Here is a 144,179-nt window from a genome sequence, read left to right as displayed (position 1 = left end):
CTTGTCCTGTTCTTACTCCATTTTGGATAAGGCAGTTATACTTAATGTGATAAGATGAATGGGGGTATGTGTTCTCTTTTTCTCTTTGCCACTATTTGCAATAAACTGAGATGATCAGTTTTTTGAAAGTTAGATTAAAAACTCATGTATAAAACCATCTGAGCCCCAATTTATGTGTTCGAAGGGGATTTTCGACTATGCATTTAGTTTCTTTAAAAGTTAATACAATATTTTGAGTTATTTTTCTCTCAAGTCATTTTATTAATTCATATTTCTAAAAGAGTGTTCACTCTTTCTGTTTCCAAAGATATTTGCATTAAGAAATTCATAGTATGATTTTTTTTAAAGATTTATTTATTAATTTGAGAGACAGCATGTGGGGGTAAAGGAGCAGAAGGAGTGGGAGAGAGACTTCTCTTTTTTTAAAGATCTGATTTGAGAGAGAGAGAGAGAGAGAGAGTACATGAGCAGGGGGAGGGGCAGAGAGAGAAGCAGACTGGCCTCTGAGTGCAGAGCCCGACCCACCACCATCCCAGGACGCCGAGAAAGAAAGTCCTGCAAATTGCACATATTTTGTTGACAGGATTAAATGGAGCTGTCAGATCATTAAGTCTAGTAGAAATTCTAACAAAATGCCATGTAGTGAGTGCCTACCACGCTTCCACAAGAGTGATCATCACTTTATACAAAACAACTTCGAAAAATTTGTCATTTCTGGAACACAAAATGGCTTTAAATAAATGCCTTCTGGGATCCCTGGGTGGCGCAGCGGTTTGGCTCCTGCCTTTGGTCCAGGGCGTGATCCTGGAGACCTGGGATCAAATCCCACGTTGGGCTCCCGGTGCATGGAGCCTGCTTCTCCCTCAGCCTGTGTCTCTGCCTCTCTCGCTCTCTCTCTCTCTGTGTGACTATCATAAATAAATAAAAATTAAAAAAAAGAAAAATAAATAAATAAATGCCTTCTTTAAGATAGTAAATTTCTCAATTTTGCTATGTGATTTCTAGTTTGCCAAGCATTTTTTTCATGTTATTTCATTTAATTTTCACTGTTGTTGAAAGAAAAAAAGAGATCCCTCTTCTCTTCATGTCCCTACCTTAACCCTAGAAAAGGACACTTCTGTGGACAATTCTTTCTTCAGTCCCTTTCTGGTTTCCACCCATGAGAAGAGGGCTGGTCACTGACTGTACTGAATGTGAATCAGCCCATGTGTTGCTGGTAGGTAAAATTTCTTTCCTGTAAGAAGCAGGCAAATGCCCTGCTTTCTTTTTAACCTCTTGAAATCAGGTACTGAAATCTTCATGCTTCCTATTCCCATGTGAAAACACACCTAGTCACACAGCCGTCGGGGTCTAACTTTGCAGGTCAGGTCCTACATTTACCCTGCTCTGTGCTACAAGGTGAAGTAGAGCAGCCATAAATGGTCATGTGACTAGTTGAGTAAATCAAAGTTGTTCCAGAAAATAGCCATTCTAGATTTAAAGAAATCTCAGTTAGACATCCAGTCCCAAGTGCATTTTTTCATCATTATTTACCAGAGGAACCCTGTCCTGGGGGCTATCAGGTGAACACTCATATTAGCACATGCTCATGTGCACACACACACACACACACACACACACAAACCTACACACATTCTTTTCCTCATCAACATATTATTTTAGTGTGCATATACACTCCCTGAGCAAGTAAACTCAAGAAATGAATTATTATTCGTGTATTAAAAATTTAAAAACGAAGTCTCAAGGTCTTAGAACTTAACCACGGTCAAATTATTAATAAAAAAACAAACCTAGTATTTAAATCCAGATCTTTCCAGTTTACCTTTAGTTTTCTTATACCTAATCAGTATTTATTCACACAGACATTATGTAATTAGTTGAATTTGATTAATCAAAATTTACATGGGATTTTTGCTTTCTTATATAAGATCTTTTATCTTTTTATTCACCAATAATTCAAATATATTATCTATTTTACCAACACCCAATAATATATGGATTTCAGGGAAAAAGAATAGTGCGCCAAACTAGAGGAACAGCATTTTGAAAATGGGAGCTAGAGTGAGAGAGAGGAGAGAACAAGCATTAGATGTTAAAATAATTTCCATACCTGAATAGGCAATGAAATATTATCCTATAAGTCACTGGCTTGTCATCTTTACATACGCATTATCAAGATATGGGGCTCTGGCTGATGTTCCCACATCAAAACTTTTACAGATCAGAAAAGACAGAGAAAGAGAACAAATGCAGAGTCACACTTAATAAATGGAACAAAACTATAACCATCTCAACCTTGAAATATTATAGTCAGAAATGGCAACTAATAGCTTCATGTGAATGATAATGAGTTCACAGTAAAAATCTATGCACTTTCTGAGAAGCGTAAACATTCTGGGATATAAAAAAAAATGGAACATCTGATACTAGAGAATATAGAGCAAATGGAACAGAAAGAAACCAAATATTTAAACATGAATATAAATATTCTTAGTGTTCTATGGGAGGATATTGAAAAACAAGAAGCAAGAATTAGTTAGAGATATTGGTTGTCAAAAATATAATAGCTGAACTAAAAAACTGAAAGAATAAGATAAGAGAATGTTAGAGCCGAATATAAATATAGATGTTAGGCTCAGACATGTCAGTGCTTTCATATTAGGAATACAAGGAATGAAGGAAAATAATGTAAAGAAAGCAATAAATTAAAAGAATAACAGGATTCCTCATATTGACAAGGAAGTTAGACTAAGAAGCTTGGTAGAGTTTTAAGCCTTAAAGAGAAGAAAATCTCAACACCTTGAAGACATACTGATACATAAGCATATCAAAGGTAAAATCTAACAGACTCTAAGACAGTAAGAAAGTAGTTTTATTTTTTTAAAGATTTTATTCATTTATTCATGAGAGACCGAGAGAGAGAGAGAGAGAGAGAGAGAGAGAGAGAGAGAGAGAGAGGAGGCAGAGACACAGGCAGAGGGAGAGGCAGGCTCCCTGCAGGGAGACCGATATGGGGCTAGATCCCAGGACTCCAGGATCAGGCCCTGGGCGTGAAGGCAGGAGCTAAATTGCGGAGCCACCCAGGGATCCCCGAGAAAATAGTTTTAAAAAGCCGCAGAGAATTAGATTCATGTTAGCTCTTCATGATCTACAGATATTTTGGATTATTTCTTAATAAAAGTAATAATACAAATGCTAATTAACTTTTCATCTTAACCTATATTATCTATAGGAAGATGAATAGATTGCTCCCTCTTTTTTTAAAAAAAAAGGATATATTTACTTATTTGAGAGAGTGAGAGCCTGAGGGTGAGACGTAGAGGCAAAGGGAGAGAAAGAGAGAAACCCAAGCAGACTCTGGGTGGAGCCAGAAGCAAGCAAATCTACAACCTTGAGATCAGGCCTGAGCCAAACCAAGAGTCAGTAGCACAACTGACTGTGCCACCTAGGGCTCAGGAGGATGGGTAGATCTTTATTTGTTCTTTACAAGCTTCCCAAAACTGCTTTTTGGGGGGATTTAGGAAATGAGCTCATAATATTTTAATTTAAAAAGGAATATCAAATAGCACTTTTAAAAATAGGATGTTCTTCAAACAGTACACAGGGACATCATAACTCTCCTTTGATTAAACCATCAAACAAAAAAAAATATCTTAGTTGTGAATAATGGCTTTCAGAATCCTACTCTTATGACTGTACTTCTCTTCCATTGGCTTCTAAAAGTGCTTCCTCATATGTTCATAAGTTTAAAGGATAGAGAATTCTAGACCTGGTTAGTATTTAAAACAAATTAAATTAGCCTCATGCTAGAAAGTCCTATTAATACAAAGTGTTATATTTGCTGCAACATATTTTTTTTTCATATTTACTTTAAAGTAAAAGTGAAATCACATTTCTCAATTAGGATGTCGGCTATCATTAAGAGACACAACTCCCTTATTTAAATTTGGCTCTATTAGAAAAGTCTTCAGGAAGCCCCCTCTAGTGTCTGAAGGATGCAACAGCTCACTAGTAAAGAATTTGAGAGACAAGGTTGGGAGAATTTTAGATTGTCTCCTCTAACTTGGCTGGAAGGGATCATAAGGATCACCAACTGGAATATCCATTCTGTTTACAAATAGGAAAACAAAATGTCCAGGAAAAAAGTGACTCGTCTAAGATCAGACTGAAAGCCAACTGTATTTATCTAGTAGTAGAGCTCAGGTCTCCTGACTCTTGAATTCACAGAAAAATCTATTCTGGCCTGTGGACTTGGATTTGGGTCAAGCAGGCCCCTAGTGAAATAAAAGTAAGGAATTTTGGGGATGTGAAATTTCTTATAAGTGGAAAGGATATAGAAATGAGGGAAGAGTCATTGGGGAAAAAGGAGAAGAAGAGAAAGTTAGCAGACAAGGTAAGGGAACCATAGTTCTTTAAAGAATAGGAACCCAGGAATGTGGGAGAAAGATGATGGGTTAGGATATAACATACCTCAGAGTTTATTAATAGGTGATTGGAAATATTCTTAAAATAAGCATAGGCAAAATGCGGATTTTATTCATGGTTCTAAGATCACTAATGAAGTTTAGCTACTCACTTCCCACTTATTAAAAGTTGTCACCTGGGGCACTTGTGTGGCTCAGCTTGAGCATCTGCCTTTGACTAGGGTCATGATCCCAGGATCCTGGGATCAAGTCCCATATTGAACTCCCTGCAGGGAGCCTGCTTCTCCCTCTACCTATGTGTCTGTCTCTCTATATATCTCTCATGAATAAATAAATAAATAAAATCTTTTTAAAAAGTTGTCACCTAAAACATTTTGTTATCTAGCAATTATTCTCTTATTCTTGTCACCTGTCTCAATAGTTTAGTGATAATGCAGAACATGCAAATCTCATAACAAGGCAAGAAATCTTGATCTTCCACCCCACTCCAGTTCATGATGGAGTGGCAGTGGTGGTGTGAGCTAAGCTAAAAACAGTCCTCATATATTATTCTGGAATAGAATGGGAAACTTTTGGTCTCTCCATCCTTCCCTGAAAATGTAAAAAGGCAAAGCTCCTCTGGAAAATACTCCAAGAATTACCTCTTAAAATGTCAGTTTGAAACACCCTTGTTACTTTATCTCTGACGGTATGGCTTTTGTCTACATACTATTGCTAGTATTAGTCTGTATAAAATAGTTCATTTCTTGTTAATAAATACTGTATATGATAGTGTTCTGTAGGGGTAGAGATGTGCACCAGGGAGCTCATAGTCTCATGGGGAAAGCACAAAAGTACAGAAGAGAAGAGGGAAACCTAGCATGTCTAGCACCTTTTAATTCCAGCCTTTTCTATCTCTTAGAAATTATGGAATGTGATGCTGGAGCACTCTGGTGATGTGTTCCCAATATTGCCAAGTACTAATGATACCCAGCTCATCTCTAAAGCACATTATAGAGATGCCTGAGTGGTTCAGTGTTTGAGCATCTGCCTTTGACACAGGGTATGATCCCGGAGTCCTGGGATCGAGTCTCACATTGGGCTCCCTGCATGCCTGCTTCTCCCTCTGCCTGTGTCTCTGCTTTCTTTCTCTGTGCCTCTCATGAATAAATAAATAAAATCTTTTTTAAAAGCACCTCATAAAAGCTCTAATTACATCAAATATAGTTGATTGATTTCACCCCTTGCTACAACTTCCCTTTCTTCCCCAACATTCAGAATCCTACCCAAGGACATTCAGTCTAGCAAATTATTCATTTAGCCTAGAAAATTATTGAAAGACATTAATAATATGAAGGGCATTCATTTAGCCTAGCAAATTATTCCACAAATGAGTACTCTGAAGGGATGTCTAAAGTAAGTCCTATACTGTATTCAAGAGGAAAAGATCAAAATACATTTAAGTAGCTTTGGGATATTTCATAACTTCATCATGTCCTATTATCTGACAATAATCCACATCCTTCCAGCATTTTATGCCTGATCTCTGCCTTCTATAAGGCATTTAATTTCTTGACTGTTCTCCCCAGTTCTTTCAGTCCACTTGAGATATTTTTCTTTATGATCCAACATTTCCACCACTCCTATACTAAAACCTTCAAATCTGTCACTATATTGAAGTTCTTACAAAACTTTTCAGCAAACCCTCAAACACAGATCAATCCAAACATCCTTTTTACCTGTCTCTACTTCTATGTTACTGATCACATAATTTAGTTACTACCCATCCATGATTTTTCTCTTTATCTGAACCCTAGAGCTGATTATTTTCTCTTTCTTTCACTCCTATGGTAATTTTTAACCTTCATAGCTTTCCACAAACCTATCTCTCTGGGTTTGTGGTTTCCTTCTTTGCAAAGAAAAATAGAAATCTTCAAGTAGATACTTTCTTAATCTCCTACCAAATGTTGTGTCACATCAATATTCCATACTGTTTTATCACTAATTAGTCCCTTTTCTTATTGAAGTTCTAACCTCTATGCTTTTTCTGGATCTTGAGTCCTATATCCTTTTTGTCTTGAAAGGTACTTATTACAATTTTTCATTTAGATATACTATGTTTATGTTTAGAAGACACAATATTATTACAATAATAATTCTTCCAAAAATGATTAATAGATTCAATATAATCCCAACTAAAATCCAGAAGTCTACAGGAAACAGACAAGCTGGCATTGAAATATAAATGGCTAAGAATAGCCCAGATATATATATATATATATATATATATATATATATATATATATATATATATTTTTTTTTTTTTTTAAGAAAAGGAGAGATTGGGAGAGCGAGAATGAGCAGTGGGAAGGCAAAGGGAGAGAGAGAGAGAGAATCACACCCCAGATGGAGCTGGGCATGGGCTCTATCTCATGACCCTAAGATCCCAACCTGAGCTGAAATCAAGAGTCAAACCCTTAACTGACTGAGCCACCCAGCCACCTAGCTCTGATATCTTTTGAGAAGAACAAAAGATAAGATTTCAGGACCTAGAATAAAATTATAATGATTAAGGCAGTGTGTTACTGGAGGAAAAACAAGCAAACAAAGAACAAGATGAATTGGACAGAATAGGAAGTACAAGCTAAACTCAAATATATGATTACTTGATTTATGACTTGTGAAAACAACACTGAAGTGAGTATAGAAAAAGTACAATTGTCTTGACAAAAATATTGAATCAAGTGGATATCTCTGTGGAGAAAGATGAATCTTAACCTTTACCTAACACAATAAAATGTTACATCTGATAGACATCAGATATAAATGTACAAGGTAAGACAACAAAATCTTCAGAAGAAAAGATACAGGCAGCCAAAAGTTTGAGGAGGCCAAGATTTTAAAAACAGGAACAAAATAATTATCATAAAGGAAATTTTGATCAATTAAACAATTTTAAAATTCGGAATTTCAGGACATCAGAAAATATCAATTATAGTGCAAAAGTAACACACTGCATAGGTGAAGATATTTTTGTTTATAGTGAAGCAAATGCTCTATTAACTTTTGATTGGATTATTGTATGACAGATGGATTTTTGTGTTCTTATTAAATATTTGATTACTTTGGAAACTATTAAGTGCCTACAAAATGCCAACAGCAGTGTACTGGAATCTTAACACATTATTTCATTTATTCCAAATCTCACCCATGCAAACTATGTGGTAATATATTTATAAAGAAATTAATACTCAAAAAGATTTACTAATTGTTCATGCTTACTTCTAGTAGGAAACAGAGCTATGATTTTAGCCACAGTTGGAATTCAACATCCGAATTCTCTATAATGTATCTTGGTTGACTTTATTCAATATGTAGATGTGTGCATATTCTGTGTGACCCACTTCACAAATATAGTATTTCTTAAATTCTAAATAGAAAGAAATTTGAGAAAGGAAAACGTCAGGGAAAGAGAAGAAAAGGGGATCCAGAAAAAGCTTTGATGTAAAAAGGCATATAAATGAACAGGAATACATTATATATCCCAGAAACAGGAAAGTGATATTTCTGTGTAACAGAAAGGCTGTACTAGCCTAGAGATATTGAGAAATGTATGCAAGAAAGAACTGTGCTAGGGTCTCAAGTTGGGCCTGATAAAGTCCCATGATCCTTTTCCTAGTAAATTCTTTGTCTCCAATATGAGAAATATGGACCAAAGGTTCTCAAATGTTCTTTGCATCTCTGGTATTAAATGAATCTGCATGTGTGTACCAAGTGCTGCACATAAGGCAAAGAACATACATAGCCATTGCAAAATAAACCAAATTTGTCTACAACTGATGCTTTTCTTTTCCATTTAGTTTTCAAAATTATTGATTAGTCATATTTAAGTCAGTGCTTTAAAGAATTGAATTTATTTAAATCACAATGCTTTTTTCCCCTATGAACTTCTGGTTTCACTTCTCCTAGACATGTGTTTTATATTAAATTGTATTGAGTTCAGTATTAGGACAATGATACTGATTTAGCGGCCTATATGATTATCTTGGCCATTTTAACATATAACTTCTTTGGCATGTACACCTTAGGTTTATTTTATGTAGATAAATTCCACTGTGCAGATCTCTGGACCACATATATGCATACATACACATATGCACGTATGCATACATACACACACAAATAGCATGTGAATCAGCCAAAATCCCATAGAGGGCAGTATGGTTTTAGCTGACACAGTATTAAATTCTATTTCATTGTAAAGAATGTTATAACTCTTTCTTCAAAAAAATGAAAGGGTGAAGGGCACAAGACTTCTACTTATTAAGTTACATATAATCATTGTAAAATCTTTGGAATATACCAAAGTAAATATAATTTTTAAATAAGCAGTAAACTTCAACGTGGATGGAACTGGAGGGTATTATGCTGAGTGAAGTAAGTCAGTCGGAGAAGGACAAACATTATATGTTCTCATTCATTTGGGGAATATAAATAATAGTGAAAGGGAATTTAAGAGAAGGGAGAAGAAATGTGTGGGAAATATCAGAAAGGGAGACAGAATGTAAAGACTGCTAACTCTGGGAAACAAACTAGGGGTGGTAGAAGGGGAGGAGGGCGGGGGTTGGGAGTGAATGGGTGACAGGCACTGGGGGTTATTCTGTATGTTAGTAAATTGAACACCAATAAAAAATAAATTAAAAAAAATAAGCAGTAAATGATGTTTTAAGCATGCACACACACATATATATCATTTCAGTTTATATATATAATTATATATATGTAATTTCAGTAATCCTAAACGATGAGCAAGAATAGGTATTTATGCTTTATGGATTAAAAAGTGGTGAACTTTACAGAACAAGCAAGTTAAAACAAAGTAAAAATAAAGACATTCTTCTGATTTCTTGGATCTTGGAAAGATCAGTGTTCATCAATATGAAAATAAAATGAACATTATTCTGCTAAAAACAGTGAATTGGCAAAATTGTAAAACAAAATGAAATGTACAAAATTTTGTCAGTTATTACTTAAATTGGAGATGGACTACAGTCTCCCATTAAAATACTTATGATTTTAAGCTGGATTTTTAAAAATCTAGCTCTATGCTATCTATAAGAATCAGAATGAAAATTAATGAAAATCTTAAAGCAAATGCAATCGAGACAGAGAGAAGGAATAACAATGTCAGAAAGGGAATTTTATGGTGAAAGCACTAAATAAGATATAAAGTGGGCTAGCCTGTATTAACAAAAGACACAGCGTGCGTGGGTGGCTCAGTCAGTTAAGCGACCAGCTCTTGATTTCAGATCTCAGAGCCAGGAGATAAAACCCCACCTCAGGCTCCAGGCTCAGTATGGAGTCTACTTAAGATTCTCTGTCTCTCCCTCTGCCCACTTATGTGCTCTCTCTCTTAAATAAACAAATAAACAAACAAACAAAATCTTTTTAAGAAGACACGTTTTGTAAGGAAGAGAGCAGTCATAGATCTTTATACAATAAACAATATAGTAGCTAAATATATGAAGTTGTGCACATTAGAATATTGGTAACTTGATGAAAATACACTCCCAATAAGAACCTTCAATATGTTTCTTTTTAAATTTGAGTAAATCTAAGCACTTGGCGAACATTCACTCATTTAATCCTCACCCTAATAAAACCCTGTGAAGTGGACACAATCATAATCTCTATTTGCATTTGAGAAAAAATACAAAAGATAAATAAATCAAACTAGTTTTTCAAGAAGCCCAATACAAAATGATAAAGCCTCCCTAAGCCTGTTGAAGGACAAAAGAATGGGAGTAAAACACATGAGATTAGAGATAAGACTTAATTGCAGAAGATATTAAAGGAATAATAAAATGTTATCATATGTAATTATGTGGCAATACATTTGAGAACCTAAAGAAATGAATGATCCTTTGGCAAATTACATATTACACAAGTGAATGAAAAAAAAGTGGAAATTTTTAAATTATTACTAGTAACTGAAAAAATTTGAAGGAGTAGATTTGATAGAAATATTAAAAAGGAATTTCATAAAATTAAGTGGTTATTCTAATACACCAAATAAAATTAGAAGAAACTACTAGATTTAACACTTAACTATGCAAGTAAAACAATGCATATTCCTATAAATAGCAAAGCTTCCCATTATTTTATGTAAGGTAACAGACTGGCTAGGGAAGCCTGCTTTTAACATGAGTTTTCAATATTGGCTGGAGGTGTACTGAAAGCAATAGGGTAAGGAAACACATTAGTATTAATATTGGAAAAGAGAAAAAAATATTGGAAAAGAGAGTTTCACTTCTTTCTGCTGTTTTAGATGGTTGTGTCCATCCAAGGAGATTTTAGAAAAATCTATTAATATTAATATGAGAGTTTGTAAAAAGTCTGGATGCAAGACATACATTTCACACACACACACACACACACACACACAAACAGTGGTTTTCTCTTTAGCACTAAAGCATGTAGGAATGGAAAGAGAAAAAAATCCCTCATAGTCGTAACTGCACACATACATACACAACTGAAAGTACTTAGAAATTAGCAGAGTAGACTAGTACCTACATGAAATATATGTATTAAATATAGATGTATATTTATATAGAAATTAGAAATTGTGAAGTACATAAAATATTATGGAAAAAATGAAAACAGGTGAAAGCTGCTAATTGAAATGTGAAGTATTGTACCCAACTTAAAAGAAGCAATCCAGCAATATCTATTAAAATTATAAACACTTTGACCCAGCAAATACTCTCCTGAAAATCTATCCCTAAGAAATAAATCATTCCTACATAAGGATATATCCATGAGAAAAGTTTATTATATAATATTTATGGGGAAATATGGAAATAATCTGAATATCTATTGAGAGAAATTATTGAATATATTGTGTAGTATTATATAACCAATATAATAACTTAGCCAATATATTATTTTATAGCCAACAAAATAAAATATATTAAAATTATTCCAGTTTATTTCATTTCTACAAAGTATCAGTAAGAAAAGAAATATTATATGGACAAATCTATAAAATGTCTTTCTATTCTTTTGTGAAATGATGTCAACATGGAAAATGTTGTTAAAAATAGCCATACATAATTTATGTGCATGTATTATACATAGATGTCTATGTATGTTTAATTATGTGGGCATGGATAAGTTACTTAAGTGGGGGATGTTGGTTGGAGACAATGTACAGGACAAGGAGAGACAAGTGATCACTATGGTATATAACAAATAACCTTAAAACCTAATGTCTTAAAGCAGTGATTCTGAATTGAGGGTGATTTTCCCACCCCCCAACAGATTTTGATTGTCATGATTTACAAGGGGGTTGCTATAGGCAAGAGGCCAGGGATGCTCATAAATGTCCTACAGTGCACAGAACAACCCTTCACAACAAGAATTGTTCTGCCGAAATATCAATAGGGTGAAGCTGAGAAACCCTGGCTTAAAGAAATGAGAATGTTTATTTTGCTCAGAAATCTGCAATTTGGGCAGGACAGAGCTCAGAAGAATGGCTCACTTCTGATCTACCCAGTGTCAGGCTAGAAGACCAGGCTGAAATCATGTGATGCTCTCACTCATGTGGTTTGGTTTTGATACTGACTATAGGTTGGGACCTGAGACAGTCAACTGGAACGCCTATCTCCTGTAGCCTCCTCTTTCTTGTGGCAATATGGCTGGGTTCCAAGAATATTGAGAGGAAGAGACAGAGAGAGAGATTGAGAAAGAAGTCATAACATCTTATGATGTTTATTTGTTTGAGACAGTCCCAAAGCCCATGCAATCTCAAGAGAAAGGGAAACAATACCTACATCTTTATGGGAGTGGCAAGTTTCTAAAAGCACATATGGGAATGGAAATACTGCTGTGTCCGTTTTTGAAAAATATAATCTGCCATACAAGCAACATATAAATCTACATATTTTTAAAATTACTTCTATAAGCAGATCCTGGGTGGTTCAGTTGGATAAGTGTCTGCCTTTAGCTCTGGTCATAATCACAGGTGCTGGGATAGAGCCCAGGAGCCTGTTTTTCCCTCTGCCTCTCCCCGCTGCTACTACTCCCTCTCTCTTTCTTTCTCAAATAAATAAATAAAATCTTTAAAAAAATAAAATGAAATTACTTCTGTAAAATTATCTGTAAACATGCCTGTGGACATTTGAGATTCCTGGTAAGGTTAGCAATTTTATACATCAGTAATGATTTGTTATTTTCTTCCATGAGTATTCATATCTTCTGCACATTTTTCTATTGTGATTTTAGAGTTTCCTTATTTATTTGTATATATGCTTTTATTATAAATTTTCCTCTAGCTCTTCCAGAAAACATATAAACTTCTTAAAGGGATAGAAAAATACAAGAAACTGGCATAGAAAAAATAGGAGAGACAGAAGAAATTAAAGAAATGCAAAGACATCAAAGAAGACCAGAATAAGGGTAAAAATTAGTGTGGTAAAAACCTTTGTCTACCTACTCTACACTTACTCTACAATTACACAGCCAATGGAAGGAGGGAAATCTGGACAAAATTCTCAATATACATATTTATTTTGATATAAAGAACAAAATTGGGGGATCCCTGGGTGGCGCAGCGGTTTGGCACCTGCCTTTGGCCCAGGGCGCGATCCTGGAGACCCGGGATCGAATCCCACATCAGGCTCCCGGTGCATGGAGCCTGCTTCTCCCTCTGCCTGTGTCTCTGCCTCTCTCTCTCTCTCTGTGACTATCATAAATAAATAAAAATTAAAAAAAAATTATAAAGAACAAAATTGGCCAGGGGATGTTTAGGGAACCAAACCAAACATCTTTTCTCTTTTAGAGAAAATAATACAATATTTAATGAAATACAATGATTTCAATGAAATTACAAGCTTCACAGGTGCTCTTACTATGGAATTGGAAACCAAGCCTTTGCAATACTGGATGCCTGCCCTTTGTTCATAATGTTATTTATGGAATATTATTCAGCCATAAAAAGGAAATCTTGCCATTTGTGACAACATGAATGGACTTTGAGGACATTATGCTAAGTGAAATAAGTCAGAGAGAGAAAGTAAAATACTGTATAAGCTCACTTACCTGAGGAATCTAAAAACAAACAATAGGGGCATCTGGTAGCTCAGTTGGTTAAGTGTCTGTCTTCTGCTCAAGTCATGATCCCAACGTTCTGGGATCAAGCCCCACATTGTGCTCCCTGCTCAGCAAGGTGTCTGCTTCTCCCTTCCTCTGCTCTTGTGCTCTCATTATCACTCTCACGTAAATGAATAAAATGTTTAAAAAACAAAAATAAAAACAAACAAAAAACCAAACTCATAGATACAGAGAACAGACTGGTAGTTGCCAGAGGTGGGGAAGGAGAGGTTGGGGGAAGGTGAACAAATGATTAAAGATTATCAAAAGGTACAAAAGTCCAGTTATAAGACAAGTAAATCATGGGGATGTAATGTCTAGCATGGTGACTATAGTTAGTAATTCTGTATTGCACATTTGAAAATAGATAAAGGGTAGATCTAAAATGGAAAATAAATGTATTTATGCTTAGAAAGTCCTTCTGACAACTGGAGTTCAGATTAATATATTTTTTAAAGATTTTATTTATTTATTCATGAGAGGCAGAGAGAGAGAGGCAGAGACACAGGCAGAGGGAGAAGCAGGCTCCATGTAGGGAGCCCAATGTGGGACTCGATCCCGGGACTCCAGGATCACGCCCTGGGCTGAAGGCAGACGCTAAACCGCTGAGCCACCCAGGGATCCCAAGATTAATATTAAGAATACAGTGCTTTTTGTGTTATAAGTAACCTAAATAATGATGCTTAAACAAGTGGCATAATATGACTAAAGTAGCCGCACTTTAATTTCAGGATGTTATGTAAGTTCTTTTCATGTTATTTAGAATACTCATTAGAGTAACTTATTAACAGTTCTAAATAATTATAAAATAAAAACACAATAGCCCGACTTGATATTTAAAATGTGACTGCCTAATAAACACTGCAGAATTATTATAATTGCTTATCATTCATAAAATAACATTGATTAATAGCAAGATTTGGAGGGCCTTTGGAGAATCGGGTTCTGGTTCTAGCATTGCATTTAACAATAGGTAGCCTTGGGCAACTCGTTAAAACTCTTTGGGTGTATCTTAGGAGATGAGAGATCAGATGAGATGATGTCTAAAGCCCCTTTTTATTCTAAAAATTATGAATCTATATATCTTAAACCTTGGGAATAATGCAAGAACAATGAAAAAGGATATTTTTGTTTTGTTTTTAGTTCTACACATGGGTTTGGGGATCTGTATTGTCTAAGATGTAGCTGGTTGAAGGAAGCACCTCAATTTTATAGACCCTCAAATTTGGAAGGCCATTCTTTCATCCAGTATTTGAAGGTTTAGTAACAAATTTGACTGCACTCATGTAGTTAAAACCCTTCAGTAACTTCCCACTGCTGTTAGGATAGAGCATGATGCCTATACAACCCAGTCTCAACCTACCTCTTCAGCCCCATTACTCACCAGTATTTCTATTTCCGGTATGTGTTTCAGGGCTTTAGCAAGTGCTCTGGAGTTTTCCTGGTTGCATAGTTACCTTTTCTTCTCCACCTGTTCAGTTCCTACTCTTTCTAAAGTTTCGCTACCTGTTATTTCCTTAGGAAAATGTACCTAGACACCTCAGTCTACTCCCAGCTTTTTTCCCCAAAAACAAATGCATTAGGAACATGGTTCAACACTCCTATGGCACTTTATTATTTCCCCCTTATTGTGCTTATCACAGTTTTTATTGATGTCAATATATGTGCAATTTTCCTCCACTGGTATAAACATCATTAAGACAGAGACTATGTGTGTTTTGTTCAGTGCTTTCTCCCCAGTACTAATGTAATATAGCATAAAATGGAAGAGGAGCTCACTGGATTCTTGGATTCACTAAATAACCTCCCTGCTTTCTGAGCTTTCAAGGAATACCTCCAGGAATGGAGAACCCACCACTGCCTAAGAACTATTTCTTTTTTGACAACTCTAGTACAAGGAGCTATATTGAACATAAAGCTATATCCCTGTAATTTCTACCTCATGTTTCTGTTTTGACTTATGTCTCTACATAGAAAAAGTGATTATTGAGGGTCATCAACTACGTAGGACTTTTTCTGTTCCATTCATACATTTTCAGATAGAACATAGTCATATTTCCAATGCAAAAGAAATAATGCAAGCATCTTGTCTGCAGGAAATGGCTAACTGAAGAGCAAAGAGGAGACCAAACTTTGTTCCACAAGCAGCAAATGCAACATACTTATCTCATAGTTTATTAACCTCAATAAAATATAAAATTTAGTGAACCAGTTTTCACATTTTCCTTCACTTTGATTGCCCACTTTTGGGTCCCATTTTCTCCTTATATTCTTTTAATTTATCTTTAAAATTTTGTTTTAGACAAGATATTGTCATTTACTTTAATGGTATTTTTTTTTTAATTTTCTGGAAATCCTGTTCTGCTCACAATTCCTCCCATCAATGTGGGAGGAAGCTCAGTTTGGTGACCTTTAACTTTCACTTGAACCCTGAGAAGTTATGACTGACTGTAATGTGATCCACAGAGGTCCTGAATCCAAACTCTCTCTCTCTCCCTCTCTCTCTCTCTTTCTCTCTCTTTTGTCCCTAAAGCTTAAGCCCCAGAGACTGGACTCAGTCTATCCTCTAAGTGTGCTCCTCCTACTCAGGACTATCTCTAAGGACCTATGTGACCCTAAGAATGGAGGAAAAGATGTTCTAGGAATGAGAATTAACAGTGATCCTGTCCTATTGCCAACATTCTCACCCACTGCTGCCTCTTCCTATCTTCCAAATCACCCTTCCTCTCATGGAAGTTCTACTAAATCTCAGCAAAACTGTGTCCATATAAGAAAGGGCATATAAGAAAATTATTCTTCATCTCTTTAAAAATATGCATACAAAATTAATTACAAAGATAGACTTCAAATCTCAAAATCATGTTGAATTCTGAGTTCTTATTGTTGGAAATAATTGTAAGGAGCACAGGGTATCTTGGTATCACCAGTGGATGAATGATACAGAAAACATTTGAGTTACTGGTTTCCGAGCCTCTTTGCGAATTCCTCTAGTGACCAAGAACTCACTGCTCACAGAGTATGGAGTTCTTTCTTTGCATAGTACTGAGGGTTTAAAATGTCTTTTGTTTTTAAACTAGTTATCTGGCAACTTATTAATTCTACCTGTTGACACTAGTTCCCTTTAATCTCTTCACTACTTTTCATGTGAAGATTATAATCACACCTAGTTATTTTTTTCTTCTATATGTTAAAAAAATGGACCAAATCCTTCCTATATTTTATTGTATTTTTCTCTGGTGTCAAAGTCCCACTAAGACTTTGTTATTTCTGGTGTCTTGGAGCAGTGCAATATTTAAATAAAGTGGCTATTTTGTTGTAAAAATTTTTTTCTCCTCTCTGTAGAGTTGTACAATTTTTAAAACAGTTTTGAAGTTTTGGGGAAGAAATAAAGCATTTTTTCTGCATCCACCTCACCCCTCACACTTTAAATTTGGGTAAAAGTAAAAACATGGAATACTTGTCTTATGTAACATACACACAGACATCTATCACTACTGTTCAGGGTATTTCAATTTTAAATGTGATGTTATGGGGCACCTTGATGGCTCAGTTAGTTAAGTTTCTGCCTTTGGCTCAGGTCATGATCTCAGGGTCCTCTGATGAAGCCCTGAGTCTGGCTTCCTGCTTAGCTGCTTCTCTCTCTGTGCTCTCTTTCTTGCTCTCTCTCTCAAATAAAAAAAAATAATTAATCAATTAAAATAAATGTGATGTTATTTTACAAAAATATATCACTAATGATCATCTGTATGATTTCATATGTATTTGGGTCACTTTGCAGATTATGAAAGCAAATCATGTTTCTTATAGAATTTCAGGAATATGCAGGAAGGTGAAAATAGAATGATAGTTACACTTCCCTTACAAAAAACAAAAACATCACTGATATGTTAGTATATTTTCTCTTTATTTCATTTATATAAATATACCATAAGCATTTTAATAGGGTTAATATTATTTTTCCATGTCTTTAACTTTTTCCAAAAAGATTCTATGGATACACAATTAATGCTATGGACATACTGTAATTTAAAGAGTTTCTTAGTTTTGGGCATTTAGAAAGTTTTTACAGATGATTTTTGATCAAATTTATTGCTTTTATAAAACAATTTTTGTGCTTGCTGACAAAAAATATGAATACTTTAAAGTTCTCAAAATATATTTGCATATGGCTGAATTTCATGTATATTTTTTTCTCCTGATTACTTATGTTTTACAACAAAGCATACAAATATTTCTTCACATATAATAGCGCGTCTTTCTTTCTGGACTATGTTAAGAAACAAATAAGCAACAGACACAAAAGATAGTCTCATGTAAATAAAAGTTAACTTTATCACTTAAAAAAAGTTCGTTTGTCAAGCATGACTTACATTTGTAGTTTTAATAGGCTTCCTAATGTGCATTTCTGAATAATTTAGATTTAATTGCCCTCTCACAGGTGACACTGGCAGCCACACCCAGGTGACACTGTCTAACTGGGACAGATCTTTCCCTGAAAGCATTCTTCAGGAGAAGCAGAGAAAGTATGTGTCATGTAGATGCTGGCATTAATGTGGAAAATACATTTCCTTTTCTTCCAATTTCATCAATCAAATAAATTTGTTTTCATGGGAATCATTGCCCCTTTATAGAAAAGACAAGAGTGGAGAATGAGTCTTTGTTTCCCAACATGTTTACTCTGCCACCTGTAACTATTTCAAAGAAGTGGGCTTTATAGATTCCTCTAGATACATGTGTATGTACATATGCAAATATAAAAACATGTGCATTTACACACTTTTAGAGAGTAACTAGTATGCAAAGAATAATTGCTAATAAAATTTTTTAAAAGATGGAATTTCTACAATATTTGTATGTTTAAGATTGGCTATGGTTTGGTCATGCAGTGCTAACCCTGCTGTTACAGAGGTGGCAGCCCGTAAAGCTTCTGGTTGGATGAAGCAAAAATTGTGTTCACCATTGATTGCCCTCTAAACATTTTGGAGTTTTACTTTATTGCCGGCATGGTACTCTATTCATATTTTAATACTTCTCTGTATTCATTCTAATGGCATTTCGCGTTATTAATTTCAAGCAGTTACAATTCTCCGTATTTTCTCAGACTGTTTTTTTTGTTTGTTTGTTTTTGTTTTTTTTAATAATAAATTTATTTTTATTGGTGTTCAATTTGCCAAGATACAGAATAACACCCAGTGCTCATCCCATCAAGTGCCCCCCTCAGTGCCCATCACCCAGTCACCGCCACCCCCCGCCCTCCTCCCCTTCCACCACCCCTTGTTCGTTTCCCAGAGTTAGGAGTCTTCATGTTCTGTCTCCCTTTCTGATATTTCCTACCCATTTCTTCTCCCTTCCCTTCTCTTCCCTTTCACTATTTATTTATATTCCCCAAATGAATGAGACCATATAATGTTTGTCGTTTTCCAATTGACTTATTTCACTCAGCATAATGCCCTCCAGTTCCATCCATGTCGAAGCAAATGGTGGGTATCTGTCATTTCTAATAGCTGAGTAATATTCCATTGTATACATAAACCACATCTTCTTTATCCATTCATCTTTCGATGGACACCGAGGCTCCTTCCACAGTTTGGCTATTGTGGACATTGCTGCTATAAACATCGGGGTGCTGGTGTCCCGGCGTTTCACTGCATCTGTATCTTTGGGGTAAATCCCCAACAGTGCAATTGCTGGGTCGTAGGGCAGGTCTATTTTTAACTCTTTGAGGAACCTCCACACAGTTTTCCAGAGTGGCTGCACCAGTTCACATTCCCACCAACAGTGTAAGAGGGTTCCCTTTTCTCCGCATCCTCTCCAACATTTGTGGTTTCCTGCCTTGTTAATTTTCCCCATTCTCACTGGTGTGAGGTGGTATCTCACTGTGGTTTTGATTTGTATTTCCCTGATGGCAAGTGATGTGGGGCATTTTCTCATGTGCATGTTGGCCATGTCTATGTCTTCCTCTGTGAGATTTCTGTTCATGTCTTTTGCCCATTTCATGATTGGATTGTTTGTTTCTTTGGTGTTGAGTTTAATAAGTTCTTTATAGATCTTGGAAACTAGCCCTTAACCTGATAGGTCATTTGCAAATATCTTCTCCCATTCTGTAGGTTGTCTTTGAGTTTTGTTGACTGTATCCTTTGCTGTGCAAAAGCTTCTTATCTTGATGAAGTCCCAATAGTTCATTTTTGCTTTTGTTTCTTTTGCCTTCGTGGATGTATCTTGCAAGAAGTTACTGTGGCCGAGTTCAGAAAGGGTGTTGCCTGTGTTCTCCTCTAGGATTTTGATGGAATCTTGTCTCACATTTAGATCTTTCATCCATTTTGAGTTTATCTTTGTGTATGGTGAAAGAGAGTGGTCTAGTTTCATTCTTCTGCATGTGGATGTCCAATTTTCCCAGCACCATTTATTGAAGAGACTGTCTTTCTTCCAGTGGATAGTCTTTCCTCCTTTATCGAATATTAGTTGACCATAAAGTTGAGGGTCCACTCCGGGATTCTCTATTCTGTTTCATTAATCTGTGTGCCTGGTTTTGTGCCAGTACCACACTGTCTTGATGACCACAGCTTTGTAGTACAACCTAAAATCTGGCATTGTGATGCCTCCAGATATGGTTTTCTTTTTTAAAATTCCCCTGGCTATTCGGGGTCTTTTCTGATTCCACACAAATCTTAAAATAATTTGTTCTAACTCTCTGAAGAAAGTCCATGATATTTTGATAGGGATTGCATTAAACGTGTATATTGCCCTGGGCAACATTGACATTTTCACAATATTAATTCTGCCAATCCATGAGCATGGAATATTTTTCCATCTCTTTGTGTCTTCCTCAATTTCTTTCAGAAGTGTTCTATAGTTTTTAGGGTATAGATCCTTTACCTCTTTAGTTAGGTTTATTCCTGGGTATCTTATGCTTTTGGGTGTAATTGTAAATGGGATTGACTCCTTAATTTCTCTTTCTTCAGTCTCATTGTTAGTGTATAGAAATGCCACTGACTTCCGGGCATTGATTTTGTATCCTGCCACACTGCCAAATTGCTGTATGAGTTCTAGGGTGGAGTCTTTTGGGTTTTCTATGTAGAGTATCATGTCATCGGCGAAGAGGGAGAGTTTGACTTCTTCTTTCCCAATTTGAATGTCTTTAATGTCTCAGACTGTTTTTGAATGTATAAATGCTTCTACCGACTAGAGGTTGGCATAATGCTTTCATTTTGTGAAAAAGAAATGTGCAAAACAAAGTTTGTCTAGAAACACTCAAATTTCATTATTTCCAACTTCAAGTTTCTTTGACTTGACTACAAATAAGGTGATTTTGTCACAAATTATTGGGTTGATAAGAAAGTTAACATTATATATATCTATATCTATATATATCTATATCTATATATGTAGCATTTATTGGATTTCAAAATATGAATCATAAATTCACTGTAGCTTAAAATTTTGTACCTGAATATATTTTTCTGTCTTTTGTTCATGAAAGATGTCACATTATTTCAGATTCTCTGACATTTCCAGGGCTAGAAGGAATTCAGTCCCCACTACCCTGTTTTGCAGTTACACCCCGAAGTAAGCTTTTTGAAGAAGCCAGGCAGTGACATCCTTATTTCTGTTATCTTCAGGATAAAAGTGGATACCATGGTCACTGCCAAGTCACCTTTCTGGTTTTTAGTGCCTCATCAGCAATCCATCCACTAACCTCTAGATCAAAAATCTTTAAGAGGGATTTTAGGATCTATAAAGGCACTGAAGACTACTTTATGAAAATACTAATGTTTCTGAAGCAGAGATTCCTTTTTTTATTTTTTAAGATTTATTTATTTATTTGAGAGAGAGAGAGAGACAGCATGAGCACAAGGAGTTGGGAAGAGCAGAGGGAGAAAAAAATCTCAAGGAGACTCCTGGCTGAGCATGGAGCCCAATTTAGGACTTAATCTCAGAACCCTGATTTCATGACCTGAGCCAAAACCAAGAGTTGGAGGCTTAGCCAACTGAGCCACCTAGGCACCCCAGAAATCCCTTATACTTTAAATCACAGCTGGATGGACATATCTGTGATGTGTATTAATTATACATCATAATTTTCATTTTTTCTAATGTGGTTGGAGTAATGAGGAATAGAGATAGAGTTGTATTTGGTTTTTTGTTTGGGATTCCACATCTCTAAACTTTGTGGTAATGAAAAATTAATTTCATTGTTTTATATGCATTTTTAGGGTAGTAGTGAGATTATTTTATTCCTGTTTGGCCAGATAGGTTATCAGAGAGCAGTTTGCCTACCAGTGCACCACAGCACAATGAGTTAAAGCCCAGAGAGATATCGGTGCCCTGTCCTCAGGGTGGCCTGATAGGGTCTAGAAGAAATGAAAACCTCTAAGCCTGTCAACTGCCAGGATAAGCCTCAACTATTTATCTCAACATGCCCACAAATATTACTTTCATGTGTCATTTTAGGAGAAAAGCAAGAAAGCAATGCTACAGAGTGCAGGGTAGGCTTGCCTCTCTTTGTACAATGAATACAAATCTGCATCCTTTTGCTAGTTATCCCTCAACTCTGATGTAAATAGTTTAGTTAATATTTGAAAGATACATCCTTAGACTTGAGAATCTTCAAATCTGTGAATATTTTTATAGTGTATGATTGGCCTTAATGTGATACAATCAAATACAACTGAAAAATTAAGCAACCACTTAATGAGTCGATAAATAAACGGTTAAAGCTGGTCACAAAACTATTGAAATAAATTCAGGCTGGAACACTCAATAAAGTGGTATCATAAATCTTCATCCTTGTCCCCCTCTTAGTTCTATATGGCACAAACCTAGTTAGGCCCTAATTAAACATTTCTCTCTTTAATTTGTCCAAGGCCTTTCTCTTTTCTGGCTAATACCCTGATATAATTTTCTTAGACTTATTTTTTTTCTCTTCTGTTGCCAGCATTAACAGTTGACTTACTTTTGTATAAAATGCCTTTATTGATGGAGAAACAGTCTTTACCATGGTATAAGTTATTGCATATGTGTAGTTGCTAGAAGCTCAGCTGACATGTGGATGGTAGGTAATAGGCAAGACTCTACGCATATCAGTATGATTGATTTCCACACATTATTCCAGAAGGGTGAAACTCAAAACTATGCCTCAACCTACTAAACATGTCATGATTCTCCAGACATGCTAAAATAAAATATCCAAGGGTAAGTCTCCCAATGTAAATCATCTACTGAACTGAATTTTCTCTAAGGCTTATGCTTTTCCTTCCCTGCATATGAAAGCAGAAATACAATCTTATTATTGCCTGGAGATTCAGCTGTTGAAGCTATAGGAAAAGGCTATATTTGTAAAGAGAATTTTTAAATTGTTCTTTTATTATATATGCTACTGTATTCACTAATGAGGTAATCAAATAAAGTGTCCTCCAGGGGTGAAATAAAAGAACATTCCATATGCCAATCTGTTTATTTCCTTGGCCTACCATTGATCAAACACTACCCTGTCCTGTCTGCAGATTTGGTTTGTGTGCAGGTCAGATTACCTTCTATTTTACTATTTCTTTGCCCTGGCAGGAGGTAGTACCCCAATTCAACAATTGGACTGTTATTAGGTACCTCCCTTTTAACACCATCTCTTCAGCCACAATACAAAAGACAGTTTTTAACTGATCTTATTGTTTATAGAGGAAAAAAAAAATCACCAAAGAAGTTACATCTCTTTAAAAAAAATAAATAAAAATAAATAAATAAAAATAAAAAAACTGTGAATAAAAATTGGCCAAAGAAGTTCACATTATTGTTTACTTAATTCATTTTTAAAAAGTCCTTCAAACACACAAAAAAATAAGGTTTATACCCAAGCAGTAAATCTTAAATAAAAAGATATGCTAAAGTCAGACCTTAAGGAATTGGAAAATTTTCCATTGGTTTATGATTTCAGGTAAGCTTTATCTTGGGACTTATGTTCAATTGTCAATAGGTCTTCATGGTTTAACTTTACAGATCCTCTAACACCACATACACTCCCACTCCCACTAAGCTAAAGTAGCTAATGATTTATGAAACGTCTCTGTGCTAAAATCCATCAAAGACTTTTAAAAAACATATCCAGCCTTCAAAAAATCTGTTTAATAAATGTAGCTTTTATTTTCAGTTATTTTTAACAGGCAAGGCACAGCAGCATATATGGTCAAAGAGCACTCTACACATACCAATAATAGCTCCTATTCATGACTTAGGCAGTGAATTTGGAGTTTCCAAGCATTAGTGGTCAGCCTTTTAATAAGCTTCTCAGGTACATATTTCTTAATATACCAGAGGAGCTGAGAATTTAGAGACCATGATAATACAGCCCCAAGTGTTTCAGGCTCAGAGAGTAGAACAAGAATCGGTATGCAGATATATTTGGACCCAAAGCCTATGTCCTTTTGTTTCATGTCATGCTTGCTTAATTGTCCATTGTAGTGCCATTTTCAGAGTCAAGAAATCATATTTTCCAGAGGCTCACATACCCAATTTATGAATTTCCGAAAACAATATAACTCAATCTCGTCCTTTCTCTTCCCCTGGTTCTCATCACAAAACTAATTAGGATTTTCTTTGCCCTGAATGAGATCATCAATTCTCATAACCCAAACGGGTTTTAATCTGTTTCCCCCATCATCTCAGGGTCATATTGCCAGAGTGTCCTCATCCTTTGCGTCGTGAGAGTAGTCACTCACTGAAATGAATCATGTCCTGTAACCCTGTAACCCATGAGTCTTCCAGGCAGTGATCCCCAAACCTGGTATTATTTATTTTAAAAAGCTTGTGAACAAACAGTATGGAATGGGAGAAAAGCTATCTACCAAGTCTGGTGCCTTCCTCCGCTTCCTCTTCCATTGCTTCCTTAGTGTCGGACACAGACCACTTCAGGAGCATTTGTTGGGTGTTAGCCATTGCTAAGTGCTTTGGATGATGAGTACAATGAGTACAATCCAATGCAAAATGAATAGAGGCCAAAACTGGTTTAGAGAAAGGACTATGCAAAGCCAGAATCTGATGTTTTCTCCATCCGTGCAACACGCCTGGATTAGTTTGCTGGGGCTTCCAGAGCCACAGACAAGATGGCTGTGGCTCTGGAAATAACAAATAACAAATTTATTTTCTCACGTTTCCATAGGCTGGAAGTCCCAGACCCAAGCTGTCAGCAGGGTTCTCAGTTTCTCCTGAGGCCTCTCTCCTTGACTTGCAAATGGCCACCTTCTGGCCCTGCCCTCTCGTGGCCTTTCTCTGTGCACACCATCTCCTCCTGGTGTCTCTTCCTCTTCTTACTAGATTAGGGTATCACCTTTATGATCTCTTAACCTTGATTCTCTCTTGTGAGGCCCTATTTGCGAATACAGTCACATTAAGGGTTGGAGATTCAACATACAAATCCTGAGATAACGTTATTCAGTCCAAAAATGCCCATTACATAAATTGCTATAAAGTGCAATGAGTCAAAACCAGAATTCAGATAGTTAGGAGCAAGGATGCTGGAGCCAGAGGTTCAAATCCAAAGTCTGCTACATCCTAACTGTGTAATCATTGGTCCATTTTCTTCAATGCTTCATTCATCATCCTGTGAAATAGGGACAATAGGAGGACCTGCCCCCTGGGTTATTGCCCCTTGAAACAAGAATTGGCCGGTGGTGGTAGACAGACTGCTTTGAAAATGGTATTACTCCTTTTTCTCCTGTGGACTATAACACCATAGGAATTGTGAGAATAAAACGCAAGAGGAAAAAAAAAAAAAAAGATGGGGGGAATAAAATACTTTGGGAAATATTTTTTTCTTAATTGTAATACCTTATTCTACATAATAGGAGTTGCGGAGATAGGACCAAGACAGAGAGAGACACTTTAGGTTCTTAATTTTGCAGCTTCGTTAATTCTTTCTTGAGCCCCCGTGACAGTGACAGGTTAGGGGTTGTTGCGGGTACTTGGGAGACAGCAGAGAACACAATGGGCAGGAGCAGCTCTCCCCCCTCCCCGAAACTTTCATTCTAGAATGGATAAGAGGTGCCCTGCGCATCTCACACCCACTTCAGGCGTTAGAAGGGGGAAAGGCCGTCCCTTCACAGCATCTCTCCGTGGGCTGGTACCCATCACGGGGGCAGGAAGCCCGCGCGAGCAGCAGCAGCAGGTGCGGAGCTGCCCCCCGGGCCCCCCTGCCCCCGGGCGCCGCTCTCACCCCGGGCCCCCCGCTGGGGCTTTCCGCCGACCCGAGGCCCCGTCCGCTCCCCCCACCCCCACCCTGCGCGGGGAGCCGGGTTCGCCCGTCGGGCCGGCAGCGCGGTCCCCGCCCACCCCGACTCCCCGCCGCCCGCGGGCGGACAGCGGGACGGACAGCGGGGTGGACAGCGGGACGGACGGCGGGGCGGACAGAGGGACGGACGGCGGGGCGGACAGAAGGACGGACAGAGGGACGGACGGCGGAGCGGACGGCCGGGCGGACGGCGGGGCCGACAGAGGGACGGACAGCGGGGCGGACAGCGGGGCGGACAGGGGGACGGACAGCGGGACGGACGGGGTGCGGACAGGGGGCGGTCAGCGGGGCGGACAGCGGGGCGGACAGCTAGACGGACGGGGGGCGGACAGCGGGACGGACAGGGGGCGGACAGCGGGACGGACAGCGGGACGGACAGCGGGACGGACAGCTGTTCCGAAGCCGCGCAGCCCGGGGCCGGGAGCGCCGCCGCAGGTGTCGGGGCCCCGGGGGCGGCGGCGGCCGGCGAGTGCGGGACCTGGGCTCCCCGCGCCCCAGCCTCGGGCGGCCCGTCGCGGGCTTGACGGCCTCGCACCACCTCGGGGGCGGCGCCCGCCGGGAGTCCCCAGCGCCCCCGGGGCTCCCGCAGATTAGAACTCGCCTCCCCAGGCTCCTCCCCTCCGTCCCATTGAGCGCTTCCACCCGCTTTACTGAAAAACTGAGGGCTCAGCCTCTGCAGCGCCTTCTTCCCCGGCAAGATGGTAAGTGAGGAGCTGGCGTTTAGGGGAGCTGGCGAGCTTTGCTTTTAGGATGCCTTCCACCCTGGACGCAAGATTTCTCTGCTACCTGCCCAGGACCAGGGGCCCTCGCCGCCGCCCCACCTGCTCTTACCGCGCCCCATCCTCTCTCCCCGTCGCGCACTCTCCCTCCCCATCTCTCTCATCCTTTCACCCGCTGTGTTATTTCCACTCTGTACTTTCTCCCAACTTTCTTCCCTTCGATACCAGCACTCACTTTCCTGAGCACTTCTTCCCCTAGATTATGCACACATTTGCAGACACTTGGATTTGAGCTGCTCTAGGGGTATCTGAGATGTGTTTTCTTCTCAGGTGTCAGTTGCATAATAGTTCAGCTCTGATTTCAATAATAACTTCAGGGAAAGAGCCTAGGAACATGCTTTTAGAATAAAAGAAAATAGTCCTTGATAAACTTCGGGCTGAAATTCTTTGGTCTGCACTGTCCAAGCTGGACTTGCTTCAAGACTGGACTTTTTCGAAACTTGACTTACTGGGAATATGTTAACAAATTGTGACTTAATTATTATTATTATTTTTTTCTCTGTGTGTCTCTCTCTCTTCTTCTCATTTGCTGTCGCTCTGTTTATGTTATGCCCAAGAAAGTCCTCAAGTCAGCAAAAGACTTGTAGTGGTCAAAAAGAGTTTGTCCAAAGCTGGGTTCTGCTGAAATGAATGGCTTTTACCTGATTAAACATTGACAAATAATTAAGAATGGGCTGTTGTACAAATTAACCCAGGAAGGCTGCATACCTGCCCCTGCTTGGATATTTGGAAAGAGTGTGTGTTTGAAGTTTGAGGAGTCGGGGGCAGGAGGGTGTTCACTGGCTCAGAACACAGTGGAGAATACATGCCAGGCAGTTAGTAGTGGCAAGATAACTCTGGAAGGGCATAGAGACCTAGTGCTGGAGAGACCTAGAGCCTGCTCTCTCGGCTGACTAACCTACTTCAACTTTGATATACGGTTACTTGGAGTGACCATATGTGCCTGTGCTCAGAGTTAGGAGCAAAATGTACTTAGTTATCTCTGGAATGTATCCATATATCCGTACATCCATCCCAAACCATTTGGACCACCCCAGGATCCAGCAGCCTTTAAAGCCAGAGGAAGGAGAAAGGAAGGAATGGGGCAAGTTTATATAATTCAGAAACTAAGGAGCTAAAATAAAGAGATTTTCTCACATGTCATATTCACTCCATTTCAGCCTTAGCATTCTGGGCTCTTTGTCATTCAAGGTTATTAGAAACATAACTAAGGTGTTTGCTAGAAAGAGCCAAATAGTTCTCATGTCTCTCAATCATTAAGTAGAATTCCTTTTACTTAGATCCTGGACAGCCTGTTAGATGACTCAGTCATGGCAACAGAAACTACTCCTGGATATTTACAAATTTGGTCCATCCAATACTAGCCTGTTCTTTGCCGAGAGGTCCTAAGGAAAGTCCTGGGTAAACCGAGGAGCTGATTCCCTTTTAGCAATTATGTATTTTGGCCACTTGAATTAATCTGGAATCTATGCTTAACACCTGTACTGGTTTTGATTCATTGCATGTAATTTGTGCCTCTTTCTCCCACCCTTCGTCCCCTCCAAATCCCATTCACCCCATCCCCTGGGACCCTCCCCACCCCCACCCCATCCCTCATACTGACTTCCACAGAACTCCGTTCTGCCTTGCCAAGACCAGTACTTTGTAGGAGGCCAGAGCTATAATTGCCCGTATTCCACTACAACGTCAGAATCTAGTGTTGACGTTTCCACGGAGACTTGGGTCTCTTTCTGGGCTGCTGGTCTCCTGGACGACAGAGAGCCCCAACAAGCACCACAGGCACAGGGTAAGTTCTGCTCTTCTGCTTTCCTGGTGGGTCTGAGGCCCTTTCTCAGCACCCATGGTTGCAAAGCATCATGGGCAGGAACTCTGTAGAGGAAGAGAACTAATCTGCTTTTCTATACTTGCCACATAGTGAGAATGGGACTCTGCCCCTTGTCCACTGGACAGTATGTGTCTCCCCACTTTACAGTTCTTGGAGACATCCAGCCCACTGAGGGATTTGGGGTTGGGTCAAAGTTTTATGAACAGCACTAGTGAGATGCTTTTGGAGTCAAGATACCAGGCGGAGCATTTCTTTTGGAGTTCAGGAAAGTTGCCCCGGGTATAAAAGAGAAGCAAGGAAGACGACCAACTGACTCTTTTATTTCCTAAGGAAGTCCTATGAGTGGAGTCTTATAAGTGGGAAAAAAAAATTCCCTTTTGCTCAAAGAAGGCTTCAACTTTGGAGGGAAAAATAACTTTGTGATGGGAAATTGCGTATCAATTTTCACCTGGGGTTGAGTAAACAGTATTTCTAAATATTAAAGGAATTCACAGCTAACACTCTGGTTTCTAGAAAAACTGGTCGACACTTCAGAATTAAGTATCTGTACTCCTCATCCTGCCACATTAGTGTGAGTGTGTGTGTGTGTGTGTGTATGAATTTAAGAAGAAATAAACAAAAAGCTCAGAAATATTGAAACACACTTAAGTGTCAGGAAGAGAGTTGCTCAGTTGTAGCTTTCTACCACAAGCAGTAGAGAAGACAGAAAGTCCAAGAATATGAAACCAAACTGTATAGAATTTGATGCCTGTCTCCTGATCCATCATTCTACTTTAGTCAAAAATATTTCAGTAATATGTCAGTTTCTGTAAAGAAGGGCAAGAGTCAGACTGTACTAGATGAAGAAAATAAAATAAAACTAAACCAATATAGCATGTCCAAGCATGGGTTTTACTTGCAGGTAGAGTTTGCTATCAACTATGGAGAAGAAAACTCTTCACAAAAGCATAAAAGACATACAAATGATGGCATTTGAACTACATGAGTTCAGGGTACAGTTTTGAGATTGTCATCAAGGTCTTCAGAGAGGCAAAGCCCAGATTATTTTAAAGTAGGAAGCGCTACCACTTATAATTCTGAACACTCGCCGTGAGCTTTAACTGGCAAGCAAACAGGCAGAGATTTTCATCTGGGGAAAAAATGGTAGCATCAAGAATAGCATTCGATTCTGGAGCCAAACACCATGTTATCGAGCACTGCACCTTAGAAGATAAGATAGAAATTTGGAAAACACGGTGGAATTGCAATGCTATGCCAAGGAGGGGAAGGATCAATACATATTTGAGTGAATTTGTAGTGCAGATGGGCCCATTCTTATAAATTTAGCTGGCAGGAATTTATATATTAGGAAGAAATGTGACCTCTTAGCTCCTAAAGATTTACCCCGTCAGCCACTTAAGCGTATAATCTATAAACATTTGTCTCTCACAGCATGTTTATCCCTTCTGAAAGCTTTAAATATGTTGTTTCCTCTATGAAGGCAATAGCTATTTTTAGAAAGGTAATTGAATCTACTAAACTGTCTGAAATCCTTCAGTAAACTCTGTATTACACAAAAACTACAAGTGTCTTTTCTCAGTTATCCATTTGGTATTTTCACTAAGAATCATCCAGTGACTCCAATTACCCTGTTCCTAACTCATGTTCGTGGGAAGAGGCTCAGCTTTCCTCTCAGCTCTACAGAAATAAGCAGGTATGTGTAGATCGTCAGAATATTGAGACTGGATCAACATGCTCCACGCAGTCTATTCTTTTTCCTTTTTCCTTTGACTTTCTTTTTGTTTTTTTCCTCATCTGAGTAGAGTTGACTCTCAACGTTACATTAGTTTCAGGTGCACAATATAGTGATTCAACTGCTCTGTCCGTTATCCTATATTCACCACAAGTATGGGTACCATCTGTCGCCATAACAATGCTACGCAATATCATTAACTCTATTCTCCATGCCGTACCTTTCACTCCCCTAACTTATTTATTCCATAACTAGAAGCTGGTATCTGCCACTAGTCTTCACCCATCTTGCTCCTCCTACCCTCATCCCTCTGGCAGCCATCAATTTGTTCTCTGTATTTATAGGTCTGATCCTACCCTTTGCTTATTCTTTTTTTTTTTTTTTTTTTTTTTTTTAGATTCCATCTATGAGTGAGATCACATGGTATTTTTCATTCTCAGTGTGACTTACTTCATTTCATGTAGTTTGTTTTTAACCTCATCCCTTAATGTCACTTTGCTTCTTTTCCCTTGTTAAATTCATATGTTGACTTTCAGTTTGGAACCAAAGTGGATATATGTCCACAGAGATGGACATGAAGACAGGTGATCAATGTCTCAAAGAAAAACAAGCAACAAAAAAAAAAAAAAAGAAAGAAAGAAAGAAAGAAAGAAAAGAAAAACAAGCAACAACAAAGTCAACAACAACATATAAGATCCTCTAGGAGGATTTACAGTCAGGCCCTGACTTCACACATCTTAGTTATATGACCTCTTGAATCTTCTTTTCTACCTTGCCTAGGACATTGAAATATTTATGCTGTTGGAACATAAAAAGGGCTGTTGGAAAGACCAAATGATATATTGAGTGTGACAATATTTTTAAAACATAAACATAGCTTATCACTTGGAGAAGGGATGATGATTATAAAATTTTTGCAAAGATTGCTTCATTTTCCATGTTTTATTTGCTGTTGTTCCCGAGAGAGTAATTTAATCTAGTGGATATACAAACAGATTAGCCTGAGGATGAGGGAAGCCAAACCACCACCACCCTTGTTTTTCATCTTTTCTTAACATGCAAGGAAGGAGTCTAGTGAAACTTTCTAAACACCTTTTTCTATATTTAAACAGTTGCACGCAGCTCATTTTCCTACATACCTTCCCAATTCCCTTGTGGTTACAACTTTGAAAGTCATATAATCTCTTCAAATACTTTGCAGTGAATAAAAGGTTCAGAGCACAAAACTGAACAATGAGGTGGTGGGTGGGTGTAGATTGAATTTAGGCCTGAGAGGACGAGGGCTCCCTGAGGTTGCGTTCATAAAACAAATAGAATAATAATAAAGTTTAAGCAGGTTAAGGATCAGTGGCATGATTATACAGTTACAAAGTCAATAGAGTAGAGGGGCCTTCACCACTGTATGCTTTTCGCAGCTCCAAGACACTCTAGTGCAGAAGGAAGAAGAACTCGCTAGGTTACACGAAGAGAATAATCATCTCAGACAATACCTGAATTCTGCTGTGGTTAAATGTCTTGAGGAAAAGGCCAAGGTATGTAACCATCCTGTTCCTAAGAGCAGAGCAGTGATTTGAGAATGGAGATCATTGGGGTAAAACTGACTTGACCAAAGTAGAGAAGGTGTACTTGACGCATGGCTTCAAAGGCATTCATAGGCTAAATGGATTTTTCTGAAAGAAATACAGCACTTTCTTAAAAATATATATTTTATTTATTTATTCATGAGAGACACAGAGGGGCAGAGACACAGGCTCCCTGCGGGGAGCCCGATGCAGGACTCAATCCCAGAACCCCAGGATCATGACCTGAGCCAAAGGCAGACACTCAACCACTGAGCCACCCAGGCGTTCCAATATGGCACTTTCACAAGACTTCTTATGTATCATTTCTTGGAAGTTTCTAGACTGTAGATTTTAGCCATATATTACAAAAAGAGTTGCTTCAGGATCAAAAATCAGTCAAGGGAATTGCTAAGACAACAGAGGTTAATCAAAAGACAGAGTTAAATGGATGGAACATTGCAGTGGGAATCAGATCTGAAAGACACTCGGTTCTTTTAATTATCTGCTGGGCTTTTGGTAAATTGCTCTTTCACTTAGCCTCACTCACCTACCTCTGTAAATGCAGAGGCTAAAAGATCCTTTAAGAATCTCCCCAGCTCTAAAATGTTATGAATAGGGTTAGAGCCCAGATCTTTTGATTGGCCATTATATATTGCTGATGACATCATCTTTCAGTGAACATTTTTTCTTACTTTTCAAAGGGACTATTTCTGACTCAAGGACAAATAGCTTGTCCATAGTCTCTTTCTGTTCTTCCTTTCTCTGGGTTTTGTATTTTTGTTATCTTTTTGCCCTTCTGCTATCATTATTTCTTTCGTCATCAATCTTTACCTTGCTGCTAGACAAGCTCCATTATTTGATATTATTTAAATAAACTCAATTTAATTTAAATTGATGATGTTCCTTACCATTTTCACTGGAAATAATAGTTCAAAGAAGAAAGGGTACCATATCTGATTCCTCTGTAATTTAGTTACAATCCAGTCACCTTTTTAAGAAAAGGAGCATATCTCCCAGTTACAAGCTTGGGCTCCTAACTCCAACCACCATTTTGTAAAAAAAAAAAAAAAAAAAAAAGAGACATTTATTAAATTAGTAAATTATATTGATTAGCAGTTTTCTCTCTCTTTTCCCAATTGTTTAAGATGTAGAATAATACATGTCACTTGAGAGTACTATGAAAGTTAATGAAATAAGAAGAAGCAGTGTTAGATATTGTTTCAATCAGTTACTCTGTCTAGATTCAGATGGCTTACATTTAATCAAGGCTGCATGACCCTTAGTAAGTCGCTAATATGCCTGTGTCTCAGTTTCCTCACTAAAGAGGATTTTATAAAATGAGAATATTATGCATATAGTAGGTGTTCAATACATGATAGTTGCTATTATTGTCATTATTATAATAATTACTTCTCTGAATTGAAAATTTAAAGACATTATTTCTTTCTTTCAAGTTTTATATGATTAGTAAAACATGAGTTATGGTTTCTAGGTAGTAACTTGTCATTATAGATGTTAATTTAGAAACAAGCTAATCTAATCACGTTTGCTCGCTCGCTCTCTCATGTGCACACATGAGAGAGAGAGAGAGAGAATAGAATTTTAATCACATTTTCTAAGGAATTAAGGGGACTAGTAAGTATTTGGAGGAGTTTTAAGCAGACAATGTAAAGAAAATTATCTTGGTTGACTATCTGACCATATATTTTCAAATGCTACTTCCCTAGAAATTGCTGTCATCAGATGAGTTCTCCAAAGCATGTGGACAATTCAGAAAGAGAAAGAGGAAACCCAGAGAGCAAAGATATTTTCCTCCTGAGATCCCCCATCACAAAAATGCCAAGAGAAACCTCTCTAGTGAATTTGCTAACTGTGAAGAACAACCTGGGCCCCCTGTGGATCCCTGGGTTCTTCAGACACTTGGGTTAAAAGACCTCAACACCATCGATGACACTTTATCAGCTAACTACAGTGCCTTCTTTTCTCATCCCAGAAGAACTGCCAGCACATTTCCCTCATTTCTGGATGGTGCAGTTGATTATGAAAATATCCCCAGGGAGGATCTGCCAATTAACTATGGAGGTGACGGAGCAACCCCCTCACATAGCACTGCCAGGCCCAGGGAAGATTTCCACTTCCTTTCTCAACTTTCAAACCCTCCAGGAGGGCTGCAAACTCCTCCTTACTATACTTCTGATGTGTCACCCAATAAAACAGAGATGGCCTTTTCCACATCCCTGAGCCCTCACTGTAATGTGAAAACTCATTCCTTCCACCAGGGACAAGCCTTTGTTTGTCGAGATGAGGAGGGAGGTTGGAAGTTTACCTGGGTCCCTAAGCAGTCTTAGTGACCCCTCTTCTATCACAAAAGACTGCCATAAACTCTGTTTACAAAGACTTCTCTTGCACTTGAACCTATTTGGAATACAGAAGCTCTTGCCCAGACTGTCTCCTGCCACTTTAAATGTCACTCTCAATTACCCACTTAAATCTGCAGAGAACAGCTCCCAAGAATCCATAATGAAACATGCCTACCCTTCTTTCACCTAAATTTGACTTGTTTGCACACCAACACCTGCTGTTGACTTCCTCCCTTTGCCCTGTACCTGAAAAGGTACTTTCCAATTGCCTGAGTATTCCTTTGAGGCCTACACATGCTGTTCCAATTACAACAAGTCTAACAGCTTTTCTTCTTTCATCAAGCAGTTTAAATGTTCACAGCCTCCACCCCTCTCACTTTTACCCTGTCCTGCTCCCCTGCATTTCTGAAAATTCAGCCTTTAGAGTGAATGCTATTATTGCTCCAAGTGCCTGTTATTGAGTGTTCAGGTAGTGAGGGTGAGGTAGAAACAAGTGTCTTTGCTCATCATCGAACCCAAAGACGTAATGTAGATGGGAGCAGTGTTATGTGTAGTGCAATTCAGTAAGTTAAGCATGCCGTGGTGGAGTTGACAGAGTCTCTTCAAAGAGCTGTAACTCTACTGAATAAGCAATACCACGGATAAATTAAAAGATTAAAGAGAATTAAATGTTCCATGGTGGATCAGCTTCTATAGGCACCTGGCATTGCCTCTTTAACCCCCATGACTCCAACTAGAGCATGTTTGAGGGACTAGGTAACTACTCATGATCCTAATTGCCCAGATGCTGTCAAACTTCTGGTCCTGCAAGTATAGGCTAGCCCAGCTCTGCCATTGTCTCCCTCATTCATTTGCTTATTTATATAATCATTTTTTCATTCATTGGCCTGCACAAAATATTTGTACAACACCTGCCATGTACAGGAGCTGTGCAATGGGGTAGTGATGTGAGCAAGTTAGACCTTGTGGTCACCCTCATGAGACTTAGAGCCACTTTTCTGCTGTGTCCTTGAGAAACCTACTTCCCAAGTGTGAAGATTCAGTTTTCCTGGCTGCAGAATACAGAAGCTAGATGAGATAATCACTAGCATTCTATAAATTGAGGCTGGGTCCACCAGCTTTACTCCAATGCTGCCATCCCAGCTCACCCTTCTCTTTAGTTTTGATAGTACCATAGGTACATTGGGTGAGCTTTACATACATGCTTTTTTAAAGATGAGCCATTTGTAGTTAACCCAAGAAATCACTGCTCTGATCACAGTATTCTTTTTCTGGTATGAGCCCATTTTGTAGGTTGATTCAGACTATGTGAGAGTAACTTGCATCTAACAAATAGAGTCATTGATTTTTAAATGTGTGCATAAATTTAATGTAAATGTTAACATCAAAGATTTCTCTTTTTCTAAATAAAAAAAATATTCTTAGTGCTCATGCTAGTTCTCCGCAAGCATCCTATGCTTCCCTGAATAATTTACATATTAAAGATGAGCACCTCTGTGTTTTTGGAAAAAAAACGTCAGTTAGAGATAAAATCTACCATCTTTGCCTCTTTCCTGTTTTTCTTTTTTCCACGCCTCAGTAAGTCAAGTTGTACCATCAATACCTGAGAACATGAGTGTGCCCTTCGGAATTCTTTGTACCCAAGACATGACTTTTGTCGTTGTTGCACTCTGGTTTTTGCTTTATTTTGGTCATTGCAGGCAAGTAATCTGTTTAATAAAGTTTTGTTACCACCTGGTTTTGTTTATAATCCATAAGAAAAATCTAAGATATTAACTAATATTATTCTCCAGAGTATTTTCATGACTTAGGAAGAGATAGAACATGTTCTATTTCCTAAAAACAAACAAATGACAAAAAAACAAAACACAAACAAAAACAAAAACAAAAACAAAACAAATAAACAAAAAAAGACAGTAACAAAGAAGTGCCTTTTACATTGCAATATCTGTGCCCTGGTGGGTAAAATTTGTCTTTTTAAAATAACAAATTTAAGAATAAAGTCTAAAGAATTAAAATTGATTTTACTTTAATACACTAGGAATCAAGAAAGCAGCAAACTAATTTAAAAGTCTAAATGATCAAGTTGTAAAACAAAATTGATTAGTCAACAAATATTTAGTTTGCATTTTTGGGTGCTTTATCATATATTATGTCTCATGAGGAAACACCCAGGCTTAACGGGATGCATTTGGCTGATAAAACAGAGCCTCATAAAATGTAATCATTTTTAAATGAAACTTGGTCTCAGCCTTGTTTAAAGAAATTACAGCATGCTTGTGATAAATGATGGTAATTTGCTCTGGCATATGCCACGGATGACAGAAAAATGCCACACCTACTTGTGACCAAAGCTACAGAATTTGATATTCATTTGCATTATGTATAAAAAATTATTTTTTGATGTTTGAGAAACTGGTAATTTCTCTCACCTGAGTATGTTCTTTTATGGTTTTGCCATGCCATTCCAGTAAACCACAGTTAATATTTTATTAATGTAAAATGAGAAATAAAAACTAAATACTTTTGATTGTGATGAATACCTTTATATTGTGTGTAACATTTTCTAGTCATGGATTTTCTTCTCCTAGGTCTTAACCATAATTATGTCGATTTGCATCTCTTTTGTATGATATATATGGTCAGACCAATCTTCAGCCTTTAGAGTTTAGCAGTTCTTTCTTTATCCAGGAAACATTAATTAGGCTTTTGGATGTTAAGTGGACTAAAGAGTCAAGTTCTTTGCGGGCACAGCAACTTAACATCTCATAAAAACTAGTATCTGGCATCAATTTTTAAATTTTTATGACATTTCCTATGTTCTCTGATCATCTGAAAATAAATCCTACTTGTATCTTGCTAATATCTGGAAAATAAAGGCACTTGGAAAGCCCCAGTTATGCAGGTGACATTTAATGAATGAGATTAATTTAAACCTGCAGTGATGCTAAACTATAATCTTGAAAAACTGGAAGAAAAATACCCTGTGAATCAATGGAAAAAACTCTTCTGTTTTATCCATTTCAAAAAAACAATTTCTTTTTCAGTGTGACAAATGAATTCAACAACCAACCTACAACACAGGTTTCAAGGAAAGTGTAGAATTTAGACAACCAGTGATAATTTTTTATAAGTTTACTTCTTGTCTAGAAAGTTGGGATACACAAATTTACCCTTGTGTAAATTTACCCTTGTTTCAGTTTATCAAAAGATTCACATGAGCAAATATCAGGTGCATCATTTTTTCTTTATTTTTCATGAAACCAAATAAAATTGGTTTACAAGCTACAGATGCATGATGTAAGTATATTTCTTAACATATTTGTCATATTTTTATCTACACTTTTGTTACATGAACAAAACCAGACGTCCAGTTATGATTCTTATGATGGATGTTCTATAAATGTAAAATATAATTTAACACTTAATATTTGAAATGGCTTTGACTTGTTTGTGATTTTGATTTGTTTGTGATTTTTAATATTTCTAATTATATGTGAGTCAAGTTTGTAATGAGTTCATCTATAATAAATAAATAAATGGCAAAAACTTATTCCTACTTTTGTCCCTTATTTAGAAATGTTTTTCAAGAGGCACCTGGGTGGCTCAGTCGATTAAGTGTCTGCCTTTGGCCAAAGTCATGATCCTAGGGTCCTGGGATAGAGCCCTGTGTCAGCTCCTTGCTCAGCCATGGAGTCTGTTTTCTCACTCTCTCTGTGCTCCTGCTCATGCTCTCTCTCTTGCTCACTCCCTCTCTTAAATAAATATTTTTTAAGAAAAGTAATATTTTTCAATGAATTGAACAACAGACTAACAAAATATTTTCTTTTCTCATTTATGTCACAAATATGCATAGAAACAATATATATTTTCATTTCTAAATAATAGTAAGATTAATAATTGACGTACTTATTCAACAGATAGTAGGCTGGGTCCAGCTTCCACAGGAGATAAAGGATAAAATATGTGTTCAAACTTGCCTATAAATGAGAGAAACATAAACATGCTTAATCAAAGCAAGGGAATAATTGGCTCTCATAACTAACAAGTCTATGCTTCAGCTGTGGCTGGATCTAGGCGCTCAAGGAATATTGTCAGGAATCTGATTTGGGATCTAAAAGAAGGCTGGTGAATAGGAATGGATTCTGGAAGGGTGTTGAGATAGTACTTGCCACACAAAAGCATGACAGGACCCAGGATGGGATAGGCAATGTAAATTTGAAGAGGAGCAAACTATGTCCCATAAGATGTCCTCTAGTTTTGTGACCTTCTCCTTGTCTTTCACATTGTAATTCCCCAAAATGAATAAGGCCTCAGTTAAATATTCTAGTTACAGACTGTGGCATATGAAAATCATGGGCAGATTTTCCCTGAGTTCACTAGATAGGCCCTACATCCCTAGGAGGAAGATTAATATCAAGAGAAAATGACTTGAGACTTGCATATCAGTCCAGGAACCCACTACTACATGGAGATTCTCCTGTTACCAGTCATGGATAACCTGGCTTTTATTTAGCGTCCTTATAGGGTACTGGATTTTTTTTTTCCCAATGTGGAGAACACTACACCTAAGCCTCATTCACTTTAAATGACCCTTGTCATCAGAACAGTCTATTGGAAACATCTTATCAGGAAGAGGTAGGTATCTTGACTCCCATTTTACAGATGAGAAAATTGGCTCTAAATATTTTAGGGATTATGTTATGTTAAGTAGTTGAGACCCAAGGTAAACCCTGGCACTGACTTTGGGTCCAATTCATTTTCTACTATAGCACACAATGATGATGTTTGGGAACATGGGCTTATAGTCTTTTCTGTTACAAACTTTTGTAGGTCTCAGAGCCAGAGGTCTGGAAGTATAGAGGGGCTCTGGCATCTTTGCTTACTTACATTCACTGGAGGGCTCACCTGGGTCTAAGTCTCTTAATCCTATCACTGCTAAAAGGGATTGTTCACAAGACACCTAATTCATCCTCTATCATTTCAAAAGAGATAAGTGAATAAATCGAAAATTATTGCAGAAATTTGGGGTAAAAAGAGTAGGAAGGGAAGAGCAGACTATTCATGGTAAAAAAAAGCATGGTGTGCATCTTAAATGAAAGAAGTTGGATAAATGAAATGGGAATAAAAAAACTTGCTCTTCCAATTGCTTCTGCTAATAGAAAGGCTTAATGTAGCACTTCATAAAAAATCCTCATGTAGGCTCTCTCTTCTTTTGTATAGGAAATAGATTTTAGACCTGTTTGAGTAATGTCCTTACTCCCTTTCCCGGCAATCCTTTTAAGTACAGCTCTAAGGGACAGTAAAATAAAGAAGCATATTTACAATGCTGATCCTACTCCTAACACACACAGGGCATTCAATCCACTCACTTTGGAAATCAGGAGTTAAATAATACCTTTTCAGGGACACAGCAGATGTTTTTGGTTTTCTCTTTCCTCCTCTCCCAAGCTTGTAATCTGAAATAATAAGGCATAGAAAGGGTGTTTCAAGGTGATTTCTTAATACCCAGTGGCTAGTCCCTCTGGGATGAGCCCCAGGATTTCAGATCTATAACCAGGAGCTTTCTAAAGGTAATGTTTCTTCAGCGCCCCCCAGTTGCTCTGAAGCTGAGAGCAGGAAAAGCCCTTTAATTGAGTGAGCAGAAGTCAGATCCCCTTGTTACAGTCAGGCAAAAATCCAAAAAACACCCCTCTTTTCATTTGGTCTCTTGAGATTTGCTACCTTACAGAAACCACAAAGTCATTCTTCTTCCATCCTGGCCCCCAGGGGAATTGTGATGGGTGGAACAGGAAAGTGGCATCTGCGCAGTGCAGCCCACAGCCATTACTAGAGCTGGGTGTGCACCCCAGGAATTTCAGCCTCCTTCAGCAGTGGAGCACCATACTGCCAGGGCCTTAGCCTCTCTTTCTCTTCTTTTAAGGATTATAAGTAGTTCACCTGGCCCATCCTAGGGTCCTCACTCCACATTTCTACAATAGTTTTAATGAATATGCTGCTTTCTTTTGAAATGACCAAGGATGGATGGGGGCGTCTTGTGAACCATCCTGCTAGCAACAATAGAACAAAAAGGACGCAAATAGTATCCTTTCAAGGACTTTGGAATGAGCTCTTAGGAGATTGTTTAATATCTAAGATAATTCTTCAAATTTATTCATGTTAATAGATCAGAATACAGACAAAGATTCACACTCCCCTTTCTTACAGTGCAGTGATGTCATGAACAAAGAACTCTACTCTACAAATCGGATTCCTTCACTTACAGCTGTTTGACCTCAGAAATTAATTCAATCTTCCTTAGTTTCAATGTATAGTTGACCCTTAGACAACATGGGCGGAAAGTTCACAGGTCCACTTATAGCAGATATTTTTAAAAATATAAATACAGTAAAGTGTTAAAATGTGTTTCTCCTTATGATTTTCTTAATAACATTTTTGTTTCTCTAGCTACTATATTGCAATAATACAGTACATAATACATATAACACACATGATATGTATTAATTGACTATGTTATTTGTAAAACTTCAGGGCAATAGTAGGCTATTAGTAAAGTTTTTGAGGAGTCAAAAGTTACACATGGATTTTCAACCGTGCAGAAGGCCAGTACCCTTAACCCCCATGTTGTTCAAAGGTCAAACTATCCGTCTGTAGAATGCAGATAATGTTTGCTCTATCCCACAAGTTTTTGAGATTATCTTGTAATATTAAAGGAGCATGTGTAAACTAAGATTCAGCCATTTATCACAAACTTCACACAGAATAAAAGTCCATTTCCATTTAATTTTTGAGTGGAAAGCTTCATACTTCATAAAATGTAACACTAAAAATCAGTTATACATATTTCTACTGATTCAATTCAGTAAATACTGTTTTCCCACTATGTTCAAAGTACAATTTTATGTTCTATGGACCATGGCCCATGTATTAGAGTTTACAAGTTGGTAGTGGAGGGAAACTAGGAAAGGATTCAGTGAACACTTGAGGCCAGAGACATTCATTGGGTATAAAGTTAGAATTGCAGCTCCTGCTCCTCCGGGACGGGGCTCTCCTGTCCTGGGGACACTCGCCCCGGCCTCAGCCCGGCTCCTTGCGGGGCCCCTCCCCCTTGGAGGCCTTTGACGGGCACTGGGGGTTATTCTGTATGTTAGTAAATTGAACACCAATAAAAAATAAATTAAAAAAAAAAGTTAGAATTGCATCAGTAGAGGTAGAAGTAGGAGGAAAAAAAGGAGAAGAAAATCTCAACAGGCAAAATATGAGGAATATTCAAGAAAGGATGACTAACCCAGGTAACTGCAAGGTAAATTTTTATAAAATAAAGTATCCTTTTGGAATACAGTGAAAATTTCTGTACAATGAAACACACTGTAGACTCTAAGCATGTTCTATTAATAATAAAAGTAAGGTGACACCTATAAAATCCAAAGAGGTAAGGACAATAACTTAGGCATATTATTTGCATCCTTAAAATTGATTTGGTCATCACCTTTCATGCTTAGTTACAATTGGATTAGTATGGTAACTAGTGTCAACTTTTATAGATTTATTTTAAAATGCTCTCAATTTCTTAAGACTGAGTCGGGTTGACCCTTCACAGACAAAGGAATAGGGATATAGGTAGTAGAAAATACCACTTGTCCCTGATTCATGTCGACTAGTTTCATTTAAAAAGCCCACATTTTTTGTTTAACAGGCTACTCTAATATTTCTTTGAAGATCTTAAAAGCACTGCATATATAACATGAGGACTAGTGAGAAAATAGAGTGAAATAGTCATTACATTTTTGGAATCTTCACTGATAAGAGTGCTTATCACAAGCACTTTCCCATTAGAATAAGGTAAGGGAATTTCCCCCTTGGAGCTAATTATGCAAGAGAATCATGTAAAGATTACAGGACACAATGAGAAAAGGAATGTGAACTTTTGCTTCTCAGATAGACACTGGCTGCAACATGCAGCAGTATGATCTTGCATAGCAGGGAATGAAAGAAGAGGCAGCAGAGCAACTGGAATCCCAATGTTGTTCAAAGGAAAGGGATTCATTGTGGTAGATCCACATCAGAAGCTGCTGGGTGAAAATATCTTCTAGGCAATGGACATGAGTGGCAAGAGATTCTAGGGTACAGGGCAACCCAGGTGGCTCGGCAGTTTAGCGCCACCGTCAACCCAGGGCCTGATCCTGGAGACCTGGAATCGAGTCCCATGTCGGGCTCCCTGCATGGAACCTGCTTCTCCCTCTCCCTGAATCTCTGTCTCTCTCTCTGTGTCTCTCATGAATAAATAAATAAAATCTTTAAAAGAAAAGAGAGAGAGAGAGACTCTAGGGTAGCCATCTGGTGGTATGAGCTGAAGTTAGGGGAAGGTGCAGGTTGTTAGAAGGGATTAAGCCAAAGCTGTGTAGAAGGTCTTCTCCCCTAGAAAGTCCACATAAATATATCCCACAGGGAGCATGATCATACAATTTACTGTCCAGCTGTGACTTCTTTAAAGTGATAAATACTAGCCTAGAAGGAATATTGGAACAATAGACATAACTTTACTCTATTGAAACCAAAGCAGACATATGTCTGAAATAGCAAAATCAACATTTGGATGTCTGCCACTTAGAGGACAAGAGCCAGTCATATTATCCAGGAAAGCAGCAATAATGAGATAGGCTAAACCTCATCTGGTTATGTAGATAGGTACCCAAATCAAAAGAAGAAAGCAGAAGCAACTCTCCCTAAAGTGCCTTGAAGTTTTCCACATTAAGAGGAGCAATCGGTTATAAGATTAAAGTTTAAAACTCACCTGGACTTACTTTCATGGACAAAAATGACCTAAAACTTGTGATATCTACTCCCAAATGCAAAAGATAATTCAGCACAAAGCTGAAACCAGCAAAAGGGAAAAATGAAGCTAGTTCATTTTAATACTTCAATGAGTTCATGTCTCCCAATAAGTCATTTGCAAGTGGTTGTGGGGAGTGAAAAGTAGTTGAACAGAGAAATACACATTTCATTTAAACTATGCATTGAAAAAAACAAAAACAAAAACAAAAACAAAAAACAAAAAAAAAACTATGCATTGAAAAATATGTAATAAAATGTTATATACACTAAATGATATGTATATATATATATATACATACATGTAGTGTTATAACCTTTCTTATGAAATATTAACTTTTTTCTGATTATTGAACTTTTGTGCAATATGATCTTCAACTAATATTTAGGATGGCTACTGTATGAATATACTGTAACATATCTAACTACCTAGGTATGAAGACAGCTTTTTATTTTCTTTATTTATAACGTAAGAATGTATATTCTGTGGAAACATATTTTCCCAGTTCATTTCTTGGAATTGTAGTTGCTTTATGAACTAATATTTACACTTTTAAGGATTTGAAGATAAACAGCAAGAAAGCTCCCAGCCTTATGTTGGAATCAGAGGGATGAAGAAAGCCCCAATTTAAGCTTCCTAGTTGTGAAGGACCAGAAAGAAATTCTCCAGTATTTTGCCCATGAAGTATTTGTTGTCTTATGAGGCAAAGTCTTGTGTCTATTATTACAGATTTGTGTATCTGCAGTTGTTGTGGACCTCATATATTGAAATGACACTCAAAAAATTCTGATGGACATGAAAATTTCAGGTATTGTTTAGAAGTTTAATTCAATGCAATTATGTCAATCAATAGGACTAACACTTTCTTTTCTTTGCTAAAAGTTCTGATTGTTTCTTGTTTTTTGTTTTTTGTTTTTTTTTTTAAGTTCTGATTTTAAATGCTCTAGATATGTCAATTAACAAGAGTTTCAAAATTTGAGTTCTGAGGGGATGTTTGTGAAAATAAGCTACATGCTCTTCTGATTATAGATGCAATCCATGCCCTTCATTCTGGCCCAACCTTTGTACCCCCGATCCAAATGCTCCTGTTCCCTCCTCTCCAAACTACGACTTTATACATACATTATCTTTTGGAGGAGTTAGGCTTTCCTTTTATTGTAGTATCATATTGCCTCACTTGTAGTTCTTCCTTACTCACGGGTTTTAGGAATGGAGAGATTTACTCTCCATCTGACAATAATCAAACTAGTCTCAGGTCAGGATCCAAGAGTACCAGGTTTAATCAAGAGTTGTTAATTTTGAAAATAATCTACATTAATATCTGATTATAGATGCGACCTGGGCTCATTTTCTTCAAGGACCATATTTTATGAGATAATTTATTATTGAATGAAGAAAAGAATCTCTTACATAGTGTGGATAATAAAGTAAATTAACTTATCAACCCCACTTTTTCTTCTTTTCCCTACAAAATATTAGACAGTGTAAAGAGTAGTGATGTTACTTTAAGGGTATTCAACTTCACTTTACATATGTGATGTTTTGAGGTTTTCTTTTGTGTTTTCTGTATTTGCTTAAAATTTTAGAAAATTATGGCCCATCTAAAATTCTGAGGCAGTGTTGGGGCACCTGGGTGGCTCAGGGTTTGAGCGTCTGCTTTTGGCTCAGGTCCTGATCCCAGAGTCCTAGGATTGAGTTCTGCATCGGACTCCCCACAGAGAGCCTGATTTTCCCTCTGCCTATGTCTCTGCCTCTCTCTCTATCTCATGAATAAATAAATAAAATCCTTAAAAAATATATAAAAGTCTGAGGCCATGTCAATTAGTTTTTCTCCAAGACTCTACTATTGTCACTTGCAGATTATTAATTTTTTTAGCTTGATGAAAGATACAGAATGTCAAAAATTGCTTCCATGCAAAATATTGATAAATAGGTTTTCTGGTACCATTAATTTACCATCAAATTATAGTTTTATAAACATTCCCCTGATAATTTACTGCATTTTTATATATGCATATGCATTGACAAACTTTAAATTCCACTTTTTATACACAAGGGAAATGAGTCATGAAATATATGCTAAAAGATAAAGACATAAACATAACTGTAACTTCATTACATGGAAAAATTTAATAAAAATGTATAGCAAAGCAAGAAATGGAAATGAGATCAACAATAAAGAATGTTTGGGTGGGAGTTCCTAGGTTGAGTGACCAACTCTTGATTTCAACTAAGATCATGATCTTAGATTTGTGAGATCCAATGAACCCTGATTGGGCATCACTATGAGAGAGGACTCTGCTGGAGATTCTCTCCCTATCCTTTTGCCCTTCCCTCTATTCACTCTCTCTCTTTCAAATAAATATATCTCACTGGGTGTTATTCTGTATGTTGGTAAATTGAACACCAATAAAAAATAAATTTATTATAAAAAAACAAATAAATATATCTTTTTTTAAAAGTGTTTTTGGGTGTCTGTGTGGATCAGTTGGTTAAGGGTCTGCCTTCAGCTCAAGTCATGATCCCAGGGTCCTGGGATAAAGTCCCACATCAGGTTCCCTGCTCAGCGGGGAATCTGCTTCTCTCTCTCCCTCTGCTCCTTCCCCCACTTGTGCACACACACTCTCTCTCTCAAATAATTAAACAAACCTTTAAAATAGATAGATAGATAGATAGATAGATAGATAGATAGATAGATAGAGTGTTGGGTGGAAACAAGTGGAGAAAAGAACTTTGTATGAAGTTTTTAAAAAAATTTATATTTGTTACTACCTAAACGAAAACATTCTACAGAAAAGCTAAAGAGAGATAATAACCAAAGATAATGAATAGATGTCATGGTGATGCACATATGATGAATTTCCATCCTCCCAAAGCAATGAATCAAGTAGATACAATGAAAAGTGAAAAAAAAAAGTTATGTGACTGAATTAGATATTTAAGCAACAAATAAATACTTGAGCCATTTTGTTCCTAGATGAGACAATGATTTCTAAGCAATGAAAGGGAAGCATTCCTGATTTTTAATTGCTTAAATCATTCTTTTAGCTATCCAATTATGTATTCTTAATTCATCATAATTTTTAATAAAATAATACCACTACTAAGATTCATATTATTAATTTACTAAATTGCATTTACTATCACTGTTCATTAAATTTTAAATATCACTTATGTTAATTGATTAAACTAAAAAGCAGCCATTGTTTCCATGTACAGTGATTAAAAACTCATTTGTACATGTTTGTGGATTTTAAAAAAATGTGTTTTGAGGAAAAAATTTTGAAGGAAAAGGAATTAAGTTTACATTGCTGTGTGGGAGGGGGTCTGGGATGCAATTTCCTTCTAGAGCAGAAACCTTTGTCATTTATGTTGTTGCCATTCACCCTCTTCTTTTAATATGGTTTTTCAGTTGGAGAGAGAAGATTGTAACAAATATGTGACCACCTACTTTTCCTCTCCTTTCCCTTTATTTCTCTTCCAACTTGTCTATGATCAAGTTCTAAAACCCTGCCAAAGAAATAATTTTTCTCCCTAAAGTGTGGCTGTCAATCTTATGATCTTTCTGCAATATCATTTTTAAAATCAAAGCTGAATTCCAACACTATTTTTCCTTTTGTATTATTACTATGACAGTTTGGACCTTCTACCAAGCCAGAGACCGATGACTCAGCTTATCTAGAGACACAGTGTGCAGAAAATATGAAATAAAAAGCATATTATTCTCCATAAAATAGCATTAACTTTCTTAAATCTAGAAGAACTAAGAAAATGTTCAGTGTATCTTTATTATCCCATGGATTTTTGTAATCTGATCAATAGGCTTTTGGGGATCTACTATAATCAACACTGAGAAATATTGACATATTGAATGACTTTTTTTGAGCATCGAGTCTCCAATTCTCCTAAGGCCAGTTAAAACAATCTTCACATAATGTCTAGAACCTATTAAAACTATTAATTGGTAAGTTTCAAAAAGGCTGATTTCTTCACAATTTAGAATGGATTATCATTTTCTTCTTAACAGTTGTGTGACTTTAGGCACATTACTTAAGCTTTTCAGGACTTTGGATCATTTATAATATTGGCAGTATAATAGTGCTTAACTCAAAGTTTTGAGGCAAGTAGTAAATGGATAATATTGAAATATTTAAAATTGCTTCTGACACATAGTAAGTACACAGAAATATTAATTATCATTATCACTTTCACGATCTATAAAGAAAAGCATCAGCATAGAATATGAAAGCTTGGAAGTACAAATTATGAGAAATGGAAGATATTTTCAAAACCATTTAGAACAACTGTATATAGCTCCTATTACAAGTATAAACAGAAAGTCGATAATTTAGAAATGGACAAGGACTTTGTGATTTGGAAGGATGGTCAACCAAATTGCTTTGAGTCATTCTCAACCATATCATCATGCTCTTAGTTTGGTTTCTTTACCTTTCTTGTCACTGTGGCTATCAATAAGTTAGACCCATGAGGTATATAACTTACTTAAATCTATGATCACTGATAAGGCTCTTGTTTCACCTTAGCATTGTGACAGTAAGCTAATGATTTATTTTTTTTATCAAAAACGTGTATTATTCTTAAAATGACACATGCTTATAAGAGAAATAACAGAAAACAAAAATAAGAAAAAAACAAGCACAATTCTGAAACCACTATGTACATTCCTGTATCCCTCTCCTCTTTCTTTCTACACACAGATGTGTATAATTTACTAAAAGAAAAAAAAATCAAAGTATTGTTTCTTTTCTTTTTTATGTAAAATTGTATACTTAAAAGTAACTTCAGTAGAAGTACTTGTTCATATACAAAAGGAGGTAGGAATTTTGGAATAGATCATCTTCATGGGATTGTTTCCATCCTGAGGACTATGATTGGTTTTTTACAAAGATGTTTATTAATGTAAAGTTGCCTGAAGGCTTTAGTGGATACTTATAGAATGATTATAGTAAGATGTTACATACTTTTGCAAATAATTTTTGCATATGTGTTTATTGGTATAGAGAAACAATAATTGCCCTGTTGAAGTCAACTTGTAGAAATAAAAATGTTCTTAATCCTATTGCTCTGACCAAGGTGCTGAAACGGACCCCTGAAATTGCATCCCAACTGTCAAAAGGCATAAGAAAGGAGTAATTTTTTTCCATTGTATTTCTAACACATCCAAATGAAGTATATAGCAAGGTACTAAATAATTCTCAACATCAACGTTCCCCCAATCAGGCAAAGAAAAGTAAGCTACTATCGCCAAAATAACAGCTGAAGATTACTATCAAAGACCTGCCATAGCCTATTTAAAAATACTGATGTTTGGAAAACAAGCAAATTTGAATGACACATTGAAGAGATCATAACACAAATATATATACACAAGAGAAGTTACAAATAGATAATTCCAGTATATACATTAGAATTATCTAATCTTAATGTCATACTAAACAAGGCAGTGAATTTATGAAAACATATTATGCTATATTTTCTCAGTTTTACCACTGAATTTAGTATCAAATTTCGGCAAGAAGCAAGGTCCAATTTTGTGCCAATGTCTTTGCTTTCCCAAGTATCTCCCTTCTCTGTTTTTGTTGAAATCCTTTCTATTTCTGAAGTCTTCCCTCATTGTTTACATATTTATCATCTAAGTGTCATTAAATACACTTAACATATATATCTTAAGGGAGACAACTACTTTTCATGGCTGATCACTCAGCTATTATATTGCCAACATTCATCTGTATCTCATTCACTCAATAAAAATTACTTAGCACCACATACCAGGCTATGTATTGAGACGGAAAAGAAAAAACAGTGAGGTTGGGTGATAAGACAAATACAAATATGTTTAATAAACATGTTTTAAAATAGCACATCCCATAAGAGAAAAAATAATGGTATGGACACTAACCACAGAAAGAGATTAATTACTTCTACTTTGAGTGAAGTAGTTATTGGAAGAGTATAAATAAGGATGGGGAAGTGGCATTTCATCCAGGCCTTGAAGGATTGTTAAAATTTGAAATTGAAAGAACATTTGAGAGGAAAAGAAACAGTGAGAATAATATCATGCAGGGAAGAAATTCAGGGCACACAAATAAAATGATGGTGAATAAAACTGGGAAATTAAGTGGTAATAAAGTTTAGAGAGCCTCTGATTCAACTAGAAAAATTTTACTAGGTTTAGACTTACCCTTTAGAAAACAGAGATTCATGCAGGCTTTTGAGAAAGGGAATTATTCACTCACAATAATATTTTAGGAAGATAAAGATAGCAATAAATGTAGTGGGCAATGAAGAGGAATTAGAAAAATAGGGAGTTATATGCATACCCTTGTATTGGTGGCAATAACAGAGAGGAAACTCCTAAGAATGGCATCAATTCTTAACAACTTCTCTAGTACACTGCAATTCACATAAAGTACTTGAATGTTAATTCACTATAATCATAATTTTCAAATGAACTTGAAAATATTTATCTATTATGATAGCTATTCAAAAGTTATTCATGGAACAAATAAAATGTTAATTGAGTGCTTAATATAAGACACTAAATTTGCTCAATTTAGGGAATAAATATACCCATGGCACATACCATTGTCCCCAAGAAGCTTATATTCTAGTTTGGGACACAATGTATAAATATATAACTTATATAATACTCTACAATATCACAGATTTTTAAAAAACCATATTGACAGAATTTAGCAATATGATGTAAAGGAAAAAAAATACTGCAGTAAAAGTCTGGAAGTCTGAGTTCAAATTCAAGTGTCACTTATAGTTTGTGTAAACTCGTACTATAAGTCAGTGACTTCAAGAAATAGATTCTAATACAGAGGTTTGCATACAAGAACATGCATTCATGAGCATGTTCTCAGGAGCAACACCTGTAAGAAAAATATGTGCAAGTCTTGGAAAAGAGCAAAAAAAATAATTATATTGTGGTCCAAACAGTGTCCTCAGCCAGGGGAGCTCCAGAGCTGAGATGGGCCTTTAAAATTGAAGTAAGAAGGTGAATTTTTGTATCCTGACCTTAGAAATAAGATTAACCTTGGGTAGGATAGCTTCCTTCAGCTGAAATCAATTTCTGGAGAACTGAGGGATGGCTGCCTTGATCCTGAAAGAGATTTTGGGGGATGCATCAGCTACAGCAATCTTTCTGATGTGCTTTTTGAAACTACTCAGATCCATTTGCCTCAATAGGCAACTCGTTTTGACTGAGGGAGACACAGAGTAAGATTAGTAGGCCCTGAGGACTAGAAGGCAGGCCTCTAATTTTACTGTGTATCTACCACAGTCAAAATGAATTGGTGCCTTTTTGGGATGAAAGTGGTCCAATGTAGTCATCTTGAAACCAAGTAACTAATTGGTCTCCTTGAAAAGAGTTCCTGCTCCAAATTGGTCTCTGTTGGTGGCAGGTTTATAGTAAGCAACAGCTAGAGCTGAATCAGGTTTCTGTTGATGAAGACCATGTTGGCAGGTTTATGTATGCATGGCCTCAAGCCCCACCAGCAAGACTGTTCCATTTGGGAGCCCATTGTGTTGCACTACAGGCCCATGGGGCTTCTTCCATGGTAGGTTTTTGTGGGTGGGGGTTAACTGGTAATAAGAAGATCTTCATTGCTCATGTTCATGCCAATAGGGTTTGGTTTTGTTGTTGTTGTTGTTGTTGTTTGTTTTTCTGGTGTCTATCTTGCCTAGGAGTGGGGTTGGGGACAGAATCAGAGATTTCCACTTTACTTTCCTTACTTCAATAGCTCTGGTCCTACAATCCAAGAAATCAATATGTGCTTCTGAGAACCAAATATGTCTGTTCCAAGACTAGAGAAATAATTTCTGGATTAGAAATTTTGCATTCAAACATGTCCATTCCAAGACCAGAGAAATAATTTCTGGGTTGTCTGTGAGCCCATAAGACTTAATGTCAGCTAACCCTGGGCCAAAACTCCATTATTATCAAGTCCTCAGACAAAGCTATCTTAACAGCAGGGCCATGAAAATGATTCAGGCTTCCAAGTGTTAACATTGACTTGAACTGTGTTCCATGGTTCTCAAAATGTTACAGCATTCACATTTTAACAGTGTATGTTTATCTGATTAAATAGCTGTAAGTCCTTTGAGAGATTGGGGGAATTATAATTATATATACATGCTATGATGTTCAAAATCATTCCTCATAGGGGACACAGCCTCTCCATTAATCAATTAATGGGGTTTGAGAACTGTCTCAGATTGGAAACTGGGCAAAGGATCTGAATATTTTATTGGAGTGACTGCTTGTGCCCTTGTTGGCTGACTACCTATATTTCCCAGAGAAACACTCTGTCCTTTGAGTCATCTACCTAGTTCTTGGGCTACTCACTGGCATGAGCACTCATTACCATCATGACTTCAACCTTGCTATCATCTGGCTTCTCCTAAGAGTATCTCATCCCCATTGCTATCAGTGAGCCAAATTCTTAACATCTCTTACCATCTATGCTGGATGAGGGACGATGGCCATCACTGAGTATTTCAAATGTGCTAGTTTCATTCTCATCAGTGCATTGCTAATGCCTTTGGTAAACAGAGTCATGGGGGCTCATTTGTAACACACTCAGCTATTGTGTTTTCTTGTCTCACTTAGTAAATCCACTATAGCATGCCCACCCAATGAATCATTCCTTCACCATTTCCCTTAGTGTTTCTGGCATTTCTACTTTACTTCTGTGCAGAGTATCATTTCTTTCCAGCATCCAGAAGCCATTTTAACAGTGTATTATACCATGATTCACGGTTCTTCCTAAAGTATAAGTCTTGAATCACTTATCTTTATCTACTCTCTGCTCATCTTTGACCCAACACATTTAGGATCCATTTCATTATGTGTACTCAAGATATCATTATGCATATTTTAAGAGAAAAGGCAAGACATTCGAAGTACAGAAAGAGGGTTTATAAATGATAATTATCTGCCGAGACAATGGATAGCTATTGACATTCTACGTTAACTTGTTGATCCTCATTTACATATATTTTACACTTATACTGTGTGGGCACATGAAACACAAAACTTAGTATGTTTTTAATAGATCATCACTTGCAATGTGCGCCACTATGAGCATACATGTGCATGCACACACACACACACACATTCATGCATTTGCACATATGTATATACTACATATTCTCCTCATCCTGGACCAAGATATAACAGCAGGTTTAACCTAGGTCAAGAGATGAGAGGGAAAGAAGTTCCAATCCTTTAATGTTTAAGTGCTCCCAGTTACACATGAATGAGAAGAGTGAATTCAACTTGCCAAATAGGTCAGCAGACAGTACTATAAAAGATCAGAACAGTCTGGTCACAGATCACCTTTGCCAACACTGGTCCATTACCTTGCATTTTAGTTGATGAACATTACCCATTATATCAAGCCTGAGTTATCTAAGATAAAATAGTCTATGCTGCCAGAAATAAGGTGGGTGGAAGAAGACAGAGAAATTGTTAATTCAAGTTTGGAACTCTTTGGAACCTAACTTACCAAGGCCAAGTTAGAGCACCATGAGGTCATATGGTCACAAGAGAAAAGCAATAATTATTGCAAGGATGAGATATATTGCCAACTTCAAAACAGCTTTTCTATGTGAAATTAGCAAAACTGATTGTGACTAGGTCTTAAAAAGCAAATACTACTAATTGATGACCTCTTCTGAGAAACTAAGCTTATTTTTTAATGATTATCAGAGTTTTGGAGATTCATCTCCCTTTTGACACCATGGCCAAAATACTGTATTTTAATAAATGTAAGTATTCAAATATGTCTTTTGCTTTCACAATTTGGCATTTTATCTATCATATTTAACAATTTAGAATAGTCTTCTTCTTGTGCCTTTCCCCATCTCTACATTTTGAGGAAATCAGTATTGTCTCCTCAGCATAAATCTCCCTTCAAAAAATTTTTTTGCATAGTTTAGTTGGAAGAACTAGTTCTTATAGCAGTTTGATAAGAACACTTGAGAATAGAGGAACATTGATTTCATTAAATGAATAAAAGGAAAGAGTGCTTTTAAAACCTCTTTAATTAATTTCATTTTAAGTGGCTCCATTAGCAAAAAATGTTTTCATATAAGATATGGAGAAGCTGGCATAACTAAGGTTGCTCTCATCAGCAGGACCATGTATTAAGCTGAAATTTCCATTTCTATTGAACAAATATGGCCTAATATTCGCAATGTCCTATAATTTAATCTACCTGAATAGGCATCTGTAATTTATTTTAATGGAAAAATATCTGAAAGTACTTAGAAAATTAAACTGGTAAACAAAGTATATAAACAAAGAGCTACAAGTGTCTACTTCACCATATAATTGAAATTAATATTTCTTTTCTGTGAACGCTTGCTTTGACTGTAAAATAAGGCTGTTTAACTTAAAATTGACAACTAATTCAGATCATTTGTAAATCATTAAATATACTTGAGAATTGAGTCCAAATGTAAAGCTAATAATTATTACAAAATGCTGATCCAGCCCACAATTTGCTTGTTATTTAAAAATTCTGTCTCAGATTTTATTGAATGAAAAAACTTTCCTCTTCGTACAAAAATGAATGTCTCTTTTTTTATTTTTTTAAAGACTTTATTTATTCATGAGAGACGCAGAGAGAGAGAGAGAGAGAGAGGCAGAGACACAGGCAGAGACAGAAGAAGGCTCCATGCTGGGAGCCTGAGGTGGGACTCGATTCCGGATCTCCAGGATCAGGCCCTGGGCTGAAGGTGGCGCTAAACCGCGGAGCCACCCAGGTGTCCCCAAAAATGAATGTCTTCACTTGGAGACCTTCAACAGACTCTAGTATTCCAAACGCACTAGATGGTGAAGTTATAGTTATTTATAGTCATGAGTAATAAAGCAAAGCTCCTAACTCAGATAGCCTTCTTATTTTTGTGAATCAATGCTGACATTTTTGGAACAATACTTTAGAAGAATATAAATGTTTGCTGCTTATCTTGAAACCACTCCATTGAAAAAGCTGGCATTTACATGTGTATATAACTAGCCAGGTCAGTGCACACCAGTGTACAGTGATCTACTTTTATTTCAATGGTACAAGCATAACAGTGAAATAAGGAGACACTTATAAGCCAACAACTGAGTGATTTCAGTGGCTAAAATCTAGTGTCTGAAATACTAATGTCCTTTTGTGCTACAGCAAATTATAAAAGTAATAGTTCTAGAATGATTGCCTTGCAAAAGATTATTTTCTAGATCAGTCTGCCAATATAAGACAAAGAAATATCTGCTCTAGATCTAGATATAAAAGTAGTTCCTCATATTCCCCTAGCATTTAGGACAGTGATGAAAACATTCAATAGGTATTCAGAAAGGGTTCATTAAAAGAACAAAAGAATAAATACATTAATTAACCAATTAATGGGCTCTTTAATGATTAAGTAGTACCTCATGTGTATGCAACATCTTACCATTTATCAAACACTTTCAAATATATATATATATAATTATATATATATGTATGTAATTGTATTCTCAGAGGATGCACAAGGTACTGAAATGCACATAAAATTTGGAATGAAAGGATAAATGTTTGAGGTCTGTTTTTATAATTTTTCTGCTAAGATAACTTTGAATAAGTAAACACACTGAGTCTTAATTTCCACATATGTAAAGAGAATTGATAAAATCTCTATCAAATGATGTGGCAAGAATTGAGAAATTTCACATAAAAATAATAAAAATAATTCAAGGATTAGATTGTCTAATCAGAGATGACCAATCACTTCTGGAAATTAAGTTATTTGACCAAGGTCCATTGCTAGAAATCTAGTCTCCCAGATATGGGTTATAACAATGCTCATTTTTGTCATTTTCACGAACCCCTGATGACATATTGTGTTCATATAGTCATTGTGGAGAAGATAGTATTTTATTGTGAACATCATATTTTCACATTTCATTCAAGGCCTCAATTTTTCCTCTTTTAATGCTCACTGTAGGCATTTGTGAATAGTTTGTATTCATAAGAGGAACAAGGACCAGATACCCAGATTTTCCTTCACTGACTAGAGAGTGCACTTCCTTCACTGACTAGAGAGTACAGGCAAATGAATGGTCAGATTCAGGGTTAGTTCCCAAGAAAACTTCTTTTTTGAACCCTATCATCTATTGACTGATCATTCCTCTTCCCTCTGCTCTTCCTATCTCAACATACATATGTTCTTACTTTTAATTTATATTCCTAGATTTGTGCAAGCCTTTCTAACTGGTTCTCACAATCATTCAGATATTTGTTAGTATCCACTGTATGTGGGATTCTATGCTAATAGCCCTGAGCAAATACCATGAAGTATTAGATTTTGGAATAAAATTTTGGCCTCTGGAGATCTAGGAATAAGTAGCAGTTAATTTTTGGTAGTTTAATAAATAGCAAAAAAAAATGCCTCTAATCCTTGAGAAGATTAAGTACTCAATACCATTTAACTACTTCATCTTTTCAGCTAACTTTATTTGAAAACAAACAGACACTATCATTGAAGAACTTATTAATAACTCCACAGGGCATTTCAGTTTTTAGACCTTCTTATATTTTCCTACAGATTGCAACCAGATGCAGCCTTTTCCTTAAAGAAACATTTTTTTGTGCTTTTCCAATTAAACTACATCTACTGATTATCTCTTCCATGAGATGCTAAGTATTTTCATTAAGGCAATTCTGACAGTTTGTAAAGATTCACTTATGCAATGTCTATTATCCTATTAGAGTGTGAGTCTCTGAGAACAGGCAAGTTCCTAACATTATTCATCTTCTTTTGGCTCAGGGCCTATCACAGTTACTGGAATATACAGCTGTTCAATAACTGTGTTGAATGACTGTATGGACCTTCCAGAGTGTTTGTCTCAGTGATTTGCCCTTCTGCTAACATTTCTTATATCAGCTTGCTAGGAAGGGGTTCAAGGAAGATCTGGATTTTAGCCAAGAAAATGAAGATTCCATCAGGGTTAGATATAGAACAGGGAAATTAGTTTAATGTACCAATTTCTCACAAAAGCCATGAGGGAAAAGTTAAAAGTTAAAGCCTTTGAAACTAAACAAGTTCACCTTTCCTCACATATTTATATACCATGTAGAAGTCTTCCCTATGCGATTCATCCCAAATCTGAGCTATAACTAAACCTACTCATCATATGACATGCTGCTTTTCCTTTTGGTGTTGCTGGTAGAAATTTCAAAGGTCTTCGAAACTTGTCCCATCAGGAGGACATATCTGATTTTGTGTGTGTGTGTGAGGATAAAGTCTGATGGGGACAGTTGAGAATGACACTGCAAAATACAGCACTAGAATCTGAATGGTCATGGGTTCTAGGATAGAAGTTACCCTGGTTTTCAATGAAGGGAAGATAAACATGGAAGTCTGGTGGCCTAGGGGATTAATCTCTCCTCTAAGTGATTCTGCATTCTTTCTTTTTTATTTTTCTTTCTTTTTTACTTTTCTTCTGAGCTGCTGTGGATCTCTTTGGAATGTGCTGTTCATTTCAGCATGGATGCACTCAGCAGTTTGTGGCCCGCTGGGCTGTTTTACTTCACTGCCGGGTCGTGCTTGCCAGCTTTTGTTGAGAAATAACAGGAGGTCAAACACGGTGTCAAGAAAATGTTGGCATAGTTAGAGAAAAAGGTATTGTATTAGTTGCAATGAATTCAGACCTACTGATGGTAGGATTAATGAAATCCATGTCTGGCACTCTCTGTTGCTCAAGGGAGCTTACAATGAGCATAGCCTAGACACTAGAGAGGCTCAGCAAGCCCCCTGGCCTGTGGCCTGCTTCATCAACTCAGATTGACCCAAGGTATGCAGTAAATGAGGAGCAGGCCTCCTAAAACACCTACCTAGAAAAGTAGGAGCCAACAGAGGCAAAAGAAAAGAAAGATGAATGACAGAAATGAAGGAAGGAAGGAAAGAAGGAAGAAAGGAAGGAAGGAAGGAAGGAAGGAAGGAAGGAAGGAAGGAAGGAAGGAAGGAAGGAAGGAGAAAGAAAGAAGAGGGAGAAAATCCGAATTATACAAAATATCTATCTTTGACAATTCCAAATTGAAATAAAAAATTAAAATGAATTAAAAGTTGCAACATTTTATTAACTGCTTTATTGCAGATGAGTCACTGATCCAAAAGCTTTACATGTTTTAATGAATGCATCTCACAACCATACAGTGATGTAGAGATTACTTATTTCCTTCTTTTACAGACAAGAAAGTAGGTCATAGAGAAAGTAAGTATATTGCCCAAGAGTTCACAGGTAGAAAAGGGTGGATACAGGAGCTGAACTCAGAAAATCTGAATACAGAGTCTGTGTTCTTTTTTTAAAAAATGGATTTTTTTATGTATTTATTTTAGAAAGAGAGAGTGAGAGCACAAGCAAGGGGAGAGAAGGGGCAGAAGGAGAGGGAGAAGCAGACTCCCCACTGAGCAGGGAGCCTTATATGGGGCTTGATTCTAGGACCTCAGGATCATGAGCTGACCCATAGACAGCTGCATAACCGACTGAGCCACCCAGGCTCCCCAGAGTCTGTGTTCTTACACACTGGGCACAAGTGGCTCTCTCCATAGGCTGTCACCCAGACTCTGTTGGTAATCCTCAAACATGGTTTTTGGCAGACAAGGTGAGTAAATATGTGGGAAACAACCTTAGAAATATGGAATAATGGAACCATAGTAGACTTCAGAAGGCAGGTGCTTTTTGAGAAATACTGTAGGAAAGGAGTTTACACATTTCATGCTTTGATATGGGTGACTGATTTTTTCCCTAACGTTTATGTGTCATGCCAGGAAAGCAGTTTCAAACCATCTTTCTGCTCAGTACAAACCATCTTCCCTTTGTCATTCCTTTTCTTATGGAATCTAGAGAATATATTGTTTTTAGGTACATTCACTTAAATTTCTGAATGTAAGGGTAGGCCAGGGAGGAAAGACCCAATTAGATAGAATGGCAGTGGGGGCTACAGAAACCAAGTCTCCTAAATCCTAAGTGAATGTTTTTGTATTCTACACACACAGAGATTTAAGACAGAATAGTCCATCACCAAATTGTGAAGAAAGGGAGAGACCAACATGGAAAGAGGCTCCAAGAGAGATGGACAGAAGTTTGTTCCCTTCCATGGGGCCATAAATAATAGTTATAAAGCTCTTCCTGTCACTTTATTGCATGTCTAATTCACCAGCACACAGCCACCCCTAACTCATTTTTCTCCTTCTTTTAGTGTTTCCAGAACTTCAGGAGGATTCAAGTAATGTGAATATATGCGAACAACTAGTCCTGTTACATTTAGGTTTACATGTGTAAGTTCTGTGTATAGCTATGGTGCCCACTCCCCCACCCCCCACTCCCCCACACACACTATCTTATCTGTGCTTTCTTTTTCTCTACCATCAACTGCAGCCAGGAAGCAGATGATCCATCCTTTCCCTGATGTATGCTCAGAAAGCCAATAGGAGCCTAAGCTATATCACAATGTCAATGTTACTCACCCCACTTCATCTCACCATGTGAGCATTGTATTATCTCACATGATCACAAAGGAGTGAGTACAGTACAGTATATTTTGAAAGAGAATGAGACCATGTTCTTGTAACTTTTATTACAGCATATTGTTGTAATTGTTCTCTTTTATATTAGTTGTTAATCTCTTACAGTGCCTAATTTATAAATTAAACTTAACTTAGGTGTGTATGTATAGGGGAAAATAGTGTATTTAAGGTTCAGTAGTATCTGTAGTTTCAGACATCCTCTGGGGGTCTTGGAATGTATCTCTCACAGATAAGGGAGGACTGCCGTATTTCTCTTTCCTCTCTTTCAGGATTCCCAGAATGAGACTTGAGTGCCTCCTAGTTGTCTTAATAATCTTCCAAGAATGAAACTAGACCACTCTCTTTCACCATACACAAAGATAAACTCAAAATGGATGAAAGATCTAAATGTGAGACAAGATTCCATCAAAATCCTAGAGAAGAACACAGGCAACACCCTTTCTGAACTCGGCCACAGTAACTTCTTGCAAGATACATCCACGAAGGCAAATGAAACAAAAGCAAAAATGAACTATTGGGACTTCATCAAGATAAGAAGCTTTTGCACAGCAAAGGATACAGTCAACAAAACTCAAAGACAACCTACAGAATGGGAGGAGATATTTGCAAATGACGTATCAGATATAGGGCTAGTTTCCAAGATCTATAAAGAACTTATTAAACTCAACACCAAAGAAACAAACAATCCAATCATGAAATGGGCAAAAGACATGAACAGAAATCTCACAGAGGAAGACACAGACATGGCCAACATGCATATGAGAAAATGCTCCACATCACTTGCCATCAGGAAAATACAAATCAAAACCACAATGAGATACCACCTCACACCCGTGAGAATGGGGAAAATTAACAAGGCAGGAAACAACAAATGTTGGAGAGGATGCGGAGAAAAGGGAACCCTCTTACACTGTTGGTGGGAATGTGAACTGGTGCAGCCACTCTGGAAAACTGTGTGGAGGTTCCTCAAACAGTTAAAAATAGACCTGCCCTACGACCCAGCAATTGCACTGCTGGGGATTTACCCCAAAGATTCAGATGCAATGAAACGCAGGGACACCTGCACCCCGATGTTTCTAGCAGCAATGTCCACAATAGCCAAACTGTGGAAGGAGCCTCGGTGTCCATCGAAAGATGAATGGATAAAGAAGCTGTGGTCTATGTATACAATGGAATATTCCTCAGCCATTAGAAATGACAAATACCCACCATTTGCTTCAATGTGGATGGAACTGGAGGGTATTATGCTGAGTGAAGTAAGTCAGTCGGAGAAGGACAAATATTATATGTTCTCATTCATGTGGGGAATATAAATAATAGTGAAAGGGAATATAAGGGAAGGGAGAAGAAATGTGTGGGAAATATCAGAAAGGGAGACAGAACGTAAAGACTGCTAACTCTGGGAAACTAACTAGGGGTGGTAGAAGGGGAGGAAGGTGGGGGGTGGGAATGATTGGGTGACAGGCACTGGGGGTTATTCTGTATGTTGGTAAATTGAATACCAATAAAAAATAAATTAAAAAAATAAAAAAAAATAATCTTCCAAGTTGGCTCTGAAGATCTTTTTTTTTTATTTTTTTATTTTTTAAAGATTTTATTTATTTATTCATGAGGGACAAAGAGAGAGGCAGAAACATAGGCAGAAAGCCTGATCCTGGGATCATGCCCTATGCTGAAGGCAGACATTCAACCACTGAGCCACCCAGGAATCCCTGAAGATCATTTTAAAAGAGATAATGGGTAAAGACAAACCTTTGACCATCCTTGTATTAATATGCTAAGGTCCCTGCCCACTAATTAGGGCCAGCAGGATTCAGCCACAGAAAAATTGAATTCAATTAATTTAAGGCTCCATTTCTCTTCCCTAAACCTATCTGTTAAACACTATGGTGAAAACATGGAAAAAAAGAATTCCATTTCTGAATTGCATCTTGGGTGATGTTACTTTTGAAGAAAAAATTTCTTTTAATGTTGAATGATTTTATTCTTTATTATGCAAAAATGCTGCTAAAGTGTGAATACAGATTAAATGAAAAATGTGACATTGAAACATACTTAGAAAGTTAAATAAAGTAATATATTCAGAGCTGTGTATGAGTTTTATATGCATTAAGTATAAAATATAAAATTACTTGCAAATTTTGAGGACTAGAAGATTTTACTCAAAAGTTTAAACAATGGTTTTCATATCTCTTTTCCAAGGAAGTTGCAAGTAATTCTTAGTCTTTGTACACTTATTTTTTTTGCAAGTACTTATTCATTTATCTTGAGAAAAATGAGATAAAATTATCATGCAGTAGCTTTTTCTTTTTTCATGCAGTAGCTTTAAAATTTATTTGGTGAGTTATGAAAGACCGTCTTCTGCTTGGGGGTTGTTTCTATAAAATAATTAACAGTATATTTGACTAAATGTTTGCATGAAAATTAAATGTACAGAAACTAAGAAATATCATAAGTCACTTTTGCTAAAGTGTTTGTTGAATAATACAGCATTTATTCAGTAATTTGCACTGCTTCTTTTTCATATGTTGCATTTGTATTTGTTCTTTATGTACCCTTTATGATTATTTTCATCTATTTCTACAAATCTAAGCTTTTACTTGGTGTGATTTCTCTTCATCCTGAAGAACTTTTTAAATTTAAAAAAAAATTTTAATTTTTTTTTACTTTTTAAAATTTTTGTGTGAATCTTAATGCAGCATATTCTCTAAGTTTTATGTGAGATGTTTATGTCTTTTATTTTTGAAAAGCATTTTTGCTGCACCTAAAGTTCTATTTTGATAGTTTCTTTTTCTTTCATCATTTTAAAGACTTTTTCACTGTCTTCTGACTTCCATTGTATCTGACGAGAACTTCTCATTCTCATGTTCCACTGTAGGAAAATCTTTTTTTTCTCTCGTTGCTTTTAAATGTTGCTTTTTAGCAGTTGATATGTGAAATACTGAGGTGTAGCTTTTTATGTTATAATAATGTACTCATTGTCCTGGGAGTTTTTGGAGCTTCCAAATCTGAAGATTGCTTGCTTGATTACATTTGAAAACTTTTATCCATTATTTCTTCAAATATTGTTCTATCTCAAGTTCTCTGCCCTCTTCTTATGGCATTCTATTAATACATATGCTTGAATCTTTATAGTTTCTAAAAGGTCATTTAGTCTTTGTCCATTTTCTTCTATAATTTGCATACTTCAGATTGGATGATTTCTATTGATTCATCTTTAAGTTCATTGTTACTTTCTTCCATTGGGTCCAATCTGCTTTAAGTCGTAATCAGTTATTTTTCAAAAAAAAATCACAAATATTGTATTTATCATTTCTAGATTTTCCATTTGTTTCTTTTGTACTGTTCTCAAATCTCTCCTGAAAGACTTCATTCATTTCTTCATTCACCCTACCTATATTTTCCTGTAGATTCTTCAATATATTTATCAGGTTATTTCAAAGCTCTTATCTAATAATTCCAACATATGGATTGTCTGCTATTCTCTTTTAATTTCCTGACCATTCTCATGTTATGGATCATATTCTCCTGTTTATTCACAACTTTTGTGACTTCTATGTTGATATTGTGTGCAAAAGAAAAGACAGGTGTAGAATATACATATCTCTCCAAAAGGTAGTGAACTTTCCTCTCTTAGGTAGTTAGACTAAGACTGATCAGTTTATTATTTAAAGCAGAAGCTGAACTGTTTATGAGAGTACTGTGACTTTAATCCCTCTACCAGGACTTGGAATTAGATCTCCAGACATTAAGGAAGTTCCCTCTTTTCAGCCCAGCCCTCAACTCCTTATGTCACAAAAAGGCCAATATTTTTTATGCTATTAGAAATTTCCTTAGTTGTAACTTTAGTTCGATTCATTTCAACTTTGTCTTTCGTTGCTTTAAAATTTTGCTTTCTTCTGTTGTGAACAATCTGTTTTTAATCATATTCAATGAATTATTTGAAAATTTGCTCAGGACTGTGAATAAATACTGCAAGATGGTAAGTTTCAAAAATGAAAGACCTTGAGAGTATGAAACTATACAAACGCTAGAGTTTCAGAATTCAATGCCTTGATGAGAATTTGGAAATTGCAAGACAGCAGCACTAGAAAGTAAAAGATATGAAAACCCTTCACTGTCACTGAAAGAGCATGAAATCTCCAGATAAATAAGAACAAAAATGTTCTTTAAATTCATTGAAAAGCAATGGACTCAAATATTTCAAAAATATAACAATAAATTCAAGAGGGATGATCTCAAGAAATAGAAGAGTGCTTTCATACCTGGTGTCAGGCTGGAGCTAAGAGGTTAGGCAAAGAAGCTAATTTGCCACAGAATAGTGTTGTAGATGAAGGGAAATCAGCCAAACTTTTGATTTGGCTATTCTCTGATATGCCAGAATTTATTCTGGAATAAATTTATTTATTTATTTATTTATTTATTTATTTATTTATTTATTTATTTATTTATTATTTTATTTATTTATTTATAAATAAATTTATTTATTTATAAATAAATTTATAGAATTTATTCTGGAAGAGCCCCCAGAGCAAAGATAACCCTTTCTTCTAAATTCTTCTCTTACATAGGGAATTTGTTAAGGAAACAGGCTAAAGGTGGAATGGGAAAGAAAGCATCATGCAATCTTTCAATCTTGTTGCAAAATCCTGGAGTCTTGAAAACTTGCAATCTCAAGGCCCTGTAGATTCTTTCAGTCTCCAGTCTCAGTGTCCTATTCTTATAGATTTGCAGTTTTGAGGTCTCACAATCTCAAGTTTTAGAATTATTAAGGTCTAGGGCAGCCCAGGTGGCTCAGTGGTTAAGCACTGCCTTCAGCCCAGGGTGTGATCCTGGAGACCCGGGATTGAGTCCCATGTGGGGCTCCCTGCATGAAGCCTCCTTCTCCCTCTGCCTGTGTCTCTGCCTCTCTCTCTCTCTCTCTCTCTCTCTCTCTCTTTCTCTCTGTCATGAATAAGTAAATAAAATCTTTAAAAAAAAAGAAATATTAAGGTCTAAAGTTCTCAAAGCCTTACAATTTTGAGATCTTGCAGTCTTGTTTTACCATAGATCCTACTGGGGGAAGAGTCCTGGAGTCATCTCAAATTGAACTCATCTCAAATAATTTTATTTCATTGCATAGAGAATATACCCCCCCCCAAATTTCTGATATGATAATTTACTAAGTTATGCCTTGTGACCAACCATCTAACTATTCAAAACCTATATCTAGAATGTGAACTGGTGCAGCCACTCTGGAAAACTGTGTGGAGGTTCCTCAAAGAGTTAAAAATAGACCTGCCCTACGACCCAGCAATTGCACTGTTGGGGATTTACCCCAAAGATTCAGATGCAATGAAACGCCGGAACACCTGCACCCCGATGTTTCTAGCAGCAATGTCCACAATAGCCAAACTGTGGAAGGAGCCTCGGTGTCCATCGAAAGATGAATGGGTAAAGAAGATGTGGTTTATGTATACAATGGAATATTCCTCAGCCATCAGAAACGACAAATACCCACCATTTGCTTCAACGTGGATGGAACTGGAGGGTATTATGCTGAGTGAAGTAAGTCAATCGGAGAAGGACAAACAGCGTATGTTCTCATTCATTTGGGGAATATAAATAATAGTGAAAGGGAATATAAGGGAAGGGAGAAGAAATATGTGGGAAATCTCAGAAAGGGAGACAGAACATAAAGACTCCTAACTCTGGGAAACGAACTAGGGGTGGTGGAAGGGGAGGAGGGCGGGGGGTGGGGGTGAGTGGGTGACGGGCACTGAGGGAGACACTTGACGGGATGAGCACTGGGTGTTATTCTGTATGTTGGTAAATTGAACACCAATAAAAAATTATTTTATTAAAAAAAAACCTATATCTTTCTACACACATACTCACAAATGTGATATGTCTGTATCTTAAGTTTAAAACAATATAACTCTTAAATCAATATTAATAATTATATTCCTCTATATCCTCATCCACACATCCTTTAGTATATGTCATTCTACATATTCTCACTTGTGATATAATCCACTTCCATGTTTTTATTTATCAAACATATATATATAAAGATTTCATGTATTTATTCATGAGAAACACAGACAGGCAGGGACACAGGCAGAGGGAGAAGCAGACTCCCTGCAGGGAGCCTAATGTGAGACTCAATCCCAGGACCCCGGGATCAGGACCTGAGCCAAAGGCAGGTGGTCAACCACTGAACCACCCAGGCATATCCCAAACACATATCTTTAAACCACATCCCTTTCTTAAGCTTCATACTTACTTGTTTACTTAATCTGTCTACTTGAGTGTCACAAATACTTCAGATATTAAAAATGCAAAACTGAATTCTTCTACTATCTCCCCATTCCACCTAAAACTCACCCTTTTTTCTTTCTCATCATAGAGAATGGAATCATCCAGTTTCCCAGGACTAAATCCTGGACATTATCATAATTGACTCTTTTATCTCTCTTATCCTTACATCCAAATAATTACAGGGAACTATGATTTTTTTACCCTGTAAAGATACTTTGATGCCATCTACTTCTCTTTAATCTTTCTACCGCTAATAAGTCTCAGTGGAACATTGAGGGACTCTTGATGGAGGCTAATTATTTGTTGTACATCCAGACAGATATTCTTTATATATTTGTTCAATAATTATGTGGAAAAGTGGAGAGTAGAGAAATAGGACCACTGGAGCTAGAGCTTTGCCTTTCTTTTGTTTTCTTAAACTATCATCTCTGACTACAAACTCACATACAGGTCAGCAAAACAAAATCTTAGCAGATAATAAGATTTGCCACCTAAAATGGCACATTGTCTTTCATCCATAGTCACTTGAATTTGCTGCTTTAGGATCTCTATCATCGTCGTAATTTTACCTAAAACATACTACTTTCTCCCAGAGAGAGGCTTTGATAATTATAAATTTCTATATTTTCTCAAATTTCCAAAAATGTTTTGTTACCCTGGTGATACTTTATTTGCCTCTTTAGGTTGGCACCCCCTCCCCCCAAAAAGCTTTCTTGTTGGCCCAGCCCTTTATCCCTGTCTCCCCATGATCCTGGCAGCAGCTACAGCATTTCACATGAAGTTTCACAACAGCTCCCTAACTGGTCTCTCTTCCAGTATGGCATCATGCTTCTTTCTACTACCTAGCACACCTACACAAACACAGTTTAGTTTCCATACTTCAGCCAGTATGACTGGGAAACACACATTTGATTATATCACTCTCATGCGTAATTTTTATAATGATTTTCTTTTTCTCAAACAAAAACAAAAGACCTACCAGATCCTAAATTTCCAACCTTATCTTTTAACATTCTCCATTGCACTATTTTCCAGGCAAAATGAACTTTTTTCTAAGTTACTAATATAACCAATCACTCATATATACTATATTATCTGGCCTTTTTCAAATGTGGTTTTCTTGTCCTGGAACATTCCTAAGAAATAGCAATTCTTTACTCATCATTCAGATACAAAATGAGACTTCATCTTTTTTGAGAAGTTTCTCTTAACTTCTAAAACCATCTCCCAACCCAATCTTCCCACTATCGTATACTTACCACATCATATATTAATCAGTTAACTGCCTCTTATTTCTTGTTGTAGATCATCAGCTCTGTGACCAAGATCCTAACAGGTACTCAATAAATATATTTTTCAAAAACATGAGTGAACATGTGTATAGAAAACTCTATCCCTAGGCCATGGCATGGTTCACTGATCAATTATTTTAAAACATTAAATAAACATTTATTGAACAATAACCAAGTGCTAGAAATGCTGAGATAAAACAGAGTCCTTTGAGCTATCACTGCTGTCAGAGGTAATTCCAAGAAAATCTGAGGTAGATCTGGTTCTTGAATAATAGAAATACAGGTTTTCTAAGGAGGAACAGAATATAGGAATGGGGAAGAATAAGAGGAAGAGAACACAGTTCTCATATTAGGAAATAATTGGACATTTATTTAACATTTCAAGAGCTAGGTTGATGTCAACGGCTTGCAAACATTGTCCGGTGTTAGTGAACAACTATCCAATGGGGTGAATAGAATTTCTATTTGACTTGACACACAGCACTATTCTAATAGATAAAAGCTAAATAGGAGTTGTTTCAAATGACTTATATGAAGGTTAACTTACATTTTTGTGCCCCTTTTTCTATATCACAGTAATGACTGTGCCTCTTTGCTGTATTAGCTATTCAACATTTTCCCCAGACAGTACTTTTCTCATTCATCTTTTCCCCCTTGAGTTCCCAAGCAGGATGTTTGCTAATGCACAGCGCCATCTTCTGGCAGTAATTTGGAACCAACAGCAGATTTGCACAAAGATTGAGGCTTGTTTCCTGTGGAAACACTTGTTTAGCCCTTGGTATGGGTAGATTTTTGCTGACTTAATGATATTAGGAAAAGCAAGCAAAACCCACTGTGGAAAAACCATCCCTTTTATTAGAGATGTAACTGTATGACTTGGATTATAGAGAAGGTGATGCCTTTGCTTTTGTGTATGCCATTACAAAATACATAATGAGTTATAATATATGCATTTGCAATATATGGTCAACAAATACTGAATGTTGATAGTACTCCTACTCTGACATCAGGAATAATATAAAATGTACTTGAGTCTGAGGAAAAAGCACTCACATGGAGTCAAAAAAATCTGTATTTCAGCTGTGTGAATTTGAACAAGTGCTTTCTTTTTTTGTGAGTCTCTGGTTCCTTATTCAATTTCTTCCAACTGTCTTAGGGTACTGTTCTGGGAATATAGTGTGATTGAAATTGATGTGAAAAATGTTAGTTAAAAGATAAACACATGAAGTGACATATTTAATAGTCATGGTTAGTTATTGACATTGGATTACAGCTTCAGGACACAATTCAGTCTGAGCTTTGATACCATTTCAAACAGAGATCACAGCTATAAAATCTTATGGAATAGAGAAAAATGGAGCATAAAGATTATTAATAAGTTTCCTTGTGGTTTGATGAAAAATAGACAATCCATCTCTCCAAGGATAATATTCTCATTCCCTTGACTGCTACATTCAACAAGGATGGGTGGCGATTCAGTTAAGGAGCCTATCCTCTCCTGGAAAAAGATGGCTTCATCACAGAGTAGTCAAAAATCCTATGTGAGGGTCCACACATGGTCAGTACAGCTTTATCTTCTGCCTTTACCCTATGTCCATACAGATAGGACCCACAGGATGCACTAGGGACAGCTCTTCATTTCATCCCTAGGCCACAACTGCACACACTGTTTTTAAGAATTACCTGTTAATGCACATTTTGTCCTTTTAAAAATGAAGGTTTGGGCAGGATTTATGCTTAGGGCTCTAGAGAATAATGAGTCTAGGTATTTTCTTTTACAGATGAGAAAACTGATAACCACAGTAGAAACAACAAAAAGTTCCTCCTGACACCACAAAGATGCTGGATAGGTAGGTACCCAGATACATTAAACTACCAAACGGTATTTTCTTTGTTTTGGTTTTAGAAGTACCAGGTATTGTCCTAGCTTTGTAGATCGTTTTATATATACTCCAAAAATGATTTTGATTATTGACTGTTAACACTATAAAATGATAGCATCTGATGACCAAATACCTACGTCTTGGCTTACAAACACAGAGCACAAGCATGGATCAGAAGTTCTGTCAGTGGTGCAATATCCAGTGAAGTACTTGGATATCCATGGGAAAGAGGCAGCAGAGAAAGGTAAGCTGAGCTACATGAAATAAAGAAAGGCCAGTAAGGCTGAAAATGGAGTTTAGAGACAGGCGAATGAATGTTGGCCACCCACATAGATGTTTGCTATCATGAAAGTCAAGGAAGAGATATTCCAGTTAATGACCAAGTGTGTCAGCAGGCAGAGGCCAGGGGTCTGGGCCCAGGAATGCAATGGAACTCTTAGTTGTTAGGCAGCAAAACCAGAACCATGATGGCAGAAGTCAAAACAAACAATCCGGGATGCCTGGGTGGCTCAGCAGTTGAGCGTCTGCCTTCGACTCAGGGCACGATCTTGGACAGCGGGATCGAGTCTCGCATTGGGTTCCCTGCATGGAGCCTGCTTCTCCTTCTTCCTATGTCTCTGCCTCTCTCTCTGTGTGTGTCTCTCATGAATAAATAAATAAAATCTTAAAAAACAAACAACCCTTCTCCATGAAGGACCGGGGATCTTGGCTGCTTATCAGAGGTGGAGTCATCTCCTCTTAATCTCTGCAAACTACCCCCACACAGTCTGCAGGACCCCTGAATTTGATTCTGAACTAGGAGCAACTCTTACAATCTCTGGCTCCAGACAGTGATGATCACAGTGGTTGCTAACCCTGACATACTTGACCTATTTGAGGGCAGAGCTGGAATTTTATTGATCAAGATCTAGAAGAAAGCTAGGGTCCTCAGGGATCAGGTGCAGAGAAGACCTTTATAGGTTCAGCAGCAGCCTTCTTCACTCAGGGCTCAACCCTCAATGGGCCAAACCATCATTGGACTGATTCCAGCTGGAGGAAACAGATTGTGGTACTTTGGGGAATGATCTCATATGTCTCTGGAAGTTCTTCTTTTCTCCTTCCCTTTCCCCTTCCCTTTCCCCTTCCCCTTCGTCGTCTTCTTCTTCTTCTTCTTCTTCTTCTTCTTCTTCTTCTTCTTCTTCTTTCTTCTTCAATTCTCTGTAATCATCTCTGTTTCTGAGTCTAAAGGCTGTAGAAGCCAAGCAGCAGACCAAGAAACAAGCTAGTAACTTACACATGCATTCAGGTTTGAGCATCCTGAATGCCACAGGTGCAAATTCTGGAAAAGAAACCTCTTTCTTTCAGGTGTTCTTAAATCTTATTCAACTTCGAAAAGGTATTCAATGGAGCCATCTAAATTTCACCTACAGGAAATAAGGAAAGCACATGATTGCTAGAGACAGAAGAGCCCACTGCAAAGCATGAGCTTGAGCAGAGCCAAACACAGGGAGTCCTGGTCCTTCCTATCCTAGACAAAATGAAGACAATTACTTTTAAAGATCAGTATGAGTGACACTCAGTCTGCATGGTTAGTTATTAACATTGGCAGCACGCTCAGGGCCCCACAGAGCATAGTGGATTTCTACTGTTGTTTAAATTACAACCTTGGGCCCTGTGTCAGACGGCAAGCCAAGGAGGATGGGGGCATCATAATAAGTAAAAGGAGGCTTGAAGCATGGCACAAAATTCCTCTGTTTCAGCTACTCATTTTGGAGACTTTGTTTAATGTTTAATGGGTATGGGTATAATTGATCATGTTAAGTCTTTATTTGCACAGATTTTAAAAGTGATGACTCAGCTGCCTGTCTGTTGACCCTGCTGGGGTAAATATTCCTGGTCAGTGACCTGGGAGCAGACTAACTCACTCACAATAGAAACCTTCCTCTTTAGATTGTTAAATGGCTTCTTAGGAAAACATGAAAATTTGAGCCTGATCTGGAATCACTCACTGTTATTAAGGATAATGTTGGGCTTGAAGTCAGGCAAGCATCCCAAGAAGAATCTAGGAGGAAACCTACTACTTTTTTTTTTTGGATAACCTTTGGCACTGTTAATTTTAAATTCTATTATACTCAAAAGACATTTATAAGAACCTATTCTCAAGATAAGCTGTAAGAATTAAACAACAAAACTGATGCGAGGAGTGCCTAGCAAAGCACTCAGAACACTGTGGCTAATATATATGTTAAAATACATATCTTTAAGGTAACACCTATTTAGGTAGAAATTTTAGAAAATTCAAGTAGCATCACAGATAATAAAATCATCACCAATCTCATGTCACAAAGATAATCCCTCTTAACATTCTCAGCCATTTTTCCTCACGTAGTTATTATCATGAGAGAGATATAAATTATATTTTCCAACTGCTTCTTGGATGCTACTCCAGCTATCCCTGAGAGACTTGGTGAAAAGACTACTGAATCAAAGTTGGAAGACTCAGATTTTAGTCTAATTCTGCAGTGAACTAGCTTCTGACCTTGAGGGATTCTCTGAAGACCCCATAGTCTTCATCTTCACCTCTATAAATGTGCAGCTAGAGCAAGACAATCATTCATGGCCCTCTCCACTAAAAATGAACATTAGAAATAAAGTCTTATTTTCCTCTTTTTCTCTGTTTCAATATTTTCACCCTGGCATGCACAGATATAGAAAGGATTAAAACAGCTAACGTCAGAATTATGATTTCAAAAAACAAGAAGTAAAATTAATCTTATACACTTACATTTTTGATTAATGATCATGGATATATAGTTGTAAATATAGGTACACACGCACACACACACACACACACACACACATTCTTGATAGTACTAGTCACCATTAGGTTAAAAAGATACTCAAATACAGACCTGACAATGTTTCAGCAATTAGTGAAGCTAAATCTAATTGGTCTCTTAAATTGTCTGTGAAAAATTGATGAGTTGTGCCTGCTTGGGCTCTGGGCTAAGGTCTAAATATCCTTGAGGAGACAGGAAAAAAAGAATAAGTGATTTACAGATAAGACCGGTAGGTTGGCACCAGGAGCTTTTGTTTTCTTAGGTCCAGTCCCTGGGAGAGGAGTGTGCCTCAGCAGGCACAAAGTGCTCCCCAAACAATGTTAGACACACGCCAAGTTGAAGCCCAGCCAGATTCCAGCTACCTCACTGAATTCCTGCTAGCCACCCATGGGCACACACAAAAGGCAGGTCCAGGTTACCACAGCCTCTCAGGTAAGGACCAAAGCTGCTATTTGTCATCATTAAATGAATGGGCCATTCTTCTTCCTCCTGCCCTCGAATCAATGGCAGTGAAACTTGCCTGGAAAAAAAGTGGGACAAAGAACAGCTCAAAATTAAGAGTGAACTCCCTTATCTCAACTGCTTCTACATCAGGAAACATGGCCAGGTTCTACTGCTTATTCTCTATGTCATCTTGAGTTATGTATTTTTCTAAATAGCTATACAAATATTAATGTCTGAATATGAAAGTAATGGTTATCTTTGTAGATAGTTTAGAAAAGCTAAAGTGTCTAAGAAAGAAATTAAGAAGCTTTCATAATCCATAACCCGGCCAAGACCATGATATCATTTTGGTGTATATTATTCTGATCATTTTTATGTGTGTGATGTAAGTATATGTATCTTGAACACCAAGTGAGGTGTGGAGAATCACTGTTTCCATAATTTGTAACACACTTCACATTGTATTTCATAATTTTTTTTCATTCAATAATACATCTGTAGTCACTCAGAAATTGTAAAATTATAAAAATAATATCTTTCAGAGTTGGTATAAGTATTAAATAAATAAATGTGGAAGTTTCTACAATGGTACTTGACAAAGATAATCATTAATATTATGCTAATTTCTAATAATTAGAATCTAATCAACATGAAATTGTTTTTCTGTTTAAAATTTTCAAATCTATATCTGCAAAGAGGAGGAGGGAGAAGAGTTTTGCTGAGGATCAAAGGACTAAAACTCAGTGGCCTTAGAGTGGTTGATATTTTCTCTGATCCAGTCCTCAAGAGTAGGCCAGATTATAGCTGAGCAGAGTCCATTGGCAGAGAAATCATTAAATACTAACACAGCATGGGATGCCTGGGTGGCTCAGCGGTTGAGCATCTGCCTTCGGCCCAGGGCGTGATCTTGGGGTCCCGGGATTGAGTGCCACATCGGGCTCCCTGCATGGAGCCTGCTTCTCCCTCTGCCTATGTCTCTGCCTCTCTCTCTCTCCTTGTGTCTCTCATGAATAAATAAATAAAATCTTTTTTAAAAAATACTAACACAGCTCATTCTGTTGTCTGGAAGCTTTAGTCATTAGGAAATTCTAATGTCAGGATCAAATTGTATCCTTATTTCAGCCCAGTGATCCTAGATCAGAGTATTTAACAATATTTTTAAAAATCTAATTTTCTTTGTTCAAGACTGTGCAGAAAATGTAGAACAGTAAGGCTCAGAACTGAAGTTATAGTCCTCTGTGTTCTGTCTAATAGAAAGGACTCTTATGCTCTGAATACTTTGCTTATATTTATGCAGCCTGATAGCTGCAAATTGTTGACTCAAATTAGATTTCTTGTTAATTAGAAGGTTAGAGTCTTCTGAAAACGACATCAACCTTGTGAACAATACTGTGTAAAGTGTTAAGTAACATGATTAGGTCCATGGTAGCAGAGGAAGAAAGAACATCTTGCAAAAGCCCACGATTAGTATAAGGTATCAGGCTACATAGATGTGTGAGCCTCTACATCACATGAAAGTTGTTCTAACAGGCTCAGAGTTGAGCATGTTACTCATTACTCTATTACTCAGTAATTATTTTCTATGTGTACTAAGCACTGTAACTAGAGCTTTTAATATATGCAATGCTATTTAATTACTTTCATTTAATTATCATAGTAATCATGCATTTTAAAGATGAGGTAAAATGAGACAATTGATATCCGTGTACTTAAACTTTAAATAACTTTGCCAAGACTACATAGCTAAAAAGCAGCAGCCCTGAGTCTTCAAAGTTCAGAGGTAATTATACTGTATCATAGCTGTAATTCTTCCATTTAAATTTAAATTTAATTCTTCCATTTAAATTTAAAGCCAATGTTGCATATATGCTATCATCCTTTCTATTTACACACACAGACAACTCTTTAGGATATACACAAAACATCAAAATGACAGGTATTTTCTCATCCTGACGATTGCCTTGACTTTGTAGGTCATTTCCTTGCCTGCAATAGCTCCTTTAAATGCATCCAATACACTCTGACAAGACTGATCTTTCCAAATCACAGGTCTGATCATAACTATTTTCTGTTTAAACAAACAAACAAATAAACTCATTGGATCCTTTTTACTTTTAGAAAAAAATCTAGGGACACTTGAGTGGCTCAGTGGTTGAGCCTTTGGCTCAGGTCGTGATCCCAGGGTCCTGGCTCCCCAGCAGAGAGCCTGGTTCTCCCTCTGCCTATGTCTCTGCCTCTCTTTCTCCCTGAATGAATAAATAATAAAATCATAAAAAAGAAAGAAAGAAAAGAGAAAAAAAATATTCCATTGATTAGAATTCGACTCTGTAGTTCTTTAGTCCGGCCCTACTAGGCTTGCATTGTCCATCATGGACAGTCCTCAGTCCCCACTTATGTCACTACATCTCTCCCTTCTGTCTATGTGTGTGTGTGTTACAGGGGGCAATGGTCCTTTTTGTATGTAATGGGATTATTTCTAATTTTTATTCATATATACTGTTTCACTATTGCTACCTTATCCAATTTCCTCTATTTTTTGCCTTCTCTGAAATGATTAAATATTGAAAAATATTTTTCCTCTATTTTTGTTTGTCAATTACATCTCTTTTTTTTGTCAATTACATCTTGTACACTTCCTGTTTTGAAGTTTTCCCTAGAGAGTACAGCATACATTCTTAACGAAGTCTAATATTGATAGATTATTTTAACTACTTCTGCCTTATAACCAGGACCTTCAAGCCCTTTTTTTCTATTTCTCCCAACTGCATTGTATACTATTATTTTAATTCTCCATTTATTTAAGTCTAACCAGATATTACATTTGCTGTTTTATATAGTCACTATTATGTTTGCTGTTTTATTTTATTTTATTTGTTTGCTGTTTTAAATAGCTAAATATTATCATGTTTACAGTAAATTTTGTTTTTACTGATTTAAACACTTTTTAGAATTATTTTAGGTGGGCTCAAATGAGAAAATCTGACAATACTAGACCAGCAATCCTCTGTGGAAACTATTCCCTAGAATAGAGTTAATTTTAAACCTTTAAGAAAGAACACGCCTCCAGTGGACCCAGTTACAACATTTTATTGGGTAAGTAGTTGAGGCTATAGCTCCTAATGTAACCACATGGAGCAAAATCATGACCAGTATCTCAATAGTTTGATATACCCTTCAATGTAAGATATGCCTTTAGCAAAGGGAGCTGTTGTAGAAGACGATATTCTCACCTGAACACATAGTCACAGGAAGGTTATGTTCCCTCACTCTTTCTCCAACCTGGCATCTGCTGGCCCACGGGCCCCTTCAGTAACTTTCTATTCTCTCACCAGACCATGAGGAACCTTGCAGGTGCTATTCTGTGAACCCCTATGTTCCTACCCTAGGTTCATCTACTTGTCCTCTCCCTTCCTAATACTGATCTCTTCACATTATTCTTCTTACTGTGGGCCAACAGGTTTTAGATTATCTGATACTTTTCTATATACTTTTGAATTCTTCCTATCTAGCTGCAAGGGAAGTAGTGTGGGAAGGCAATGATCCTGACATTTGACCTCCTCCATCTAGCTCTGTCTCCATTTTTTTCATATCCCATGAGGGCAGAAATGTCAAGCTATATATGTCTTTCTTTTGACATATTTTTTTTATTTCTGTATATCTTTTTTCTTCCTAGGACACCAAGTCTCCAGGTTCAACATTAATAGTAAAATGGGTATCCTATTTACTGTTGAGATCTATAAGTATCTCTGAGTCCGGAAATAGGCTTATATGGGACAAAACCATTGCTTTAGGAGATCAAAAGAACGTGCCTCAATTATAGTGCTTGCATTTAAATTATTCGAAAGACACAAAATGAACTGAAACTTCATGTATGTATCCTGGTCAATAATACTATAAAAAATGAGTAGAGAAGATGAGTCCTGTATTATTATATAGTTCACTAGAATCAAAGTTCACTTTCAAAATCTCTTGAAGATTTTCAGAATTATTGGCATTTCAATACCTAAATTTGTTTTCAATTCCAGGTTGAAGTTAAATACCTTAGAAATGTTTTAAAAAATTATGATGTGTTAAAAATGACATTAACTATTGGGTACCTTCCCTATTTACCACTTTCCCTTTCATATAATCTATTCAGCTATTGGCTGCTAGCATACAATGAGCGCTTGATAGTGTTTATTTCAAATTCTTTAAAAGGATATTTATCTAACAAAATAATAAATGTCCCATAAAATATTGGGCATCAAACTTAATATATAAGCACTGCCTTAAATTCCCTTCATGGTGTCATCTAATGTCCAAAGAGTGAATTAAACATGCAAGTATATTTATAAAATTTGGTGTGCTCATAACATTTTAGTTATAAATTATTGAATTTGGCTACAAAATTCTGACAACTATCAGTAGTTTCTAAATTTATTAGTTATCTCAAAGCTAGCACTGCCAACTCCAGTTGTAGATTAAATGTTCATTAAGACAAGTTTCCATCAATATCTTCTATATCAGGAGTCTGACCAATACGATAGAGAGGAAGGATGGGGCAGGCTGCATGATTGAGTATGATGTTGTTCATACAACATTCTAGTAAGTACTCCAAAAATTACCCCCCCCAAAAAAAATAAAAAAAAAATTACCCTCCCAAAGATATTGTTTTTACTACACTATTAGGAGGAATCAACATGATTTTACATGGTGATATAAGATACAATCACAAGACACAAGACCTTTATATAAAGGTGAAATTTATTTTATTTTTTTAATAAATTTATTTTTTATTGGTGTTCAATTTACCAACATACAGAATTATACCCAGTGCTCATCCCATCAAGTGCCCCTCTCAGTGCCTGTCACCCATTCACCCCCACCCCCCGCCCTCCTCCCCTTCCACCACCCCTAGAAATCTCACAGAGGAAGACATAGACATGGCCAACATGCACATGAGAAAATGCTCCGCATCACTTGCCATCAGGGAAATACAAATCAAAACCACAATGAGATACCACCTCACACCAGTGAGAATGGGGAAAACTAACAAGGCAGGAAACCACAAATGTTGGAGAGGATGCGGAGAAAAGGGAACCCTCTTACACTGTTGGTGGGAATGTGAACTGGTGCAGCCACTCTGGAACACTGTGTGGAGGTTCCTCAAAGAGTTAAAAATAGACCTGCCCTACGACCCAGCAATTGCACTGCTGGGGATTTACCCCAAAGATTCAGATGCAGTGAAACGCCGGGACACCTGCACCCCGATGTTTCTAGCAGCAATGTCCACAATAGCCAAACTGTGGAAGGAGCCTCGGTGTTCAATGAAAGATGAATGGAGAAAGAAGCTGTGGTCTATATATACAATGGAATATTACTCAGCTATTAGAAACAACAAATACCCACGATTTGCTTCAACGTAGATGGAACTGGAGGGTATTATGCTGAGTGAAATAAGTCAATCGGAGAAGGACAAACATTATATGTTCTCATTCAATTGGGGAATATAAATAATAGTGAAAGGGAATATAAGGGAAGGGAGAAGAAATGTGTGGGAAATATCAGAAAGGGAGACAGAACATAAAGACTCCTAACTCTAGGTGAAATTTATTTTAGTGTTAAATCTAGATGTTTTCTACCCGACAAAATAAGCATAACATTTTGTAGCTTCTTCCTTTACTGCACCAAAGCAGCTAACTTATAGACTCTTAGCAGATTTAGAGGCAAATAGGTTCTTATAGCATTTAGTGGAATAATATTTTAAAACACTATGATTTTGAAATTTCCTGTTGATTTGCACTCAAAAGCCATTCATGGTCCCCTTTTCAATTGTTTTCCTCTATTTTAAAATCTATAAAATAAAAAAAAATCCATTTCCTTTGCTTCTTTGAAGTTAAGCATGACCATGTAACACTCTTGGACAAAGACGCAAGAAGTTGTTTCTGGACTAGTTTCTAAGAAAGGTGTTTTTATAATTTTTTGTTTTATGTTTTAAATTCATACAAAATTGTTAGGATGTTTGTGTCAGTCCACCTCTCAGCTTTTCTGCCTTTTTTTTTTCCTAGATAGTAGGTGTGATGCTGGGAATGTCACAACCATACTGTGATCATGAAATGAAGGCCATAGACTACTGATGGTGGATCAGGACAGTCTAGATCCCTGATGATAACTTGAGCAGCTGTTTCAGTGATGAATCCTTTCTTCTGAAATTCTTGATCCTTGAAAAAAAAAATCTTCTATTATAGCCATTGCTACTTATTATTGTTGTTGTCATTTTCTTCTAATATAATTGTGACTGATCTACTGACGCCACCATTCAGGTATCAGTAACAACTGTCTTCCTCTTCATAGTGAGACATATCAAAGGTTCTCAAACATTTTTTGTTCACAGAACTTATTGATGTGTTTGTGACTTCTTCATAATGCCCTAGACAAAGAAATATCTAGAACCCCCACCTATTGAAGTAGTTAGAGCCAAACAATTTAACAATTGTAATTCATGTGGTATCTACATTTCCCTCAAATATGTAAAATGAATCTATATGCCCCTGTGAATGGGCAGCAGTGTCCCAGAACACACAGGTACATGATTTGGGAACCATGTTCTGTTTTGCCTTGCTAAAGCAGAAAAGTGAACTTGGACCTTTTAAGCCCCATTGGCTAGAGTGGGGATTGGGTGCAATAGGGAACAAAGAAACATTTTAGGATAAGAAATGGATCTATATCTTCACTATAGTGTTACTTATTCAAGTTTTTAGAGATAATAAAATTCATAATATTGTACACATAGATTACTGAATATATTACATGAAAATATACTAATGATGGTAGCTAGGACTGATTGTCAAAGGAGGTGATAGTACCCAAAATGTCAATGCATACCAATCTGCAATGTGCTCCAAGTACAATCAGTAAATATGAAAGTAAGAATATGCACCAGAGCCAAAGACCTCACCAGCAAGAGGTCCTGAAGGTCCAAGTGAGTGCTTAGATTGTGTATAAGGGCTATGTGGATGTTTTGTCTCTTGATTCAGGTACTACTAATGTATGCACAGTACACCTTGGAGCCATGGAATCTGTGATGAGTCTTGATTTATATTCTGTTGACCACATCAGCATATTCTTGATATGTAACCAAACCCAGTGGTGACTCTCTGGGGATTTCAACAAGAACAGGCAAAAATTATTAACCTACTGTTACTGATTAAACAATGCTGATAAACTGGTACAAACCATCCTTAAACTTCTTGGACATCTGGTTATAAAATGATGGTATTAATTCATATATTCCATGCCTTGATCACAATTCAGTGTTATACAAGTACTTCACTAACACAGCTCAGGCCAATTCTGGGTCTGCTGGAATTGACTCTTACAACAACTGAATTAACCAAAAATAAACAAACAAAAAAACAAAGAAAAGACTGTGAACTGTAAATCACTATACAAACACAATGAGTTATAAAAGGTAATTCTTGTTTTGCACTGTTCCATGGTAATGGAGGACAATGACACCATACTGATATTCACAAGTTTCAGTTAATGTAGCATCAAGCAAAGACTACCTATAGTATGATTATAAAATCATTAAAATTATTTCTATAAGCCATGCAACAAAATCAATTACATTAATTGACTATATATTTTAGTAATGTGAAAGGGTTAGTTAAAATTACCATGTTCAGTTATAGCTTGATCTTTGACTTAATTATAAATTGATTCCTTTTGTAGAGCAGGGAACATACAGAGTAAGTTGATCAATTACTCTTAAATATTAATTTCATCCTCTGTAACATATTTGCTATCTACAAGATAACAATCTTATCATGACTGAGAAAGAAAATGCATGTAGAGCACTGGGCGTATGGAGGCATTCAATAAATATTCATTACAAGGATGGCTTCACAAACACACAAACTATGCAGTCACATAGGGCCCAAAGCTCAATGTGGTCCAATATTTGATTTATTGTTCTGTAATCACTATCTTGAAAATCTAAATAATCTATGAACTTTGAATTTGTATCTTGTAAGTGATGTCCTAAGGCAACAATGAACTATAAAGAATACACATGCACTCTTTTCCATTGACAGGGGGTGTTGGTGATGCTGTGTGAGCACAGAATTCTGGTGGACTCAAGATACATGGGAATTTAGCAAGGCCAAAGTATGTACAAGATAAATGTGCTATGTCTTCAAATGAGTAAAAGTGATACTGACAACCCCCCAAAATCTTGCTTTGTAATCAAACCAAAACTTGATTTGAATGAATAAAGAAGTTAAGACAGGTTGTTGTGTTTTAAGACACATAGATGACCAAGAACCCCACCATATTTTTCTTACTTATGTTACTACCCTGTACTAGCCAATTGCCCTAAAAATAATGAAATAAAAGGAAAAAGAAACATTGTTAACACATAGTTCTTTTCAGTTTCAGTCCTTCCCTACTCAACAGTAAGCTAGAAGTAGAGTGTGTTGACAGGATGTGCAAGAACCAAGAAGCTATATAAAAGTACTTGAGTTAGTTTTGTGCAGCATTTCATTGTCCTAGCAAGAAAGAAATATTTGCACATGCACAAACTACAAATTACAAATTGTGTAATTTCAATGAATTCTACATACAATTCTAAATGATTATATATTGGCATTAAAATTGAAATTGTAGGGATCCCTGGGTGGCGCAGCGGTTTAGCGCCTGCCTTTGGCCTGGGGCGCGATCCTGGAGACCCGGGATCGAATCCCACGTCAGGCTCCCGGTGCATGGAGCCTGCTTCTCCCTCTGCCTGTGTCTCTGCCTCTCTCTCTCACTGTGTGCCTATCATAAATAATTAAAAATTTAAAAAAAATTGAAATTGTATGTACAGTAAAATACATACTAAAAATATAAAATTTTAATTTTCTTTACTTAGAATGACATAATATCAAAATTTTTTTAATTTTATTTATTTATTCATGAGATACACACACAGATTGAGGCAGAGACATAGGCAGAGGAAGAAGCAGGCTCCATGCAGGGAGCCTAATGTTGGACTCGATCCTGGGACTCCAGGATCATGCCCTGGGCCAAAGGCAGGCACTAAACCGCTGAGCCACCCAGGCATCCCAATATCAAATTTTTTAAAATATATATGACAAGTCAAGAAAAAAGCTGTGGAAGAAAGGAAAAATGTCAGTACTTTTGATAACACTTTCTCCCTGCTTTTTGAAAACACATTTTCATTTTGCACTCAGCACTATAAATTATGTAGCAGCCCCTGGGTAACTAATATTATTGCAGCAAGTATTCATGATAAAATACCTACCTCATGATGTGGGTGACAAATACTTGGATTCTTATAAATATACAGATCAAAAGGGCATCATTCATTCAATCCACATATCTTTTATTTATTTCTTAAAGGGAATCAAAAAATAGAATATAGAAAGAAATAGTGAATATCAACCCAACTAAAAATCTGAAAGAGAAGATTGCATTAGTAATTGTCAATAGCTTATTTTGTAACAAACCTGAAAAGTGGGTACTGGCTTGCAAGTACATTCTGGGAAATGGAAAGATTGGTGATTTCAGGTTTCCTTGGTGATAGGTCTTTCTTTTCAGATACATTGTCTTTGTAAAGGCAGAGTTGAAAGGTTTGAGTGCTATTTCCTCATTCTGTTGGCTTCAACTTTTTCATGGTACTAATATTTTGGAGGTCAGATGTGAAATGATAGTAAGGCAACATTCCAGAGAGTCTGAAAAAAACAGTGAAAACATGATTGAAGATATCACTTAACATATGTCCAGTATACAGGTAAGAATTAAAATATCATATTTTTTGCTCAGTCTTTTTTTAGGAAAAAAAGAATATTCTGAGTATGAGTTTTTTTTTTATCTTTATAAAACACAAATTAATCCAGTGTGGATAAGTTTTTCTTTTCTTTACATGGCAAAAATCTTAATTATTGTATTCTCTTCAATGCAGGTATTAGAATCATTAATTTTTCTAATAGAAAATTAAGTTTTTCTTGGGAGGCCTGGGTGGCTCAGCGGTTGAGCATCTGCCTCTGGCCCAGGGCATGATCCTGGAGTCCCGGGATCAGACCCTGGGTTGACGGCGGCGCTAAACCTGGGATCGAGTCCCATGTCAGGCTCCCTGCGTGGAGCCTGCTTTTCTCTCTGCCTGTGTTTCTGCCTCTCTCTCTGTCTGTGTCTCTCATAAATATAAATAAAAATCTTAAAAAAAGAAAAAAAACACAAAAGAAAATTAAGTTTTTCTCTTTTAATGAGTCACTGAAGCTTAATTTCTATGTCACTTTTTGTCATATGTAGGTATATATGAGTACAGGTATATATACATATATACATGTCTGTATTTATGTATATATGCAGACATAGCTGAGCATTTGGGCCAGAAAACAGAAAACATAGACATAGTCTGGGAAAATGTTACTGTCAACATTGTGGCCTTGGAATGACCATCTAAGACCTTGAAACAGGAGGATAAGTTCAGAGAAGGAGATAGCCTAATACAATATGTGACTGCCAAATGAATGGAACTCTTAAAAGGTGTTCATATGAAGATACAGAATATACAGGCTTTTAAGAACTAGCTGAAATGATCAGTCAAAAGCAAAAGTGACTCAACTTCCAAGAAACCTAATTACTTAACACCTAAGAAGAAATTTAATATGAATTCTTACCAGTCTGAACTCATTTTTTAATGTCATGAAATTCTTTTATCAATAGCACTGATTTTTCTTTCAACCACAAAGCTAGAATCCTCTAAAAAGATGAGGAAAAATTAGCACTATTCCACTTTCCTAGTTTTATAGATGTATTTTCAGACAAAAACTACTTAAAGTCAATTGTGTCTTCTTTAAGTATTGTCTAAAGCAATGGTATGATTTTCCAATTTACACCATTTGAGCAAAAACACCTAATGGCATAACTAAGAGTGTGTTGACATCACATATTTTTTTTTCTTCCTTCCTCTCTTCCTTTCATCCTTCCTTCCTCCTCCTCTCCTTTTCTTCTAGCCTTCTTTCTTCCTTTATTTGAACATGGGGGTGCAGATAGTGATTTCATTTCGTTAAGATATATATCCAGAAGTGGAATTGTGGGATCATATGGTAGTTCTATTTTTAAGTTCTTCTGGCGGACAATATATAATTTTTTTTTTTGCTGCAATTTGAGAGCTGCCACCACCTACTTCCACCAATTGCACCACCGTTTGCTATCACATAGAATTGGGTGCCAGCTATTATCTATAGAACCCATCTGGGGTACCACCAGAGGCACTGAATACTATATCAACTCCATCCAAATGCTTGGGACATTGTCATCATCAGCTAATACATAAGCATAGAAGCATAGAAGGCACTTTCCATTCCATTCAGGAAATGGGAGAATTCCTTTTACATCCCCCCCTCCCCATTTTTTTAAACTCTAAATCAAATAAAGAGACAGAAAAAAAAAAGACACACAGAAAGACAGACACAAAAGGAAAGCCATGGAAGATGAACATAGAGATTGGAGTGATGCATCTACAAGGCAAGGAACACCAAGGATTGTTGAAGTTATGACAAGTGAGGCAAGAGGCATGGAACAGATTTTCCCCTAGAGGCTCCAGAAGGAACCAATCCTGCCAGCACCTTGATTTTGGACTTCTGAACTCCATAATTATAAGAGAATAAGTATCTGTTGTTTTAAGCCATGAAGTTTGTGGTAATTAGTTATGGCAGCCTAGAAAACTAATACATTTGGTATGTTACACTTGCTAAGCTTTTTCTTCCTTTTTTTTTTTTTTTTAAGATTTTGCTTATTTATTCATGAGAGACACAGAGAGAGGCAAAGACATAGGCAGAGGGAGAAGCAGGCTCCCTGCAGGGATGTGAGACTCAATCCCAGGACCCTGGGATCACGACCTGAGCCAAAGACAGATGCTCTACCACTGCACCACCCAAGTGTCCTGCTAAGCTTTTTCAAGACAATTATTTTCATTGACTCACAAGAGTGACTTAAGTACACTGTTGTCTTGATGTTACAAGTAAAAAAAAAAAAAAAAAAAAGAGCCGAATCCAGTGGTGTGTTGACATTCCTAAAATAGGATAGTCATAATTTGGAGACCTAATCCATTGCAGTTTCCTAGGTATCCATGATCATTCATTCACTCAGCAAATATTTCCAACTCCATCTTTTGTTCCAGATATTGGGCTTTGACTGGGAAGAGATAAGGCTAATGAGGATAGACTCCTTGCTGTCAACTTGCTTGCAGTCCACATCATGACATACAGAAAATAATGTAAGCTTTGTAGAGCAGTGTAAAGCCATGAAGAAGATATTTACCAGTTAGTATGGAGCAGCAGTGGGGGGTGAGACAGGGTAGCAATGTGAGCTGTGGCCTCAGGATACCAGGATTAAGTCAAAGAAATAGAAAGAAAAAAAAAAAAAACCTGAACTAATTTAGGTTTAACAATGATTATTATTTGTAAAATGCTTTTAAGTCTTTAAAATACTTTCACACAATGATCTTATATTAAGTAAGTGTCAGTGTAAATAAGTGACTTACTCAAAGATAAGGAGGCTGGGATGTAGTAAATTGGCAGAGCTATAAATTGAGCTTTGTCCATTTCCTTATATTACCATATCGTATCAAACATATTTTCTTTCCCATATTAATATCATTAGAACATTCATCTCACACTCTTCCATATTAGCACTAATGGTAATTATACATAAATAGTTATGTACTTTATTTCTGCAGTAGGATCTAATTCATAAGCACATTATTACATTTGGTTATCATGTTTCTTTAGTTTTTCTTTATATAGTATAATTCCTCGGTCTTCCTTTTTTCTTTTCTTTCATTGGCTTGACATATTTTTAAGTATGTATTTTGTAGAGTGTCTTCAATTTGGGCTTGTCTGATATTTACTCATGAACATGATTAGATTCATGTGCATTTTGGCAAAGATACTATAAATGCAATACTTTATACATCTCAGTGCATCCTATCAGGAAACACCTCATAATCAGCACACCTAGTATCACCTAGATATTGGTTCCTAAAAACTATTCTCCACTAAAATGAACCAGGTCTCCTTGGAGATATGCCTAATTTCAGCGCTGCGTCTGGAAATATTCAGAATAACTCTGGAACAATTTGTTACGCCAGAAGGTAAGGAAGTTCTTCAATAATCATGATTACAAGCCAAAAGAACACAAAATCCAGTTTTAACAAGCTTTTAATGGACAAATCTATGAAAATTAGAGGATTTAAGCAATAATAATAATGAACTATTGATTAAAATAAGAATCCATGAGTCCATTACAAATAAATAAATGAAACAAATGTTTTTTTTAAAAATGATACATACAGAAAAAACTTTTTAAATAAAATTTACAAAGCCTAATAATCTGTCAGGTTTATTTGCGACTTTTACATAGCAACTACTGCAGAGACTAGCACACAGAAAGTACTCACAACATAACTATTCACTATATAAATGATTGAATGAATAAATGTATGAACAGATAAGCAGTAGATTCTTGCTGTGATTTTATTTTTGGAAAACAGCGTGACCTTCACCAAAATACCTTGTATTTTTTTTTAAGATTTTATTCATTTATTCATGAGAGACACACAGAGAGAGAAGCAGAGACAGAGGCAGAGGGAGAAGCAGGCTCCATGCAGGGAGCCCAATGTGAGACTCGATCCCGGGACTCCAGGATCATGCCCTGAGCCAAAGGCAGACTCTCAACTGCTGAACCACTCAGGCCGCCCAATATCTTGCATTTTTAAGGTCAAAGTTGTCCATGTATAAAATAATGGCTGATGATAATCTTAACATTTGAAAAGAGGATTCCTTCTGGATTTTTGAATGTATAAACCAGTATGAGTTTCTCCTGAAGGTACTTCCTGGTATGCCAAAGGGTTCCCTGGGACTTTCTGTTATTACAGTAAGATATTCAAGACACAAAGTAACGTTGAGCAGTACTTCCTGCAATGTTTATTTAGGCATAATAGAGGTACACCTGTTTCTGTGATTCATTATTACACTTTTTGTTACATGGAAAATCTGCTTGTACTTACATATTTTACACTGATTGTTACAATTCTGAATTTGTGTAAGTTTGACCAAACGTCATATTTCATTACTTTCTTCATGCAAAAAGCTGGACTATAATTAAAGTCAATTATAATTACAGGTATTGTACAAGTGGGGACATTGAATGGCTTATAAAATATATTCATCTGAGGAAGTTTTCTGCTCACTTTCTAATTATGCAACATGCTACACTGAAAGTCATTTTTAAAAACTCAACATATTTTGTAAAAATTCTATCTCTCTTTATATCTCATCCAATATCAGAGAGTGGAAGGGTGAACTATAATATGGGTCATTACAACAGGGAAAACTAGTAAGTTAAGTTTCCAAGGAAACCAACAACAACAAAAAAAATCATGGTTGGAGAGATGATACATATCACTAGTAAGGAATCTTTGGGTAGCAAAGGCCAAAAACCAAATTTAATCAAACTTAAACCAAAATAAAAGTTTATTGTAAGAGTAGTGAGGTGTCTCATAGAATTCACTGAATAGAATGCAGCTGGTATCTGAGTCTTAGAAAGAGTCAAATCCAAGGAATTGAGTATTATAAATATTTTGCACCTTGAGAATTCTGACTGTGCCTCTTTCTCTGTCTTCTACTTGTCTCTGGTATTTAAAATAGGAAACATGATTGCTGCATGCAATTTCTGAACTTTAAATCTTACAACCACCAGGTGTCTACCCCTCTGGCAGAATGTGACTTGGGGAACATAGACATACATATAAAATGCTAACTTTCTGTAACCACTTGGATGGAGGAGAAGAGTAGGGAACTGTCCAAAAAAATGTGCTCAGTATACTAGCAATTATTGAGGGCACATAATTCCAGGTGCTTGATGTCCCAGTTATTATCCGCATTATCAGATGAAGAAATAAAAGCTTTGAGAAAGGTTATTAACTGCTCATGGAACTTAGTGAGCGGTTGGAACCATCACTTGAATTCATATTTATTTGACTGTAAACAAATCTTTATGTCTTTCTTCAAGTTAAATAAAAATCAGTCATGTTTTTGGGATACCTGGGTAGCTCAGTCAGTTAAGTGTCTGACTCTTGATTTCAGCTAAGGTCTTGATCTTCAGGTCATGATTTCGAGCCCCAGAGTCATATCAGATCCATGCTCAGCAGGAAGTGTGCTTGAGATTCTCTCTCTCCCTCTCCACCAGCCACTCCCTATCCAATGAATAAATAAATCTTTTTTTAAAAATCAGTCATATTTTCATTAATAGACAAGTTAATAAAGGACTAATAAACATTTAGAAAATAGATAAATAAGAGATTATAAAGAGCATGGAAATTGAGTTGTTTTCTGTTTAAATACTTATATTGGACTTCAAGCTCTGGCCATAGTAAAATAACAGGGACTAGATTTAACTGTCACACTGAAAAAGAAAAAAAGAAAGAAAAAAATAAAACTTGGTAAAAATATATAAAATACAATTTTTAAACATTAGACAACAGACACCACAGAATTATGGTCTTTGAGAAAAAGGAAACAAATAAAAGTCAGCAGTATGTCAACAGACTTCCAGATCATAGAGCAGGGATAGAGTATTAGAATTCTCCAGAGGAGGGATGGATGTCTGGGTGGCTCAGTGGTTGAGCATATGCCTTTGACTCAGGGCGTCACCCCAGGGTCCTGGAATCAAGTCTTGCATCAGGGTCCTTACAGGGAGCCTGCTTCTCCTTCTGCCTGTGTCTCTGCCTTTCTCTGTGTCTCCCATGAATAAATATAAAATCTTTTTTTTTTTAAGAAAAAAAGGAATTTTCCAGAGGAATGGAACCAACAGTATGTTCATTGCCAGGGGTTGGCAGGGGGAAGGTAAATAAGCAGAGTACAGAATCTAACCTCTAGCAATGAGTAATCTTTCCACTGCATCCATAGTTTTGCCAGAATATCATATAGTATGAACCTTTCAGATTGGCTTCTTCCACCTAACAATACGCATTTGTGGTTCTTCCATTTCTTTTCATGGCTTATAATGGTGGATACATGTCATTTTACATTTGCTCAGACCTGTAGCATGTGAACCACCAAAATGAGCCCTAAGGAAAACTATGAACTTGGAGTGATTGTATGTGTCAATGAGGGCTCATCAATTGTAACAATTACACTACTCTGATAAGTGATGTTGATAATGAAGAAGGCTATGTATGTATGGGAGCAAGGAGCATGCAGAAAATTTCTGCAGCTTCTATTCAATTTTGCTATGAACCTTAATTCTTTATATAATTCTTATTAATTCTTTATATATATAATGTCTATGAAAAATAATATTTTTAAAAGTTAATCTTACCCAAAAACACCCTCACGGAAACATCCAGAGAAATATTTCATCACATATCTGGGTACTAACCCAGCCATGTTGACACATAAAATTAACCATCACAAAAGGAAGTACCAGGAAAGGTATCACTGATTTGAGAAGACACCCATTAGAATTGAGAAGTTCGGATTAACTGGAATTTGCAGGGCAGAATTATAAATAAAAAAGGATTTACTCAGAAAAAGCTCTAGAAATCTAATTAGGTTCCCTGTGATTCTTACAGTGATATGCATGTCTTGGGTGAATCTCCACAATGCTGAAAAACAGAGGTTGGAGAAGCTGTGAGCAGATATTTCCAAGAGCCTTCACAGGACAGAAATTGTCCAGATTTCCACCATCCAGATTGAAGCATCTTGTTGATCACTTGGGACATTCATTAAGGACCCTATAGGGTTGGTCCTTCTGAATTATTAGAGCAGTATCGCTGAATTTTTCTCTTTTTTTTTTCTTAAAAGATTTTATTTATTTATTCATGAGAGACAGAGAGAGAGGGGCAGAGACATAGGCAAAGGGAAAAGCAGGATCCCTGTGGGGAGCCTGGGGACTTGATCCCAGGACACTGAGATCAGGACCTGAACCAAAGGCAGACGCCCAACCACTGAGCCACGCAGGTGCCCCAGCTGAATTTTTCTTATAGCAAAGGTTACTCTATAACGGTCATGACAAAATTTAAGATCAAATCTATTAAATTTAATATCAAGATCCTATGAAAACCAATCCATTCCTTTTTTAAGAAAACAGCAAAATCCAGACTTCTTTCTATTTCTAAAGATGGTTCCAGGGGCAAGGGGAAGGGGAGGAAGAGCTTAATGGGCCGGTAGTTTTATTTTAGGGAGATTAAAATAGTTTGGAACTACATGGAGGTGGTAGTTGCACAGCATTGAAATGTACTAAGGGCCACTGAATTGTATACATTAAAATGATTAGTTTTACATTATGTGAATTCAGCATCAAAAAAAAAAAAAAAGTAAAGTGGAAGAAGGAGGAAGAGAAGGAAGCTAGACTGACCACATTATTATCAGATAAAGTGGACTTTGGACCAGAGAAAATTACAGTGAATAAAGATGGTCATTTTGTAGTGATAAATGAATTAATTTATCAAGAAGAAATAATTAAAACTGTTATCAGAACGAAAATAAGATATGCTGTTTCACTCTGGAAAACAAACCCAAGATCAATGGATGTTACAGGAAGGCAGATTAATGTGAAGAAGAACATTAACAGTAAATAGTTTCAACCAATGATTTAAAGGTAATATGGCTATAAGAAAGACTGGCCTCAGGCCTGAGTTCCAATCCCAGTTCTCCTAATCAGTAGTAATTTACTTAACTGCTCTAATCATCAGTTTCTTACCAGTAAAATAGTAATCATAAAACTTTCTTCCCATTGATATAAGAATTACATGAAATCGTGTATGTAAAGGAGTACAGAACCTAGAGTAGATGTTAAATAAATATAATAATAAAGAAGTACTGGAAGGTACTGGTATAAGTGAGAAAGTACAATACATTTCACTAGGGGAATAACAATTAAAAGGGAGGGAGAACACAAGCAATGGTGTGGTTTTATACCAAAAGCACTGTTGGAGCTGAATCTTGCAGATTGTCAGGAGTTTCCTTCTTTTGCAATAATAGTGTATAATATGTCCCATAGTATCTTATACTAAATGAAGCTAGCATATTTGAAACCCAAATTAAAAAATCAAAACTAAAAAAGTTTAATTTGAGAATTTTTGTTTTCTGGTGATATATTTGCTATGTCCCAAATACTGTTAGAATATTTAAGAAACTACTCTTTAACTGTAAATGTTTTTATTGAAGGAGTAAGAGGAACTGGAATTAATTAATATAGACTGAGTAAAATACAATTTTTAGTTTTTTCCTGTGCAGTTGCTCTTCAGTTTTGGGATAACAGTTTTGGGGTAACTTTGACTCTCTCTATATTTAGGAATATCCTTATATAGAGGGACTATCTTTATAGGATATGGAAATACAGAGTATTGAGGCCAGGAAACAGGTTGTAGTCAAATACGGTAACAGAGAATATCTCATTGAGAAGATGATATTTAAGCAACAACTTTAAGGAAAAGAGAAAGTTACAGCTTTATATAACTTGGAGAAGAGGGTTTCAAGGAGAGAGATAGCTAGAGCAGAGGGTCTAAGTCAGTAGCATACCTGGAACATTAAAGTGCAGCAAGAAGGCTTTTGAGGCTCCACAGTGAACAAGGAGGAAGAGTAGTAACAGATGAGGTCAGAGGGAAAAATATGGAAAAATATTCAGATTTTATGTGGTTATTTAGGCAATCAAAGAACATTGGCCTTTATTTTGAGTGAAATTGAAATAGGGGACCCACTGCAGGAAGCAGGCCAGTGATAATTCCCGAGAACATTTTATAATGATCACTCTGGCTGCTATGTTGAAAATGGACTGTATTTTAACAAACATAGATGTGGAGAAAATAGTTAATGGTTATTGCAATAATCTAGGCAAAAGATTATGTTCACTAGGATCAGCTTGATAGTAGGACAAGTGGAAAGAAGTGGTCAGCTACCAACACATGTTGAATGTAGAGGCAATGGGATCTCCTTACAGAATGAGTATAGGATATGAGACAAAGATAAGAATCAACAACATCTCCAAAGTTTTCTGCTCGACCAAATGAAGAGATGGAGTTGTTGTCAATTAAGGTAGGAAAAGACGAAGCTAGAGCACATTTAGGACATAGGATGAATCACCTGAATATGTCAAGCATGAAATACTATTACCCAAGAGGAGATGTTAAAGACAGTTGCATATACAAAGTTGAGCTTGGGAAACGCCCGTGGTGATCATCAGCACTAAGATAGTATTCGAATCTGTGAAACAAGATGAGATCATCAAGAGAGTTAGTGAAGATAGAGAAGAGGACCAAGGACTACACCTTCAGTTTCTTCCACATTAGTCAATATGGAAAAGAGTAAACATCAGCTGATGAGACTGAGAAAGAATCACCTATGAGTTAGGAGAAGAACCGAGATATTGAGATGTGAACATTATCAGGGAATGTATAGTTAACATTCTCTTTGGGAACTTTAACATACCCTCTTGCCATTTCAGGAAGATTTTCATTATTAGCAGAGAGCTGTGGTTTGTTTTACAAAAAAGAGCAAGAACTACGAAGGCCAAAGACCTGGCTTAAAATAAAAGAAATTCACCTCTAACCAACTATATAAGGCTGGTCAAGTTATTTATAAATCTTTAACCTTCCATTTTACATCTGCAAAATATAATAAACATGTAAAATGTGTGCAAATAATAAATTTTATTTTTATCAATTGACTAAAATCACCTATCTTTTTCCGTTCTCCTGCCTACAGTAAATAATTCTAATAATTTATCATATTTCAGTGTGTTTGCAATAGTAGAAAACATCATATGGTTATTATGCTCTTTAATTTGTCACTACATGTTTAACTTCTAGAGCAACTATGTTTTCTCTTTTTTATTTATCAGAAGAAATATTTTTTAAAAGATTTTATTTATTTATTTGAGAGAAAGAGCAAGAGAGCATAAGAGGGTAAGGGAGAAGAGGCTCCTCGCTGAGCAGGGAGCCCAATATGGATGGGGCTCAATCCCAGGACCCTGGGATCATGACCTGATCTTAAGGCAGACACTTAACTGAATAAGCCATGCAGGTGTCCTATATCTTGCTTTTTAACCCAAAGACTTACATTTTGAGTTCTTACCTGTTCTGGCATCTTATAGTTTATATAGTTAGTAACAGGCCTTTCTCTTTTGTTTCAAGTGAAAATTAACTTATTGTTGTGAAACAATCACAAGACGTAGATTTCTAAATACCCCAAAGTATCCTGTAAATCACTGATTTTTAATAGTCTTAGAAGAGAACTTCCCAAGGAGTAAAAACAAAACACCAGTGGAATGAGATCTTCCAAAAAAAAAAAAAAAAAAAAAAAAGGAATGAGATCTTCCTTTTATATCCTGCAGTGTTTTGGTGTGGTCTTGTTTAACATACAATTAGTGGAATTCTGTATCTTAAAAATGTAGTAGTCAAACTAACTCCTTCCCTTCTTCTCTCTCTCAGCCTCCAGGTACCATATAAACAAAGTCAAGATATCTGTCCTTCAAATCTCACATGTTGGAGCTTTACCATTCTTTAATGACTGACAGACTCTACTCTTTCTATTAAAAAAATTCTCAACTCCATTAATTGGAAATCCCTGATTCTCATCATTTTGTAATTACTCTTGTACATTGATTTTCTTGAAAAATTTATTAGCTACCAAGAATAGATACCAAGTTCTATGCATATACATTTACCTCAAATCATTTAGACTTGTCAGTTACTCAAAAACATGCATTGACTCAACAATAGCAGAGTTTTAAGTTCCGTGGAATATTCACCAAAAAAGAATATATTCTGGACCATAAAACAAACCTTGACAAATTTCAGATACTGGTAAGTTTTAGAGTATGTTCTCTGAACATAATAGAATCACACTAGAAATAAGTAACAGAAAGACCACTGGAAAATCTTTACACTTAGAAATGCTTAATAATCCATGGGTCAAGGAAGAAGTCTCAAAGGAAATAAAAAATATAGAGAAAGGAATAAAATGAAAATACAACATATCAAATATATGACATGCAACTAAAGCCTCAAATCATTGATCTGTTTCTACTTCAAAAAAAGAAAATAAACACCCAAAGTGAAAAAGGAAGAAAATTATAAAGATGCAAACAGAAATCAATAGAATTGAAAACAGAAAACCAGTAAAGAAAACCAATGGAACAAGCCACTGGTTCCTTGGGAGAGGGGCGAGAATACAATAAAATTGATAAAGCTATACTCAGACTGGCAAAGAAAAAAAAATCAAGCAAAGACATAAATTATCAATATCAAGAATGAGACCAAAAAAAGCAAAAAACAAAAACAAAAAACAAATACAACAAAAAAAGAATGAGGCAGGGCACTTGGGTGGCTCAGTCAGTTATGTGACTGCCTTCAGCTCAGGTCATGATCCCAGGGTTCTGGGATGGATCCCCCATTAGGCTCTTTACTCAGTGGATAACCTGATTCTCCCTCTCTTCCCTATTCATACTCTCTCTGTTTCTCATAAATAAATAAATAAATAAATAAATAAATAAATAAATAAATAAATAAATAAAATCTTAATAAAAAGAATGAGGCAAGAGACGTCACTATAGGTCTTGTAGCATTAGAAAGATAATAAGAAAACACTACATACAGTTCTGCATTCATAAATTCAATTTAGAAAAAATGAATAAGTTTATCAAAAACCACAAACTACTAATGCCCAATAAAGATGAAATGGTCAACTTACATAGTCCCTTTACCTTCACCAAAGTTGAATGTGTAATTTACACATTTCAAGAAACAAAAAAGACAGAACTAGATGTTTTACTGAAGAATTCTACCAAATATAAAATATTACATCAATTTTACACAATCTTTTTCAGAATATAAAAGAGGAGAGAACGTTTTTCAACACATTGTATGAGGCTCAGATTAACAAGGCACCCAAAACAGGCAAGAATAGTACAAAATAAAAAGGAAAGAAAGAAGTAAAAAGTAAAACAAAACAAAAACAAAGTACACACCAATAACTCTCATGAGGTCAGGCCTAAAAATTGTCAGCAAAATATCAGAAAATTGAATCCAGCAATGTATAAAAAGAATCATCCATCATTACCAAATAGAATGTATTCCAGATATGGAAGACTGGTGAAGCATTTGAAAAATCAATCAATTTAAAACACCATATCAACAAAACAAAACAAAAACCTGATGACTATATTAATTGACACAGAAAAAAACTTTTTAAAATATTCAACATTAATTCATAATAAAAAGTATAAGCACGTTCGTAATACAGTGGAATTGCCTCAACCTGAAAAAGAGTATCTACCAAAACTTCCGTTATCATCATACCTAAGGGTGAAAGACTGAATATTTGACCTTTAAGTTTGGGAATAAGAGCTGCCCTGGGTGGCTCAGTCTGGTTAAACATTGGACTCTTGGATTCAGCTTAGGTCCTGATCTCATGGCTCCTGAGATGGAGCCCTATGTTGGGCTCTGCACTCAGTGGGTTTGCTTGGGTATCCTCTCTCTCTCTGCCCCTTCCCCTGACCCCTCTCTCAAATAAATAAATCTTTAAAAAAAAAGATTGAAAAGAAGGCAGAGATGCCTGCTCTCACTACTTTTATGAAACTGGAAGTTCTAATCAGTGCAATAGGGTGAGAAAAAGAAAAGGCAAACATTGGAAATGAAGAAATAAAACTGTCCCTGTTTACATATGTTATGAATGCATTGAAAATCTGAAAGGCTACTATATATATAATTTTAAAAACCCACATGGAAATCAAAATTTAAAACACTATACCATTTACAATTACTCCAAGATGAAATTCTTAGGTATCATGTGATAAAACATATAGAGGACTGTATCCTAAAAATTATGAAATATTGATGAAAGAAATCAAATAAAAACTTCATGGATTCATGATTCGTTGACTCGCATTCATAGATTGAAACAGTCACCATTGTAAACATGTCGGTTCTCTCTAAATTGTTTACAGGTTTAATGAAATCCTGTTAAAATGTGTGTGTGTGTGTGTGTGAGTGTGTGTGTGTGTGTGTGAAGACATACTTGATGATTAGGCACTTTATATATTGTACCTGTACACAGAGATTGACATTTTATATGTATTTAAAGACATAAATTTCCACAATTTAATTCTGTTAATGTCATTAAATTTCCCCCATTACTATGTCTTAAAAATTATTTAATTAACTTTTTGCTAGGTTGAAAATGTTAATGAAATATCATTTGGGATTAAGAAGCCTGTAGATTTTGACTGATTTCCAATTTACTTACTGTATTTTAAAAAAATGTTATATGACAATATTTTAAATGCATAGATTTTGAGATTCAACTTTTTATTTAGCAATAGTTTAATAAATGAAATGGTAGACAGTGGTGAACCTTGAGCAAATCTCCGATTTTATTCCCAACTTCTGATTGTAAATATTGAGGTCATCTTCAAGTGTTTTTTTTTTTTTTTCCATGAATGGTAAAACCATTTGTTTTTAAGTGTTTGGAATTACATCTTTCTCTTTTGATTTTCAAACCTCACAGTGATTAAGGAATTTGGATCTTTAAGATAAAGTCCAAAAATCTGCCAGGTGCATTAAATAAAATCTAAATCTGATTTTCTTTGGACTACATCTTTCTACTCAAGTAAGGATTTACTTTATTTATTGTTTTCTCTTTACCTGTGTTTGGTGGAATTGAAACTATTATCAGCTTCTTGGCTTGATAGAAGGAATGGCTCACATTTATCTAATTCAAATTATTTTTTGTAAATGGTCTCAAAGTGAGGTTATCAGACACTGAAGCAACATAGAAAAGCTACTATCATAATAAATTTATGTGCATTCCTTATCCTCTTTAAAGATCTGTGAGGTACTTGCCTTACCTATGAGACATAGTTTTCAGACTCATATTCTATTCTACGTGTCAGTATCAGGGGATACTCTCACATTCAAACCAGTTCAAGCAAAAAAAAAAAAAATTAACTTATTTCACATAACTGAAAAGTCCAAGGACCAGCTTAGGGTCTTAGGAAGATTGAATCAAAAATTGAATCAGAAATACAAGAATTCTATTTCTGCCCCTTAATTCTGTTCTCTTGTGAGGCTTCCACCACAAAGCAGCTCCTTAAAGCCTCATACATACATTCTATACACTGTAAGCCTAATGGAAAGAGTGCTCCTCCCTCCAATAAATCCAGTTAGATTTCATAAACTGATGATAAACCTGGTGTGAGTCAATTATTGATTCTTAGTTCATTTACCACAGGTGGGATACATGGTGTTTGATTGGATGTCTACCTAAATTTACCGGAGTGTGTGGCATTGGATTTTTTTCTTAATGGAAATTGAGACTCTATTACTAGAAAATAGGAAATACATACGGGGCTGGCATAAATGAGATATCCATTGCAGCTTTGCAAACAATACATACCCAACATAAAGACCTTACATGGAATGATCAAAGCAGGGAGGCCTGGGTGGCTCAGTGGTTGAGTGTCTGCCTTGGGCTGAGGGTGTGATCCCGGGTCCTAGGATCGAGTCCCACATCCGGCTCCCTACAGAGACCCGGCTTCTCCCTCTGCCTAAATCTCTGCCTCTCTCTGTGTGTCTCTCATGAATAAATAAATAATCTTAAAAAAGAAATAATCAAAACAATTAAATAATAAAAGTACAGAATGAACAAATAATGCCGTGGAGTTGGAGTTATGGTTCTGCCACTTTCAAACCCTGTGGACTTGAGTAAATGACATGAGCTCTGCGAAACTTTCTGAAGGAATAAACAAAATGCTTATAATCCGGGATCCCTGGGTGGCGCAGCGGTTTGGCGCCTGCCTTTGGCCCAGGGCGCGATCCTGGAGACCCGGGATCGAATCCCACATCGGGCTCCCGGTGCATGGGGCCTGCTTCTCCCTCTGCCTATGTCTCCGCCTCTCTCTCTCTCTCTCTCTCTCTGTGACTATCATAAATAAAAATAAAAAAAAAAAAAAATTTTTTTTAAAAATGCTTATAATCCACTAAAGGGATAAAAGAGAAAAATCCAAAAGCATTTTAAAGATAAAATTAATAAAACTGCTCAGCAGGTGTGTTGGAACTTGACCAATATAATAAAATTAACCATAATTTAATATTTTACAAACAATTCAAGACTGAACTTAAAAAAACACATACCATCTAAAATACTATCAAAATTATAAAGCATTTTTAAAAATTATAAAGCATTTAAGAATAATGCCCCATAAAATATGTATAAGATCTCCATATGAAAGAAATATAAAACATTTAAATTATAACTTAATTTATATAGCATAAGATTACCATTTTTCTGAGTATAGTTCTATAACTTCTAACAAATGCACATAGTCACGCAACCCCTAACACAATCAAGATAGCATTTGCATTATTCCCTCAAATTCCCACATGTTCTTTCATTACCCATTTACTTTCCCCACATCCAGTCCCTGGCTACCACCATTTTTTGTTTGTTTAGAAGATTTTTAAAAAATTTTTAAAGATTTTATTTATTCATAAAGACACAGAGAGAGAGGCAGAGACACAGGCAGGGGGAGAAGCAGGCTCCATGTAGGGAGCCCTACATGGGACTCGACCCTGGGTCTTCAGGATCACACCCTGAGCTGATGGTGGCGCTAAACGGCTGATCCACCCGGGCTGACCATGTTTGTTTGTTTTTAATATCTTTATAGTCTTGGATTTTCCAGAACATGATATCAATAGAATAATATAATTTGTGGGATTTTTTTTTTATCAGCCTCTTCTACTTAGCATCATGTATTTGCATTCATCCCTGATGTTGCATGCATCAAATCCCTTGATCTTATTGCTGAATAAAATCCCATTCCATAGTGTTCCAGTTAGTTTTTCCATTACTTTTCCATTTACTTGATTGACGGTTGATTGACAGTTGATTGACATTTGAGTTGTTTCTAGTTTTGGGCAATTACCAATAACACTGCAATAAACTTTCCCACACACAATTTTGTTGTTGTTGTTTTGTAAACATATATTTCATTTCTTTTGGGTAAATATCTTGGGTCAAATCAGAAGTGTTTAATTTTATAAGAAATTACCAAACCAATTTCTGAAATATTTGTACCATTTTGAATTCCCACTATTAATGTCTAAACATTCCAACTCCTTCACATTCTTGCCAGTATTTGGTATTCTCAATTGTTTCTATTTTTTTAGTTTTATAATTTTTAATATTTATAATTTTTTAAAAGTTTATAATTTTAAGTTTGATATTTATGTGCATCACTCACTTCAAGTTAAACTTTGCATGGTACAAGGTGAAACTGAGAGGCGTTGCATAAGAATGTCCAAGAGTTTCAGCCCTATTTGCTTAAATGACTATCCTTTCCTCATTGAACTGTGTTGGTGTTCCTAATGAAATTCAGTTAAACATATATGTGTTAAGTCCATCTCTGGGTTCTTTTTTTTTTAAGATTTTATTTATTTATTCATGTGAATCAGAGAGAGAGAGAGAGAGAGAGGCAGAGACACAGGAAGAGGGAGAAGCACGCTCCATGCAGGGAGCCTGATGTGGGACTCAATCCTGGGACTCTAGGATCACGCCCTGGGTCAAAGGCAGGTGCTAAACCACCTAGCCACCCAAGGATCCCCTCTGGGTTCATTATTATTTTATGGGTCTATCTGTAAGCCAATATCACACTGTGGTAGATTTAAAAAGATAAAGATAGTAATGATATAAAAATATGTCTACAACAATTAGAATTATACAAACATTTATATTATTTTATTTAATATTTATATAGTTTATAATGTTCATATAATTATACATATCATACATATGCCAAGAATAATATTTTTGGCATATGTATGATACATGGAGGATTTATAATTGTATTTTTACCGGGCCACAAAGAAATTCTTTTAATAACTTTCAAACCCTTGATAGCAGACAAAGATATTCTATGATCAGTTTTCAAAAATAAGAAAAATTGAAACTTAGAGGGCTAAAAATTTGAATTAGGAACAAAACCAACATAGATTAAGCCTAAAATACATAGATGAAAAAACATAGTAAAGATAAAATCATAAATTAATAAAATATAATTATATAATATTTCTTAGACTAAGTATTGCAAAGAATCAAAAAAAATGTGTGCAGCTAATTTTATGAGGCTGATAAAACCATATATCATATTCTATAAAGATGTAATAAAAATGCAATGACATTGGATGGAAGAATTTCAAATATAGTAAATTTATCATGGTGGTTACTCTGGGAGAGACAAGAGGGGTAAACAATACTGGGCTGGAAGACAAAAGAGATTTTGAATTTATCTGTAGTGATCTCTTACTTTACTTTAAAAATATGTGTGTGTTTGTGTGTGCATGAAACACTGATATTTATAATATCATTCTAAGCATTTTCTGTGATTTTAAATATTTTGAAATAAAACAGTAATTTCCTGTTTTTTTACGATCAAAATAAGCCAGTAAGTGCAAAATGTGTCATAACATTGTAAAGCACTAAGTACTAGTAAGACATATAACCCTTATTTAAACAAAGTTTTAGGCAAGATCATATACCCATTTCCCATGAAGTATTGAGAAATAAATGCACTTCCAAAACTTTTTGATGTTTTCGCTATTTATCATGTAATTGATAATTGTTAAATGAATAACCAGTGACCAACTTACAAGTGCCCAGAAAATATGACAATAACAAAGTAAGGGACCAGACGGAGGTGGGAGTGGGAATGTGGAGGTATGCATGCTTTGCCAATGTTCCACTCCAGGCTTAGCTCGCTGTCGACACTCAGTAAATGTTAAACAACAACAATAATAACGGGTACCATCTGCATGCCAAATTTAGAGTGGTAGAAACATCCAGGATTGACAGCCCTAAAGGCCAGACTTCCCTTACTGATTATTCCCAACATGTACAGCATTTTCTTAGCTCAGTTAATAGCATAAATAGTCTCTCACTTGTGAAAAAGACACAGTTATCTTTAACTCTACCCTCTCCATCATCACTAAGGAACTCTTCCAGAAACGTACCTGTCTCCAGTCTGTCTCTTCTAACCCATACTAACGACTTCTTATCAGTTGTTTACATTTTTTAAAAAGTCTAGTTAAATTAATTACTTGCTTAGAAAACCTCTGATCATGCTTTATTGCCTAAGAGAAGAAAATTTTAATATTTTAATTTGTATATAAGACTTCTTAATGTATTGCTTCAACACATATTTCCAATGAAATAGAATGATACACCACTTGAAAACCTCCTGCAGCCTGTGTGGAACACACATGAAGCTAATTGACATTTCCCAAATAAAATTTCCTAGCCTTTGTAAGTGCTCACATTTTCCTCATCATGAAATGATCTTCTCCTTATCTCTCTGCTGTTGGATTCCTACTCATTCTTTAAAGCTCAGTTTAAAGTCTCCTCTGTGAAGACATCACTGATCCGACCAGGAGAATCTAATTTTTCTCTTTCATATCTTTTTTAACACATCATTTGTGTCTTTTACATTGTATTATAGTCTATGTTACCTTAACAATTTTAATTAAAATTTATTAAACACTAGGCATCAGGCATTCTTTTAAGTCATTTTTGTTATCACATTAATGTTACTATAATATTATATATAAACTCATATAATCTTCACTACAACCCCAGGAAGAGTATTATTAGCCATTCTATATGAGAGAACTAAGGTATAGAGAAATCAACTAATTTGACCAGAGCTAGTGACATAGCTGGGATTTGAACCTGAGTACCTGCTCCTAACCACTGGACTAGTGCTGAGCTACCAGTCTTGCTACCAGATTCTGAGTTACTTGAGAGCAAGTGATTGCCTGTCATCAGTTCACCAATTTCTACCTTGATCCTATTCCCCACCCCACATAAACATCCGATTCCTCGTAGCACCTCACAGAGCTTCATAGAGCCAGTAAATAAGCTAAGGTGTGGAAAGTAAAAAGAAAAAAGAAGCTTCAACTATCATTTGAAGACAATATTATTATTATTATTATTATTATTATTATTATTATTGTAGTAGTCCCCCCTTACTCAAAGGGGTTATGTTCTATGGCCCCCAATGGATGCCTTGAAACTATAGATAGTATCAAACTCAATATACACTGTTTTTTTTACATATACACTATGTTAAAGTTTAGTTCATAAATTAGGCACAGTAGGAGATTAACAATAGTAACTAATGATAAAACAATTATAACAATATACCAAGATAAAAATTATGTGAATGTGGCCTTTCTCTCTCTCAAAATAACTTAATGTACTGTACCTACACTTCTCCTTGTGATGATGTGAGATGATACAATGCCTACGTGATGACAGGAAGTGAGGTGAGTGACAAGTACTGTGATGTAGCATTAGGCTACTATTGACCTTTTGATGATACTTCCAGACCGCAGTTGACCATGGATAACTAACGCAGTAGAAAGTAAATCTGTGGATAAGAAGAAACTACTGTGTCCCATTAATGTTATCTCAACAACAACAAAAAATTAAAACATCTCTCATGTTCCTTATTTAATAAGTTCCTTAGTTCTAGGTTATCTTCCCCTCTAGGAGTAATTAATAACTATTTTGTGTTTCATGCCCTCAAACTGGAGGTGTATCTCTGAAAACATTTTCAACATACATAAGCAGTGTTTTGGAAGGCTTAGGCCTTTGAGGGGATTAGATAAAACCATCCACCAGGAAACCCTAGACTGTACAAAAGGAAAAGGTCATAGACTGAATGTTTGTGTCCAACCCTCCAAAATACATTAAAGTCCTAACCTCCAATGTGATGGTGTCAGCCTTTGGGAGGTAATTAGGACATAAAGGTGGAGACCTCATGAATGTGATTATTGCGCACAGGAGAGGGGTTCCTGAGTGGCTCAGTCAGTTAAGCATCTGCCTGCAGCTCAGGTCATGGTCTTGGGGTCCTGGGACTGGACTGAGCCTTGATTTGGGTTCCTTGCTTGTTGGGGTACCTGCTTCTCCCTCTCCCCTCCCTGCTTGTGCTCTCTAATTCGCTATCTCTCTGTGTGCCAAATAAATAAATAAAATCTTTTAAAAATCTTAAAAATAAAAGAAGAGACAGAAGACTTCATTCCCTCTCTCTTGCGCTGCACCATATGGAGAGATGGCCAACTGCAAACCCGGAAGCGAGCCCTCACCAGACACTGGATCTGCCAGCACCTTGATCTTGGACTTCCCAGCTCCAGAACTGTGAGAAATAAATGTTTATTTTTCAAACTACCCAGTCCATGGTGATTTGCTATAGAAGTTGGAATTAACTAAAAAAGATGGTAACCCTGGAATCTGGCAAGGTATGCTCTCCTTGGAAATAGATGGAAAATAGTCATATGGGTTCCTTCAAAGTCTATACTCAAAGGACTTCAGCACTGGGAAAGTTGAGAACCTCACTATTCTCTGAAGACATCAACCATCAAGGTCTTCCACAACACAGTGACTGAGAAACCAAAGAAAACAATACTGATGGAAACAACCAGATTCTTAAGACTTCTCTGCATAAACACACTTGTTAGGACCATGTAAGTTCCAAAGGGGATATCAAAAATTGATAATCAAGTTATTGCCAATCTTAACAAGTTGGGAGTATATATGAAATTATCATTTGATTTACAAAAATAAGGAAATGTTGAACATTTAAAACCTATTAGAGTTAATGAGTCAATTGATTAATCAAAACACAGTTTGGAAGCCATTTATAAATTACTTAAAGGTTTATAGAGAATAGAAAACATTTTTGTCTTATTTGGGGTTTTTTGTTTTTTTTTTATTAATCTGGAAATCTATTGGTAGAGAAATAACAATGACCATATGGTTGAAATCCATCAAAACACTGATGAAATTACATAATTTTATATAATAAGAAATTATAAAAAATAAATTGAATATCTTTTCTAAAAGAGTCAACCAAATGCAAAAAAATGAAGGATTTACAACTTATTTTTAAATATCTGTACTTGACTAAATCCTAATCTTATTAATTCTTCCTACAGGAATAACATCACAGGAGTAAAAAGCTATATATTGAAAGATGTCTAGCATAGCATTATCTATAAAGTAAGTCAAAAAGTTGGTAACCAAAATTATATAATTCATTCAAATCAGGACATGATTTAGAGAGAAAAGTGGCACTAAAAATAAATAAGTATTTATTGATCTGTAACAGTCATGTGTTAGGATTATCCCTAGAAAACTAGAAACTATGGTTAGAGAAACAATTAATTTAGTTAGGTAAATTATATTCTACTTATTTGAAGCAATGGCTATGGAGACTATGCTTAAAATTCATATTCAATTCAACTCAGTAAAATCAATTTTACGTAGTGAATATATAGCAGTGAAAAAGACAAATACTATTCTTTTCCTTAGGGAGCTAAAATTATATTGGCTTATAAAACTATATCTATAGTGTGATTTCACCATGTAAACATTGTTCGCATATGTACTAATGATTAAAGATTTAAAAAGGAAAAGAAGACCTGGTGTCTGACTTTTAAGGTAGTGAGTAAAATTTTAGGTGACTTTTTTCACTTTTTATTTGTGTTAGTTCTACAATATTGTTTAGGCAATATCATTTAGAAAAAAATAAATGATGACTAACGATTATTCAAACCATTGGCATTAAGTTTTTTGAGCTCTATTATGTAACAGGTATCATGGTAAATGCTTTACTAATAGTTCTTTCTATAATACTTACAATAACTGCATATGATATGAGATTTAGAGAAATTAAATCATTTGTCTAAGATCAAATATACAATAAATGTCTAAATCCAGTGTCAAGTGCCTGATTTCAAAAGCTCTGCTCTTAGTCATATTGCTCACCCACTGGAGAAGGCACCATCTTCCTGTGGATGTTCTACACCTAACTTAATATCCTGTTGGTTCCATGCTAACATTAAATACTCAAAATAACAACCCTAAATCTGGCTATGACCCAATGCAAAGTCTCCCAGGAGACTGCTGGCCCCGTATCAGAGATCCCAGATGGGAAATCCATACAACCCTCCTTCCTAGGCCTACTTTGGCAGCATGTATTTCAATCCCAGATGGAAATGACAAGTGAACAAAACCAAACTGAACAACTCATATAGGCAGGATTGATTCAAGTTATGTCATTTTAAATTAAATTTTTACAAAGTTAAAATCAGGAGATAGATAATTGATTAGATTTTTTTCGTATTGTCTCTTAACTATAAAATGTAGCCCTCTAAATCATAGTGACTAACTGGAAAAATAAATACAATTTTGCAATACATTTTATCCCTTTGATGAGCCTCTTTTATGGGTTTTCTCTTAGGGCTTTCTGTCTTCCTCATGTTTTCTACTCCTATTTCACCTAACCATATTTTATACACTAGGCACTCATCATTTAATAAGAGAGCAAAGGTTTCTTGCCTCTCAATAATGGAGTAAACCCAAATGTCAACACAGATAAGATCTTCTACTTATAACTTAACCTTAGCTGAAGAGGGTAGGTTCACTCTTGCCCAGTCCTGCTGCCCATACTGTAATATTCCCAAGGATGCAGTAATAATATCAGTGCTAAGTAAATGCTCTGTCTTCTACAAATGAAAACGACATACTTTTTAGAGTAGAAGTATTCTAGGCTAAATCATTATTCCATCAGTCAGCTAGCTGTGTAAGTTTGGACAATTCCTATAATCTCTCTGACTTATAATGTCAGTGAGTAAGGGAACTAAAGGTAAAGACAGTTTAGTGGTTAAAGGTCAGTTTATAAATGAATTTGTCTCTTAAACGTCAATATCTCAGATTTTATACTGCAGGATAAATAATATTTCTGTGGGAGGCTTTGTTTTTCTCCTACAAGCCTTGACATTAATGGCTATGTCTAAGTGATATGCTGTGTCTCTGAAGACGATGAGAAAGTTTTTATTTTACTACCATGAGCTTTTTCTGCCTGTGTCTGTGGTATATATTCTTTTTTGTTGATTGCTCATTTTGAAACTGAATGATCCTTCTCTGCTTCAAAGAAGTCTCAGTTTGGAGTTCAAATTTTATCAAAAGAAAAATATATGACGGTTGAACAGAAACTTAAATATATAATATAAACTGAAATTAAAAATCTCTTCACCTCATTAGGCTTCATCCAAAATGCAGGATGTCCCACTAGTCTTAGTGCAGTTCCATGCAATCATTTCATGTACATATAAGAGGTCATGTGTGAGTGCATACTGAGAATGGAAGCCAAAAATGACTAAGTAGAAAATGAAAGAGGTTATCATTCACATTTTCAGAGAATTCCTGCAAGGCGACCTTTAAGAGAAATTTCTAAATGTATGTAAAAGTTGTACTATTGTTTTAAAAAATAATTTAAAGTAATCCTTCCTCCCTTGTACCCCATATTGTTACAGAAAAGGTTAGAAGCATCTTATAATAAAGGATACATTACACAGTGAAGCTAAATATTAAAATAATTTGGAGAAAGGGGCTGCTGAAGCTAGGGAAAGAATACAGGTATGGAAAAAATTAACAATAGTTACTATAATTAAGCATTAAATTGAACTCATAAACATTTTTATGGGGAAGACATAGAATTACATTGGTGTCAGAATTTCCATTGAAATGATAATGTCAGACTCTTTCTTTTTGCTTCAGGAAAATTAATGACTTTCTCTGGGTTGTAATTGTTGAAGAAAAATCCCTATCCTGCTCTGTGAGGAAGAAATTCAGCTGATTTCACTAAAGGGGAAGGGAGGAAAGAGACATGTATTTGGGCAGTGAGAGACAGAGACAGCCAGACGTGGAGGAAGAGTTGGGTGTCCCAAGCAGAGTTATGGAAGTGTCAGAGCACTTACAGGTAGCAGGAGCTTGTGGAGAGAACTGGCTGGATAACTGGGGGAAGGTAGGCCAACCCACTTGCAGGATGCCTTTTCAATACCACTCCTTCAGAGTTCCAATAATTGTTCCTCTGGGCTTAGCTTTGGAGGGGGGATAAAAACCTCCACCAAAGATTAGCATTCACAGTAGCATTTTATAGGGCAAGAAGCACACCATAGCGACAGCAGTAGCAAAAGGACTATACAGTTTCTCATTATCTTGACACCAAGTAAGTTTGAGAGGCACCATAGTAAGTAATACTGGATATTCTCCTTGGTTGGGAGATAGGGTCTCAAGCTAGGATTAAGTTAACCTAGGGGAAAAAAAATGTAAATGTGATTCTCACACACAAGTTTTGTAGAATAAATTCATACATACTACATGTAAAACAAGTTATATCATCACAAGATTTTCCTACTGAAAAAGCCGCATATGTCATCTACCAAAATGTTAAATCTCTGCCATCTGCAGATCTGTTTAAATACTTTTAAAACAAGCTGCTTTAAAAAATTTACAAAGTAAAAGCTTTAAGTAGAAATCTTATTTTCAAAGATAAAGTATTTTCTGTTTGAATATTCAGCAAAAGTATGTGATGTCTTGTAGGGAAAAGATTGAGGAGAATATAGACATTAATGTAAATATCAACAGCTTTTTCAGGTGGTATAAGGATAATCTTTGCTGCATGGAAAGGTATTTGCATAACCACCTACCCACCCAACTATGGGGATAAATCCCATCTTACTTTCAGTTAAACAAATTCTCAGATCACTTTTCTTCAAATTTTATGCAGATGCCAAGACTGTTTGGTGCTAGACATCTAAATGGAAAAGATATGAATTCCAAAATCTTTCAGCTAGTACTTTTGTATAATTTATCATAAATATTAATTATATCTGTTCAGCAGGGAAAGTGGAAGTAAAAAGATTAATGATTAATTTTTGCACAAACCTAATAATTCCAGATTTTGGCCAATAGTGAGGAGATGTAAATATTTAAGAAAACACGTGTGCTACATGTGATATATTCACCTAAACATTATTTACACATTTTTATTATATAATTAGGAACAAATCCCACAATCAATAGTTGTACTTTTGAGACCTGTAAAAGATTACTCTTTTTTTTTTTTTTTTTTAAGATAACTCTTTATGTACTTCTTCACAGTTTCTTGGCCTCATTTGTCTTTTGTTTATATTGTCTGCTGTGGGTACCAGCTTTGCATGAATTATGAATTATGTTCCATCTCTCTATGTCATACATCTCTTGTTTCCTGTCCTATGATTCTCCTGTTGCCTGAAAGGCTTGGGAAGCGATGGTACCCAACTAAGCATCCATGAAATACAACTGTGGATTACCCATTCTTGGGTGAAATACTGACGAATGGGAAACAGGAACTAGGGGATTCCTGGGTGGCTCAGAGGTTTAGCACCTGCCTTTGGCCCGGGGCGTAATCCTGGAGTCCAGGGATCCAGTCCCACATCGGGCTCTCTGCATGGAGCCTGCTTCTCCCTCTGCCTGTGTCTCTGCCTCTCTCTCTCTCTCTCTCTCTGTGTGTGTGTCTCTTATGAATAAATGAATAAAATCTGAAAAAAAAAAAAAAGAGGAAACAGGAACTAGTGAGTAATTCTCCTCCCCCACCATCCCTAAGATAGGCTGTCTAGGGATAAAGTTTATACAGCCTACTGGTGGCTGGGATGTCAGCAGTCAGTTGCACTTGGCATCAGCCAAATCAATAACATGTCCTGGTAACTGGCATTTTCTTCTTTCTGCTTCATTCACCTTTCCCCTCACACCTGCTCTCTGGTATTGCACTTCCCCATAACACAGTCTCAAATAAACACTTTAGTTCAGTCTCTGCTTTCTATGGAACCCAGGCTACAAGACTTTTTATATATTTCTCTGTCAATTTAGTATTCGATTTTTTGTTTTACTAAAATATAAAATGTATTTTAAATTTATCCTTAATTTTTTAAAAAAAGCTGCATAGTCACATTACATTGTAAATTAAATGATAAATTATAATTTAGAAGAAATGCATAATCTCTTTTTATTGTCATCATATTCATATATAATTATGATGTGGATTTCTAAAAAATGAGGATTGTTTTAAAAAGTGTGTATGTTTTATAAAAGCATTCAGTGCAAAAAAAAAAAAAAACCAGCAAAACCTAAGATAAAAGGAAAAATGAGTAGACAGGTGAATACTTGTATTAGGTGTTTTGGGGAGACCCAGTCCAAAATGGTGCAAAAGGAGGCTCCTGAACTAACCTCCAGCCCTGGACACATGAAATCTATAATTGCATATGGAGCAATTCCCTTTGAAAGAAATCCAGAAACTAGCAAAATGACTTCTATATATCCATCAAACAGGAAACTACTCAAAACAAAATAAAAAGGAAAGCCTGAGACACATTGTATCCATAGACCCCTCTCATACCATGGCAACATACAATCAGGAGAGAATACATAATTCCCAGCTTCTCTCTGAGGGCAAAAGATTTGGAGCCAACATCAAGTATCCCAAATTTTAAGACTTCTGTCTTGGATTTGGGCCCCCCAAACACTAGCTTTGAACATTAATAGGGCTTTCATACACAAGACCCACAAGACTATATAGCAAAGAAAGACTTCTTAGTCGCATGAAGACTCACTATGGCTATCTCCCCAGTGCTCAGTGCAGATGTTGCAGAAAGAAACTCCAGCTCCCACTCTTTTCCTGAAAGAGGCTTCATTTGAACACTTTAAAAGCCACTGCCAAAAATAAATAAATAAATAAATAAAAGCCACTGCCTGAGGATCAGGCTTCTAATTTAGCACATATCTAGGGGTTGACTGGGATCCTTCCTGGAAACCAGCAAAGGCAGCAGGCACCATCTCCATGTTATTCCTTTGGCCTGTTCCAGGTCACTGGTGTCACCCAGGAAGAAGCTCGTGCATATGACTAACACTCTGGCTTATGGGGCTGCTACCCGGAGCATATATATGTTGAATACCTGGCCGTGGTGGTCAGTAGAATTTGTGTTTGTGGGTCCCACAAGGCAGTGGAAGCAAGAAGGAAAAAATGAAAAATAGTAAAAATATCTTAGGAGGCTTATGGAACACTATCAAATCAACAAATATTTGCCTTATTGGGGTCCAAGAAGGAGAAGAGACAGCAAGGGACAGAAAGCTTATTCAAAGAAATAATGGCTGAAAATTTCCTTACCCTAAAAGAAGAAACAGATGTCCAAATTCAGGAAGCCCAGAGAGATCCAAGTAAAGTGAATCTAAGGAGACCCACACCATGGCACATTATAATTAAATTGTCAAAAGTTAAAAAACAAAGAGAGAATCTTAAAACCAAAAGAAAAACAACTTGTTACATGCAAGTGAATAGAATGGCTATTCTTGTCTAAAAAGACAAGAAATAACAAGTGTTGGCAAGGAAATGGAGAAAAGAGAACCTTCATGTGGCATTAGTAAGAGTGTGAAATGGTGCAGCCACTATGGAAAACACTATGGTGTTTTCTGAAAAATTAAAAATAGAACTACCATACAATCCATCAATTCTATTTCTCAGTATATATCCACAGGAAATGAAAATAGTATATCAAAGAGATATTTGTACTCCCATATTCATTGCAGCATTATTCATAATAGCCAAGACATGGAAACTACATATTATTCATCAACAGACGAATAGATAAAGAAGATATGGTGTGTATACACACATACACATATGATGGTACAATGGTATACACATAATGTGTGTATGTATTAGATTATTATTCAGCCATGAGAAATAAGGAAATTTGGCCATTTGAAACAACATGGATGGAACTTGAAGGCATTATGCTAAGTGAAATAAGACAGAGAAAGACAAATACTGCATGGTGCCATTCGTATATATACTTTAAATCATATGCCTGTGTGTAGGGTTTTGTTGTTACTGTTGTTTGGTGCAGCTTGGTGTTCTCTGAGCTTTCCTGATTTGTGGTCTGACACCAATCTTGGGGAAATTCTTATTCATTATTATTTCAGATATTTCTTCTTTTCTTTTTTTTTTTCCTTACGGTATTCCTATGTTTGTTATACCTTTTGCAGTTGTCCCATAGTCCTTGAATATTCCATCAAGTCTTTGTTCTTTAATTTTTTTGTTTGTTTGTTTGCTTTTTTCAGGATGCTAATAATATATTTTCTAACTCAGAGATTCCTTCCTCAGCTGGGTCTAGTCTGCTAATAAGCCAAAGACATTCTTCATTTCTGATTCAGTATGTTTTAACTCTGGTATTACTTATTTTTTGATGTTTTCTTAGGATTTCCATCCCTCAGCTTACATTTCCCATATGTTGTCTCATGCTATCTTCTTTATCCATTGGAGTCCTCAGCATATTCATCATTGTTATGTTAAATTCCCGTTCTGATAATTTCAACATCCCTGCCATTTCAGTTCTGATGTTTGCTGTCTCTCCAAATGATGTTGTTTTTACATTCTAATATACCTTGTAAGTTTTTCTCGACAGCCAGATATGACGTACTTAAGAAAAGGAACTGTTGTAAATAGGCCTTCAGTAATAACGGTGGGAAGGTCTGAGGAGAGGGAAAAAGTTTTATTGCCTTATTATTAAATCTCAGTCCTGTAGTAAGCCTTCTGCACTGTGAAGTTCACAAATGTTTCTGTTTTTCCCTCCTTTGGGTAGGCCATAATAGCTAGAATGGACTGAGTGGTATTTCCCTTTCACAGTCAGATTCTGATAGTACACCAATTAACCAGTTTAGTCTCTGGTTAACTGGTTTCCTCTGCTGGCAGGTCTTGTTAAGTAGAATGAATATTTTGTTTTGTTTTGTTTTTGTTTGAGAGAGAGAGAACAAGCAGGAGGGAAGAGTAAACAGATACTCCACTAAGCAGGGAGGCTGATGTGGGACTCGATCCCAGGTTGTTGGCATCATGACCTAAGCCCAAGGCAGACACTTAAGTGACTGAGCCACCCAAGTACCCAGTGGAAGAGGTGTTCTGATATGTTTCAGAATGGTTCCTTTCCCCTACTCCCTGCTGAAAACCCAAAAGAGATTTTTCTACCATATTTACTGTGGTAATGTGATCAAGCTCCTGGAGATAAATCTCACAGTACTTTGAGAAGTTCCCTATAACACAACCCCCACGCCCCCTGAATTACCTGAATTACCCCTCCTCCCCAATTCAGAATTGTCAGTAATGAGCCTCCAGAAATTTGGCAATTATAGTGCAGGTTTCCCCACCCTGGCACTGGTTCCCAAAGTGCTTTCCTCTTGAAAGTCTGTTCCAGTATGATTCTCTGTATTCTCAGGTGGGTATCTCCAATTTTATGGGCAGCAGTATGCCCTGTGTCCTCCATTTTCTTATGGTTTCAAGAAATATCATTGATTTTTTAGTCCATTCAGCTTTTCATTTGCTGCAATAGAATGATAACTTCCAAGGTCCTCACATGTGGAAGCAGAGACCAGAAGTCTAGCTTTGCAGTTTCTTACAAAACTAAACATACTCTTACGGTATAATCCAGCAGTTGGGCTCTTTGGTATTTAACTGGTTCAAGATCTATGTCCACACAAAAAACTACACACAGATGTTTACAGAAGATTTATTCATAATTGCCAAAACTTGCAACCAAGATGTCCTTCAGTAGGTAAGTGGATGAACTGTGGAACATCCAAACAATTGGACTGTTATTCAGTATTTTAAAAAGACAAGAGCTAGCAATCCATGAAAAGACACAGAGAAGTTTAAATGCATATTACTAAGCCAAATAAACCAATCTGAAAAGGCTGTATGATTTCAACTATAAGACATTCTGGAAAAGGCAAAACTATGGAGACAGCAGAAAGATCTGCAGTGGCCAGAGATTAGGAGGAAAGGAGAGATGAATAGGTGGTGGATAAAGGATTTTTAGGGCTGTGGAATTACTCTGAATAATGCTATAATGGCGAGTATTTGTCATTATGTGTTTGTGAGAACCCGTAGAATGCACAATACCAACAGTAAAATCTAAATAAAATATGGACTTTTAATGATAATAATGTGTCAATTACATTAATTGATTGTAATTAATGGACCACTCCAGTAAGAGCAGGTTGATGGTGGCAAGGCTATGCATATGTTGGGAGTAGTAAATATATAGGAATTCACTGTACTTCCTACTGAATTTTACTGTGAAACTAAAACTGCTCTTTTTAGAAAGTCTATTTTTTAAAAAAGAAAGAGAAGGATGACTCCGAAGGTGAAGCCAGAAACCACAGGATATTATTTCCAGGATTTGCGACCTCATGGAGTTGATATGATTTGCTTTCAAAATTTCTTAGGAGCCATCATTTCTTCTTCCTTTCATTTTCTTCCTCTTAGAATGGGAAAATCTGTGACTGTTGTCCTATGCTCGTGCCACTAATGTGTTTTGAGAGCAGATAACTTGTTTTCTAGTTTCACATATCCACAAATGGAAAGAAATGTTGTACACATAAATCATATACAGAATCTCAACGATACCTGACTTAGAATATCTTTTGTGTGTGGGATGTGCACAAATATTCAGGGGCCATGTGGAAGACTATGATGCCCTGAATAAGATTCCACTAAGCCCACACTCTAATCACCAGGACCCATGAATATTATTTTATATGACAAAGAGACTTTCCAGATATAATGTAATTAATGATCTTGAGATAAAGAAAATATCCTGGATTATCTCTATGGGCCCTATATAATAGCAAGGATCCTTATGAGAAAGATACAGGAGGAATCTGAACCACAGAGGAGATCATATGATAATGGAAGTAGAAATTGGAGTAATGAATTTTGAAGATGAAAGAAGGGGAACACCTGGGTGGATCAGCAGTTAAGCATGTCTGCTTTGGCTCAGGGCGTAATCCTGGAGTACCAGGATTGAGTCCCACAAGGGGCTCCCTGCATGGATCCTGCTTCTCTCTCTGCCTATGTCTCTGCCTCTCTCTTTTTGTGTCTCTCATGAATAAATAAGCAAGATCTTTAAAAAAAAAATGAAGATGGGAAAAGGGAACTGTGATGGAAAATTTTATATGTCACCTTGGCTAGGCTACTGTGCCCAGATGAGTGGTCACATACCAGTCCAGATGTTGCTGGAAAGGTATTCCTTAGATGTGATTAAGATTTATATCAGTTAGACTTTGAGTAAAGCAGATCACCTTCCATAATTGAGGTAGGCCTCATCCAATCAGTTGAAGGTCTAAGAAACAAGCCCAAGACCTGAAAGGGAGAAGGAATTATGCCTCTAGATGGCCTTCAAACATAACATGACATCATTACATTGGGGTTTCAGCCTGGGATTTCAGCCTTCCAACCTGCTCTGAAAGTTTCAAGTTTGTCAGCCATCAGAATTCCATGAGCCAATTCTTTAGAATAAATCTCCTTTTATGTCTCTCCAAATATAGATATAGATAGATAAGGTAGATATAGATCTCTAGATCTTCCTTGACTTATGATGGGGTTATATCCCAATAAACATATAATAAGCTGAAAATATTGTAAGTTGAAAATATATTTAATACATCTAGCTTATTGAATAGCATAGCTTAGCCTAGTCTATTTTAAATGTGCTCAGAACACTCACATGAGACTACAGTCAGGCAAAATCATCTAATGCAAAGCCTATTTAATAATAAAATGTTGAATATTTCATGTAATTTATTGAATACTATACTGTAAGTAAAATACAAAATGGTTATAAGTGTCATAGTTGTTTATGATCAAGTGGCTGAATGGGAGCTGTAGCTTGATGCTGTAGCCCAGCAACACAAGGAAATGTTGTGCTTCATATGGCTAGCCCAGGAAAAGATCAAGATTCAAAATCTAAAGTATGGTTTCTACTGAATGCATATCACACACCACTATAGAGTTGAAAAATCATAAGTCAAATCATCGTTAGTCAGAGACCAATGATGTACATGTATGATATATACATACACACTGAATTTGTTTCTCTGTAGAACTATAATAAAGAGACATAAACCAAAAATATAGGTGGCCTCTAGAAGCTGGAAAAGACAAAGAAACATGTTCTCCTCTAAAGCTTCTGGAAGAAAGTGGAGTTGGCTGTGTTGATACACTGAATCTAGCCACAGTGAATCTAATTTTGTATTTCTGGTCACCAGAGCTGTAAAAGAATACATTTGTGTTATTATAAGCCACCAGTTTTGTAATTTGTTATAGCAGCCATGGGAAACTAATACTTATCTCCAAAGTAAAATACTCTTATTCTAACACATGTTCTTTTAGATAATACCTCCTCCCTTGTTTACATGACAAGTGTAACTGACTCACTTACATCTGACTTCACATTATTTCAGCCCTACTTTTTACTCATTTTTATAGTGTCAAACTACTGTGTGCAAGTGTTATCCACCACAGCTCACATCAGCTATAAGCGATAGCTTCACTTTTCTTCTTGATCTTCTCTATCACTGCAGTGTGGGAGAATGGCCAGAAAATTGTCAGCGATTCTGACATGGAGAAAATCTCAAATTCTGAGAGGGTTAAATCTTTTGTGGCTACTTGTAGCCAATGAGCAATGGGAGCCAGAGGGTACTTCCTTTTTCTGAAATTCAGGGGTAATACACCAACACTTTCTACATGGTTCCTCCAAGGTATCTCATAAGACTGATATCTAGTTTCCCTCTGTGGTGATTGGTTTGACAATTTACTCTTGGACTGGCCTTTCTCCCCTTTTATACCCTACCCACTCCCTTTCCTATTTCATGGGATCATTTTCAAAAATAAATTATCTGCATGGAGACCTATATCTCACACTTGCTTTTTCAGCAAACTGGCTTAAGTTGGTTTGTAACAGAAAAGACCCTGGAGATCACACCTTCAGAACAGTTTTGTAAAGCTCGAACACTCACCAGTAAGCTAGCTGTAAGGATTGTGCTGTGGGTGGGAAGTGAGCCAGTGATAACCCTTGCTTATACTCACTAAAGATTTCACCAACAATAGATTGTAATAGGGTGCAGGTAGAAGGTGAATCTTCAACTTCTGAGGTACTTTTAAAAGTTCACCTTTAAATTATATAGGACAAAAGTAATTCTAAAGATGGCAACTTTGCCGACTCTTATTTACAGCTTCAAAAGCTTTAAAAACTAAAATGAAAGATTCAGGTAATTGTAGTTTGAAAATAAGAAAGCCTCCATGGCAACATTTAAAAAGACCCTAATCTCCTGCAGCTATAAGGCAGAGGTCCAAGATTTAATTATAAAGGTAGCACAATTATGACTAATTCTATAAACTTGATAGGTCTTTTATGCCAAAGACAAGGTGCTAATAGAAAAAAAATGAGATCTGAGGTCTGCAATGGGGACATTTAATTGAATGAGCTGAGGACCTTGAACTTCAAGATTCTTCTGAGTTCTCAGGCCCACCAGAAACAGTCTCCTTCTCCCTTAAAACAGAAAAGATGTTTCATCCCCTGGAGTTTCTGCAAGGACACCGGAGGTAGTTGCCACATAAGACCTTGGGTTTGTCCTTTTGTTTTTTAAATCAGAAACGTCCATGTCCCTCTTTGTCGCTTTCATAATACTAAAGTCAATCTGAGCCAGAGAATAAAGCCCTCATTTCAGGAGGAGAGAGACAAGGGAGAGAAAGACAGAGACAGAGACAGAGACAGAGACAGAGACAGAATCATCAAGCAAATAAGATAAAATGCTAATTGATGAATCTGAGTAAAGTTTATATGCATGTTCTTTGTAATGTTTTCATTTTTGGAACTCTCAAGTTTGAAATTTTTCAAAAAAAAAATTTAAATAACATATTTTCCAAACTGCACTCAAAAGAAATGAGTAAAAATACGGCTTTTCCTCAAGAAACCCCTAAATGCTGTATCTCTAAGGAGAGCAACATTTCAACAAATATTCTTTGATTTCAAAATGTTATGGGAGTTGAAAATCTTTTTAAGTTCATACTCAACATCCCCCATTACATTTCAGGAATAAGTCTTAGATGATTAGTTGGATGAGTAGCTTTTTTATATCTAATAAAACCACTTTCGTTAGACATGTGCCAGAGCAGGAGATTGTGAAATTGGTATGAGCTGGTTCAAAAGTAATCCTAGCCCTTGCTTGCATTCCAAACAAGCAACATCAAAAATTAAACCTAAGGAGCAAGTTGTTCCTTAAGTCTTTGACTTCTTTGACCCTCAGAAATAGCTGAATTATATGGGAACAAAATAGTACCCATAAATTTAATTTTCTAAAACTTTAAAATGTAAGATGCTTTTAAATGTCCAAAATGAATCACCTTCCTAACTTTAGCTTAAAAATACTAAGAATGTATCTTGCTTTTCTTTTTTGGTTTATGCTATATGACAAGGAAAGCAATTTTTAAAAATCTGAGATTGTTTTAACTGAGGAAATATTTTCAACCCTCTTCTATAATTATATTCCAAGTTACAAATGGTAAAATACTTCAACTAGTATATAATATCATCTTAATTGAACCATATATGGCTCTTTGTTTCTCTTATCTGACCACTGTTTGTCTACTTCTTCACTGTAAAATCAGCATTCTACTTCCACTGTGAAAGAAAAAATGGTATTTTAAGCCTCTTTTTGTGGGAGAAATCTACATACTGTTGCATGAGAGGTGAAGACATATTTCCTTTGGAGACATGTTAATTCCTAGAGCTCTTTCTCCTTTCTTTTACTTTTCAGAGGCAGCAACTTAAAACCTAAATGCTTAATCAAATCAGGTTCCATATTAGGTGAGCAATACCAGCAAATTAAGACTTCTAAGATGTGCTAAAAATATCAGGTGATTCCATACCCCAATTACATTAGTCCTTTAGATCATATTTTCAATCCCTAAGTTTTATTTTAACCCACTAACTTACATGGAAATAAATTGTGGCCAAGGCAGGGGAAGAAGCTTGTCCAAAGCAGAGTTAGAATTAGCATCCAGGTATCCTGTCTTGATCTAATATTATATGCATCACATCTAGAAAACTGTTTTTGTTTATTCTGAATTTGCCCTCCTCATGACTTCAGGCTGAATGGAAGTAGCTCTGATTCCTTGGGCTGATGATGACACTGGATAATCGTTTATGTATTAGTTTTAATGAGAAACAGGATTGTTCCCATGTGAAATCTAACTGGATCTGCACAGTTCAGATTAGTTATAACTTTCTGGTGGTTGATGTTTGACCTAAACTCAAAATTTTAATAAATATTGTTTTCACTATTAAAAATGGATGTTTTGGTATTTCAAGAATGAAATAAACCATTTTCTCCCATCAGGGAAATACAAATCAAAACCACAATGAGATACCACCTCACACCAGTGAGAATGGGGAAAATTAACAAGGCAGGAAACCACAAATGTTGGAGAGGATGCGGAGAAAGGGGAACCCTCTTACACTGTTGGTGGGAATGTGAACCGGTGCAGCCACTCTGGAAAACTATGTGGAGGTTCCTCAAAGAGTTAAAAATAGACCTGCCCTATGACCCAGCAATTGCACTGTTGGGGATTTACCCCAAAGATACAGATGCAATGAAACGCAGGGACACCCGCACCCCGATGTTTATAGCAGCAATGGCCGCAATAGCCAAACTGTGGAAGGAGCCTCAGTGTCCATCGAAAGATGAGTGGATAAAGAAGATGTGGTTTATGTATACAATGGAATATTACTTAGCTATTAGAAATGACAAATACCCACCATTTGCTTCAACGTGGATGGAACTGGAGGGTATTATGCTGAGTGAAGTAAGTCAGTCGGAGAAGGACAAACATTATATGGTCTCATTCATGTGGGGAATATAAATAATAGTGAAAGGGAATATAAGGGAAGGGAGAAGAAATGTGTGGGAAATATCAGAAAGGGAGACAGAACCTAAAGACTCCTAACTCTGGGAAACGAACTAGGGGTGGTGGAAGGGGAGGAGGGCGGGGGGTGGGAGTGAATGGGTGACGGGCACTGGGGGTCATTCTGTATGTTGGTAAATTGAACACCAATAAAAAATAAATTAAAAAAAAACATTTTCTAAATTATTACTATTATCAATCTATTTGGTAGCTGAAAGTTGAATGCTTCTACCTCCATAGAACCCAGCTTTGGGTTGAATCCAACACAAAAAAATGGCACCAGAGAATGAATGTAGAGCAAGATGGAAGAAAAAATTTTCAGCACTCACCTCTAACACAGAAACATTGATTTGGATAACAACCAAGAGAATGATTTTATGGAAGCTGGGAAGTCCAGTGGAGAGGCCCCAGCACCCTATTAAAGTCAATAATATCTAAAAATAGATGCATTGAAGAGAATAAGACAAGTTTCACTTTACCTGTGTCATTCTTCCCCCAAAGCAGCAGGTACCAAGAAAGACTTTTTTTTTAGCCAATGATTTTTCTCATGGAGGAAAGTAGAGAACATAGGGAGTGAGTACCTGGCTTCTCTAGCTATGTGGGAGACTGCTCAAGGAACCATTCCTGTATTGCTTCACCCAGAACACTTAAGGCATCAGCATAGCTGAAGAGTCTGAGGGTCGTTAGGAACAGAGAAAGGGGACAAGGACTCCCAACAGCCAGGGTAAACTCAACAGAGGCAGATGGTTTCTACTAACTGCCTGGCAGGCTCTACCAAGATAGCTACCACAACCTCATAGGATGCATTACCTGTGGACCCCCAAACTAGTCCACATGCAATCCCAGGACTCTGAGCACCCTCTTGCTGTTGCATGCTCCTATAGATGACACAGAGAAGCCTCTGTAGATTATACATGAGCATAAACAGTGGGCTCAATTCTACTGAATTGGGAGAAGGTGTGTTACTCCAAACATTTTGGAGCTCTGCCCTAGAGAAAATAAATGGGAAGCGGTCATAATCAGTCTGGCTTGGTAGAGTTGAAAAAATACTTCCTTCCCAAAGGGGAAAACAGTAGAGTAGGTGCATTTATAGAAAAGAGCTAAGACTACAAAATCTCTACCTGTGGTGAAGATCTTCCCCTCCTGAAGGCAGTCAGTATAAGACTGGGGGAAGTGGCTATTTCTTCAAAGGCTACAAAATATCAAAGTCAACAACCTGAGACTTCAAGGAACATGGAAAAAGAAACAAGGAAAGAGGACACCATCAAAAGAACACAGAGTTACAAGTAACCAACCCCAAAGAAGTGGAGATCTATGTATTGCCTGATAACGAACCAAAGCAATAGTTTTAGGTTAGCTCAGAAAACTACAAAGAACACAGATAAACAACACAACAAAATCAGAAAAACAATACATGAACAAAGAAGTTCAACAAAAAGAAATCATAAAAAAGAACCAAACAAATTGTGGAACTGAAGAATACAATGAATGAGAAAAAATTTGCTATAGTGTCAATAACAGTCTCTATCAAGGAAAAAAATGGTGAACAGTGAGCATTTTTTTTTTACAGTGTGCATTTTTAAGAGGGAAGTTTATCATGAGAAATGCCTACACTAAGAAAAAAAGATCTCAAATAAACAGCCTAACTGTATACCTCAAGGAACAATGAAAAGAAGAAACTAAGCCCAAAGTTAGCAGAAAGAAGGAACTAAAAAAAAATGTGAGCCAGAAACAAATGAAATAAAGATTAGAGAAACAATAGAAAATAACTAAGTTGGGTTTTTTTTGTTTGTTTGTTTGTTTGTTTGTTTGTTTGTTTTGGAAAAGATAAAGGAAATTGACAACTCTAGCTAGCTGAACTGAGGAAAAGAGAGAAAAATTCAAATAAAAGTATTAATGAAAATGGAGACATTACATCTGATAGCACAGAAATTCAAAGAATTATATAAACTACTGTAAATAATCATACAAATCAAACAAATTGGATAATCTAGAAGAAATGGATAAATTTCTAGAAACCTACAACCTATTAAGACCGAATGATAAAAAAAACAGAAAATCTTAACCAATAACAAGAAGACTGAATCAGTGATCTAAACCTAGCAGCAAAGGGCCCAGGACCAGGTCTTCACTTGTGAATTGTACCAAACGTTGAAAAAAAGAATTAACACTAATTTGTCTTAAGCTCTTCCAAAAAATTGAAAGGAGAGAACACTTTTAGATTGAAAAGTCATGCTCTGATTTTGTATTCTTCCAAAGAGGATTTATGTTTGCTTCATGCCAGGTGACTCAGAATTTTCAACCTGGGATCCTTTATAATAAAAATCTGAGCTTAAGTTTTGTTGGTCCATATATGTGTGCAATTCTTAGTCACATAACCACGTGAGAGCCAACTTATGTTTGTGAATTTTTCAGATTTTTTTTTTCTCAAAATTCAAGATCCACAAAAGCAAGTTTTTTTCCCCTCTTTCTTTAAAGCTATGATCATTTGTAGTCCTAACCTTATACTGATGTACCCTATTTGAGTGTCAACCTAAGCAGCCTTTAGAATTCATGTCATGTCTCCATCACTCCATGAAATCCTCAAAATGGTAGATGAAGTATCTCTGGATCAAAATTATCTCCTGAGATTTCTTACCTCTTTTGATTCTTGCCTTTGGTTTGGGCTTTTGATAATGTCTTACCTTATTGCAAGACTACTTAAAATTTGTATTTTAAAAACCATTGTTTATTTTATTTTATTGGGAGGATAATTAAGTGTATATCTATTAAGTCCTAACTAAAAGAACAAATTGTTCTAACCCCAGATTAACTGAAAGTTAAACTATTCACTGATTTAACAAAGACTTATTGGCTTTTCACATCCTACCACATACTGTTCAAGGTAACAGCAATTCAGAAGTGAATAAAAACAAGTACCAAACTTCATGACTCTTAGAGACTAATGGAAGAGAAATGGACTGTAAGTAAATAAATATGTAAGTAGGCGTGGAAGTTTACCTTTCTGGGTAATTTATATCTTGGTCTAATGCAAATTTTGTATGGATCCTGATAGAAGAAGAGACAGTAAAATGGTAAGGGAGCCAAGTGTGGTAGCTTTCTTAAAAAAGAAAAAATAAATAAAAGGTGAGTTGAAGTTAGTGGCAGAGGGAAGTTATAACTTTTATTTACCTGAATGATAACTTCAATTTACAAAATTCCATCTCCTTGTTTTACAAATACAAAAAAATATCCAAAAGTTGACATGATTTGTTCTAATTTTCTTTTCTAATGCAGCTGCCAAAAATCGCTGTTAACTTTCAGGAAATAAAGACTTTTGTTCTCCACCAACTGAATCTTATGTTTCTACAATACACCAGCACTTGACAGATAGTGAGTCTTTTCAAAATTATGAAAATATCAACAGCCCTTATTGATCATATTCTTAAATTATTCATAACATTTTCTACATGAGTTTTGATGGATGAAATTCATTTCTTAAAGCTATTTTAACTTTCTGTCTACTGCTTCCTTATCCAAATACCTTAACTTAATTTCCTGCTTTTTTAAAAAGGATATAATACAGTTATATATATATTACTCTCCAAATGTCTATTTAAATTTATCTGTATTTTCAGTAAGATATTTTATAAAGTATAACTTAATCGCATTTGTTAACTCTAACTTAAGGCATAAATGGAAATAAAATTTGTATTTAAAATCTATATTTATTTAGTTTTAAATGCTGTTAAGTCAGAGTAGCCACCAAAGAGCTGGTTTTACTTTTTATATAAAATTTAAAAGATTAAAAAACCTCACATTCACTTGCTTTATTGATTCAATATTTAATTACTGAGCTAGTACTAGAAAATCAGACAATGTGTCTTATTTCAAGCAGCTTACATGCTAATGCAGGTGACAGATAATCATGATGTAATAATACAAGTACCATAATAGTAACATATAAAATCATTTAGTGAGGATGAGGTCAACTCAGTGGGTGGTGGGTTGTATGAATAGTTTCATGATGCTTCATAGTGTATGGGACCATTGCACTGAGACTTTAAAACAATAAGTAATAAAGATTTTCTAAGTATTTGGAAAATAATATCACACTGATGAGTCAGAAGAGACAATCATTGTAGAGAGCTTTGAATGCCACACTAAGGACTTTTAGTTTATTCTGTGTAGAAAGGGTGGTGAGATTTAATGATATGTCAGACAGAGTAGATACCATGTGCTAAATGAGGAAGTTACAAATGTTTACAAATTTGCAGACACCAAGTTCTACATGAATAGACACTGAGGTAATTAGAGAGTAGATTTCTATGTGTGTGAGTCTTGAAAAATAAACACAAGTTAATTTAAAGAGGGAATTGTATGACTCTAAGAGTATGGAGTTTGTCCTGCAGAAATTGTGAGTCAAACAAAGTGGGATTGACATAATAGTCATTACTTTTAGCTGAATGCATGTGATGTGCCAAGATACCCTCCCTCTGCTCATTTGATTTCAGTATGACTGTGATTGAATAATTTATGTTACTTCCTACACTCCTGATCACGAATATGCCTCAAATACTCCCTGCTCTGTCATGTTCAGACCCAACCTTAAAGTACAGGGGAATTTGTTGAGGGAAACCATTATCAAATAGATCATAGGAATGGGTAAATCAATGCCCCCAGGATTTTTATCCACATTAAGGGCAATTCTGAAGTACATTCAGCATAGGCTCTTATTTGGGCCCAGAAGAATTTTTTTTTTTTTAAGATTTATTTATTTATTCATGAGAGACACAGACTGAGAGAGAGAGGCAGAGACACAGGCAGGGGAAGAAGCAGGCTCCTCACAGGGCACCTGATGCAGGACTTGATTCCAAATCCTGGGATCATGACCTGAGCCGAAGGCAGGCACCCAACTGCTGAGCCACCCAGGTGTCCCTAGGCTCAGAAGAATTAAGCCCTGATTCCCCACAATGGTAACCAACTTTCCCCTTCCTTTGTCTCACTTTTCCCACTCCATTTCTGAACCTGGGATTTAAGATGCTTGCTTTGATGTTTGCCTGGAGATTATATGAAGATCTTATCTGAGGTGGATATCGTGCAAGATGCTTCTTTTCCTTCTTAAAATCTGTCCCAGTCTTTCCTAATTGCCTGTAGACCAATAACTAGGATCAGATTTCAGCATAGACTGAGCAGGAAATATATTCTCTGCTTGGAAAGTGGATAGCTTTATTTCAAAACTGTTTTTAAGTTCTAGCTAATCTGTATGAGAGGGAACTAAGACAACATATGAGGCCCCTGAGAATGGTGGGCCAGGAGGGAAGGGTTGCATATAAGGCAGCATGAGAGAATATTTATTAATATAGAACATTCCCATGACTCAAGATTTAACGTCACAGCAAGGACATTCAGAGGTGGTTCTTTGCTGGAATGGTTCTTTAGATCTTGGACACAATAAACATGACAATTAGTACTTGAACAAGAACTGTTTTATCAGAATGTTGTAAAAGGGATCAGAAGGTCTGGCAAGATGGACAAGTTAGATTGGATTTAATTTGTGAGACTAGAGAACCAACCACTTCCTTGTGTAACTTGAGAAGACCCAGATGACACTGTCTACACTAAGACAGTAAGGGATGCCTATGTGCGGGGACTCCTGGCGAGAATGTCAGTGCTGATTGTTCTCATTAAACCAGTGTTGACATTAGGAGATGATGATGGACATGGGATCTTTAGTTTCAATAGGGATGATTGGATGTGGGAATATAGGAAAGGCCAGAGGATGGCATTTAATCATCAGAGGCAACCTGTAAATACATATAAGGTTGGCATGACAATAAGGCTATCTAGAATATTAGGGATCTGAGATGATGACCAGTGACTATAGTGATTCCAAGGATGAGACATGGGCTATAACTGTATAACCAGAAAAAGTTCAATGGTGAGCAGAAAGCTTATGTCAGCAATTGCAAAAGAAAATAGTGATCCTTTATCCAGTTTCTTTATATTAGACAATTCTTAGACCCAGAATCTATCCATTGAAAAAGAGGTAGAATCTTGTGGAGAAAGAACTCTACAATCCTACCCCATGTATATAATATCAATACCTTCTTCATTTTTGTCCAAAGAAACCAATAGTCATTTACAAAAATAAAACAATTCATTCAAAAAAAGGGAATACCCAGATCTTTCTATAACAGTTTCAGAAGCCAAACTGATCTAAACCATGGATTCTTGGGACTCCGGGGTGGCTCAGTGGTTGAGTGTCTGCCTTTGGCTCAGAGTGTGATCCCAGGGTCCCAGGATCGAGTCCCACATCAGGCTCCCTGCAAGGAGCTTGCTTCTCCCTCCGCCTGTGTCTCTGCCTCTCTCCCTCTTTCTCTGTGTCTCTCATTAATAAATAAATAAAATCTTTAAAAAATAAAAATAAATAAATCATGGGTTCTGAAATGTACTCTGCCTCCACCCCCTTATTAGGATAGACATATGGAAGACAGGTGATAAATGGAATTATGATCCAAATACATCTCATTATGGGTGTAAAAAGACACAGAGAGTATGGACACGTTTTTTGGTCATTTCCCTAATCTCAGTGCATAATTGAGATGAATATATTTAGAAGTAGACAAAACCCTCATATTGATTATCTTGAATGTGGAATAAATATCATGCCATATTTAAAAAATATGGTAAATCATCATTCTCATGACTGCATTATTTCAGTTCCTAGTTTCCTAGGCATTTTTTTGGCAGATGTTAAATTGTAACTATAATGTAAGTTATCCTTTGGGGATGCAGCCTTTATTTAAATAAAGGGCTCATTTTAAAGTTAATAGTTTCAGTTGATGTTTTGGATTTGCTTCATGTTGTTAAATGCTTTAGTATAAGTTGGAAAAGCCAACTTTACATTCTTTTGCTTGTGAGCAGAATAAATTCTCCAAGAAGGATGACTGACCTAACTCCGCTTTTGTGCCTTTATTTGTCGAGGAAGTTTAAAGTGCTGTGAGATTGATTAAATCAAATAAATAGGTTGGGGTTGACACTTTGGGTAATTTGTTCATTTCTCTTTGTTTAGTCCCTTTTCTAAGTACTGCCAATCCTGTTGCCATGCAGACAAACCTGACCGTTCGCTGGTAAATTATCACTTTTTGGAAACTGAGCTAACACTAGTTCCTTATTTTAAAAAAATGAAAGTTAAATCTAATGTAAATACCTAACAGCCCACTCCTATTTGTGTTTCGGTTGGGTGGTTTAAATGGCTTATGAATTTTGTTTTCCTCACATACAAAATCAGCTTATTTTCTGGGCTTCCAACTGAAAACTAAAAACTATTCTTTTGAACACAAATAGAACAATTTTAAGTCTCTTGCCACAGATTTTAGGAAAACACTTATTTTTATAATTACCATTAACCCATACATTTTCAAGCATTTCTGTGCATGGCACAGCGAGTAAAACAAAACTTGTATCAGCTTTCTTCAGCACAATTTAGGCATCTGTTGAACTCCTACTAGACTCCAGGACCTATGCTGGGAAAGAGGGATACACCTCTTTATCTAGGGAAAGAGAATAAACCTAGTTTCTTCCATGAAATTGCTTACAAAGTAAGGGAGAAAAGAAAGAAGCATAATTTATTACCGCTCAAAACAAAAGCTAGGTGTCACAAGAAAGAGATTAAGTGCCATAAAGTTTCCTGCATTAGAATGAGCAGCTTTTATTAAGGAAGATTTTGTGAGCTCACTTGAACAAGTTTGAATGAAGAAAAAAACAAATGAGGAAGAGGAATTGAGGCCCAATAATAGATAAGTAATCTTCTTTCTAAGTGAATCAAATGCAGTAATGAATTTTAAAAGGCATATGTTTTAGTCTACTGTAAGGTGAATATTACCCTTTACAGCAATTATTTTTATAACTAAATTAGGTCATCCATAAAGGTTTGATTTTTCAGGGACACTGGAAGCATATATCACTGTAAAATCTCCAGGGAAGCTTGACCTGATACTGCATATAATTGAGACATTCCTGCTTCCTTCAGGGAGTAAATCGGTTGATTTTCAACTATTTTATTCACCTCTAATTTAAGTGTCCTCTTTCTAAATGGTAATTTGACCCAGAACATCTCTGAAATGTCTGAGACATTTAGCAATTCCTCTAGGGGCCGTTACACCTGTGAGTCATGATGAATTCAGAAGGTAGAGCAAGTTAATGACTTTTAGAAGAAAAAAAAATGTATTTGATGTGGTAAGATTCACTTCCAGGAAATCACTTAGCATAAAATCTAAAGGTCGGGAGGATGGAAGGTAGCAACCTGATTACCCACCACCGTTTCCTTTAGTGTTAAATAAAGGAACATTTTTGAGTGCTTATCAAAAGAGACACTCTGACAAACTAACATCATAAAGGCAGCACGATACTGTTGGAAGGGGCCTGAGGTAGGAAGTAGGAGACCTGGCACTCTCTACAGCACTGCCTTACCACACATTCGACCCTCTCATACGTTCAAAAGTGAGAATTAAGATGCAGCTCAGGTCAGAGTTTATAGGCTTGGAAAGTTTGGAAGCTACTCTATAGTTGTGAACTGGGCAAAGCCAGATCACAATTTGAATTGCATTAGCAATGAAGCTAAGAAAATCAGAGTAGATCACTTGGCCACAAACCAGTGTCCAAGAATGTAGTGTTAAAGGGAACAGAGTGTATTAATAAGTAACACAGTTTTAGGCTTTGCATTGAATTTGAGGCTCTGTTTGAAAGTCAGGAACTACCCACTGTGTTTGCAAAGTCATAGACCTACAGACTACTGGGAATTTAAGTGAATGAGACTATAAAGTTTTTAAAATCTAGAATGACTGTTGTGATTCTAATGATACCAGGTTGATTATATTTAAATAGAAGCCTAGAAAATTGATTCAGAAAGGGGAAATATTAGTGTTGAATAAAGATTTTAAAAACATCTGGTTGACACATTTGTCTTATACAGGGAGAAACTGAGGCCCTACAGACATTTGTCTAAGGGTGTATGGAGAGAGAAAGAGAGAAAGAGAGAAAGAGAGAGAGGTTGCATTTTCAAAATATATCACAGGGAATTAAGAGTTAAGAATAAGAATTGAGAATTAAAGTAGATCATCCTCTGCAGGAAAATAAGGCTTAGTCATGCCATGTGGCATAGCTGTCCCAGGGAATTATAACTGAACTGTCTAGAACAGACTGTCTTCCCCACAAATTCCTTGGACAGGTATCATCCTCCACTTTCCCTTCTAATGGTTGGTTGGCCTTACCTCTGTAGTAAATATTCTCTGAGTTTTCAATCAAACTTCAATGAGAATTTTATAAATTTCAGCTACAAAGAAGTATCAAAGATATGAAAATATTCAAAGTACACTCTTCATGACAAACACAGGCCGTGTCATCTGCATGTGTACCTTTTGATAATAATTTAAAAAGACAGTAAAGATAACAATCAGAATAATGTTTAGCCTTAGATAATGGAAATTATTTCATATCTATATTATTTCTTCCTTTAAAAATTAACTGCATATTATAAATTTAGTCTGAAAGTACAGTGTTCTACAAGTATCGTGTGTGTGTGCGTGTGCACATGTGTGTGTGCATGTATTGAAAAAATAAAGAGCTCAGAGTGTTTCTGAGAAAAGCAACTGTTCTCAGCATTGGATTCCATGAGGTCCTCTGCTACCCTCAGCTGAGCCTCTCTTCAGGAGACTCAGTCTGTTCAGTAGCCAGAATAGCAGAAATTACTAGAAGAAGACTTAACCAGTGATACATACACCTGACAAATTCAAAAGGTCTAGAAAAACATTTAGCTGCAGAAAAAAAAAAAAACAAAGGCTAGCTCTCTGGTTTGAATATTATTGAGTAGAAATATTTGTCTTCCTGGTTTGAAATTGAATATGTAAATTTATTGTAAATTGTGAAGTGTTAGGTAAATTCCAGGGATGGTTAATGTATTAGCTTTTCCAAAGTTATCCGTGTTTTAGAAAGAATTCCCATAGTTGTAATGGCCTCACTTTAAAGATTCACAAATATTAGGTCCAGAGGCAAGACTAGTGGAGCAAAATTCTTAGAACTGGACTCCAAGTAGTAGTCTGAAAAGTGAACTTCACCATATAGACCAAAAAGATACTAATTTTATTTTTTTTAAGATTTTGTTTATTTATTTGAGAGAGAGAAAGCATGAGAGAGAGCTCACAAGCAGGAGGGGAGGGGTAGAGAAAGAAACAGGCTCCCTGCTGAGCAGGATGTGAGACTGGATTCCAAGACCCTGGGATCATGACCTGAGCTGGAGGAAAATAGTTAATGGACTGAGGCCCCCGAAAAATACTAACTTTAGAAGGGTAATTCAAGAAAGCTTCATAAACATGGTGTGAAGATTGATTTGCAGCCTGATTAGGATTTTATCAGGCATATCAATAAGGGAGGACCTCTCAAAAGAAAATAAGAACATGTGGCAAGATGAAGGTTGTTTGAAGAGATGTCCTATATACTTGAGGTAGATTTGGGAGCATCGTTGCAGATAGTCCTGAAGATAGAAGTTGAGGCAAAAAGAAGTAATAAGCTCATTTGCTGATATGTTTGGATTCTATCTTATAAGCATTGGGATGCCAAAAGAGGTTGTTGAGCACAGGAAAAAGAGACCAAATCTGCTCTTTAGGAAGATAGCTTTGGTGAAAGAGCAGAAGACAGAGAGGGGAAAACGTATTTCATTCAATGTAATGTTCTTTTCAGAGGTCCTGAAATGATCTTTTTTTTTTCTAAGCAAATTGATCAAAGTGAAAATATAATATAATCACTCAGTTTCTGTGCTCTTTGGTACAAGTCTTTTTGGATTTGGATGTGAAGACTGTGAAAAGCAAGCAAATGACCTTGAATTTTATAGTTTGGAAACAAGTGGTTTCCACAACATTATTCAAGACTGAGACAACTTGACTGATGATTTTCAACAAGCAAATTTGTACTACTCCATTTTCTGGGTTTTTAAAATCAATTATTTATTTATTTTTATTTATTTATTTATTCCTGTTAAATTCTAAGTACCAACAGACATATAGGACTATAGGTATTTCTCTACCCTTAGCTGACTTTTAACCCACTTACAATGATGTATGTAGATACAGTGACACAAGAAAAATGCAATGAGATTATGGGGTCAGGATAAAGTACAATGTAGCCCAAGGAGAAAGGCATTGATTTTCACTACTTATACACTGGGTCGGTGTCTCTGCAGTTAAACTGTGAGTGGCTTGTGGTCAGGAACTGGGTGTTATTCAGCTTCCAATTATTTTTGTATATTTTTTTTATTGTTCGATTTGTCAACATATAGTATAACACCCAGTGCTCATCCTGTCAAGTAACCTTCCAATTTTTGAACCTAGCCCAGTGTCTGACCTCTAGCTGCCATCCAGACAATGTTTATTGATTAGAATTATTTGCAAATAGATTAACAGAAAAGCTTGTTGTACACAAAACTTCAGTTCAGAATACTTGTTGATCCCAATTGATTTTCTTATAGTCTAATAGAGAAGTAGGGGAGTGAAAACTAATTGTTTTGAAAGAATATTGGTAATTAAAATTAATATCTGGTCAAGAATAATTCAGAAGAAATGTATTTTTTTAAGATTTTATTTATTTGACAGAGAGAGAGAGCACAAGTAGGTGGAGAGGCAGGCAGAGGGAGAGAGAGAGGCAGGCTCCCCATTGAGCAGGGAGCCTGACATGTGGGGCTCAATCCCAGGACCCCAGGATCATGACCTGAGCTGAAGGCAGACGCTTAACTGACTGAGCCACCAAGGTTCCCAGAAGAAATGTATTTTTACATAGATATATCTTCTGTGAAAGGAAGAGTTGGCTTTACTAGGCACAATTCTAGGGCCTTTTCAAATGTTTGAATCCTAGTTTTGTGGAGCAGAGCCTTGCCTACCATTTGTTTTTGCTTCACAGGTGATCCTAATATATGTTTTACCCAGTTGAAAACTAATATTCAATGTAATAAGTTGCTAGGTGAGACAAAATCATTTTCCCATTAAAACAAACAAACAAAATGCAAAGATAAGACTCACTGTCTACCTATCTGGCCAATTATTATCTAGGACATTTCTCTTTAAATTCTGATGATTCTTCCCCTTGTTCCCCGCATGTTCACGTTAGATAAGTAATCACATAGAGTTTTTCATATAAAGGCAAACTCCCTACCTCATCATGCCATCTGTAATTTTTAAAGATTTAATTAGCTCATATGAAAAATACTCCAAAGAACTTGATGAGATTAAAACATTTTATTTTTTGAAATGAGATCCTCAGTAAAATGAGATAATTTTGTTTACCAGTCAGTAGCTGGATTTTTTTCTTTTATATCTTTTACTTCTCTGTAAATTTTCCTCTGCCCCTATTTTTTTGCAGTGAATCATAGCTCATAAATACACACCACAGACCCCAGGGTGTGTACCTGTCAGCATTGCTTACTCCTGTTAATGCACCTTACTGGTTCTAACCACAAACCCTAGAGTAGCCACATACCAATGGCTATTTCTCAGGTTAACTCCAAAAGAAAATTGGAAATAATTAGTTCTTCCTTAATGAATATCTTCAATATCCCTAGTTATTTTTGAATGCTTTGCTTCTCAAAGGACTTGAAAATGAAGTCACACATTTCAGTTGTGAAGGTTGCTCATGAAGACAGGCTGCTGCCAAATCCCTATATTATGATGATGTGACTGTTGGGCTTTCCAGATAGGCAATAGACTCATGCTCTCTGGTTGTACATGGTTCAGAAGTATTGGGATTTGAACAAGCTGGGCTATGAAAATACCAATCCTGGAGTATTTTTTTTTTGTAAAGATTTTATTTATTTATTCATGAGAAACACAGAGAGAGAGGGGCAGAGACATAGGCAGAGAGACACAGGCTCCATGCAGGGAGCCTGACGCGGAACTCAATCCCAGGACTCCAGGATCACGCCCAGGGCTAAAGGGAGACACTTAACCACTGAGCCACCCAGATGTCCCTAGTACTGGGGTTCTATTGCTCAACTTTAATTCTTGAAATTGTGGAATTTCTGAGCAGGTATGGAAACATCTAGTATAACACTTCAGATTCTGAGCTAAGCTCCTGTTTAAAACCATGAGCTAGATTCTCCTTTTGGAGGGAAAACAGTTTTCCATTCAAACCAAAAAGGGAACTCTCTTCCCATATGTACCAATATTTCTTCTCTATTTTTCCCATCCCAATAAGTATGTATTTGATCTGAATTATTCTTAATGTCCTTTGCATGGAAAAAGGAACTGCTCTACCTAGACCACATCACAACATCCTCAAGAAAAGATGGAGGTAAAAAAAAAAAAATTTTCCCACAATGTAGTAAGCCAGACTCTTAGAAAAAAATGATTTCATCAGTTTATAAAAATTAAAGTTTGATCATTCTGGAAATATGATATCAACATTATCAAAATTACTATTATCATTATAATGATAGTGGGAGCAGTTACAACAGTATTAATAATTTTTTACAGAGCAAATAAGCTGTTTTCAGGTGAATGATTCCTTTCAGGTGAATGATTTCAGGTGAATGTTAAGGCAAATCTTAGTTGAAGGTTCAAGTTTAAGAATAAGCTCATACAGTTTTAAAGCTACTTTAGTTTCAGAACTGCTGGTATTTTACTTAGAACACTATGTATCTATTTAAGGACAAACATCTAAAGGAGTAACTGCATCTCCCTCAAATCTTTAGTTCATTCTCTGCAAAGTGTCATCATTATCATCCCTCAAATTTGAAAATAATTATTAACATGGGACATCTGGGTGGCTCAGCAGTTGAGCATCTGTCTTTGGTTCAGGGCATGATCCTGGTCCAGGGATCCATTCTGCACTGGGCTCCCTGCAAGGAGCCTGATTCTCTCTTGGTCTATGTTTCTGTAGAAACAGAAACATTCTTTTTCTCTCTGTCTCGAATGAATGAATGAATGAATGAATGAATGAATGAATGAATGAATATTTAGTAAGGTGTAAGTATTTTAGATAAATGTTCATTTAACATTTATGATGATTCTATTAGGTGGGTATTATGACCCTTATTTTATACATGGGGAGCTGATGTTCAAAGATAACATGTCACTTACCCATCATAACACAGAATTAAGCAGTAGAGATGGGAGTAAGGCACCCAATTTCTGATTTGAGTGACTTTATTAAGAATATCTTATCCAAAGTAAATAAAATTGTACAACAGGAAAATAGGTAAATAGCATCAATCCAAATCACCCATTTTGACCTGGTTAACTGTCTGACACCCAAGCTGCCAAGACCATTTATTGTACAGTCAACTAGATATCTCCTGAGACTCTAGAGCTCTTTACAACACAAAAGGCTATTTCACCTTTAGATTGTTTTCTTTTCGAACTTGAAGTTTTGATTCCAGGGAGAGGAACTCTTAGATAGCAAGGTAATATCCTAGAATGAAAGAAAAGTAACAGACTTGGGACCAAAAGTAGAAGCAAGAATGTAAAATTTTGTTTTCAGGAATCAGAGTATGCTATTGTTGGGAGACTGTTATATAGATATTTTTTACTCAAGGTCACACAGAAAGCTGTTAAGAGAGTTCAGGACTTCTAATCAGATATTCTGACTCAATAGTGTTGTTTCCACCATCCTATTATATAAATGCAATCTCCATATTACACCGACCCATAGCCTCCTAACTCTAAGAACTAGATTTAAAATGCCCTTGTTGGGCAGCCCAGGTGGCTCAGTGGTTTAGCGCTGCCTTCAGCCCAGGGTGTGATCCTGGAGACCCAGGATCAAGTCCCACATTGGGCTCCCTGCATGGAGCCTGCTTCTCCCTCTGCCTGTGTCTCTGCCTCTCTGTGTGTGTGTGTCTCTCATGAATAAATAAATAAAATCTTCAAAAAAAAATAAAGTGCCCTTGTTCAGTTCAAACTAAGATGAGAAAATAAACCCTCCTAGGAAAATCACTACTGAAATTACAATTATTTTTGGTCATTTGCGTTTACAAGAGTGAGCTTATATCTTCTGTTTTTATGAGAAGTCATCCTAAAATTACTAGCTCTTTCACCACATGATTACTAGTGCAAATACATCATTTATTGAAAATGCCTATGCTTAAAAGCCATCTTTAAGAGAAAGGACTACATGTGATCTTGCAAATGATAAACTGTGTTAGCTGACAATCACTTTAGTAATTGTGTCCATCATCATATTTGCATTTTTCTAATTAGTTTCAGTTGTTTTCATGAAGTTATATCTCTAGTTTAATGCATCATTATTATCAGTCAGTAAATACTAAGCTTGTATTCCACTATATGTTTAGAACGCATTAATTTTAAAAGAATAGCTTTCTACTGGAGCACTAATCTCAGTCCTTTAACTATTACCAAACTCACACATTTGGCAAGGAGGAGGCATTGTGAGGAGTTTGGAATAGGGACTGTGAAAAGTTGGAATTCATAGATCTCCCCCTCAAATAGCTTAAAATGGTGTTGAATAAAGTGACATAATAATAAAGAGCCCCACATATAGTAGTAAATGGCAATACATGTCATCATAACATATGGCAGTACAGATGAGTGGTATGAACTGTAGGAGTCCATAAAAGGAAGATGTTGCCGTTAACCAAAGAGAGAAAGACTGAGAATATGCCAATTCCTTTAGTAAAAACAAAGTCTCTACATTTAGCAATATTTTATCTGTAATACTGAATTTAAGATTTAAGTGAGGGCTTGAACTTGGGCAGTAGACTGCTAGTTCAGTCTCATTTCAAGTAACATCTAAAGTCTTATTAGCCGTAAATTTAGCAAAACTTTTAAGATCTTATTTTCTTAAAAAAATCTACTCTCCTATCTACTTTTCTCTCAATGTTATTTTGTGTCTTCAGAAAGGAATAACATTTCTTTCACTACAGTGCATCTTGTTTATAGAGAATATGTGAGGACCATGAAGTATATGAATTGAAGCTTAGATTTATTATCATTCATTCCTTCATATCACACCATCACTTTCTCACCTACAAAAGCAAAGAGCTGAGTTCTTTAAAGTTGGCATCACTCTCCAAAGAGGTTTGTTCTCTCCACTGTCCAGCCATCAGTTTAGCCATGTGTGTCTTCTTCTTTGAGAGGGGGAAACATTCAGCAATAGTTTACCTAATGATAATGGTTCTTTAAGAAACTCAAGGAATGTATTGAATGACAGACCCCTTGTCTCATTCCATAGTCAAAGTTACAGAAGTCATAGTGGAGAGATCTTTAATGACTCCGGAAAGATCCTGGGAGAAGTTATTCTGGTATTAGTTGGGTTAGTACATTCCTTAACTAAAATATAAGCAGTTTCACTCCCCCAAAAGTAAAATTTCAGGGACAAAGATTATCTCTGTATACTCCCCTCCTATATGCATATGCAACTAAAGCAATGGGGCGTTGTTGCACTAAGCATAACGGCTGTGTATTTAGTAAATGAGAGAAAGTAGAATAAAATACAGCAGTGAAGAACATAGACTTTGTAAACAAGGCCCATTACTGCCACTAACAGTCATTACCCACTGAGAATTAACTGTTAGAGAGGCAGAGGTGTGCAATGCAGCAGTAAGAGGATGGCTTGAGAACCTGAAAACAGCATTTCATCCCCAGTTCTACCTTTTATTAGCTGAGATTTTGAGCGATTACTTAACCTTTCTATGCTTCTATTTCATCCAAAAGTTTGAGCTAATAATAATATCTATTTGGGGGGTTAATGAGATTAACAAGTTAACAAGTTAATGAGATTGTGCTCTTAAAACTAGGGTCTAATAAATAATAAACATTGGATAAGAGTTTGTTAGGATTATTATTATTATCCTCATTAGTTTATGTAAACCCTCCATTTTTCTCATTTATAAAATAGAAAGATAAATAATACACCTATCTCATAAGATTGATATTATCATTAAAGAAAATTTTGTAGGTAGAATATTTAATGTTGTGCCAACATATAGTATATACACATATTTTATCTATTAGTATTAGTATTGTTATTATATAGAGTGTTGATTTTATCAAAATATGCTATTTCACAATCTGACTGGTTGCCTGATGCTTATGTCTGGTTAAAGACTATGCACACCAATCAGCTTGTGATTCACTAAATATCATTAGCTTCTTTCTGTAACTAAATCTGGGTTGTGGTCATTAGAGCTCCTTCTGGTGATTCTCTCTTCTGAGTTGGAACATCTGAGATGTCTTTTCAGGAGATTAAGCGTTCTTTAATAGCATAACTGGGAAGAAAAAAATTACATTAGTCTCAAAAGATTGTCCTCACCAGTGTCACCTCTCCTTTTGAAGAAATGATTCCCTTGGGTGACAAATTCACCAAGAAAAGTTTAATGAAACCATTGTTTTGTAGTGGAAATAGGAAAAGAAATAATCTAGCAGGAAGGAAAATGTAACAACTTGATTCCTATGAAATGCTGTTTGGGTAAATGCACAGGGAAAATTCTATTTTCCCTTCATATAGTCTTTTGGCCCTGGGAAAAGATATTTCTGGCAGTAGTCTTTTGATGACTGCTACTGTTTCAGCCATCAACCTTTAGCAGCAGACTTGGTCTGTGCGCAAACAAAATGGGACAGGAAGCAAAATACAATCTTAGGAGCCATTTTCTTTTTTTTTTTAATAATAAATTTATTTTTTATTTGTCTACATACAGAATAACACCTAGTGCTCATCCCGTCAAGTGTCCACCTCAGTGCCCACCACCCAGTCACCCCCACCCCCTACCCACCTCCCCTTCCACCACCCCTAGTTCGTTTCTCAGAGTTAGGAGTCTTTCATGTTCTGTCTCCCTTTCTGATATTTCCCACTCATTTTTTCTCCTTTCCCCTTTATTCCCTTTCACTATTTTTTTATATTCCCCAAATCAATGAGACCATATAATGTTTGTCCTTCTCTGATTGACTTATTTCACTCAACATAATATAGGGGTCATTTTCTGATGCGAAGGCCAAAGGGCATTCTTGGTAGTGGTAAGAGCCATATCCAGCCTTAGGTAGAAAATATTCAAATTCAGTTTAACAGAAGAAAGAGCTAATAGTACAAATTTGTCCATCTTGTCTGAAGACATGACTCTTGTGTATACAACAAATAGCAAGAACAAGAAGGAAGCAATATATTTGTTCTGAAAGGATTTTTGCCACTTCATTGGAGCTTCTGATGGATGCTTCATCAAAGCTTTCTGATTGATGAGGTCAGAAAAAGACACATAAGGAGTGAGTTTAGAATGTTCTAATGGATGTTATTACATGGTTAAATGTATGCTTAATTCATTCAGAGATTCTTAAACAACAATAAGTCATCAGAGATCCTCTGCTTTTCAAGTCTATGTAAATGTATTAATTGCTCTAATAGTATCTATTGACTGAAAAAGTCTGTAAAGCATTCTATTAAGAATATAGATTAGGCTTTGACTCTTTTCATAGAAACACTTCCTCATATGTTCCATTGACACTTAATAAAGTTTTAAACTAAAATGTAACCATTTCTCCAACCTAAGAGAAATGTGCTGATATTTTCAGCAAACAATTTGGCTCTAGGTTAACTAGAAACATATGTAAATATCAAATATGGCTTTTCCAGGTAATAAATTCATACCAGTACAGTGACTAGTAGTGGCTTAACAGGTGGAAAATTTGTCTGCATAGAGTTAATAACAGATTGAGATTGACCAAAATGTTGAGCTTCACGTAACACACTTTGTTAGGTTGAATAAAACAAATACTAATCTTTTATATTAATTTACCTGGGACTACGAATTCAGTTAGTTACTAAAGCATACTTAGATCCAATTTCCTTTCCACTTCATGGTAGAAATCAGGACACCAGCTTTTAATTATTTTTATTTTTAATGATTTTATTGACTTATTTGAGAGAGAACAAGAGCAATCACAGAGGGAAAATAAGAGGGAAAGCGACTCACTACTGAGCAGGGAGCCTGGTGTGGGACTTCATCCCAAGACCCTGGGATCATGATCCGAGCCAAAGGTAGACATTTAACCATCTGAGCCACCTAGGTACTCCTGGAGGAGACCAGATTTTTATCTTATTCTTTTAAAAAGATTTTATTTATTTATTTGAGAGAGAGCACATGAGAGAGAGAGAGAGAAAGAGAACACAAGCAGAGGGAAGGGGAAGAGGTAAAGGGAGAAGCAGACACTTAGCTGATTGAGCCAAGACTAACTTTTTAAATGCTGGAGTCAAATTGTGATATTATTGCAGCAATCTTTAGAGGATTTTCTTAGGAAGTTGAGCATATTCTAGCATCAAACCCTCAGGTGGAAGAATTAAGTAGATTCAACCCCAGAATTTTAATACGCATCATAAGCAGAATGAAAATTTACCTTTTTCTTTCCTTGAGGCAACTCTGGGAAATTAAGGCAACTAAATACTAATCTTAAACTGCTACTGCCAACCTCATACACAGAGTTTCCCCATGTGTTCCAATATGACACATTAAAAGATGAACTATTGCGCAGCCCGGGTAGCTCAGCGGTTTAGCGCGGCCTTCAGCCCAGGGCCTGATCCTGAAGACCTGGGATGGAGTCCCACTTCAGGCTCCCTGCATGGAACCTGCTTCTCCCTCTGCCTGTGTCTCTGCCTCTCTCTCTCTCTCTCATGAATAAATAAATAAATAAAAATTTTTAAAAATAAAAATAAATAAAAGATGAACTATTTGCTCTTTTTAAATTGTCTTCTCTTGGTAATATAGCTAATACTGAGTATTCAAATGATTATTTCAAAATAATATTGCATGTTGACCATAAAGACCTCAGTCTTTTCCCCCTACTTTCTAACATATGGCATGGAAGAAAATTTGAATCAATACCGCAGCAATGTTTACCATATTTCACAACAAAAGGACTCAGATGGCCAAACATTATAAGGAATGCCTTAGCTCCCCCAAAGAATGTTCTTCCAACCACAAAGATGTATACAAATACAGAGTTGTATCTCATGATAGAGCAATAAATAAATCTGAGATCAAGGAATTATTTGTATAATTCTCTAAGTATTCAGGCAAAAAGTCATAAATCTGTAGCATGCTAAGTTTCTTTACTGTAAATGCTCGCTTACCTCCTTATTAACTCCATTTAAAAATCTCAGGGATCGACAATCACAGGCTGAGGAAGACCATCCAACTGGATGTCAAGCAGTATTCATCACTATAGAGCTGAGGAGAAACCACCGTTTGAATGTCTTTGGAGAAGAAAATACTGATGTTCTATCTTTCTAGCAGTGTAAATGATAAGAGAAACAAAACATAGGGATGTCCCCAAAGAGACAGAAAACATAGGGAGGCACATTTCAGATGACTGACGCTTCTTAGATAAAATGGAATGAATTAGATGTGAAGCTTATTTTAACTATAAAATGTCATAAGTTAAAAATCAAAAAGAGGGATCCCTGGGTGGTGCAGCGGTTTGGCGCCTGTCTTTGGCCCGGGGCGTGATCCTGGAGACCCGGGATCGAATCCCACGTCGGGCTCCCGGTGCATGGAGCCTGCTTCTCCCTCTGCCTGTGTCTCTGCGCCTCTCTCTCTCTCTGTGACTATCATAAATAAATAAAAATTAAAAAAAAATTTATAAAAAAATCAAAAAGATTACTTAGTTATTGCTATTGAACCAGCCCATTTCTTACCGGGAACTCCTTAAAAAATGTTTTTGAGGGAAGGAATAATTACACAGTTATGTTGAATTTCCATAACATTGTAGGAGGCCTTGGTGCACAGTTAGGGTTGGTAAATATTTGAGATTAAACAATGCTGTTTGTCTCCATGATCTATCCTTTAATACATTAAGTGACCATAATAGGTACCTAATTACTTAGGGGTGTGTGTGTGTGTGTGTGTGTGTGTGTGAATAAATAATGATAAAATAAATCACTACTGCCTTTCCATTCCATGTGCATCTGTATACATTCTGTGCCATGCACTGTGGTTGTCTCGGGTACTCAGAAGATAAAACTAATCCCCAAGATAGATCTTCCTTAGTTGTCAAAGGCTGCTGCAAGTACTTTGTCCTTCATACATAACTGTTGTAGGCTTACCCTTTCTAGTCATTGAAATATGACAAACCCCTGCTTGGTCTTCATCATAAGAGGGCCTGAGCCTTTTTAGGAGGGATGGGGGTTGGGGATCCAGTAAATACTGAAGAGTAAGTAGTTCTACCATTCCCTCTATATGCAGGTTGGGTTAAAGAAATGCAAAACGATATATGAGGACCAAGCGTCCACAAGCACTCTGAGGTAAGTGAAACATCACGCTTCATTTACTCTGGGAGGAGAGCAAACACCGGAGCTCATGCTTGACTTCTCAGGTATGACAGAGTGTTCTTTCATGGATTTGTTGACTTTCTCGTTGGAGAGTGTAAAAGAGCAGAAGCTTCAGATGACAAGATGACCTCTCCCCTACAGGCCCCTTCAGGAAAGCCCTCTTCACTGGGGGAGGCCAAGAGGACAGTCTTGGGAAAGACGTTGTTATGCATTTTTACCTTTGTCTAATAGGATGTGTCAGCTTTGAAATGTTTCATTGAGAAAAGATCAAAATACTTCACTGAGACATATTCATAAAAATAATGTATCTTTATTGGCCTAATATGTAATAAACATATACTGTGCATCTATTATGTATGTGGCATGATGCTTTTAATTGCATATAATCACTATCTTAACAACAATCCCATTGATTGATTAGGATACAGGATGAAGAAAATGAGGCTTAGGGAGAAGAAATAACTTGTCCTACATTACATATCTAGGAAGTGATAGATATGCTTTCCATTAAACGGGCTATTGAAGTAGTCTTTCGTAGATGGTGACCCTGCCCACTTCTTACTCCAGTCCTTTCTAGTATACACACACACACACACACACACACACACACGAGCGCTCTTTGTTCATTACTACTAGAATGAGCATACTAAGGCCAAGATGTGGCTATGCCCTTATAACTGTTAAAAACAAAGCATGTTTAGTGACGCACACTGCCACTCTCCTGTTAAATGACCATCAAAACTTCCTCCTGCTCAGATAGAAAGTATTCTGTTTAACAGTTACGGTGATTCGTAATCTAGCTCCAACCCCAAACCTCTCATTTTCATGTATTTCATCCCTCCACCAAACCCATTCCCCCAAGATATCTTCAGTAGTTTCTCCTTAAGAATTTCCTCACATGGTTTTCTCATTTTGAAGTACTTTTCACTCAACTCTACAACTGGCCTACAAAACATTTATCTTTTAGGACTCAATTCACATTTGCCTTCTTTTAAGACATTAGAGGACTGAGGAAAGGTTCAAATACCTATTCAAATATCTTCCTTACATGCTAACAGACAAAGATAAAACTGTGAAATGAACACTATAAAGTCAGTGGTGATGATCACAGTAGACAAAACGAACAAAAACACTAAGATATATCTGTGTACAGAAAGTAAAAGAAATGAACAAATAAATTCTGATTTGAAGTGGTTTTCTATCCATGTAAAAAATGTATGTTGTCTACCTAATCATATATATATATATGTATATGTATGTGTATGATATACATATATCATAATAGTGTTTAAATAAAGTGTGTTCTTTTCAAAGTTCCATCACTAAAAAAAAAAAAAAGTTCCATCACTGCAGATCTTTTAGTGATTACTTCTCTTTATTTCTCCTCCTCAAAAGTTAATCTATAGTTCACTAAAGGCTGAAATATCAGAGTATTTAGAGCTCATCTTTTCTCTCACATCAACTAGTTAAGGCACTCTGACCACTCACTAAAACTCTTTCTAAATAAGTGAAATTGGGGGCACCTGGGTGGCTCAGTGGTTGGGCATCTGCCTTAGGCTCAGGTTGTGATCCCAGGATCCTGGGATCAAGTGTTGCATTGGGCTCATGGCAGGGAGCCTGCTTCTCCCTCCACCTATGTCCTGCCTCTCTCTCTGCATCCCTCATAAATAAATAAATAATCTTTAAAAAATAAAAATAAATAGGTGAAATTGTATAACTTGTGTATATGTCTCACAAAGATTTTCATGGGAATCAAATTGTTTAATTTATTCAACATGCTTTTACAGCATAATTACATGTGCCAAGCATTGTGCTTAGAAGAAAAAAATATGATTGAGATATTTTGTACAATATTTAAGCTCTCACAATACAAATAACAGTAGATGTGAAAGTCTTCTGAAAACTTTAAGATGCTTTACATGTATAAGGAATTATCGTCACTAAAGGTGTTTAAGGAATATTATAGTACCAAAATTAACCTTTGAGATTAATGTCATAACAACTTCCATACACTTGTCAACAACCTGTCCTTTAGGGAGGCTTCTGTAAAAAAGACCATTGCTATTGGTCTCATTTGGCATGGCTTTCTAAGTTTTTATATTTACTTAGTCCTGGTTTCAATAGTGAGATTTCTCCGAAAGGTATAATCAGTAACATATTACTAGTGGTCAAGGTCAAGGCCATTTAGTTTTATAAAATATTAAAATCAGTATTATCGTTTTTTACACTTTCCCAAAGTACTCTGGAGAAATAGTTAAAATGTGATGAATCTAGTCCACCACGATTCTCCTTGAGGATAACTTCCCACGTTTGGTACTGGGAGAAGACAATACTAGACCAGAATGAGGAAACACTACCCTCTGACTGTCCATAAAGTTGTCAGTCACTATACAATGAAAATTGAACTTTCTTCACTAGTGCTTTTATCCAGACTTCAGTGTTGGCATCATCGCTGAGGCAACAAGCTAATCAATAATAGTGTTTCCGTCCTAGTCATTACTTGAATATTGGTTTATGGTTACCTAGGAGTCTACCCCTATGCACATTTACGGGCAGTTGCATATTTAGAAAATACTTTTTTTTCTTTCCACTCTTTTGAGGATGCTTCAGTTTTAGGCCTCTTCACAGTAATCATTATAAGACTCATCCCTTGGACATTTAATTACTATATCTCCATTTTCTGTATTTTTGTTTTCTGTGGTACTTCTAGAACACCACTTCTCTCACAGCAACTGGTATATACTCAGTAAACCTAGTTTAACTTTAATGTAGATTTAAAATCAAACATAATTTTTTAGAAGATTGCATTTATTTATTTTAGAGAGAGAGAGACAGAAAGAGAGAGAGAGAGTGCAGGGGGAGGAACAGGAGAAGGGACAAGCAAACTCTGCAGAGCCCAACATGGGGGTTCAATCCCATGACCCTGAGATCATGACCTGAGCTGAAATCAAGAGTTAGACACTTAACTGACTGAGCCACTCAGGTGCCCCAATGTAAAAAAACAAAAAACAAAAAACAAAAAACTTATAAAAGTAAATCTGACCTATTCAAGGATGTTATCTTGCTAAAATTAAAAATTATATGTCTTAGGATTTAAATTTTTGAAAACTTTTACAGAGATTTTTAGCAATATTTGAAAATCATTTGATGCCCAAGTGTTAGAACAGAGTGTCATAGAATATTGAGCCACAAGTTTCTACAGGAGTTGCTCCAGTTCACATTATTCATCTCAGAGATAGGGGAAGCACAGAGAGACAATCTCATTTGAGTGAGGTGACCAATCAACTTGGTGACAAAGCCCAAGCCTTCTGATGCTCACTGTCCCAATTCACTTCACTCTCTCACACCAACTGGGCTGTTTAAATCTCACTTTGTAAATTCATAAGAGCACCCTCCCATCTGATAATATGCTTCTGACATTTGTAGTTGGAATAAGAAGCAAATACATGCAATGAAAGTTGTGACTGTTCAGATTCTCTAGATTTTTCTCCTGATCGTCTAGATGTTACGTGCAGAAAGCCTGAAACATTACAAGAAACATAAAGGGCCTAACTAACATGGGGCATATACCAGACCTCTTGAAGACCTGATTTAGGATGCATGCTGAATGAGAATTATGTGATAACCACTTGTTGGCAGCAATAGGAAGAGCATTTAGGGCAGAGAACAGCATAAGCAAAACCCCAAAGCAGGAAGTCTCTAGGTACGTTCAAGGATTTGAAATGAAACCATAACAGCTAGAGCATACTGAGTGAAATAAAAACAAAGGTTGGAGAAATAAATAGTGATAAGCCCCTTCAGGTCTTGTAGACCACGTTAAGGATTCATTTTTTAGGTTGTTATGGAACATTTTTTAAACGTTTTAAGCAGAAAAGGCCATGACACAAGTTTTAGGAAATATCTTTTTTAGGTTCAATATATATTATGTGTTAAAAACAGACAAGAATGCATGCGAGGTGATAAGGTAAACAGATACTATGATAATCCAGGAAAATATGAGAGATTTTTGACAAAAAGGTGGCAGTAGAGTTGGAGATAAATGCATCAATTGGAGTTTAGCTGGAATGTAGAACTAACATATGGGGAACACACATCTCTGCTTAAAAGGATTAAAAATGTCCAAAGTTATGTAACCAACTAATAATGTTTTTCACTTCAAACTGCCTTTTGTATTGATTCCTTCTTCATCTGTATATATATATATATATATATATATATATATATATATATATATATGTCAGATCCTCATAAGGTAGCAGAGAAGCTGTTTTCTAAGCTTGCACTGCTCTCTGGTCCACACATCTTTAGTATAATGTCTATGAAATCAGTCTCCTTTGTGTTTGAATCTTGACTTATCCATTCAACAGTTCTGAGAACATGGACAATTCACAAAACCCCTGTTAAGTTCACTTCCAAGGGGATAAGATTAATACTTTCCACTTACCTCCCCTGTCTTAGTTTGCTTGAGGCCTAATAAGATGATGAGACATACTGTTTAAAAGCATTTTGATCACACCTGCTCGCCTCCCCTCAAAATGAAAATACACCAAAAATAAGTTTTAAGGCATTAAAGACACAATGACACTATTGAAGAAGTCTTCCCTTCCAAATTGACCAGAGTAAGGAGCGAGACTAACATCATGCCAAGAGTCCAGGTAAATCACCTTGCAGGTAATAAGCCCCATCCAAACACTCAGGGAATCCAATCCACTTTGGGATTCCCGTTTTCAAACATGAACACACAACCACCAGGGATAAGCATATATCTGAGGAAGATCTCTAACAAAAGAAACAAGAACAAACAAACAAAAAACTTGAAAGGAATAGAGCCTATGTGAAGAGAAGTAACTTTAGGAAAAACTTTAATTTTCATGGTCAGAGGTATCATAAAAAAAGCAGAAATTAAAAACATGAAATAGCAGAAATGAGGAGCTCAAGAGAAAAGTTAAACAGATTTAGGAAAATAGAGAAGAAACCATTTAAAAATGATACAATGAGTTCAGGATGTCCAACATATAAGTGAGAGGGGTTCCAGGAAGAAGGAAAAGGAAGGAGAGTGGAGCAGATAGTGCTTATAAGATAAGTTGGGAAATTTGTCCAGAAATAAGGACTATGAATTGATATAAAATGGAAGAAAATAAATCCATTTTAAAGAAATTGGAGAAATATAAGAACTCAGGATACAAAAAGAAAAATTTTACAAGCTTCCAGAGAAGAGAAAAATGAAGCTTCATATTATGCATAAAATTGGGATTCAGAATGGCTTGGGACTTCTCAACAAACAACACTGGCAGCAAGAAGAAAATTGGACAATGTCTTTACATTCTTAGTTAAGTAATGAAAAAATCTAAATTTTCAATCCAGCCTAATTAAATATTAAATCTGAAGATAATATAGAAACATTTTAGTTCCCCCCCCCCAAAAAAAAAAAATCCCGCGAACCATTCTCAGAAAGCTTCTGACTTGGTCTTCCACTTCAATATAGGACTCAAGTGATCCAACGCAGAAGGCAGATACATGCAATTGTATCTTCTCAGGAAGACAATTTCACAAAAGACATAAAAAACAACCAGCCCTGATTTAAGCAACATGGCCTGGGGAACAGACACATTAACGGCTGTCATCACAAGATTCCTTCTGCTCTGGTGAACCTCTATCAGATTCTTATCAACGTGGACCATGTGTTGATGCACTGTCTATTCTCACTTCCAGGCACTGACGGCAACTGAGGACATTCACCCTAATTCCTGAGAACTGGAAGTTGGCCATGACAAGCTCAGAAAAAAAGATCAAACATCTCACTTCCCACCATATCCAGTATCCAGCTTATTTTACAGAGCTGCCAGATGCCAGACTATGGAATTTATCTCTATTTCCCCAAGGTTCATGCATTGTCTTTTCCAATGAATTCACCAAAA

General features: G+C 36.3%; 1 protein-coding gene and 2 long non-coding RNA genes across 3 annotated transcripts in view; 1 reads left to right on the top strand and 2 right to left on the bottom strand.

The window, feature by feature from the left end:
- Positions 1–25,575: 25,575 nt before the first annotated feature.
- On the top strand, positions 25,576–37,526 carry GMNC (geminin coiled-coil domain containing). The gene is made up of 6 exons (XM_072808140.1): positions 25,576–26,113; positions 26,178–26,534; positions 28,246–28,398; positions 30,042–30,130; positions 31,585–31,701; positions 33,459–37,526. Exons 1-6 carry the CDS (start codon positions 25,576–25,578, stop codon positions 34,077–34,079), a joined length of 1,875 nt encoding a protein of 624 aa, XP_072664241.1. The 3' UTR covers positions 34,080–37,526.
- Positions 37,527–37,930: 404 nt separating this feature from the next.
- Positions 37,931–86,470, bottom strand: LOC140622480 (uncharacterized). Its single transcript, XR_012022243.1, has 4 exons — positions 86,343–86,470; positions 80,742–80,966; positions 39,490–39,550; positions 37,931–38,071 (listed from the first exon to the last, which is right to left on the bottom strand). It is a non-coding gene; the product is annotated as an uncharacterized lncRNA (long non-coding RNA).
- Positions 86,471–133,012: 46,542 nt separating this feature from the next.
- LOC140622201 (uncharacterized) overlaps positions 133,013–144,179 on the bottom strand; it is an 11,924-nt gene continuing 757 nt past the window's right edge. Inside the window, exons 2-3 of the long non-coding RNA XR_012021943.1 lie at positions 137,065–137,161; positions 133,013–134,215 (exon numbers count right to left, since the gene is read on the bottom strand). This is a non-coding gene — a long non-coding RNA (uncharacterized lncRNA). The remainder of the gene's footprint in view (positions 134,216–137,064; positions 137,162–144,179) is intronic.

This window comes from Canis lupus, chromosome 31, assembly GCF_048164855.1.
Source record: "Canis lupus baileyi chromosome 31, mCanLup2.hap1, whole genome shotgun sequence".
In the NCBI taxonomy this organism is placed as follows: Eukaryota; Metazoa; Chordata; class Mammalia; order Carnivora; family Canidae; genus Canis; species Canis lupus.
Note: the sequence above shows the minus strand (reverse complement) of the source record. Positions and strands in the feature narration are given on the sequence as shown.

What these genes read in the sequence shown, in the direction of transcription:
- GMNC (XM_072808140.1), top strand. Translation starts at nt 25,576, where the DNA reads ATGGATAAGAGGTGCCCTGCGCATCTCACACCCACTTCAGGCGTTAGA. An exon ending in ACAAGCACCACAGGCACAGG is followed by an intron (nt 28,399 to 30,041) that starts GTAAGTTCTGCT and finishes ATTTTCACTAAG; the next exon opens with AATCATCCAGTGACTCCAAT. An exon ending in AGCTCTACAGAAATAAGCAG is followed by an intron (nt 30,131 to 31,584) that starts GTATGTGTAGAT and finishes TGCTTTTCGCAG; the next exon opens with CTCCAAGACACTCTAGTGCA.